Raw genomic sequence first — 121,896 nt, forward strand, 5'->3', positions numbered from 1 at the left:
AAGCAGAGCTGCCGGCTTCTGTTTTATACACGAGGAGGTTGAGCCTCTGTGAGGTCAAATGCCTTGGCCAAGGTCATATAGCAAGGTCAGGGCGGAGGACTAAACTTTCCTGACTTCAGATTGGAGACAGCCCAGGAAGTGCCTCTCCCTCCACACCAGCAATCAACCCACCCTGGACCCCTCTTTTCCTGTGGCCCCTCAGAAGCCACTCTTCCATCTCTGTGCTCTAGGGACATCCCCTTAGAAAAAGCCCGTGGACACCACTGCCTCTCCATTCTCCATGAAAGCCAGGGTCTGATGTCACTTTAGGCGCTTGGACCTGTGATTTCCTTCAAAGCTGGTGCCTTCCCCTGCCATGGAGAAGCGGCTCCTTTGTACCTGTCTGTGAGTGTTATAAGACACAGCAGCCATGGCCGAGGCTCCCTGGTACAGACCCACTAGCTCTCCCACCCTGGTTCTGCCCTTCTCACCTCTGGTCGGGCTCCACCCTGGAGATGAGCCTATGCATCGATATCACAGAACTGTGTCTTTAATTTCTCCCCCTGTCCGTCCCTGGAACGTGATAAAAATACCAGCATTGATCTTTTTTTCCCTTCCCCTTCTGCCAGGATAATGTTTACCCAGGTGTCAATCAGGAGGAGAATTTGGCTTCCTAATTTCTCTTTTCCTCCCTGGGGGCTGAGCATCTCCCTGCCTCACATGGACACTGAGCAGGAATCAAGGTTACTAATAATCCCCCAGCACACACAGCCACCGAGAGCACATATATTAAAGTCACATATTGATTTATATTTTCGGGCCCCTCTGCCTTTCTGCCCAGCCTCAGCCTTTCCCTCTGCCAAGGAGAAAAAAAGAATTACATAGCTATATTTATCGCCAAGATGTTCAGTGTAAAGAGCATTGTGTCCGACAGTAATTCCCAACCCCCTCTGGTCCTCTTTGGGGGGTGTTTTTAAAAATAGTGTGACATTATCTATCCATAAACATTTATCTTCTGGCTGTGGGTTCTTTACATCTTCTCCGAAGGAAGCAGTGAGAGATTTAAGGTGGACTGTCAGAAGGACTTTCTGATTTGATAAATGCTGGGATACCGTCCTGGAAGGAGGGATTTTGCCAGCGGAGGTGAGCCTACTGGAGACAGGTTAGGAGTATGTGTAGGAAGGAAAGGCAAATAGATTCAGTAACCTTGAGAAATCACTTACCAGGCTAGGAGTGGTGGCCTGTGCCTTTAATCCTAGCACTTAGGGGAGACAGAAGCAGGTAGGTCTCTGAGTTCCAGGCCAATCAGAGCTATATTGTGAGACCTTGTCTCAAATAAATGAATAAATTAATAATCAATCATCACTCCAAATAGCACGACAGAATTATTGGCTTGTGGTGCCATTTCACAGTTGAGAAAAATGAGGGTTGGGGTGAATTTGCCTCTCACTGGGGATCTGAATTTCATGCCAGCTTGTTACTTCAGCCCCAGTGTCTCTTCTAGGGGTGTCTGAACCCTTCCCCATAGAGCTGGGACAAAGGGAGAGGAAGGATCCTGACCAGGCACAGAGGTGGCAAGTGGGCACGGCAGGCATGGCGAGGGGGCAGCTGTAGGCTGGGGGAGACATCCCCCACACTGCTCATCCCACCCAGAGCCCCTGTCACTCTGTCTACCGTGGTGGCCTTTAGAAATGTCAAACTCTTGGACTGCAGTTCTCCCAAGGGACTCTGGGAATGAAAGGAGGGGAACATTGGCGTCACTTAGGCCCCTTCCTCACACCTCTGAGCAGCTCACCCTCTCTCCACAGGGACGCCGGGAGGTGGCCCCATTTCACACAGGGAAGAACTGAGACCTAGAAACTTGCCAACGAGAAAGGCAGAACCTTGTGCGGTGCGGCTGTCCTCGTTCCTGCAGGCCCTGGGTGCTCTGGCCACCATCTCCAGATTCTCCTTGATGTCTTACCTGGTGTTGAGTAGCCTTGGGGGTCAAAGCTCCTCAAGGACTGTGCCCAAGGCTCCTGGACTAGGACAGCTCCTGCAGTTCTCCAGGCTTTCCAGGGACATGGAGACTGGCCACCCCTTCCTTGTGTCTCCTCCCACTCAGTGTCCCTCACATCATTCTAGAACCATTTTACACCCCCCAAAGCAGGGCAGTGGGCTTTATTATTTTCCAGACAGCGCCTCTTATATTCCAGGGTGACTTCAAATTTACTATTACTGAGGATGACCTTGAACTTCTATTCTCTTGCCTGTTTGTAGAGATTACCGGTCAGAACCACTAGCTGTTTGCAGTGCAGAGGATCCAACCAGGAATGTAGCGTATACTAGGGAAACACTCTACTGAGCCACATCCTCAGCCAGCAGAGGAGGATAGTATACAGAACCCATAGTCCCGCCGGCCGGTGGTGGCACACACCTTTAATCCCAGCACTTGGGAGGCAGAAGCAGGTGGATCTCTGTGACTTCGAGGCCAGCCTGGTCTACAAGAGCTAGTTCGGTGACAGCTAGGACTGTTACACAGAGAAACCCTGTCTCTACCCCCTGCCAAAGATTCCATAGTCCCTAGGCAAGATGCCATACCTTGGTTTGATCATACCTAGTGAAGGATATGCCCCATAATCACAGATGGAGAAACCCAGGCTTTCCGAGACCACTCACCGGATAAGAGGACTTGCTAGGATTATGGCTAGGTGCCTGTGACCCAAAGTCCTTTGAAACTCTGACCCCTAGGTTATCCCCAGAGATGGCAACATGGGCCAGACCAGCGCACGGTGCAATGAGAGTCAGCAACGAGGACTTTTTCGGGGAACTTTTCCCATTGAAAACCTGTTCCCTGGCGGCCACGGGTGATGTATGGCTGGGGCTGATGAGAATCGTGCGGTGGAATGGAGACCGGTGGCGCAGGCGACTCACGCGGGGGCAGCGCGGCATTGAAATTCCGCGGGGCGCAGGAGGGCGGCGTAGGCCCTGACACGGGCCGGGTAATTGATCTGGAGGTGCCAATTTGCAGCAACTAAATATTTGGTTTCTGCTTCTGCCTGCTCCGCGCTCTGCTCAAACAAACTTCAATTAAAAGCGAAAAGCAAGCGTGGAGAGGCAGCGCGCCCGGGTCCCCGCGGCCGGATCGATGGCACCCAGCCTGCGGGCTGCCGAGCGCCTAACGGTGGGGCGGGAGGCACCGCCTACAAGGGCAGAGCCGGCGCCCTCTTTCGGATCGCTGAGCACTGGGCGCACGGCCCAGGAGAGCCAGCGCCAGAGGATGTCACTAGAGCCCAGGAGTACTAAACCATGGTCACACTCAGGACGAATAGCGACACCCCCGCCCCGATATCTGAGCCTGCACACTCGAGCTGAGGCCTTGGGAAGAAGGACTCCCTGGGCACTAACCCTGTTTTCCGGATGCATTTCAGAACTTGGAACATGACCCCATGTGTGTTTTCTTTACACCTTCCAGTCCCAGGTTCATCCTTCCTGCCCACGGCTGCCCATCACGTCTAGCACTGGGTGGGCTGAAATGCTGTAGGTGAATCCACCCCAGGCCCAGCCCTGGAGGGGAGGAGAGAGAGGTTTGGAATTGGGAGAGTAGCTATAGCACGGAGTAGGGGATGGATCACGGACCACTTGTTACAGTTCTCCTGGGGTTTCAGACAAATGGCCACTCACGGGGGACTGGGGTTCAGTCTGTTTTTGCCCCTCATGGATCTTCCGGGTCCTTTTGGGGAGAGTGCTGTGGTAGAGAAGGGGAACTCTAGTGGGAGAGGGGGCAGAGGCTCTGGGGCATGGGCAGGCGGAAGGAGGACTGGTGAGGGAGGGAACGGGGTTGGCAAAGGGGCATCCAAGCGAACACAGATCTTGGCAGGTGGACTGAAAGCGGCTTGTTCTTTTCTAAGAGCCAGAGGCGGGACCCATCGGCAGAGGGTTTGGGGTGAAGAGGACCCTGCTTCCCACACTCCCGTAGTCCTTCTTCTGGACTGGAAGGTTGGGTCACACCTGTCCCCTCCCCCCCATTTGCTAATTCAGGCTATTTCAAGCCTCCCCTGCTTCCTCCTGGAGGCTAGCGCATCATTCCTGTGTTCTGATATCCCTTCCCTGGGGTTCCTTGGCTGGGGCTGGCTGCAGAAGTACAGGTTCGTTAGGCCAGTGAGAACTTGTTTCTAGGTCCTCAGGTGAGTCCTGTATGGTCCCCTGGGTGCCACCCATCCCAGTCTCTAGTACTCTCTGGGGTACAATGGTCTCATCCGTGTTTTTCTGGTTTTTTTGTTTTTTCCATCTCCGGGCAAACTCCGTGAAGCACACACTTCACCTCGGGAACCATTCTCACGGGCCTTTAGCCTCTGCATTTCTCTACGGCTTGGGGCTCCAATTCCCGCACAAAAAGGCTGGATCCAAAGCTCTATGTAATGCTGAGGAACAGCCTGGGGCTGGTGTGCCCAAGAGCCTCCCCACCCACCCCTTCCTCACGCTGCCTGCTGGGTGGGGGGAAGATGGGAGCTGCTGCTGCAGGCTTCCTGCCTTCAGCCCCTTCCCTGCTTGCAAGCTAGATGCCTGCTCCCTTGGACCCCCCCCTCGCACCCCCCAGGGCTGAGCTGTGGAGCAGAATGATTTCCTGTAATTGGCCAGCAATCCGGCTGCCCGAGTTGTTCTATCGACATGCTGGTTAGCTGGAAATTGTATTGGAATCTGAGCGATGGAGAAGGGAGGGGAGAAGGTGGTAGGGAGCAAGGAGGGGCAGCTTTGGGTCTCAGCTGGGAGCTGCTCTGAGAGTGGAATGTAGGAGCCACCAGCCAAGCTCTCCCCTGTATCTCGTCACCTCCTTCACTTGGCTTTTCTCTAGCCATCTTCAAGGGCCTTCAGTGGCCATCCATGTGACCCCTCACCCGTAGTCATGTCGTACTTCCACTCCTGGAGCTCAAGCGCCTTTGTGAGAACAAGGACTACTCAGGAAAAAGACCCCATCCTTCTCCCACTCAGTTTTCCCCAAACGTTCTCTTGTCCTGCTCCTTGTCCCACAATGACAGAGAAGGCAAATGAAGCATTGCCGGTAACTGTCGGATAAAGGTGTTACTGACAGACATCCACCACTGGGAATCCAGGATGGCGCTTGCAGCTTGTGGCTGCATTCACTGCCACCCGTCTGGAACCCACATCACTCACGCTGTGTAGACTTGAAGACAACGGAGACTGTGCTTTGTACAGAATAAAACTGAAACTGACGTTGGGCAACTTGGACCAGGAGAGGAAAGTGGCTTTAGGGGACTGGGTGCATTCTTCAACCCTTGTCAAGAGGCAGGTGAGCATGTAGTACCCACAGACACCCTACTGCTCCTCTTAGGGTGATGAAGCCCAATCTGGAAACTGTGGCCCAAGGATTGGAAAAAGAGGGTAGAGATAAGATCTGTGTAACCCTGAATTCTCGCTTTAGCTTCTCTAAGGCTGGGATCACTGTCACGCACTACCACGCCCAGACCCCATTCCATCTGCATCTTCTTAAAGGTGCTCTCGGTCAGGGGGCATAGAGGTGGCCTTGGTCTACCACCCTGAGGAATATAGTTGAGAAGGGCACGACTTTCCAGATCCCTGCTTGGGTGAGTGCTGCCACCTGCTGGCCACGGGGGAGGACACCTGCTCTGGAGAAGAATTGTGCTCCAGGTGTCCAATTAGGCACTGAAGTTGAAGCAGTAAACCAGACTCTTTCCAAAGCCACCTTGGTCAGCATGTCAGCGGGGAGTACGGACTGGGGAGGGGCAGCTGCGGGGCTGTCAGGGCCGGTGCATAACTGCTTTGGCTTCTGCACACCTTCCAGACCAACGCTCTGCCATAGTCCGCATCAAATTTAGAGAGCTGGGCCAAGAAAGAAGTAACTGTTTGAATGTCATGATTTACAACGGGCTTGAAACTGTCCTCAACTTACCACGCAGAGAGCAAGGCAAGGAGACAGAACTGGGCACCAACACTTGCTCTGCTGTTCCTACTGAGAGGAGACTCAGCTGTGCAGTTCAGAGCCTGTACGACCCAGACCAATGCCCTACTTACTGCACACGGTGTGTCCAGAATGCCATAGGAAACAATCATTTCCTTGATCGTTGGCTCACAGGGTACTGCGGAGTCCACAGCTTCTCCCTTTGTCAGGTTCTGCTGGACCCCACGCAATTGAGGGAGCAGGCAGCCCCCCCCCCACCTCCCCACAGCCCCGTTCTGCTGCTTGGAAATGTGCGGGAGCTAATGAGAGGCTGAGGTGTAAGCAGCTCTGTGAGAGGGGGCGTTAGAAATGGCCACTGCCACACCCACGTCAGTCCCACCCATATCTGGCCTTACTGGGCTGCTGGGAACAAGATCTGCACCAGCAGGTCCCAGACACCACAGGGAAGAAAAAACAGACCTGTGGGGTGAGTGAATGTGATCTGCCCAGCACCTCTCTACTGGCCTCCTCAGTGTGAGCAGAGGCCAAGTGGAATTCAGTGGACATTTCAGACCAATTCCATTTATTAAGGACCAATGGAGAGCAGGCTTAGTGCACTAGAGCGGAGATGAGTCACACCTGCCATCTACAGGGATACAGTCTAGGAGAAGCCAGTTTCTTGTTGATTATTCCACAATGGATTAAGATAAAACATGGGTGCCTGACCAGGGGCCACCAGGGGTAAGGTATGGCAGGGCAGGGAGCATCTGGGGGAAGGCACAGAGGTCAGATAGCATGGGACCCGGGGAATGCAGAAGAGCACAGGGCTCAGAGGCAGTGGTGGGAGGTGGTGGCTACGTTGTGGGTAAAGCCCCAGCAGAAGCGGGGTCTCTCCAAAGGGCCCTGCCTCAGACTAGTCACAGCATCCCCCAGACAGGAGTCAAACTGCATCCTGGCAAAGGGTTTCAACCCAGCAGACAGTTCTGTTTGAAAGCCTTCAGTTTAGAAGGATTTGCTGTGGTCCACTAGGGACTTTATGGTCATGATGGAGCAGATGCTCCAAGAAAGTTCAAGCCCAAGAAACTGTTGGCTACATATTTGTAGCCAAGGGGATGGCCACAGAGACCACTGTGTCCCTGCCATCGTGAATACTGTTCTGAGGGGACACTATGGGGGTGGTGGGGCTCTAGGGAGGGCGGGAAGGGGTACCTGACCACGGGCTTCCTTTTGCTCTGAGTTCAGACTGGATACACTCCAGAGCAAGGGCCAGTCCCAGCATCAGAGTGAGTGTAGTGTTGAGGACATGGTACCTGACTTAGGTCTCCAAGGAGGAGGCCTAATGCTTGCTGTCTTGCTGTACCCAATTAGGGAGAAGGGAGAAGGTAGCGGGTGAGCAGGTACAGGAGGCTGGCGATGCCTGCTAGGCCCGTCAGGAACCCGAGCCTCAGTGGCAGATACTCCATGGAGCGTTCCAGCTTGGCATGCAGGAGAATGACCTGGCGTCTGGTGAGGCTCCACTCGCCTGAGTTGTCTAGAACGTGGTTGGCCATGCGGGCCTTGTCCTTCAGGGGCAGCTGGGCATTGATTCTTGCCTCTGCGTCCTCGCGGCTCAGGTTGTTCCGCTTCATCAGCCGTGCCAGCTGTGTGTCTCGGTCACTAAGGACAGGGCAAAAGTGCACTGTGTACCCAAGCCTCCCTCTCTGCAGTGGACAGCGAGGTCAGGCCCAGCTTGGGTCATAGGTTAGGACAGTATCTTCCCTTTGGAAACACCCTCTCCTGCCTGCAGCCACCCTGCCAGGCTGAGACGGGTCCTGGAGAAGAGGACCCTAAGCCCCATCAACCACCTCAGACACCCAACAAGAGCTGACAGGGGTGGGCTGTAGCAGCTGTTTTCTATCGGCCAGGTCTGTCTATCCACTGGCCTGAGTTCTCCCTCTATAAAATGAGATGTTTACCACTCCAGGCCTTTGTCTGCAACTTGAGGTAGTGAGTCTCCTCTATGAACATTAGCCTTGCTATACAGAGGCTACAGTGGCAGAGAACACATCCAGCTTTAGCCATGGCACATCTGTGGCTGGGTAATCTACAAGAGAATGGAGCTGGCTAGCAGCTGCCTGGGAGTGCACTCTTCCAAAGGTGTGGTGTGGAGCCGAGAGCCTCCCCGGATGGAACAGCAGAGGCACCAACAGCCTCCCTAGGGCTGTGGCAGCGCATGCTGGACCCTGCTGATGGCTGTTTTTCTTTACTCATTTCACAAGCCAATTTTTTCTTAAAAACAAAAAACATTAAGGACCACATTTAGGTCCAATCACTCTTGAGGAACTGCTCCGTGCTGAGTCACAAGGTCCAGAGCCTTCGGTGACAAGCAAATTATCTGACCTTCCCCTTGCTGATCCCTACAGACTTTTTGTTGTTGGTTTTTTGTTTGTTTGAGACAGAGTTTCTCTGTGTAGCCTTGGCTGTCCTAGAACTAGCTCTGTAGATTAGGCTGGCCTTGAACTCACAGAGATCCTCCTGCCTCTGCCTCCTGGGTGTTAGGATTAGAGGCTTGTGCCACCACTACCCAGCTGGTTATTTTTTTTAAATTTACTTTTTACATGTGAATGCTCTGCCTTCATGTACACCTGCAGGCCAGAAGAGGGCATCAGATCCCATTATAGATGAATGTGAGCCACCATGTGGTTGCTGGGAATCGAACTCAAGACCTCTGGAAGAGCAGTGTTCTACATTGCTGAGCTATCTCTCTAGCCCCTAGATTAATTTTTTTTAACTTTTTTTTTTAATATTTATTATGTATACAATATTCTTTCCGCGTGTATGCCTGGAGGCCAGAAGAGGGCGCCAGACCTCTTTACAGATGGTTGTGAGCCACCATGTGGTTGCTGGGAATTGAACTCAGGACCTTTGGAAGAGCCGGTAATGCTCTTAACCACTGAGCCATTCCTCCAGCCCCCCTAGATTAATTTTTTAAAGAGGTTTTTTTTTTTTTTTTTTTTTGTTTCTTGAGATAGGGTTTCTCTGAAGAGATTTATTTTTATGAGTGTTTTGCCTACATGTATATAAAGGCATTAAGGATGTGCTTGGTGCCCACAGAAGCCAGAAGGAGTTGTATCCCTGGAACTGGAGTTATAAATATCCCAAGCCACCATGTGGATGCTGGGAACTGAATCTGGGTCCTCTGGATAGTGAGTGTCCTTGACCACAGAGTCATCTCCCGAGCCTGATTCTGTCATTAAAGCACCGAGAATCCAAGGACTTCACAGGGCCCTCCTGGTCTCAGCTGGCATCCTCCACAAACAGAATGAAGAGCCCAGAGAGGCTGGGAGGATACACTTGGTTTACATGGGCAAGGCCTGGGTTCTATTCTATCTTCATCACCACAAAAAACAAACAAGGAAGAGACTGAAGGCTTATGTGGGGAAGCACAGCCCTATGGAGAGACCGCCAGGCTCAGGGGGTTCAGACTGAGTGGCAGCCCATGAGAGATCTGGGTAAGGATATGGCAATGTTCAGGGCACTGAGCACCCCATGGTACTAGGAGCCTCCTACACATCGATCCTTTGACAACCACCTTGTGCCCCAAATACCTGCAGAGCCAAGGCCCACCTAAGTGTCTGCTACATCGTGACATCTGGGAAGTTTCTGGGAAGCAGACACCCTGTGCCTTTGTCTATTCTCACCCGCAGGGACTGTGACTCATTTTTATCAGCAGCTTGATTCTCCTGTTTGACAAACCTGGATTCTGATTTGCTTCCTGTCCTGGGGAATTCTGAGAAGAAAGCTCTTTCCTTAGGTTCTTCTGACAGTTACATCCACACAGCTCTCTGCCCACAGGTGATCCCAATGGGTGATCTCAAACTTCTGCTCTCTACCCACGGGTGCTCCCAATGGGTGATCGTCAACACATTCTGCAACTGCCTCCGAATTGTCCCTCTAAAACCAGGAGTGTCCCTCTGCCATGAATACTCCATGCTGAAGTGAGAGCATGAGGCTGTAAACACGGGAGTGTTTGGAAAGCTGTGAACTGCTCTAGGGTGAAGGAGGGAGTCACTGAGTGGGGGGGGGGCTGGAGCAAAACCAGACAACTCACCGAGAGTGTCTCCACGGCCAGCAGGGGGAGCCCTTCCCAAACACTAGGGAGGCCTGGGGACTTTCTCAACTCCTGTTTGCCCCAGGGGCATCAGGATCAGGTACAGAAAGAAGTTGGTTTCTGTAAGCCCGGGCACCACTCCATGGGACAGCGTAAGGGATGTGTCCTTTCCAGCCCCCATCAGCCAGGCCGGGCTCCACACTTACCAGTACACCACCACTGTGTGCTTCATGTACTTAAGCAGCTTCTTGGTCTCGAACAGGAGAGGGATGTCCAGAATCACGTAGCGGTACCCTGGGGAGAGGATGGAAAACTCCCAAGTTCAATTCTGCAAGGATACCAGGAAGGATGCTTGTGACCAGTCGCTGCCATAGAGAAGGCCCCAGCAGATGAGAGGCCTTCCAAGGACAGACATACCCTGAGTGCCAGCCAGTTCCGATGCCATTCAGAGCAGAATGCCGGAGAAAATGACTTCTGGCTGGCTGACCAGGGAAGACCTTGGAGAAGGACTGGCATTTGCACTAGCTTTGAAAAGCCGGGAAGATGTGGACATGTGGAGTGAGGAGGTGGAGGCGAGGAGTTCACGAGAACCAGCAGCACCCACGAGCTGGGAGGGTCTGTGCAGACCAGGTGGAGGTCTAGGTGGTCAAAGGACACTAGGTGGTCAGGGTAAACCCTGACCTTCGACCCCTGAGACAAGGCATAGCTGGGGTTGTAGGCAAGTGGGAAGAGTTTCTGGGAGACGCTGAGCCTTTCTTCCCTGTTCGACCTTACACTGGCTCAAAAGCCCAAAGCATAGGCCCTTTCCTGGAAGCCAGGGGGAGTCGGTGGCTGCCTCTGCAGCTTTCTGTGAGACCTGTACTATCTCAGAGCAGCAAGGGTGAGTCGCATTGACTACAGGGCTCCCTCAGTAGAGAAAAGGCTGGAGAGAGACAGTGCGTTCCCACACTGTGGATGGGCACATCCTTGACAGTTATGTGTATTCCTGATGCTCCTTGTGCCCTGTGTGGGCAGTAGACTAAGGACAGGGAGTGGGGCTGCTCAGAGACCCGGGACCTGGATGGTATCTCACTCCAGACATCTTCAACCACAGAACCACATACCAGCTGCTGAGATTGGGGCTCCCACGACCTGTGGCCCAGGAACCCTAAGAACAGCCCTGGTTGAGGAGGGCACTGGGTTCCTGAGCTCTGCTGACACACCTGAGTTTGTAGTGCCCTATGTGACCGCAGGTCCTTAACAAACTAATCTGTGTATGAATGAAAGCAACACCGGCTTCACGAGTGATGGGCAGGATTACACGAGCTCTGAATGCATGCGACACTGAGCAGCCGCCAAGCCCCCCGAATGATGGGGGTTACTGCTATTGTTCCTGGGAGGAGGGAAGTTGGCATCGAGCCTCTCTACCTCCCATCTCACCCTCTCCAGCTCAGAGCCAGAGAAAAGGCTGGATCCTCCCCAGGCCTCTTATCTCCCTTTCCTGCTCCTCTCCCTCCTTTCCCCCCTCTTCCTGTCCTTTCTCCTGGGTCCCTCTTGGGAGCTGGAAGCCAGCTCTTTGGTTCACCGGTAAAGGGCTGTTCAGCTGTCACATCTCCCCGGCTTGATAAGCCCTGAAACTGTCCTGACTCTATTAAGACATCCGCCTACCTACGCAGAGACCTCCCCAACAGCTGGTGATCTTATCTGACGTTTGATTATACCAACTTTGACAGTTGTATTTGTTATACTCATCAGGGAGAAACCGGGGCTGTGGAAGCCACAGCTGTCGTCCCCATTTTTCACCTTATCGAGCTGAAAAGAGCTTTCTGGCTTTTATTTAAGTGGTGGTGGTTGGGGAGGTGGGAGGCTGGGTAGATGACACAACAGGAGAGCTTTGGAGTTGGTGACATTATCCAACGCTTATTTCAGAAGGGGAAGCCACGGGTGCCTGCAGCCCGGCAATGTACGCAGGGCTGGCCTGAGAGCAGTGCAAAGGGTGGGAATGAAAGACAGAAGGGCTCGGCCAGGCGGGATGGGCAGAGGGGAGCAGGGGCCTAACAATGGCCTGGCAGACACTGGGGAAGGACAATGGCAGAGTGCAGACTCTTCTTGTAGAGGAAGAAAGATGGCTGAGGCCAAGTGTCTCAGGGACAAATAGCAGGAGGGGGTTTAGAGCAGCAGGTGCCAGGAGCCAGCTCCAGCCTTCCCAGCACTTCAGCTACTGAGGGGTAGGTTTGGGTCAGCAGTACAGATGCCCTCATCACATTCTCTTAGAGGGAAGTACTGACCAGAGAGCATTAGGGAGAGGCTCCCTACCCTGTACACAAGAATCTGAGTCATGAAGGATAAGGGGCCTGGCCATGGTCACAGCGGGAAAACTTGAAGACAACCAAAATGGATCCCAGGAAATGCTCTCCAGGAAACAGTCCCCATACTATGGCTGACAGGGGAGGGGGCCACCAGGCCTTTTCTACTCAGGGACACAGACTAGAGGCCATATATACCAGAGGCTGGTAGAAAGTTTCCATGACCTAGGCTAGCTTCTCTGCCCTCCCATCTCTCCTGCAAAGGGAAGTACCGCCTAGATAACCAACCCCCTACCCTGAACCACTTCAAATAAAGGCTTTGCAAGGAGGTATCTGTCCCCTTCAGCGCCCAAGTTTAGAGTCTCACCTCGGAGAAAGTACTTGAAGGTCTCCTTCATCATTTCCTTGCGGATCTCAGGGTGGGTGATGGAGTTGAGGAGCTGCCGACGGTCAGGCTGGTTAAAGATCAGGTCCCCAAGGACCTTGCGGTCGATGTCACCATTCTCCAGCAAGACTTCAGTGCCAAAGGCCTCTACAATACGCCGATGAGCAGGATACCCTGGCTGGACGACTGTGGCATGAAGAGGATGGGTCATTCCAGAAGACCCCACGTGACCAAAGGGGATCAGGACTATTTCCTTCAACGGGAGCCAAAGTAAACCAAGGGAATAAGCAGAGCCCACAGAATCCCTCAGGCCAGCAATGGAGCTGAGTTTGGGAGGACAAACTCTTAGGGAGAGCGAAGAATAAGCTGAAGAGCCTTGAGACAGGCAATCTGGTCAGGACCAGCTCACTCTCGGAACACCCCAAGATAAAGAAGAGGCTGGTGGAAGAAAGGAAGCACAGGGGTCACACTTGGGCCCCCTCCCAACTTACCGTGCCGGGCAATGACGTCTACATCAATCACAGCACAGCCCAGCTGTTGGAACACCTGGATGACGGAGCTCTTGCCTGAGGCAATGCCTCCCGTTAGGCCCACCAGGAACATCTTCCCAGGAGAGAGAAGACAAGCAGAGAAGGAGCCAGAAAGCACTGAACAGTAGGCACACTTGCCAATCAGCTGCTCCACGAGGCTGGAAAAACCTGTTGTCAAGAGACATTCAGGCCTGGTCAGCACGGGGCCACAGGGCTGAGGGACGGGAGACAGCAGGTTAGGCAGGGCCCAGTCCTGGGCTGGGGGAGCTCTGGGTTGTTTCTGAGAAGAAATTTCCAGCGCTGTGTGTTAGTGTGGGCTGGACATTAGGGCTTGGTGCATGCTAGGCAAGTACTGCTCTAATAAGCTGTTCCCCGGGGGCTTATTCATGTGTCCTTGTAGGCCTTGAACTTGCTATCTTCTGCTTCAGGTTTCCAAGTACCTGGGATCTGTGCCACTATTTTCAGTTTCTTTAAATTTTTTTTTTACACTTTTTTTTTAAATATTTATTTATTATGTATACAATATTCTGTCTATGTGTATGTCTGCAGGTCAGAAGAGGGCACCAGACTTCATTACAGATGGTTGTGAGCCACCATGTGGTTGCCGGGAATTGAACTCAGGACCTTTGGAAGAGCAGGCAATGCTCTTAACCACTGAGCCATCTCTCCAGCCCCTTTTTTACACTTTTATTTTTAGTGTGAGTATATGTTTTTCTTAGTAGGGCTTGAAATCTATCAGGACCACTTTCGTTAACTTGCAGATTTATTGCCCTAATTACACTTTGCCTGGCTCACGTGGAAATGGGTTTGCCTCTCCTAAAGACACAAACAGCAGCCACTTCTGTGTGGTGCAGAGAGCAAGAAACCAACGTGCAAGTTTACATCTGCCTAGCTCATTCTCACATGGGTCAGGGGCGCAGAGAGGCAGCTAAAGAATGCCACCTTTTAAAGTTACCCTGAGATAGGTAGTCTCCCTTCAACAAAAGGGAGTTAAGGACAGGGTTCAATTGTATAAGAGAAACTTAGACCGTTCAGCTGAGGCTTTGTGACAGAGAATGTGATATCAGTGTCTTGTCCCCATGTCTCCAATGTCCCTCAAACACAGCTTCTCAACTAGGTGTGCCAACACAACCCTATAATCCCAGCACTTAGGACATTAAGGACAGGAAGACTGAGCTATGTGGTGAGTTCCAGGACAACGGGGACTAGAGTGAGACTTTGTTTCTAACAGAGAACAACACTAAAACAAGAGAAGGGCTGGGGGCCCAGTGAGGCGGCTCAGCAGGTCACAGTGTCTGCACCAAGCCTGATGAACTGAGGCCCATCCGGTGGAAGGACTGCAAACTGATACTCTCCAGCTGTCCTCTGACTTTTACACGTGTATGCGCGTGCACACACAATTTTTTAAAAAGTAATTTAAAACAAATTCACAAAATGGTTTCAACATGTTTCTGGCAGCTCCTGCCCATGTCATGACTCTTTCCAATGGCAGCAAATGCTGCCTGAAACACCTGTGTGAGACCGCTGTGACGTGAACTGCACTTCCCTATGCGCTCAGAATGCTCTGCTCACACGGAAACACAGCCGTTTAATTAAAAAAAAAAAATAAAGAGTATTTCCCTGTCATTCATTGGCATTTAAATACCATATTAGTGAATCTTTGGAGACTATTACCAAAATGTTTGATTCTAAAAACTGCTATTTGAGTTGCTGATTTGAGTTTCATTTTTTAAAATTATTAAATGAGCCGGGCAGTGGTGGCGCACGCCTTTAATCCCAGACTCGGGAGGCAGAGCAGGCGGATCTCTGTGAGTTTGAGACCAGCCTGGTCTACAAGAGCTAGTTCCAGGACAGACTCCAAAACCAGAGAGAAACCCTGTCTCGAAAAACCAAAAAAAATAAAAAATAAAATAAAATTATTAAATGAATTTGGGCAGAATTAAGTCAAAACTTCCAACAACTTCTGAACTAGCCCTAAACATACCTACCCCATTTTATACTATGTACTCAGGTGAACGGGTGTTCGCAGCATTGACGCCCAGGAAATTAAAGTATCAATCAACTCTGAGAAACACCAAAGATGATCTACATCCTATACTATCAAATAGTCAACCCTGACTTGATTTAATTCTTGCTTGGTGTGGCATACTCCTGTATCCCAGCATTTTGGACAAAGGGGTAAGAACTGTTACAAGTTTGAGGCCAGCCCCGTGTACATAGCAAGGCCCCGTCTCAAAAAGGCAAAAAGGGTTGGAGAAATGGCTCAGGGCTTAGGAACAGATGCCGCTCTTGCAGAGGACCAGATTTGATTCCTAGCACCCACATGGTGGTTCATAACCACCTATAACTCCAATTCCAAGGATCTGATACCCTCTTCTGGCCCCTGCAGGTACCAGGCACACACCTGGTGTAAATACATATACTCAGACAAATCACACACATCAAAACCAAAGAGTTAAAGATTTATGTAAAAACAGTGCATCCACTGGTGTGCAAATCTGCTTCCGTCATGTGTATATCAAAGAAGTGTTTGAGCACCTTCATTTGCTTAGTCATCCTGCTGGCCCTTAAAATACACTTCTTGATTATTGCCACTAATACCCATGTACCCAAAGTCACATTCTGGTGAGAAGTTTGGGTAGGAACATTTTAAGAAGTTCTGCTCTAAAGCAAGCAAGGTCTGTATCTCTTTTCCGGAACACCAGTCGAGTAGGGGAGTGAAATTTGAACAAAGGGAAAGGGCCAGGGTCCCACAAGAGAAGCCACCAACTGCCAGACTCAGCTGAAGGGACTTGGAAGACCACCTAGCCAAGCTGACCTCAAACCCATCCCCAGAGCTGCCCAGACCCCTCCTGAGAATGGAATGGAATCCAATCTCTGGGGATAGAGCAGCCTCAGCAATTCCAGTGTATGGCAGGGCTCAGAATAGACCCTAGCTCTTCACTCATGGAGGCACATAGTAAAGAACAAAGGAAGAGACCTGCCCAGGCTAGCTTTGAACTCATTATAGCTAAGCCTGAACTCCTGATCCTCCCAAGTACTGGGATTATCAAGTGCACAGACTGGCTGGGTAGTGGCACAAGCCTTTAATCTCAGCACCTGGGAGGCAGAGGCAGGCCAATCTGATCTACAAGAGCTAGTTCCAGACAGCTAGGATTGTAACACAGAGAAACCCTATTTCAAAAAACAAAAAGAAAGAAAACTTTGAAAGAAAGAAAGAAAGAAAGAAAGAAAGAAAGAAAGAAAGAAAGAAAGAAAGAAAGAAAGAAAAAAGTAAGTATGTACATCATTCCCAGTGGCTGATTGGCTGATTTCTTGATTATCCTCTGTTTTGTTCTGCAGAAAGGGAGGAACAGTGTTTGTAAAGTGCAGGGTACTACAACAACCAAATGAACAACCACCCTTTCCAGTGCCTTGGACTTGCATCTGTGGAAACAGCCAGACACTTTGCTTTCACAAGGAAGGCCGAGGGGACAGAGGAATACATGCACGGGGAGGGGTTGGCTACTGGCTCAAAGGGGATGGATAGGATTCAGCTGCTCCTGTCCCTCACCAGCTGTTGATGAGGCTCCTCTGTGCTTACAGCAATGTGCAGGGACCTCGTGACAACCCATGGAAACTACAGACCTTGCCCCGTGGGAAAACCGGAGACAGACCGAAACAAATGAAAACAGCTGGAAGCAACAGAGTACCAGTGGGGGACAGGAACAGTCAGGTGACACTGGCCCTGGCCTGGCCCAGAAGCCCCTTTGCACTCTAGGCTGTCCAGAGATTAGGTTGTGCCAAGAAAGGAGGCTGAAGCTAGAGCCCACTGTCCTTTCAAAGTCCAGCAAGGCAGAAAGCAAGGCTTATACCAAATTCCTCCAAGGACCACTCAAGCCTGTCAACAGCTCCCCCAAGCACACACCTTTAACAGTCCATGCTTCCAATCAAGCCATTATTTCCCAGAATCTACCCCACTTCCCCTGGTGAACCACTGCTGAAGCAGAACCTCACAACCACCCCTAAGTCTGGCCAAATCTGAGTCCTCTGCAAAGCTTTAAAAAACAGACTGGACTCCAGCCCTCAACAGAAACCAGCCAGGCTGGAAGCACTGGCTAAGAGGGAAGGCTAGGGGCTACAGAGAGAGGCGTGGGTCCCTGTCTACGAATACCTGGGCCAGAGGGCAAGTGCTCGGCGAATGACCAACAACGGAGCCCCAGAGGCCTAACCTTTTCTGGGCTTCAGTCCCCAGTCCTGCACACAAAGGGCCCAGAACGCATCAGATCCTGAGGGAGGCTGTGTCATAGATGATTTCCTCCTCTCCTGCAAACAGTCAAAAAACGCTCAGCTGGTAAGTCAAAAAATGCCATGACCAATGGGGGCCCTGGTCGCTCTTCCTAAAATTACATATATAGCCAGGCGGTGGTGGCACACACCTTTAATGCCAACACTCAGGAGGTAGAGGCAGAGGCAGGCAGATCTCTGTGAGTTTGAGGCCATCTTGAACTGTTCCACAGAGAAACCTGGTCTTGAAAAGCAAGCACACAAAAAAATTACATCTATTGGCCAGGCACTGTGGCTTACACTTTTTAATCCCAGCACTCAGGAGGTAGAAACAGGCAGATTTCTTTGAGTTTGACGCCAGCCTAGTCTGCATAGCGAGTTCCAGGATAGCTAGAGCTGTCTCAAATAAACAAAAGTTACATGTATGTCTGTGCATGTGTAGAGATCAGAGGACATTTAAAGGCTGGTCTTCTCCCCCATGTGGGTCCTGAGAATTAACTCAGACTGCCATGCTTGGTAAGCAAGCACCTTTACCTGATGGGCCACCACGGCCTGGCTCTCTTCCTCTGCAAGACCACAGGCTGTTCTCAGAGCTGGCTTGGCTGGAGGATAGCTAAAGGTTCAGAGAAGGGAAATGGGAAGCTAGCGCCAGGAATTCAGCATGGGCTCCACTAGCCAAGGCAGGGCCAGAAGAGCAGGACTGTTCCCAGGGGAGCCGCGTCCAATGCTTCCTCCCTGTCACTTGCCATGTCAGGGGAGAGGCTCAGACACAAAGAAAAAGGCAAGCAAAGGCTTTGAGACAACAGCGTCTACATCCCAAATCCTCTGTGGGCCCAAAGACCCAAGAGGAGGCTCCATTCTATTGTGCTCTGTCAACAGTGGGCTCTCTCAGCGAGCTACTCCAATATGCCCTTCTAACGTTCCCTCTTGGGCCCCACACCCCAGAAAAGACAAAGGAGATTTGGGAAGAATTTCCTTGGACCGTCCTCTGGTTTCTTGGGGAAATGAGTGGGCTGCCTCACTGCTGATCTAATACCACAGGCTGATCCTGGAGCTTTGACACCTGACCCAACAGTCCCCATTTCCTTCTTGGAAGCTGAGAGGCCTAAGGGTTCATCTAAGCAGGCACGCTTCTGCATAAACAGCCCCTGCCTTCTCCATTCCCTCAGGGCTGTGCACACAGGTCTCAGGAACTCCAGTTCCCTCGCCACAGTCTCTCTTCCATCTTAAGGCCTCCGTGCATGCTGCTCCTGGTAACTCTTGATTTTTTATCATCCCGTACACACCGTTCACTGACCCTACCCTACCGAATGAACAAGAACACAGGATGTGATGGGGGGAAATGTTAGTACCAGGAATGATGGGGAGGGGCCAGAGAGGTCTGTCTGGGCTGCTACAGATGAGCCCTGTTCATTACCAGACGCCGACAGCCTACTCACTCTGCCTCCCATGTACTCCTGCTTTGTACTTTTAACGTGTGACTTTTTGTATATGACTATTTTCTAAAAAATTGTTTTAATTATGAGCATGTAAGTGCAGATGCCTGCAGAGGCTAGAGGCATTGGATCTCCTTGGAGCTGGAGTTTCAGGCAGGTGGGTGCAGGGACTTAAACTTAGGTCCCCTATGAGACCAAGACAAGCTGCCGAGCCAATTATCAGTCCCCGTGCCTGACCACTTTTAAGTGACAAATTCCACAAAGCCACAAACCACATCTAATTTGTTCCTATCTCCAGCATAGTGACGTTCAATGTCTCATTTAATATGTGACAACGTTAAATTACTTAATCTTGGGCTGGAGAGATAGCTCAGGGGGTAAGAGCACCGACTGTTCTTCCAGAGGACCTAGGTTCAATCCCCAGCACCCATATAGCAGTTTATAACTGTTAACTCCAGTTCCAGGGGACCTGATACCCAAGGCAAAACACCAATGCACATAAAATAAAAATTTAAAAAAAAAAGGGTTGACCCATTGTTTTTTCAAAAAAAAAAAGCTATTTAATCTTTGACTCAGTTTTTTCATATGTAATTTAGAACTAAGGGCCAGGCGATGATGGCACACGCCTTTAATCACAGCACTCGGGAGGCAGAGGCAGGCGGATCTCTGTGAGTTCGAGACCAGCCTGGTCTACAGAGCTAGTTCTAGGACAGGCTCCAAAACCACAAAGAAACCCTGTCTCGAAAAACCAAAAAAAAAAAAAAAAAACAAAAACAAAACTAAGGGCACCTACCATTCCATAGAGGGAATGTTTCTTTTGTTTGTGAGATGTGGTCTCCCAATGCAGCCGAGGCTAGCCTCTAACTTGCAGCAATCCTCTCTACCTAACACTCCTGAACACTGGACTGTAGGTATGTACAACCATGTCCAGTTAGAGGGAGTCTTTGGTAACTACTTATGGAATAATGCCCAGGGAAGGGGAAGGCAAACACTTGGGGTCTCATTCTCCGGTAAATAGCAAACCAGAGGCTAGAATTAGCCTTGGTCTGCATGGGGATCACTGTTAGTAAATCATTCCTGGGGTGGGGTGGGGTGATCAGGAGGAGATGCTACTTGGTTACTGAAGATACCATGTGAGGCCCTCTTCTATTGGCCCCAGGCTTGCAGCAAGTCAGAAGCTGGCTGCTCCTTAGTGAGCAGCTCACTTCTCAGGGTGTCACACTGGGCATGTCTGACCAGCTGGCCACTTCTCTCCTTCAATTGCTTTCCAAAAGGGTTGTATCCGTTTTCCTCCGATGATCAATATATTCATACATTAAAATGAGTCAGTCCTGTCTTGGGGCCCAATTATTTTCTTGTAAAACCAATGACTGAAAAAGTACATTGTTTGTCGGTTTACTATTAAGTGCTATTTTCATACTCTTCCCCCACTCCTAATCAGTCATTATTGGTGAGGGTTTGCTGTTTAAACCAGGAGGGAGTTCTCCTTTCCGATAGGTCTGTTAAGTCACCAGTTCCTCTGAGCTGCCCATTACCTGGAGGAAGTGGCAAGAGGGGGTTAATTCTTCCTTCTGCCCATGGCCAACACCAAAAGGGAGGAGATGATCTCTTCTCAGCACAAGCCAGCATGCCAAGGAGCAGCTAGGAATGAATGGCAGGGTGTGCACGGACTGGACTACTGTGTAGACATTAGTGCAGAAAAACGGGTCATGGGGAAGACCCGCTCCAAAAGGCTTTGTAATGAGAAGGACCTTGGGCAATTTCCTTCTGCATTCAGAACTTCCCTTAAATGAGTTAAAAAATAGGATCAGTTATGACTTCTCACAGGAGTCTTGTCAGAACTAATGAGAGGACAGAGGTCATGGTCACTTCATCTTCCCAATTCAGAATGTGATGTCACCACCACTGAAACCCCCTATCTTCCCACTTGCTAGAGCAACACAGCAAGAGCCTAAGGAAGAAAGGAAGGGACTGAGGGAGGGCGGGGCAGAGGAAGGTGAGCGTGGAGGTAACGTGACAACTTTTGGGTTTCTTCTGCCACCATGGACTCCTGAGATCAAACTTACTGGTCCAGCCAGTGTCAGCTCAGAACAGCCCTCAAAACTCCCCAGGAACTCCTAACCCACTCCAGTGTTAAGTCAAGACCTTAAAGAGTCCTTCACAGGCCTGTGTTTGTCATCGTCCCGTCCCTCCTCTAGCTAGCCCCCCTGCTGGTCAGAGCTCCTCTACAGCTCCCAGCAAAGAAATCACTCCTCCAGCAGGTCAAAGGGTTTGCCTGGCATGCCTGAAGCTGATAATCTGGGAAATAGCCCTGTAGGGGAACCAACTCCTCAGACTGACCTGAGCACACACCTGCACATGCGCCCTCTCTCTCTCTCTCTCTCTCTCTCTCTCTCTCTCTCTCTCTCTCTCTCTCTCTCTCTCTCTCTCTCACACACACACACACACACACACACACATCTTATAAACAAAACTGATTTTAAAAAAGAAAGCATTCCCCAAACTCTCTGCTTCGCTGTCCTCAAGTATAAACAACAGCACCCTGTTTTGCTCTGCGGGCTGCTAAACCTCTTTTCACAGCATTTACTGATCCACCCCCACCCAATAGACGGTACGCCTATGTTTACTGTAACCTGTCTCACACCTAGAGCCCAGTCCCTTACACTTAAGCTGTAGGTAACAACCTACCTACAGCAGTGTAACTGAATGTGGGGGCAACAAAATTTGGCAGAAGTAAAAGAATTATGAATGTGCAATGGCCACCATGAACAGAAATGGATCCAAGGCGTTTCTAGTGCTCACCCGTACTGCAGCACCCCTGGAACTTCATTGCACCCCTTGTCCTGGATAGCCAACATACACATTCATCTCTCACGCGCAGTGCAAAGTACCAACACGCGGGACCTGAGCACGTGGGTTAGTGCATGCTACAAACTGTAATGTTCTCACTGTACATACAGGATGATGGTCTTAGAGAAAGTAGTGGAGGACTGGAGATTTAGCTCAGTTGGTAGGGTGCTTGCCTAGCATGCCCGGAGGGCTGGGTGCTAGCTACCAGCAGAGCATAAACCGGGTGTGGTGGCTCACACTGGTAATCCCAGAACTAAAACAGAGGGAGATGGAGGCAGGGAAGTTAGATGGTCAAGGCTGAGCCAGTGAACATAGCTTAGCGAGTGAAGGCTCTTGGAGGGAGATGGAGGCAGGGAAGTTAGATGGTCAAGGCTCTTGCTGCCAGGCCTGATGACCTTGGTCCTATCCCCAGGAATTACAAGGTGGAGAGAAACACCTCTGCCTCTGCAAGTGATCCTCTGACCTTTCTCAAAATAAACTAAATGAATGATAAACTCTGAAAAACATTGAAAATGCTCTACATCCTGTAGGTATTTCAAGTATTTAGCCAAGATTTAATTTATTTTTGCTTTTATTAGATTTATATATTATGTGTTTGCACACCACATGTGTCTTGGTGTTCAGAGGTCAGAAGGCATCAGGGTCCCTGGAACTGGAGTCACAGATGCTTGTGAACCATCCTGAGGGTGCTAAGACCCAAACCTGAATCCTCAGTAAGAGCAACAAGCGTTCTTAACTGCTGAGCCATCTCTGTCCCGAGATTTAATTTTTAAGTTTAAATTTTTTTAAAAAAATATTTATTTATTTATTATGTATACAATATTCTGTCTGTGTTTATGTCTGCAGGCCAGAAGAGGGCACCAGACCTCAATCCAGATGGTTGTGAGCCACCATGTGGTTGCCGGGAATTGAACTCAGGAGCTTTGGAAGAGCAGGCAATGCTCTCAACCTCTGAGCCATCTCTCCAGCCCCTTAAGTTTAAAATTTATTGACTTGGCCAGGCGGTGGTGGCGCATGCCTTTAATCCCAGCACTTGGGAGGCAGAGGCAGGCGGATCTCTGTGAGTTCAAGGCCAGCCTGGTCTAGAAGAGCTAGTTCCAGGACAGGAACCAAAAAGCTACGGAGAAACCCTGTCTCGAAAATAAAAAAAAAAAACATCGACTTGGCAGGTGTGTGTGTGTATGTGATGAGATCAAATTCGGGTTGCTATCTCTATGGCCTCCAAGATTTAAATTATTGTCTAAAAATAAACATCTACCCATCAGTATGCAAATTTGCTTTAATCTTCAACAAATAATAAAATCGTGGGTTTTTTTTTTTTTTTTTTTTGGTTTTTCGAGACAGGGTTTCTCTGTGGTTTTGGAGCCTATCCTGGAACTAGCTCTTGTAGACCAGGCTGGTCTCGAACTCACAGAGATCCGCCTGCCTCTGCCTCCCGAGTGCTGGGATTAAAGGCGTGCGCCACCACCGCCCGGCTTTCGTGGGTTTTTTTTTTGTTGTTGTTTTTTTTTTTTTTTGGATTTTCGAGACAGGGTTTCTCCGTAGCTTTTTGGTTCCTGTCCTGGAACTAACCCTTGTAGACCAGCCTGGCCTCGAACTCAGAGATACGCCTGCCTCTGCCTCAGGAGTGCTGGGATTAAAGGCGTGCGCCACCACCGCCCGGCCAAATGATAAAATCTTACGTATATGAAGCAGCTGCTTTAAAATAAATTTTCTTTTATGTATATGACTGTTTTGCCTGCATGTACATATGTACACATATATGCCTGAAGCTCTCTGAGGCAGAAGAGGGCATCGGGTCTCCTAGAACTGGAGTTACAAAACGGCTGTTGCTGCCTGATGTTTGTTTCGGGCACCAAAGCCAAGTCCCCTGCAAAAGCATCATTGGATCTTGACTGCAGAACCATCTCTCCAGCTCCTGGTTTTGTTTCTGTTTTGTTTAAAAGAGAACCTGGAGGGAATGGACCCTACCAGCACCACAGCAATGGACCTGTCTTATCTCTAACCTTTCACCCGTCTTCCAGACCTATCCTAGCTGCTGCCACTCACAGTCAGGTTTCCCCACTAGTCACCCAGTTGGTGTTGCGGGAGCTCCTTCCGCTCCTTCAGCCAATAGCCGCCGAGATACTGCCCATTGGGGTGTGGTCTCTCTCCCTTTAAAAAAGCGGCCACTTCCCTCTCTCCTCTCTCCCTTGCTTCCTGCTCCGCTTCTGGCCACTAGACGACTCCCTTCCTGATTGCGCAGAGGGCTGTTGTCTGGGACGGTGATCTGTTAAGTTTTTCCCCCTTTAAATAAATAACCATTCTATTAATCATAATTCCAAACTGGTGTGGGATTGTCTGTGATTTACGCCTTCACCTGGCCCCCAATAGTTAGTCAGGAAATGTTAGTGGATGCAAGTGTGTTCACAACTGCTGCAAGTCTGCTTCCTCCTCCCACCACATGGACCCCTGTGTGTGTGTGTGTGTTCACACCTGCTTCAGGGTGCATGTGGAGGCCCTAAGACTGCAGGTGGGAGTCTGCTTCCTCCTCCCACCATGTGAACTCTGAAGACCGAACTCAGGTTGTGAGACTTGACAGCGGACCCTTTTATGCACTAAGCCATCTCTCCAACTCTCATTTTAATATTTATTTCCTTATGTGTAGACTCTGGAAGTATAACATGCTATGCGTGTGTGGGTCCCCATGGAGAACAGGTGTCAAATCCCCTGGAGCTGGAGTTAGCAGTGTTTGAATTGGGTGCTGAGAACCAAACCTGGGTCCTCCAGAAGAGCAGCACGCACTCTAAACGGCTTAGCCATCTCTCCTACCCATGCCCTTATTATTTTTTATTTGAAATGTTACCATTTATTAAAGATGCGAACAAACGGATATGCTAATGAAATGGATGTGCTTGCCTACTTTTACTAAATAATTAATCCCGGCTGATAAGCAGGGCATGAACATTTTTTTTTGTTTGTTTTTTTTTTCTTTGAGACAGGGTTTCTCTGTAGCTTTGGTGCCCGACCAAGCTGGCCTCAAACTCACAGAGATCCGCCTGCCTCTGCCTCCCAAGTGCTGGGATTAAAGGTGTGCACCACCGTGAGCAACATTTTTCCAAGTTGACTGGTAGCGTGATTTTAGGATAACCGATGCTAAGTCAGGTGTGACAGTGCACAGCTCAAATCCCAGAACACGCAGACAGGCAGGTAAAGTGTGACCCTAGCAAGGGAAAACAAAACCAAAGAAACTACCAATGCTTCCACACGCCACAGCACAAAACGGCAGGAGTGAGCACAAGCATTCTACTTATTCATTTATTTATTGCTTTCTCAGGACAGGGTTTCACTATGCAGACCTGTCTACCCCGGAACTTACTATGTAGACCAGACTAGCTTCAAACTCAAGAGATTCACCTGCCTCCTGAGTTTTCTTTTCTCTCTCTCTCTCTCTCTTTTTTTTTTTTTTTGCTTTTTCGAGACAGGGTTTCTCTGTGGTTTTGGAGCCTGTCCTGGAACTAGCTCTTGTAGACCAGGCTGGCCTCGAACTCACAGAGATCCACCTGCCTCTGCCTCCCAAGTGCTGGGATTAAAGGCGTGCGCCACCACCGCCAGGCCAACACATTGACTTTTAAGATAATAGTTTTCCCTCTTAAATGTGACTTTCTAAGTAGGACCAAACAGCGGATTCTTTGTAAGCCCTATCTTACATAAAGAAACATCAGGGCCTTTAATCCCAGCACTCGGGAGGCAGAGGCAGGCGGATCTCTGGGAGTTCGAGGCCAGCCTGGTCTACAAGAGCTAGTTCCAGGACAGGCTCCAAAACCACAGAGGAACCTTGTCTCGAAAAACCAAAAAAAAAAAAAAATAAAGAAACATCAGGGCTTTACCTAACTGAACCACAGGCTTTGAGCTGCCCTGGAGCCTGGGAATAATTACAAATTTCAGACACATTCTTTTGGAAACAGCATTGTTTGATCAAAGCATTTTACAAATTCCATCCCCATACTTTCCCCCCCATGAACTATTTCTGCCATTTTAATACAAGCAGGTAGCTTAGCTAGGCGCAGTGGCTCGTCTAATCCCAGAGCTGGGGAAGCAGGGGTGAGAGAATCCTCACACCAGCCTGAGTGGTATCTTTTATCAACCAATCAATAAATAACAGCAGCCGGGCGGTGGTGGTGCACGCCTTTAATCCCAGCACTCGGGAGGCAGAGGCAGGCGAATCTCTGGGAGTTCGAGGCCAGCCTGGTCTACAAGAGCTAGTTCCAGGACAGGCTCCAAAACCACAGAGAAACCCTGTCTCGAAAAACCAAAAAATAAATAAATAAATAAATAAATAACAGCAACAGGGCATCTTCTACTGTACAGTGTCTAGTTTTCTCCAATTAAATAACAATTTTAAGATGCAACCACTCTTAAAAGTAACGGATTTCTCTATGTAGTCCTGATTGTCCTGGAACTTTCTCTATAGACCAGGCTGGCCTGCAACACAGCCTCCCAAGTGCTGGGAGTAAAGGCTTGGGATACCAAACCCTGCCTAATAGTAACAAATTTCCCAAAAAATATTTTCTTTCAAAATATATTTTAATTAAATCTTTATAAAAGTTGTTCAACAGCTGGAGAGAGGCCCAGTGGTTATAAGAGCACTGGTTGCACTTGTAGAGGACCTGGGTTCAAATCCCAGCATCCACATGGTGGTTCACAACTGTCCATAACTCCTGTTCCAAGGGGTCCGATGACCTCTTCTGACTTCCACGGGCACCAAGCATACATATGGGGCACAAACACTCATTCAGGCAAAACACCCACTCAAAAAAAGACAAAACATGTTCGTAGACTAAGGATGTATTAGGCCCTGGAAACAACGCAAATTTCTTGTTATTTGGTTTTTGAGACAGGGTCTCATGTAGCCAAGCTGACTTCCAAATGGCTACATGTCCCAGAATCACACTGAACTGTTCTTTTGACCTCTACCTCCCAAGGCTAGACGTTTGGATTACTGGACTTCGGCCCTTGGCTTCATTTAAAAATCTGATATTCACACAGACATACATATCTAGTGGTAATGGTTGAGATTATCAAAGGGCTTCCACATAATACGCGTCATGGATGTGTCTGGAACCCCAGCACTTTAGAGGTGGAAGCGTGAAGACCATCGAAGAGCAGGAGTTCAAGGTCATCCTTAACTCTGCTAATCTTTGGAAGCCAGCACCAGTGGAGATCCACATCTCAAAATAAATAAATAAAATTTAAAAAAAATAGGTGTGCTCCACCATGCTTGGTAAGATAAAACATCTTAACAACACAACCTTACCCAAAGATAACTCACTTAACACATGCTGAGTGAGGAATCACTGTTTCTGTTAACAGAAGACTTTGCTGTGTACAAGCAAGCATCCATTCTGTGCTGAGGTCAAGGGTGAATTCTGACAGACTCTGCCAGAAACACATAAGCTATTTGGTGTTGGATTCTGAACTAAGGATTGATTGTTGCACGATCATGTTGCCGTATTTTCCATCAGTCCTCACATTCAGTTAAATTGGTCAGCACCCTGCCGGGAGGTGGTGACACACACCTTTAATCCCAGCACTCGGGAGGCAGAGGCAGGCGAATCTCTGTGAGTTTGAGGCCAGCCTGGTCTACAAGAGCTAGTTCCAAGCCGGGCGGTGGTGGCGCACGCCTTTAATCCCAGCACTCGGGAGGCAGAGGCAGGCGGATCTCTGTGAGTTCGAGACCAGCCTGGTCTACAAGAACTAGTTCCAGGCTCCAAAACCACAGAGAAACCCTGTCTCGAAAAACCAAAAAAAAAAAAAAAAGAGCTAGTTCCAGGACAGGAACCAAAAAGCTACGGAGAAACCCTGTCTCGAAAATTGAAAAAAAAAAAATAAGCTGTGGGTTAAAATACACGCACAAAAAACCCAAAATGTATGCCATTCGAAACTTCAATGTATCACCTTTAAAACCGAAACACAACGGGAAGTGTAACCAGGTAATAATGTCCCTGTAACGCAGGGTCATCACAGGAGCTGTGAACACTCCTTAGCGTTAACTCCAGAGATGCCTGTCTCTGCCTCCCCTGGGAAGCAAAAAATAGGAGTCAGGTACTCTGAGGCCCTCAATTTTTTAGCGTTATGTATTTAAATTTTCATCTGGGGCCGAAATCTTGCTGTATGTAGATCACGCTGGCCTGGATGCTCCTGTGAGGCCCTTAACTTAGTGGGTTGAGTGGGAGATTGGCTCCGTCCCCAGGCCTAAAGTAAATAAAAGAATTTGGAAAACCAACCATTTTAGCTTCTCTGAGGAGGGGAGCTATGAAAAACAAGGTCTGAAAATAAGATGGTAGATGCCGTTTTTGCATCTACCACCGAGCTTGAGGTGGGTTTCGTCCCCACTTTTCAGATGAGCAAACTGAGGGTAGGCAAGGACAGGAAGGTCATACTATTGGAAAGGGCAGAGGTTAGATTCAAAAATCAAAACTGAATCCGACCCCACAGCTCTAAAGCCCAGAGGCTTTGGCCAGAACCTCTGATTTTCCATCCCTTTCCAGTGGTAAACGTTTTCGCTACTCCGGTTCCACGGCTGTACAGGGGAAATAACATTTGATTTCGCAGGTTTGTTGTCAAGACGACGATAAACGCGCTTGTTTGCCCCAGGGTCAGCTACAAATACGTGCTTATATAAATAAATAAATAAATAAATAAATAAATAAATAAATAAATAAATAAATAAAAAGGCGCGCACAATGCACCAGACTGGGCCGCGGGATCCCGCGCTCGGCGGTGGTCCCGCGCAGACCCGGCCCCCAGCCCCGCGCGGCGCCGCCGGACGAAACAAAGCGAGCGCTCGCGGCTGCCACCCGTCGGGCCCGCCCCCTCCCGGGGCTGGCGGCTTCCCTTCGCCCGCGCCGCTACCTACCGGGGCTCCGACTCGGCCTCAGCCTCGGCCGCAAGCCCAATCTCCGCGGCGTTTACTGGGGGGCTCGCTGCGAACAGGAGGGATGCGCGGGCGTGCACGCCGACCGGACGTCCAGCCAGCGGAAGGGGCCGGGCCGGAAGGCGGGGCCGAGCGTCTGCCGCCTGCACGGGAGGAGGTGGGCGTGGTCGGGCCGGGCTCTGCAGAGAGCCTTAGCGGGTCCAGGCTCAGACTTCACCATTTTTTCCACTACATTTCTTCAGGGTCACTGGAAGAAATGTACTTCCTGGCGCAATTTTTATCACCTGTTTTTTCCCCTAGAGCAGTGGATACGAACCTTACATTTCAGGAACAAAATGATCAGAGAAAGGTGTTAAAACCATGGCTCCGCTCTAGTAACCACAGTAGCCACAGCAGTTAACCACGCACTTTTTATCCACCAGGTTTTAAGAGCACTGTGTAACGTTATCTCAGGCCTCACAGTCCTTACGGTGGATAATGTCATTAATTTAATTTTACACAAGAAGTAACTGATATTTCGAAATTAATCCATTTCTCCGCTCAAAATCAGTTGATTGCTGGCCCATATTTTGGCCATACCTCTCTTCTAAATTACAATCTCTCCATGGTTCTGTGGACACGACTTCTTTCAAAAACATTTTTATTCGGTTACTCTGATGGACAGCATCACATTTTGGGCATGCAGAGGATATATATTACTTATTAAATATTATAAGGTCCATGGTAGCTAAGATCTGATATCAATATCTGATATCTAATATCGATGGGGCCTGATTAGTGGGCAGGACAGCAGTCTTCAGGAGAGGAACCACTGGGAAAGCTACTAAGAAACGAACTCTTGGATCATGTCAAAACACCAGCCATCATGATCTGGACCTGACTTTTTTCTTCTCTTGCACCCTCTGTATTAGACATAATATGTACATGTGACATAAAACAGGACTTCTATATCTAAATTTAAAATAATCAAGCCGGGCGGTGGTGGCGCACGCCTTTAATACCAGCACTTGGGAGGCAGAGGCAGGTGGATCTCTGTGAGTTCGAGACCAGCCCGGTCTACACGAGCTAGTTCCAGGACAGGCTCCAAAACTACAGAGAAACCCTATCTCGAAAAACAAAAACAAAAAAAAACAAACAAAAGACAAAAAGAAAATCAAGGGAAAAAGAAAGTCTGCCTAACCAACCAACGAAAGATTCCTCTGCATGTGGCATCATACTCCTTACCTTACTGACACGTTTTCCCTCTGTGTCTACAGTCATTTGTACTTTATAGAGCATTTTATTTGATGTCTGGAACACCTGAAACAGTTCTTTTTTTTTTATTTTATTTTTATTTTTCGAGACATGGTTTCTCTGTAGCTTTGGTTCCTGTCCTGGAACTAGCTCTTGTAGACCAGGCTGCCCTCGAACTCACAGAGATCCACCTGCCTCTGCCTCCCAAGTGCTGGGATTAAAGGCGTGCGCCCACCACCGCCCGGCCAGTTCATTATTTTTTAACTCTATCTTTATTCTGGCCAGCTTGACTTCACAGCAATCACCTTAGGTGGGGTGGCTAACTCCAATTCTAGGGAAGATTGATTATTCAAGTCTGGGCAGCTGGGAAATGGAAAAGCAGTCTCTGCTTACAAAATGGAAAACACAGATTAATATTCCTGCAGTCTCAGAAATGGAACATAAACCAACTCATGTTTCTGGGAAGGATATTATAAGGTACTATAAAAAACAGTCATCAACCATTCAGGTGGTATAAAAACACAAAATAACCAACAAACTTTCAGAGGTACCTGTGGGAACTGAATTATACCAGCCCATATTCCACATTTTCTGGTCAGAGAATCTGAGCAACTTACAAGGCTCAGTTTGCACCTTCCACACAGGAGGAGGTCGCCTGGCACTTTGATAGTAAAACAACCTGACGCCACCCTATCAAGTGGTCAGGATATGCTAATGCCATTCTGCTCCTTCTATTGAAAATTAGGAGCCGGTTCTGGTGGCGCAGGCCGGTAGGATTTGCTGAAGGAGGCAGAGGCAGGTGGATCTGGAGTTCGAGGCCAGCCTGGACTACACATTTTTGCCGGGCGGTGGTGACGCACGCCTTTAATCCCAGCACTCGGGAGGCAGAGGCAGGCGGATCTCTGGGAGTTCGAGGCCAGTCTGGTCTACAAGAGCTAGTTCCAGGACAGGCTCCAAGAAACCCTGTCTCGAAAAACCAAAAAAAAAAAAAAAAGAAGAAAATTAGGAGGTCGCCTAGGGAAGAGGTATTTTCCGCCTATGTGACAAAATAGGCATAGACGTGGCTTATGTCATTCCCCCATCCATTTGCCTGCAAAATTCAAGATGTTATTATTTTTTCTGCTGTGTAGTATTCCACTGTGTAAATACACCACATTTTCCTTATCCATTCTTTGGTCGAGGGGCATTTAGGTTGCTTCCAGATTCTGGCCATAACAAAGAAAGCTGCTATAAACAAAGTTGAGTTCATGTGCTTGTGGCACAATTGAGTATCCTTTGGATATATACCCAAAAGTGGCATTACTGGGTCTTGAGGAAGATTGTTTCCTAGTTTTCTGAGAAACTGCCACACTGACATCCAAAGGGGTTGTACCAGCTTGCATTCCCACCAGCAATGCAGAAGGGTTCCCTTTCCCCCACAACCTCTCCAGCATAAGTTGTCATCAGTGTTTTTGATCTTGAGCCCCTACATTCTATACTGATGCAAATAAATCAGGGAAGGTAGGTTACAAATCAGAAGGTTTAAGTAAAATGGAACAAAGCCCTTATGATTCTGTCCAAAAGTCAAAATTATGTGCTATTCTCAAGGTACTGTGGGATTTTAAAGAACCTCTCAAAATAGATACTGATTCACAATATTTGCATATTGAAACCACTGAGTTTATACCATATGATACAGAACTGACTTCATTAATTATGCAGGTTCAAGATATAATCAGGTATAGGCTTTGTCCCATATATATAACACATATCTGATCCCATACCAGCACGCCAGGTTCTCTAACACAAGGTAATGCAGAAATTGATTGATTATTGATTGGAAATGTGTTGAAGACCTCAGAATTTCATAAAAACATCATATCAATAGGAAAGGTTTAAAAAGGGACTTTTCTTTTACATGGCAGCAAGCTAAGGAGATTATAATGAGATATCCTACTTGTTCTTCATAAAAAAAAATAAATTAAAAAAAAAAACACCTGCAGGAAGCAACCCAAAGGGTACCCAAAAGAATGGAATCAGGTAGACATATGGATGTGTTCCACTTTGTAGAATTTGGAAAATTAAAATATGTACACCACACCATTGACACCCATTCAAGTTCTCAATGGTCACCTGCTTTGAGTTTGGAAAAGGCTAATTCGATAATCACACATTTACTGGAAGTTATGGCCATCATGGGTATACCTGCACAAATAAAGACAGGCAATGGTCCAGCATATGTCTCTAAGAAGATGAAACTGGTTTTTTGTTTATTATAATATAAAGCATATTACAGGTATATCACACAATCCTACAGGTCAGACAGTTATAGAAAGATCAAATTGAACTATAAAGGATACGTTAAACAAACAGAAAAGGATGAAAAATACCCCCAGAAATAGATTGCATAATGTTTTAGTAATCTTGAATTTTCTTAATGCTAATGAGAAAGGAACAATGGCAGCAGAGAGACATTGGATAATAGAAAAAACTTTTGAATTAAATCAGCTGGTGTATTTCAAGGATGTGTTAACCTCAGAATGGAAACCAGGAGATGTACTATGTTGGGGAAGGGGTTTCGCTCTTGTGTCCACAGTAGAAGAAAAGCTATGGATACCATCAAAATTAATAAAGATTCGGTTTGAAAAGGAGAACCCATTGATAAAGAGAATCACCAAGAAAGAGAAATCTACAGGGTAAGATCTTATAGACATACAGATAATAGTAGTCACCATTTATTAAAAATCAAAGCTGGCTTTGGAGTTGGACAGTGGCTATCCTTCTCTAAATCCAAGCATGTTGTTAAAAGAAAAATGCAGAGTTTCTGTCTCATATAAGGAGTCACCTGATATGGGACAGGAGGAAGATAAAATTTAGGGGCTACTATTATCAAAACTCTGCTTTCAAAGAACTGCAGATCACTACCCTTTCTGTGAGTTTATCCCCAAATAAATAAATCTTTGGATACTCCATTCCGAGCTATTGTGGAACTCTTTTGTACACCTACATAGACTAGCATGTCTAAGGTCTATAAAAAAGCAGACTAAGTTCCCGGCCAACGCACAGGACCCGCCTTGGGTTTGAGAGATGACTCAGAGGTTAAGAGCACTGATTGTTCTTCCAGAGGTTCTGAGTTCAATTCCCAGCAACCACATGATGGCTCACAAAAAGCAGACTAAGTCATGAGAAGCAAGCCAGTAAGCAGCACTCTTCCGCATCAGCTCTAAGTGAGTTATAGGGGAATGCACTTAGCTGAAGATGCAGAAGGCCCAAGGTCTTGGCACTCTGGAGACTGAGGCAGAGGGATTGGGAATTCCAAGATCAGCTTCGTGAGCTGCGGCAATCAGGCCAGTTTTGGTCACATGGAACTCTGTCTCAAAGCAACACACACAAAAGAGGGGAAGAGATGGGTGGTTAAAAGATTAGTGTACTTGGCCTGGTGACTCAGACCTGTAATGCCAGCAGCTTGGGAAACTGAGGCAGGAGAAGCAAAGGCCAATGCCTGCCTGGGCTAGAGTGAGTTCAGAGTCAACCTGAGTAAGTTATCGAGACTCCATCTCAAAATAAAAGTGTTAAGGATGTCGCTAGTGGTCTATAGTCCCAACGTCAATCCCCAGGACAAATAAATAAATAAAATGAATAAATTATGGAAAGAATTAGGGAATGGGGAAAAAAGACAGTTTGTGGCCAGGTGGTGGTGGTGGCGCAAGTCTTTAATCCCAGCACTCGGGAGGCAGAGGCAGGCGGATCTCTGTGAGTTCGAGGTCAGCCTGGTCTACAAGAGCTAGTTCCAGGGCTGGAGAGATGGCTCAGTGGTTAAGAGCATTGCCTGCTCTTCCAAAGGTCCTGAGTTCAATTCCCGGCAACCACATGGTGGCTCACAACCATCTGGAATGAGGTCTGGTGCCCTCTTCTGGCCTGCAGACATACACACAGACAGAATATTGTATACATAATAAATAAATATTAAAAAAAAAAAAAAGAGCTAGTTCCAGGACAGGCTCCAAAGCTACAGAGAAACCCTGTCTCGAAAAACCAAAGAAAAAAAAAAAGACAGTTTGTGCCTGCTGTTAAAATCCTGCCTGTTAAATTCCTGGAACTTTCTCCTTGCCTTCTATGGCCAAGATGACTTATGCTGCGTCTCCAAATGAATGGTGTCTATTCTCCTACCCATCCCCAACAGAGTTGCTATGCAGCCAGGCTGGCCTTGAATTTGCAAATAGAACTCAACTTTTTTTTTTTTTTTTTTTTTTTTTTTTTTTTTTGATTTTCGAGACAGGGTTTCTCCATAGCTTTTGGTTCCTGTGCCTGGAACTAGCTCTTGTAGACAAGGCTGGCCTCAAACTCACAGAGTTCATTATATCATAATCTAATGAGTCGAAATCATTAATTTTAATTAAACTAATTACCAATTATTCGGTCCATTCTAGGCCTTTTTGTGTTCATTCATATGCTAGGCCTACCTCTGCCTCCCGAGTGTTGGGATTAAAGGCGTGCGCCACCATGGCCCGGCTAGAACTCATCTTATAATTCAATGGTCCTCTTGCTTCACACATCCTGACATTGCTTGAGCTCCTGTACACCACACCCTCTACTGTCTAGACGTAGACATGTCCTGCCCAGTGCCTTAGAACTCACTCCCTCTCCAGTTAAAAAAATTATTTGGCCGGGCGATGGTGGCGCACGCCTTTAATCCCAGCACTCGGGAGGCAGAGGCAGGCGGATCTCTGTGAGTTCGAGACCAGCCTGGTCTACAGAGTTAGTTCCAGGACAGGCTCCAAAAAAGCCACAGAGAAACCCTGTCTCGAAAAACCAAAAAAAAAAAAAAAAAAAATTATTTGACAAATTCAAACATAAGCTTTCTTTAGCTACTTGGTGTGTGTGTGTGTGTGTGTGTGTGTGTGTGTGTGTGTGTGTGCTTTCAAGGTCTGAAGACAACGGTGGGAGTAGGTTCTCTCCTTCTGCCCCGTGGATTCTGGGGACTGAACTCAGGTTTTCAGATATGGTAGAGAGTTCTTTCCCTTTGAGCCACCTTGCCAGCCCTCTGCCTGAAGAAACCTATCTTCTTCCTGATAAAGCCCCTCCTACTTTGATATACTTTTTCTTTTCTTTGGACTCCCTGAATTTAACTTTGCTTGCGTGAGCAGGAGTGAGGGGTCTTTACAGGAACAAGGCACTGTAACAGCCACAGAAGGAAGTAGCTCCCTGCGTCAAGACAGTAGAAAGCTCCTCCTCGGGAATCAGCTTCTCCTGGCTCCAAGTCAGGAGCCAGGAAGAATAAATCTCTATAAAGCAGCTCTAATGTCCCGGTCTCCCTCAACAATCGGCTTGCAGATAGACTTGCCCTGTGGTTCTTAGCCTTTTTTACTCCTGACCTATCAGAGGGTACCTACACCCCTCAGTAATGGTAGCCGGTCTTGACAAGAACAGGAAATGCCTGCCCTGTCATTGGCACTTGCTTAATTATCTAGCTGTTTTTTTGTTTTTCGTTTTCGAGAGAGGGTTTCTCTGTAGCTTTGGAGCCTGTCCTGGAACTTGCTCTGTAGACCAGGCTGGCCTCGAACTCACAAAGAACCATCTGCCTCTGCCTCTGCCTCTGCCTTCCAAGTGCTGGGATTAAAGGTGTGCACCACCACTCCTGGCTAGTTATCTAGTTTTTGTCAAGGGATAGTGCATGAGAAAAACCCAGGTATCTTGCTTATGATACTGAGAACTATTTGTGTGCCAGGGAGGTCCTTGCATTCTAAGATTGGATCTATGGTCCTGTGGTCCAACCTGCCAGGACCTTCAGTGCCGGAAAAGGTTGAAAGGCATAGTCTGTCTGTCTGTCTCCCCCTCCTGTGTGTGTGTGTGTGTGTTTACATCCCCTTGGAGGCCAGATGAAGACATCTGGTGTCCCGCTCCATCAAGATTCCCCTTTTCCCTTTGGACAGTCTCTCCACACACCACAGGGCTGGGTCACAGATGCCTGCAGCCACACCTGTGCTCATACCAAGGGACCACCTCCTTAGCCCCCAAGTTTTGTAGTTCTGAGGTGATGCCATCAAGAAGTCTTTCAACTCAGTTGCTGCCCATTAATCAAGAAAGTGACAATAACCCCTGGGTTGGCCCCATTGGCTTAGGCAATGATCCCCTCCCACCCTGACAGCGACTGTGTCTCTGCCCACTCTGTGCCCTTAGCATCTATCCTAGCAAATAACACTGCTTCCAGCCTTGTCCACAGGAAGAAGAGCCCTGTGAGTCACAGCAGTGATGCCTTTGACCTCAACTTCCTAAAACTGAATTTACTTTCCATGCTTATTTTAGATAAAAATTAATACACAATTAAATTGATACCACACTTTGCAAATATCATTAATATCCATTCTTTTTTTCTTTTTTTGGTTTTTCGAGACAGGGTTTCTCTGTGGTTTTGGAGCCTGTCCTGGAACTAGCTCTTGTAGACCAGGCTGGTCTTGAACTCACAGAGATCCGCCTGCCTCTGCCTCCCAAGTGCTGGGATTAAAGGCGTGTGCCACCACCGCCCGGCCCTAATATCCATTCTTTATTTAAAAGCTTCCACAGCTGGGTATGGCAACTGTCTGTAATCCCAATATTCAGGAGGCTGGGCAGGAGGTTCATGATTTGAAGGCCAACCTGGGCTACCCAATAAGTTCCATCCAGACCAGGCTGACATTGTCTCAAAAAAAGAAGAAGAAGAAGAAGAAGAAGAAGAAGAAGAAGAAGAAGAAGAAGAAGAAGAAGAAGAAGAAGAAGAAGAAGAAGAAGAAGAAGAAGAAGAAGAGGACGAGGAGACGAGGAGGAGGAGGAGAAGGAGGAGGAGAAAAAAAAAGACTGCTAAAAAAAAACAAAAACATAGTCAAGCCAGGCGGTGGTGACACATGCTTTTAATCCCAGCACTTGGGAGGTAGAGACAGGCAGATCTCTGAGTTTGAGGCCAGCCTGGTCTACACAGTGAGTTACAGGACAGCCAGGTCTACACAGAGAAACCCTGTCTCAAAAAACAAAAACCCCTAAACAAACAAACAAGCAAACAAACAACGCCCCCCCCCCAAATAGGTGGGTGTTGGTGGCTCACGCCTTTTATTTCCAGCACTCAGGAGGCAGAGGCAAGCGGATCTCTGTGAGTTTGAGGCCAGCTTCGTCTACAAGAGCTAGCTCCAGGACAGGTTCCAAAGCTGCAGAGAAACCCTGTCTCGAAAAACCAAAAAGAAAAAACGAAAAAACCCACAAATCCCCAAAAATCCCATAATCGAGCAGGGCGGTGGTGGCACACGCCTTTAATCCCAGCACTCCGGAGGCAGAGGCAGGCAGATCTCTGTGAGTTTGAGGCCAGCCTGGTCTACAGAGCTAGTTCCAGGACACCTAGGACTGTAACACAGAAAAACCCTGTCTCAAAAAAAAAAAAAAAGAAAAAGAAAAAGAAAAAAGAAAAAAAGAAACCCATATTCGAAACCTAGGTCCTCACAAAGTCCAACTCCTTAACCAGAAACACAGCCTTTGTAACTTGGCCATGTCACCTTTATAGACCCACTTGTCATCAAATGCTACCCTGTGAAAGAGGGAGGGAAAGTCACAGGATTCTTCCACCCAGCTCTGGGTTAAAACATCCTATGGTAAAGTTTCAACTCTATACTAAGCAGCAGAGACTTTGGACAAATCACTGAATGAAGCCTGCCCTGCTCAGACAAGATAGCAGACGATACAGACCAAAAGGACAGGATGCTAACAAGAAAGTACCGTGCAAACATCCTAGCATATACTCTAATATGTATATATTCCATACTTTCTTCATCCATTCTTCCATTGAAGGGCATCGAGGTTGTTTCCAGGTTCTGGCTATTACAAACAATGCTGCTATGAACATAGTTGAGCATATACTTTTGTTGTATGATAAGGCATCTCTTGGGTATATTCCCAAGAGTGGTATTGCTGGGTCCAGAGGTCGGTTGATCCCGAATTTCCTGAGAAACCGCCACACTGCTTTCCAAAGTGGTTGCACAAGTTTGCATTCCCACCAGCAATGGATGAGTGTACCCCTTTCTCCATAACCTCTCCAGCAAAGGCTATTGTTGGTGTTTTTTATTTTAGCCATTCTGACAGGTGTAAGATGGTATCTTAAAGTTGTCTTGATTTGCATTTCTCTGATCGCTAAGGAGGTTGAGCATGACCTTAAGTGTCTTTTGGCCATTTGAACTTCTTCTCTTGAGAATTCTCTGTTTATCTCAGTGCCCCATTTTATAATTGGGTTGATTAGCCTTTTATGGTCTAGTTTCTTGAGTTCTTTATATATTTTGGAGATCAGACCTTTGTCAGTTGCGGGGTTGGTGAAGATCTTCTCCCAGTCAGTGGGTTGCCTTTCTGTCTTAGTGACAGTGTCCTTTGCTTTACAGAAGCTTCTCAGTCTCAGGAGGTCCCATTTATTCAATGTTGCCCTTAATGTCTGTGCTGCTGGGGTTACACGTAGGAAGTGATCTCCTGTGCCCATGTGTTGTAGAGTACTTCCCACTTTCTCTTCTATCAGGTTCAGTGTGTTCGGACTGATATTGAGGTCTTTAATCCATTTGGACTTGAGTTTTGTGCATGGTGATAGACATGGATCTATTTTCATTCTTCTACAGATTGACATCCAGTTTTGCCAGCACAATTTGTTAAAGATGCTCTCTTTTTTCCATTGTATACTTTTAGCTCCTTTATCAAAAATCAGGTGTTCATAGGTTTGTGGGTTAAAGTCAGGGTCTTCAATTCGATTCCATTGGTCGACTTCTCTGTTTTTATGCCAACACCAAGCTGTTTTCTTTTTTTTTTTTTTTTTTTTTTTTTTTTTTGGTTTTTCGAGACAGGGTTTCTCTGTGGCTTTGGAGCCTGTCCTGGAACTAGCTCTTGTAGACCAGGCTGGTCTCGAACTCACAGAGATCCGCCTGCCTCTGCCTCCCGAGTGCTGGGATTAAAGGCGTGCGCCACCACCGCCCGGCGAAGCTGTTTTCAATACTGTAGCTCTGTAATAGAGTTTGAAGTCAGGGATGGTAATGCCTCCAGACAGTCCTTTATTGTATAAGATTGTTTTGGCTATCCTGGGTTTTTTGTTTTTCCATATTAAGTTGATTATTGTCTTCTCCAGATCTGTGAAGAATTTTGATGGGGATTGCATTGAATATATAGATTGCTTTTGGTAGAATTGTCAGGACAAGATTTCTATGTGTATATCTGTCCATACTGACACCAGGCTAGCCTTGAACCCAGAGATCCACCTGCCTCTGCCTCCAGAGTGCTGGGATTAAAGGGATGTGGCTAAAAATAAATTTTTTAGAATGTTAAAGTTTGGTTCCCCCCGCCCCACCAAAGACTTTTTCCACAACACCGCCCCAGATATGCATCCTCAACTTCATCTCCTGTTCCATGTGCGTATGTGGAGGTCACAGCATAAATTCCAAGAGTCAGTTCTCTCCTTCCATTGTAGCTACGGTCTGGGTACGGAATGCATGCTCCAGGCTTAGCTGGAAATCACTTTTACCCTCTGAGCCACGTTGTCTTGCCAGCCCCTAACTTATTATTTGAAAGTGCAGGGAACACCTGTTATATTCTTAAATCCACAACCCTGAGCGAACAAAAGGCCCACTGTTCTTTGGATCTCATGTCAGGACTGTGACTCAGGAAGAAACAAGGGTCCCTTCCAGAAGGTGAGCTAGCTATTGAAGGCTATGTCCAACTCGTCACCTCATGTCCAGATGATTAGCCTTGCTCTACAGAGGGAAGAAACCCTCTGACTAAGATTACTAAGTGACAGCATAGTTTTTTTTTTTTTTTTTTTTTTTTTAAAGACAGAGCCTCAGCTGGATATAGCAGCCTAAACCTTTAATCTCAGCATTCAGGAGGTAGAGGGAAATTAATCTCTGTGAGTTCAAGGTCAGCCTGGTCTACACTTCAAGTTCTAGGATGGCCAGGGCTACACAGTGCCCATCTCAAAGATCCAAAACAAACAAATGACAGAGTGTCGCGCAGCCCAAGCCAGCCTGGAGGTCTCTCTAGTCAAGGGTGACCTTGAATTTCTGGCCCTCCTGTTTCTACCTCCTTAGTTCTAGGATCTCAGGTAATACCACACCTGACTTCTGTGGTGATGGGAATTGAATTTAGGGCTTTGTGCACTGTTGACAAGCACACTACACAACTATGCCAAGCTCCCAGTCTCTCCAATATAATCTTCAGGCGACAGAAGTATGATCCCATCTCTTCCCAGCTAAAACTCCTTCAGAGACTCCAAGTCTTTAGGATAAAGTCTCCCACTCTTCTGCCCAATTCCTACCTGCTTTTCCATTATTCTCTCTCTCTCTCTCTCTCTCTCTCTCTCTCTCTCTCTCTCTCTCTCTCTCTCTCCCTGTGTGTGTGTGTGTAGCACTTAGAATCAAACCAGGATGTGTGTGTGTGTGTGTGTATAGTACTTAGAATTGAACCCAGGATGTGTGTGTGTTTGTATGTTTGTGTGTGTAGTACTTAGGATTGAACCCAGAATCTCAGGCATGCTAGATAATTACTCTGCCCTGAGCTATCTCTAGTTCTCTTTGTATCTTTTACTTTTCCACAGTGTTTCCCTAAGTTGGCAGGCTGATGTTGCTCTACCGCCTCGGTATCTTCAGCAGATGGGATGACAGGCCTGTACCACCAACCTTGCTTTCAATCTCAACATGTTCCTCATCCCCCAACCTACAGTTTTATCAATCTCATTATGGCACCTCAAAAGCACCATCCTGAGTGGGGGAGATGGTTCAGTGGGTAAGAATATTTGTCGTGTTGGGCATGGTGGCACATGCCTTTAATCCCTGCACTCAGGAGCAGAAAGCAGGTTGACCTCAAACTTGTGATCCTGGCTTATCCTCAAAATCTTCTCCAAAAGATTATATTTTTAATTATGTGTATGCCTGTGTATCTGTGTTCGGGTTTGTGCATATGAGTGTTGGTAGCCACAGAGGCCAGAAGAGGACTATGGAATTCAAGGAGGCCTCAAACTTACTATGTTCCTCCTGCCTCTGCCTTTATGTGCTAGGATTATAGGCATGTGCCATCACACCTGGCAAGGCAAAGTGTTGTACTTAATCTGTGAACTACGAACGGCAGGGTCCACCAGGCAGAGGTGGTGCAAACCTTTAATCCCAGCACTTGGGAGGCAGAGGCAAGGGATCTCTGTGAGTTTGAGGCCAGCATGGTCTACAAAGTGAGTTCCAGGACAGCTAGAGCTGTTACACAGAGAAACCTTGTCTCAAAAAACCAACTCCCCCTCCCCAAAAGGGTGACAGGGTCCACAGAAACCTACATCTTATTGAATGTTTGTTGTTTGTGCCGAATCCAATAACACAGGGAATTAGAATTATAGTTGTAAGTTCCCATTCAAGTTCTGCAATTGGGCATCACTGAGTTTTGGGACAAGTACAGTTTACAGTTTTCTTCAAGTCCCCTCCCCTGTCTTCTTTACCAGAGCATATAAGTTAGAGGAGGCAACAGAAAAGTTAGCCTCCATATGGTGAGATGGGTCCATGGGTCAGAGTGCAAGCATACACACACACACACACACACACACACACACACACACACACACACAAAATGTATTACGTTGGATGCAGTAGTTAGTGCACAGTGAGTCCAGGGCCTTCCATATGTGAGGCAAGCCATCTACTGAAGACTAGTCTTGGTCCTGGAGGGGTGAGTACAGGTGACAGCTGAGCCCCAGTGTGATGTGGGAGTGTCATATCAATCTGTTGATTTCATTGGTTAAGTAATAAAGAAACTGCTTGGCCCTCATAGATTAAAACATAGGTGGGTGGAGTAAACAGAATAGAATGCTGGGAGGAAGAGGAAGTGAGCTCAGATGCAGGGCAGCTCCTCTGAGAGACAGACGCCATGCTCTCCTCTCCAGAGCAGACACGATGAAGCTCTGACCCAGGATGGACGTAGGCTAGAATCTTCCCGGTAAGCGCACCTTGGGGTGCTACATACATGAACAGAAATGGGCCAAGCAGTGTTTAAAAGAATAGAGTTTGTGTGTCGTTATTTTGGGGCATAAGCTAGCCAGGCAACCATGAGCCGGGCTGTGGGAAGAGGCCCGCAGCCCCTACTACAAATGGCGCCCACGTGGATAACTGAATCTACAGAAAGCTTGAGAAAGCTTGGGAAAGAATAGAGTAAAGCATGTTTTCTTGGTAGCAACAATTTCTCGGGTCTGCTCTGCTTGCTAGAGGCAAGCAAGTGCTCTCATCTAAGAGAGGCTTCCTGACTCAGCTTCAGCTGTGAAACCTTGCGCTCACTTAAGAGGTCCTGCCACGAAACACTTAAAACGGTGTTGGTGAAAAGCTGAAGGTATACTTTTCGGTTTTCAGCCATAGCAGGAAAAAAGTTGTGCTGTTTTAAAATGCCGGCTTTGTGGGCCATCCTGCCAGGGCAAACTCTGACTCTGAGGCAGGAGGTCAGCTACAGAGAGAGTATTTGAGTGTTGTAGCTTGTTTGCTGGCAAGGACCTTGAAATGCCCCAGAGTTGTGGTGATAAACATGACTACAGCTGGTACCTCAGCCATGAGGCTGGAAAGCTAAGGAATGTGCTGGATCCAGCCGTCAAAGCCACGGCTTTCGTCCTACTGATATTGCTTGGTAAATTAAAGACTCATGTGGTCAGAAAAAGAGAGATATACAGTAAAGAGAGATTCAAAGACAAAGAAAATTTCTAAATTGTTTACAGTGTGTTAAAAGTATATGCAGGCTAAAAGTTCTAAAAAAAAATAAGGAAGAAAGCAGTTGGGTGTGGTAGTACACACCTTTAATCCCAACACTTAGGAGACAGAGGGAGATTGACCTCTGAGACTTCAAGGTGTGGTAGCACACGCCTTTAATCCCACTGCCTGGGAGGCAGAGACAGACAGATCTCTGAATTCAAGGACAGCCTCGTCTAAAGAGTTATTCCAGGACGAAGATATACAGAAAATATAAAGTAAAAGTAAAAGTAAACAAAATAGAGTTAAAATAAAGCTGCACAAAGATGGAAATTACACAGAGAATCTTGATACTGTATGCTATTATGCTCTCTTTGAATTGTTTGAATGCTGAGGAAGGAGCAACAGATGCTAAAAGATATTTGTTTATAAATACTGCTGAACTAATCCAAGATAGATATTTTCAAAATACCTTGACTTCAGAATTTGGATCTAAGGATATGATACTTTGGAAAAGAGTTTCTTCTTTTGTTTTCACAGAGGATGAGACTCTTTGGATTGCTTCTTCGATCCCAATATGGTATGATAGACCACGTCCTCCTGAAGGGTTGCTGTGAACACCTTCAAAAAATTACTTTGCTCAACTGCCGACTGAGAGGAACCTAGCACACAGGTTATACCATGAAAGACTTGATTAACAGCGGTTTATAAATGCTGCTGAACTAATCCAAGATAGATATTTTCAAAATACCTTGACTTCAGAATTTGGATCTAAGGATATGATACTTTGGAAAAGAGTTTCTTCTTTTGTTTTCACAGACGATGAGATCCTGTGTATTGCTTCTATCCCAATATGGTATGATAGACCACGTCCTCCTGAAAGGTTGCTGTGAACACCCTCAAAAAATTACTTTGCTCAACTGCAGACTGAGATGAACCTAGCACACAGGTTATACCCTGAAATATCTGATTAACAGCGCCCCCATTCAGCAGGAAGCAGTTTGGAGAGAAATAACTGCGCCCATATTCCCAAATATTGTTTATAAATGTTCTTTTACATTTCAAGAGGGAGATGATATAGATGTGAATAATTTGCATTGATATGAATCTTGGTTTACTGATATTAATTTAAGGTCAATTTTATTATATGTATATGTATTTCTGATATTGATTAAGGTATTGTGATTGTGTAGTTCACTTAAAAATGTAATGTATATAGGTTGTTAATGGATAATTATCAATAATAGTCAAGTTTGTAGTCATGTTAGATTTTCTAGATGTGCATGCTTATATTTTAGATAGACATTCTTCATATCTTTCAAAGATTATAAAATATGGCATTTTAAGTGTTTTAATAACTTAGGGTTTTTCATGACAATGAGACACTCTGCTCCTGGCAGCACCAATCTACTTCAAGAAGAAGATGGGCATCGAAGAGGCACCTTATGGAGTTTGATAGCCATTTGGGCAAGAAACTGCTCTTGCCTGGACTATTGTATAAACTGGACTCAGAGAACCCACAGAGAGAGGACTACTGAACTTGCCTAAAGGTGAGATGATCTTTTGGGGTTCCTGATTTATGAAAGAGTCTGCGAGACATTCTGCAGGACCTAGCAGATAGTGACTGAACTACCTTTGAAATTTCCTGCTTCATGGAAAAGTCTCTGGATACTATGGGCCTGTAGGCCGAAGATGGATGCCCCAACGGTACAGAGAAACTTTGGGTGACTGTCCAGGCAGCGAGATGTCTCTGTCATTTCTAGAGTTTTGAAAATTGCTTACTTTTTGTTTGCTTAGGTAATATTGTATTCTTCTGGAGTCTTTGATGGAGTTGAAGAATAGATAGATAGTTATAGTTATAGTTTTCCATTGTTATGATAAAAGATAAAATAGATATAACTGTTTTGTCATATGTAATTTTGCTATGTTAAAGTTAAAGCCTTTTTTTTTGTTTAAACAGAAAAAGGGGAAGTGATGTGGGAGTGTCATATCAATCTGTTGATTTCATTGGTTAAGTAATAAAGAAACTGCTTGGCCCTCATAGATTAAAACATAGGTGGGTGGAGTAAACAGAATAGAATGCTGGGAGGAAGAGGAAGTGAGCTCAGATGCAGGGCAGCTCCTCTGAGAGACAGACGCCATGCTCTCCTCTCCAGAGCAGACACGATGAAGCTCTGACCCAGGATGGACGTAGGCTAGAATCTTCCCGGTAAGCGCACCTTGGGGTGCTACATACATGAACAGAAATGGGCCAAGCAGTGTTTAAAAGAATAGAGTTTGTGTGTCGTTATTTTGGGGCATAAGCTAGCCAGGCAGCCATGAGCCGGGCTGTGGGAAGAGGCCCGCAGCTCCCTACTACACCAGTGGGTAGCTTTGACTGCTTTCCAAAATCAAACAGAAATGTCTGGGCAGTGTTTGCAGTTTGGGAATCTATTTACTTTTCTGGGCCTGCCACTAATGCAAGAGGAGCTGGCTATATTTAGCTCTGGGTTTTATTTTGTTTTCCGTCCCTGAGTCAGAGGGGAATTGTTTCTTCCCTTGTTCAGTTTTGCAAAGGCAAAGATCATTTATTTCCCTTTTTGGCCAGGAGCTCTTTGATGGTAAGAACTAGTCTTCTCTCCCCACCTACCATACTCAACACAAATAGGCAATTTCTGTGACTACATCTTTGGGCTATCGTCTCAGGATTATGGTTAAACTAGTTAGTGACAGGACGGAGACCCAGGGGACTGAAGCATTTGGGCAATTCTAAGATAGATGTTACAATTGCCTTCCTATAATTGTTTTTCCTGTGGTGGCTGCCTATATCAGACAACATGATTGTTGCGATGAATTAAAGAGGGAGCCAGATGGTGGTGGTGCACATCTTTAATCCCAGCACTAGGGAGGCAGAGGTAGGCGGATTTTTGTGAGTTCGAGGCCAGCCTGGTTTACAGAGTGAATATAGGACAGGCTCCAAAGCTACAGAGAAAAAGAACTGTCTCAAAAAACAAAACAAGGGGCTGGAGAGATGGCTCAGTGGTTAAGAGCATTGCCTGCTCTTCCAAAGGTCTTGAGTTCAAATCCCAGCAACCACATGGTGGCTCATAACCATCTATAATGAGGTCTGGTGACCTCTTCTGACCTGCAGACAGAATACTGTATACATAATAAATAAAAATAAATATTAAAAAAAAACAAAGCAAACAAAACAAAAAGAATTAAACAGGGTATAGAGTAGATAGATCCAGATTCATATACAGATTTTGCCACCTACAAGCAATGTACCAACTTTTCTGGAATATGTCTTTCAGTGTGTTAAAAAAAAAAAGGAAAGAAAATTCATGACATCCACATTCTAGACTTGTTAAATTATACATAAATATGCACAAAAAGCCTTACCCCACAGCCTGGTTTATAAGTGCTCATTTAAGGATGTAGGGGAACTCATGAGGCCTCAATCCTAGACAAAGAACTACAGGCAACTAAGGCATGCTGAAAGTGGGAGAAAAAATCGTCTTCCCCATGGAAGAGCACACCAGTCCTGAAATCATATTTCTATATTATGCGTACTGGGCAGGCTGTATTTAGGAACACACGCACCCTGTAAAGAGAAGGAGGCCATCAATTTGAGAACAAGGTGAAGGGTATATGGGAGTAGGGTTAAAGGGAGGAAAAGGAAGTGGGAAATGATGTAATTATAATCTCAAAAAAAAAAAAAAAAAACTTGTGATGGAAGGCTCTAGTGGTGAATCAAACGGACCATGTGAAGAGCTCGGTGCAAAACTAGAAGCCAAGAAGTAGTAAGTCTCGCCTCCAAACAACAAAGTCTTCTGGCTCTGGGTCAGCGTTGCACACACCTCAATGCGCTGCCTCCCGGTTTTAGGTTTCCAAAGACGCAGGTCTGCCTAAGGGAGCCGAGAGCAAAATTGGCTTCTAGTAGGAAGCCCTCTCCAAGGGGCAAGGGGCTCTTGGCGAACCGCAGCCATAGACCACGGTGTCTTCCACTTACCCAGGAATGGTAACGGTCCTTAACGGCAGCCGATAACGGCTCACCTGGTATCTGGTGCCTATTAAGGATGCGGTGATTTGAAAACCTTGGACTTTGCAACCTATCACTCGCGAAACGCTGAAACGCTAAGTCAACAAGGAACTGCAAGTCCCAGCATGCCCTGCGACCCACCCTACAAGGTGTGGGGACCTCTTCGCCTGGGAGCGCGGCTGAACCTAGGGGTTTCCGGAATTGCTGCCCACTCCTCCCAAGGAGTCCCTTCATGATTTCTGGGTTTTGTAGTCCACTTCTGTCCATTTTCTTGAAAACGAGCAGCCCTTAGTGTCAGATTTCTTCACAAAAACTACAAAACCCAGAATACAGTGCATTTCACCCCTGTCCAATAGGAGCCATCCATGTAGCGGGGCGCGGAGCCGGGCTCTCGCAACCCAAGATGGCGGATGAGAGTGAGACAGCAGTGAAGCTGCCGGCACCTTCACTGCCGCAGATGATGGAAGGGAACGGAAACGGCCATGAGCACTGCAGCGATTGCGAGAACGAGGAGGACAACAGCTACAACCGGGGGTAATGAGCTCCTTGTAGCCCAATTCTTGCCCCGTCTCCCACAAGCTGGGTCTCTGGGGTGCGGGGAAGTCACCGGGAGCTTAGTCTAACCCCACCCCCATGTTCTTATTGGCTAAGACATTGAGAATCTGCCTAGCGATTGGTTTTTGCCTTTGTCATTTACTAGGGTGGGTGCTCAGATGTTAAGGGTCGGAGACATGCATTACTTTCATTACATAAAGTTCAGTGTGGTGTACCATTCGTGTGCTTCAGGCACGATGGGGGACAAAGGACATTTTGAACGGTGGGTCTCAATAGTACAACGCAGAGCAATCTAGAAACCGCAGTTTAGAGGAACGTTACTTATCAAGGTGTCTGAACAACGTGACTAATAATAAACTAATAAAGCATTTAGTTGTAGTTCACGGTCAATGAGGAAGTTCACCAGGCTATTCAAGCCATGTATATAATTATGTTGTAAAGATATAAACTCTCCTTATAAATCCTGTGTTACTAGCGATGTGATAATTTTTTGGCTTATTCGGTGTCTATTGCCGCAAATAATCCGTAGGTTTTATTAGAGTCAATCTTCTTGTGCCTTTGTTAACTTAATGAAGTAGCTCAACGCTTCAACAAACTGATGTTGCTTCTTGGAGAGTATGTGCTGCTTGTTGGATACGACGGCACCTCTTGTGCTTAGGATCTTTCCAGGGCCTTTTGGTTTTTGAGACAGATTCTCACTGTGTAGTTCTGGCTGGCCTGGGACTTGCCATGTAGAGCAGGTTGTCCGCAAACTCGGGGTGATGCTTTTGCCGCTGCCTCCCGGGTACAGGGACTACCGTTACAGGCCGCCATGTAGCCTTACTCTAAGTAATTGCTGTCGTTTGTTACTAGAAAAAAAGAAATGGTTCGGATATTTGAGTGTCGTCCCCGCCCCCAAATCAGTACATCTGTAAGCCAGCCACGGTGAATAATTTATTTTGTTCATGTTATTTGTCTGCTGCTAACCCCCACCGTCTGTCTGTCCGTATCTCTGTCTGTCTCTCTATATGCATATGTGTACTTTTGTGGGTGTGTAATTGTCTGACCGTGTGGTAGTCTGCTGTTTAAAGCCAGACTTTGTTATAACCAGCTTGTCATTAGCTGTAACTGGCGGCTCTTAACTTCCTCCTTTCCCCCAGTGAAAACTGAGATAAAGGTGGAAGGTCATAACCTTTGGATACATTCTTATTTATTCTTCTGTTTTAGAGGTGGTTTTGCAAAGGATTAAATGCTTAGCAGTTTGCCTGGGGGTGAGTTTTAGATTTAAAAAAGATCTAGCTTCTTGTTCTTTACCAGCATGAAAAAAAAATCACAAGAATGTGGCAGAAAAGGAAGTTTGCCAAATTTCATTTTATGACTATGTTCTGTTGCTGTAACTCACAGCAGATCTAATAACGGCCTTGTTTAAGCCAGCTATTCCCAAGAAAGGAATAGCTGAGGAAGAGGAAGTGGAAGTTGGAGGAGGCACAGCACAGGCCTCTCAGGAAAAAAATCCCCATCAGATGAAAGTGCTGAATGTCAGTCATTTCAGAAGTGAAAGTACGCTGCTTTCTTTGTTCATCCTGTAATTGCTCTGTTTTTCTCTGTGAAATTGTTGCCCTGCTTAGTGTCAATCATTTCTGTTTTTTTAAATGGGTTTTGTCCTCCGACAAACTGTGATCTGTTTGCAGAACTTCGCCATGAGCTGGGGTGTAGCTCAGCCGTGGAGCACGTGCTTGCTATGTCGCAGGCCCCGGTGTTCAACCACAAGCATGAAAACCAAGAAAATCCTGTTTGCCAGGAAGTTCTTTGTTTTAGTTATGGTACCGCAGTGTAATAATTCCCCTTTCCCTAAATCTTTGGGAGTGACCCTGCCCCCCCTCCAGGGGGAAAGGTGTTCTATTACAGGGTATGGTTTAAGTCAGCAAATTATATTAGCTTATCAAATCTAGCATTCCATGAAAATGAGTTAGTTTGGAGGCGGCAGGTAAAAAACAAAAGATCCGGGTCAGGAGACAGTCTATCTCTGACAGTTAGAATCAGCCTTTACCATTAACTTTCCAAGCCAAGTATTGTGAAAAGAGACTGCAGCCCCCTGGAAAAAGTATGAACTTTGGAGTCATTCAAACCTGCTTTGAGTAGGGTGTGGTAGTGCAAACCTTCAATCCCAGTGCTCTGGAGGCAAAGACAAGTGGATCTCTGTGAGGTCAAGGCTAGCCTGATCTGTATAGCCAACCAACCAGGGCTACATTCTACAAAAACGACCAAAAACCTGGTTGTGATCCCAAGATCCATAGCTGTGATCTTGGGGAGGTTTATGAAATTAGAGAGAAACCTTAAGAGTAGTTCTTTTCTTTTTTTTCTTTAGATATTCCCCAACTTTCCCCAGCTTGCCTTCTATTATTTTTTTTCTCTCTCTTTTTTTTTTGTTTTCGTTTTTGTTTTTTTTTAAAGACAGTTTCTCTTTGTAGCTTTTGGAGCCTGTCCTGGAACTTGCTCTGTAGACCAGGCTGGCCTCAAACTCACAAGAGATTCATCCTCCTGCCTCTGCCTCCCGAGTGCTGGGATTAAAAGCGTGCGCCACCACTACCCATTCGCCCTCCAATTTATTATGAACATTACTTTTTTAAAAAATGTTTTTGCCCCCCCTTTCCCTCTTTTAAGTTTTTGTTTATTTAAATTTAAAAAATTTTAATTATGTGTCTATGCATGTGAGTGCAGGTATCTGAGGAGGTCTTAAAAGGACTTCAGTCCCCTGGAATTATGTGTAGTTATGAGCACCTCAGCACGAGTACTGGAAATTGAACTCTTCCGTAGCATGCTCTTAACCTCTGAGGCATCTCTCCACCCACCCTCCCCCAGATGTATTGCATTTTAAATTTTTATTTATTTTTTTATTTTTTATTTTTTTTTGGTTTTTTGAGACAGGGTTTCTCTGTGGTTTTGGAGCCTGTCCTGGAACTAGCTCTTGTAGACCAGGCTGGCCTCGAACTCACAGAGATTCGCCTGCCTCTGCCTCCCGAGTGCTGGGATTAAAGGCGTGCGCCACCACCGCCCGGCTAATTTTTATTGTTTTGCATATGGGTGTGTGCATGTGTGTGGGTGCACAAGAGATAGTGTCTCCTTTGAAGATATTTAAGAGGAAAGGCGCTAGGTATATAGCAGCGCATGTCTGTAATCCCAGCCTTCAGGAGCCTGAGGCCAGTCAAGGCTGCAGAGTGAGACCACTTCAGAACAGTGTGCACAGCTAAACCAAGGAAGGAAAGTAGGTATTTACTTTTAGAAGGTGTTTAGTTTTCGTTCTGTTGCTGGGATAAAACACTCTGCACAAGGCCGGGCGGTGTTGGCGCACGCCTTTAATCCCAGCACTCGGGAGGCAGAGGCAGGCGGATCTCTGTGAGTTCGAGGCCAGCCTGGTCTACAAGAGCTAGTTCCAGGACAGGCACCAAAGCTACAAAGAAACCCTGTCTTGAAAAAACCAAAAAAAAAAAAAAAAAAAAAAACACTCTGCACAAAAAGCATTTAGGCAAGGAGATTTAAGTAGCTTGCACTACATAGTATGCAGTGTACATATATGTAGCGTGTACACATGATACATATTATGTAGCTTACGCTTCCGGGCTGCAGTCCGTTGTTGAGAGAAGACAGGACAGGAACTCAAGTAGGACCTCAAAGGCAGAAACCGTGGAGGACACTGCTTGGTGGCTCGCTCCCCCACTTGTGTGTGGCTGGTTTCCTCCTCTGCTGTTTTCACATTATGTGTGTCTGCTGTGTGTGCTGGTGTCTGGGGAAGCCAAAAAGGGGACTTCAGTCCCCATGGAGTTACGGATGGTTGTGAGTCCCCCTGTATGGGTGCTAAGAACCAAACTTGGGTCCTGCGGAAGAACAGCTAGTGCTTTTTTTTGAAAGACAGGATCTTGCTATGTAACTCTGGCTGGCCTGGGACTTGCACCAGCCTGGCCTTTAACTCACAGAGAACCACCTGCTTCTGCCACCCAAGGGCTAGGATTACAGGTGTCTGGCACCACACCCAGCACAACTAGTAATTGCTAGGCCATTTCTTAGACCCTTAGTTTCCTTTCTCGTACAGCTCAAGACCACCTGCCTAGAAATGGTGCTGCCCACGGTGGGCTGGGTCCTCCTGTGTGAGCACTCAAGCCAGTCTGATCTAGGCAGTTCCTCCATCCAGACTCTCCTCTCCGCTGACTGACTCCAGGCTGTGTCAGGCTGATAGTTGAGTGTAACTAGGATAGAAGGTCGATTCCGCAGACAGAGCTTTCCTGCTTGCTTTGTTCAAGTGACTGTGCTCATGCTGCTTGTGGACTTTATAACACATCTAGCACTTAGGAAGAAGAGATCTTTCAGTTTTTCAGCACTCTCTTCATTTCTCCCCTCAGCTTTTGGTTTTTCAAAACTAGATCAAAGAAAAATGAAAAGAACTCTCATCACTGATATCAAATAAGTATTCTAATTATGTTTCCTAATTAAATGGTAGTTAAAAAGAAACTAATCAAGAGCTGCTTCAAAGAGAGAAGCTGGAGAGCAGAAGAAATTAAAATTAAATGAAGCCTATTTCAGGGAGACTGCTGCCCAGGGCAGCCTGTTTTTTTGCTCATCTCCCTCATTGTTGAACTAATATGCTCACTCCAAAATGTGTCAGCTTTGCCAAGCTGCAGTTAACCCTTTCTCTCTGGAGCTCAGAGAGTAGGGGCTTTAGGAGGATGCATCTGTAGCTTTTTCTCTTAATTTTTTTGAAAATTTGAGATTTCGGGCTGGAGAGATTGCTCGGTGATTAAGAACACGGCTGCTCTTCCAGAGAACCTGGTTCAATTCCCAGCAACTGCACGATGGCTCACAACCATCCATGAGACCTGATGCCCTCTTCTGGTGTACAGAATGCAGGCAGAACACTGTATACATAATAAATAAATACGTATACGTAATAAATAAATAAATCTTTAAAAATCCATTTAAAGATTTAAAATTTCCATTTAAAAACTAATTTATGAGACAGGCGGTGGTGGTGCAAGCCTTTAATCCCAGCACTTCGAGGCAGAGGTAGGCGGATTTCTGTGAGTTAGAGGCCAGCCTGGTCTACAAGAGCTAGTTCCAGGACAGGCTCCAAAGCTACAGAGAAACCCTGTCTCGAAAAGCCCCCCCTAAAAGATTCTGTCACAAAAAAAATAAATAGGAGCCGGGCAGTGGTGGCGCACGCCTTTAATCCCAGCACTCGGGAGGCAGAGGCAGGTGGATCTCTGTGAGTTCGAGACCAGCCTGGTCTACAAGAGCTAGTTCCAGGACAGGCTCCAAAACCACAGAGAAACCCTGTCTCGAAAAAGCAAAAAATAAATGAATGAATGAATGAATGAATGAATGAATAAATAAATAAATAAATAAATAAATAAAGGCCCTGGAGAGATGGCTCACCAGTTAAAGTAGATCCACCTGCTTCTGCCTCCCAAGTGCTAGATTAAAGGCGTGCGCTACTACTGCCCAGATGCAAACTTTATTCTTTAAACCTCTTCCTTTCTTCCTTTGTTTCTTTGGCTTTTTTGATTTTTCGAGACAGGGTTTTTCTGTATAGCCCTGGTTGTCCTGGAACTCTCTCTGTAGCCCAGGCTGGCCTCGAACTCACAGAGATTCACCTGTCTCTGCCTTCTGAATGCTGGGATTAAAGTGTGCACCACCACCAGCTGGCTGAGCCTCTTTCTGATCCCTCAGAGATGGTGTTCTTGTGATTGTTCTCTTTAAAACACTGAATACTGTGTTCTCTATATTAAGCACCTGAAATTACAACTGGAATGCCTTGCCAGGGGCAGTACTTGGTGTGCAGTTTGTCTAGTGTACTGACTGAGGAGCAGCTGGAGGTTGACCGTGGTTGAGTTCCTGCTGTTACTGTGCTGAACTGTACGTGCGCCTGATTTCACTTAGGAAGAGCAGTTCTGCTTTCCTTGTGAGCTTCCACCTCACCCTCTGACACCTAGAGGATCCGTTTTGAACTTGCTGGATGTGTTTTCCATCTGGGATTGACTTCTGTATTCTGAATTTCTTTTTTCTTTTTCCAGTTTTTGGAGACAGGGCTTCTTTGGCGCTTTGGAGCCTGTCCTGGAACTAGCTCTTGTAGACTAGGTTGGCCTCGAACTCACAGAGATCTGCCTGCCTCTTCCTCCTGAGTGCTGGGATTAAAGGTGTGCGCCACCACCACCGGCTTTTTTTGCATTTTCTTTTGGCGTTGGTGCTGATGTTCAAATCCAGCATGTTACACATGAGAGGCACAACCACTGAGCAGCATTCCCAGTCCCTGCCTCCTGGAGCAGCAAGAGTCCTCTTTGGATCTTTTCAGCAGCTTGTGGATTTTCTCAGACTAGGGAGTTGGGTGGCAGTAGAGCTGGCTGGGTCTTTAAACTCTTATTGATAGGCCAGGGTCATCCTCAGCGGACATGGATTGAGCATTGAATAGCATCTGGTTTGATCTTTGCCAGGTCACAATGCCCCAAACAATCTCAAACTGTTGAATTTCAGTGTTTATCTCATTTTAGTCTTGTTGTCTGCCAGCCCAGCTTTTAATCAGTTATATCAGAGGCTTTGTGAACTCTCCAAATTAGTTCTCCTCCATGGTAGGAATTGGCTCCTTCAATCCGTAGAACATCCAGACAGGGCAAAGGTGGCAGTGAGAGCCGTCTTCTGTAATTCCTGCCTACAAGTTTTCTTCTACAGCCAGCTGGTGCCTCTGTGGCAATATGAATTTAGGATCCACAAGCAGGTTTTTATTTCACTCACTACATTTTATTTATTTGCATGTGTGTGCATGAGCACATGTGCACAGTACACGTGTGGATATCAGAGGGCATTTTGAAGGCAGTCAGTTCTCTCCATTCCACCATGTGGATTCTGGCTTCAAACTCAGGTCGTCAGGCTTGGCAGTGGGCATTTTACCTATTGAGCCGTCTATGCCCCGAACTCCCAATCTAACTAATTGGTGGGCATATGTGGAGTTTGGGGTGTAGTACCCATTGATCCAGCAGCCACAGCAGTACAAAGAATATGCAGGTGATGCTGACACAAGGCACCTGGTTTCCTCCTGAGTGTCCTTGTAAATGTCCCTCTGTTCATCTGTCTCTGGACATCGCAAGTACCAAGAGAATTGGTAGTAAATACTTACATCCCTAAGCTTGACTTTGTTTGCAAAAGACTCTCCTGATGTCAGAATTAGAACTAGATAGAGTTCAGGATTTATTTTAGTACCTTTCTGTTGAAAACTTACTTTATAGTTCCAAGAATTAGCTTCCAGCTTTCAGAGACAGAGAGAATAGGGGACTGGAGTCCTGGCTCAGCAGCCAGGAGCCCATCCTGTTCTTCCAGAGGACCTGCCTTTGGCTCTAGCATGCACGTAAGGAGGCCCTTAACTGCTTGTTACTCCGGCTCCGGGGAATCTGATACCCGGATATCTCAAGAGCATACACATTACAAACATACATATATAAAAGTTAAAAAAGTAAAACTGGGTGTGATCCCATAGGCCTTTAATACTAGCACGTGAGAGGCAGAGGCAGGCAGCTCTGTGAGTTTGAGGCCAGCCTGGTTTACATAGTGGGTTCCAGGGCAGCCAGAGCTACACAGAGAAACCCTGAAAAAAAAGGGGGGGTGGAGGGGGGAATAAAGCTCCATGTCCTGAAACACAAGAGACTGGCCTAGGAGAGTCTTGAGTTCAGGGCTAGCCATGTGAGTTCCCATTGCAAACAACAAAAGACGGAAATACGTGACCAAAAGTTATGAATTTTTCTTTCTGAACTTTGTTCTCAGAAATGTGTGGTGTGTGTTACAGCAACACTATTTGAATAATTCCAGTGGCGTTCTCTGCTTTGACCTTAGGAATAGGACGTGACAAGGAGGGCAGTGGCCAGGAGTAAGGAAGTTGGTCGTTGAAAATCCCAACCAAGACACAGACAGCGCAGCATCTCACTGCTCTCTCAGAATGTTGGCACAGCTGTCCCGTGCAAACAGCACTAGGGATGTCTCACTGACCTCTTTTGGGCTGTAGCTTTTCTGAGTTTTATTTTAGTCCATTGTGCCTAGAAAGCATCAGGCAAGCCTAAAATTGTTGAGCTCCTAGCTGTGTGTGCAGTATAACGGGAGGGACTGTGAGAAACAGCTGTGTCAGTGTGGCCTCTATGCGCAGAACATTTTTAAATCACTGGGAGGCAAAGAAAGAAACCCATCATTTTATGTGAATAATTATATGTGTGTAGTTTTTTAGGAGATTATAATTGTAAAGCAGATGTCAGGGAGAGTTGGAGGAATCAGAGATGGCTTTCAGAATAAAACACGGCTCATCCTTGCCATCCCTCAGGCTGACCTGGAACTCCCCATCTTCCTGCCTTAGCCCTATGTGCCACCATGCCTGCCTCTCCTTGTTACCTCTAACACCTGCTCTTTGACTAAAGCTTCCTTCTTGGGTCTCGTGTGAGAAAACAGTTAATAACTTGGCTTTGGAGGCTTCCCAGATACATCCTTCCGGAAGCTGAGACTGTAACCAGTGCACTCAACCTTCCTGATGCTGTGACCCTTTAGTACAGTTCCTCATGTTGTGGTGACCCCAACTATAAAATTATTTTCGTTGCTACTTAATAACTGTAATTTTGCTACTGCTTTGAATCATAATGTAAATATCCGTGTTTTCTGATGGTCTTAGGCGACCCCAAGGGGTTGCAACCCACAGGTTGAGAACCACTGCTGTAACATGTCAGGGAGAAAAGGCTCCATCTACATCTTTAGAGATTGGTGGCTTGTCCCTGAGTGTTGGTTGGTTAGTTGATGACCAGGTTGCCTCATTGTGGTCTCTTGTAAGCAACAGGTTGAGGCAACATTGCTGGGAGACTCCTCTCAAGGCTGGGGGCTCCCTCTGCTCTCTCTCCCCCATGAGAAAAGATTTTAGTTCCCAGGCACACACATTTGAGTGTTTGTCATCCTGTGAGGGAGAGGAGGCTTGTGTTACGGGCCCTCGTGCTGTCGGGAAGTTCTGTGCTCATATGTCAGCTTGCCCTTCCCTCCCACCCACACACCCGGCACTCTTCTATTTTAGAAGCACGGAGGCTCATTTTCCATCTCCTCCTGCTGCCCTGATTTTGTACAAGAGCATCCATAAGATTTCTTGTGAGCTTGGATTTAACATTTAGGGCCTTCATTAAAAGATGACATTCCCGTGGGGTGAAGCACACCTTTAATCCCAGCACTCAGAAGGCAGAGGCAGACAGATCCGAGTTGGAGGCCAGCCTGGTCTACAAGACTGTGTTCCAGAATGGCCAGGGGTACACAAGAGAAACCCTGCCTCAAAAACAAAACAAAACAAAATGAAACGAAAAGGACACATTTCTAGTTGAGCATGATGGTTCACACTAGGATCCTAGAAGTCCAGTGATTGAAGCAGAAGGATCAACATGATGAGTTCAAAACCAGCCTGGACTACAGTATAAGACCCAGTCTTACACATGTCTCTTTTTACTTTTACATGAATCTCAGGGGTTAAATTCAGGTTGCCAGGCTTACACTCCATTGCCTTTTTCTTGCCCAACCATCTCGACAGCTCTGAAGATGACAGTTCCTAATTGCTTTTCTTCCTTGTCCTGGATCTGTCATTCTTTCAATTCATCCTGTATTTACTAGGCTAGTTATTGATACTAACCCTTCCACCCTCAAATACAGAGTCTCTTTGTGTAGCCCAGACTGTCCTGAAACTTAACTCTGTAGATCAGGCTGGCCTCGAACTCAGAGATCCGTCTGCCTCTGCCTCCCTAGAGACCTGGAATTAAAGATAGATGTGTGCCCCGCAACCAGCAGCTGTTCTGTGTAAACACCCATCTTAGTTCCCATAGCAGACATTCCCTGCCTTCCAAGGACAGATTTCACCCAAGTCTCTGCTTGGTATTTTGGAACAGAAGGAGCAAGTTAAGCTTTGGTTTGCTGTTGTAAGTGTGTGCCTCTGGTCAGTCTCTGTCTTGTACCATCTTACAATTTTTTAACAGATTTCTCTTTCAGTTACTGAATCCTGGCCTCAAAACTCCTGGGCCCAAGCAGTCTCCTCTCATCTTCCTAAGTCAGTAGTGATGCTTTGCTCAGCGCCAGCTCAGCAGGCTAGCTGCGTGTTCTCAAGGCCTCTGAGCTCCGGGTCTTAGGAATGATTAAGTTATCATAATTGTCTCAAAAGATCATGGGACTAGACTCCTTGGTATCTCCTCTGATTCAGTTGTCTCTCTCTTTGGGGCTTGTTGTCTGTAAGACCATGGCAGCTTCGTGTGTTCTTATAGTTGTGGCCCAAAACCTCAGTAGAATGAATTACAAAATTAAAACATAAAGCCATCGGGCAGTGATGGTTTTAATCCCAACAGTCAGGAGGCAGAGGCAGGCAGATCTCTATGAGTTCGAACCCAGCCTGGTCTACCGAGTGAGTTCCAGGACAGCCAGAGCTACACAAAGAAACCCTATCTTGGGCTGGAGAGATGGCTCAGTGGTTAAGAGCACTGGCTGTTCTTCCACAGGTTGTGAGTTCAATTCCCAGCAACCACATGGTGGGTCACAACCATCTGTAATGAGATCTGGCGCCCTCTTCTGGAGGGTGCCAGATCTCATTACATGGAGGCAGAATGTTGTATACATAATAAATATTAAAAAAAAAAAAAAAAAGAAAGGAAAGAAACCCTATTTTGAAAAACCAAGAATAAACAAACATAAAGCCAGGTGTGGGATTGCATGCCTTTTGTCCTAGGACTTGGGGGGTAGAGGTGGGAGGATCTCTTTGAGTTGAAGGCCAACCTGGTCTACAGAGACTTTATCTCAAAACAAAACAAATCAGCTTACTCCAAAAACAGAACAAGTGCAGCCTGTGACCTCTCCGCAGATGTGGGGTCAGGCCCTGTGACCGTGCACAGTGCACACAGCCTCTTTTCTGAAGAGGCTTGCTCGGTCGGTAGACTGACTGACCAACTTTCTTTCTTAACAGTTTCACTATGTAGTCCTGGCTGGCCTGAACTCATTCTGTAGACCAAGATGGCCACAAATTTGGAATGATCTTCCTGCCTTTGCCTCCCAGATACTCGGGGTCATAGGCTCGTGCTACCATGCTCAGGTAGGAAGACATTCTATAATGATTTTGTATACTTTGTAAAGGCTTATAAAGTGGAGAGGGGTCATTTATTGCCATATAAAATTGTGTTTAGTAAATATCCAATTGATTAACTGATATGCTGCAATTTCTTTTTATAGTTATTTTTCATGGTTTTCAGACCTGGTCTTGTAAGGTCCCTGGTTGGCCTGGAACTCCCCTTGTTGACCAGGGTGGCCTTGAACCTATAGCCACAATCCTGCCTCAGTTTCCCAAAGATGACCTACCACACCTGGATGTAGCATTTCTTTACCTTCACCTTTTGATTATTTTTATTTCTTTTTTAATTTTTTTAATGATTTATTTATCTTTATTTTATGTGCATTGGTGTGAAGGTGTCAGATCCCCTAGAACTGGATTTTCAGACAGATGTGAGCTGCCATGTGGGTGCTGGGAATTGAATCCTGGTCCTCTGGAAGAGCAGTCAGTGCTCTTAACCACTGAGCTATTTCTCCAGCCCTTGATTATTTTTCCACAAAATGAAATAAAAATGATTTGTATCAGCCAGGTGATGGTGGCATGCGCCTTTAATCCCAGCACCCAGGAGGCAGAGGTGGGCAAATCTCCAAGTTCAAGGCCAGCATGGTCTATAGAGTTAATTGCAGGACAGAAGATTTGTATGTTAACTCGTACACAGGGCCCTGATAATTCATTCTGTGTACTGATAGGAATAAAACACTAACGTAGCTTTTCAGTGCTCACATAATCCTGAGGCTGAAGAGAGTATCTCGAAAATGAGAAGACTGCAGAGTTGTGACAGGCTCTGATGGGGTTACATAGGGTAATAAGTGACTAGGACTGAAGAGGTGACTTAGAGGTCGAGAGCTCTGAGTTTTCTTCCAGAGGTCCTGAGTTCAATTCCCAGCAACCACATGGTGGCTCACAGCCATCTGTAATGAGATCTGATGCCCTCTTCTGGCCTGCAGGGATACATATAGGCAAATCACTATAAAAAAAAATAAATCTTAAAAAGAGAGAGAGAGAGGGCAGAAGAGATGGCTCAGCGGTTAAGAGCATTGCCTGCTCTTCCAAAGGTCCTGAGTTCAATTCCCAGCAACCACATGGTGGCTCACAATCATCTGTAATGAGATCTGGTGCCCTCTTCTGGCCTGCAGACATACACATAGAATATTGTATACATAATAAATAAATATTTAAAAAAAGGAGAGAGAAAGACAATTATCTGGGGGCTGGAGAAATGGCTCAGTAGTTAAGAGCACTGACTCTTAACTCCAAAGGACCAGGGTTTAATTCCCAGCACCCACATGGCAGCTCACAACTGTCTTTAACTTCAGGATCTGACATCCCCACACAGACATACATGCAGGCAAAACACCAATGCACATAAAATAAAAGTAAATTTATTTTAAAAGAAAAGAGGAAGAGGACATTATATGAGGTCATGAGCGACTGTCTCCTATTTGTTGTGGCCTTGGAAGATTCGCTGAGCATCTGCTTGCTTTTCCATCTCTGAGTGTCATCAGTCCCCTCTGTGTTGTACCTTCTGCGTCTCATTAATAGAATACTCACTAGGCGCGTTTGTGTTCAGACTTGATGAGCATTTGCTTGTCTGAGAAAGAGAAATCCAGCCTTTACTAGAACTCCTTGGCTTCATAATCCTTCTACAGTCTCCTAAATCCTGTCTATGGAATAAGAGGATTAAAAGGGAGACTCCACATACAAAGAGATGACAGTGTATATCTTCCAGATCCACCCCCACCTTTTTTCCCTCTAGTACTGGGGATAAAATCTGTTGTCTAGAGCATGCTAGGGAACTACTCTGCCACTGAGCTATAGCCTCAGCCCAAGGAATGGACGCGTGTGACTACAGATTGCTTTATCTTTATATATGTATACTTATTACTTCTGATAGCGTTTATCAGTTGCGTTACTATTCAAATAACCACAAGACACTTTGAAACCCTGAAGTATGTTTCCTCTTTTAAATTAATTTTTTTAAGAACAGTGTCATGCACTGCAATTTAGGCTAGCCTGGAACTTTCTGTGTTCTCCTCCAGATTTGCCTGGGACTAGGAGCCACCGTGTCTCTTTTTATTTTTTTATTTTTATTTTATTTATTTATTTTTTTTTGGTTTTTTTTCGAGACAGGGTTTCTCTGTGGTTTTGGAGCCTGTCCTGGAACTAGCTCTTGTAGACCAGGCTGGTCTCGAACTCACAGAGATCCACCTGCCTCTGCCTCCCAAGTGCTGGGATTAAAGGCATGCGCCACCACCGCCCGGCTATTTTTTTATTTTTTAAGGTAGGGTTTTACAATGTAGCCCTGGCTGGCCTGGAACTTGCTGTGTAAATGAGGCTAGCCTTGAATTCGCAGAGATCTGCCTCCTGCATGCTTGGGATTAAGGATGCGCACCACCACCATGTCAGTTTACGTTGTCCCCTCCTCAGCCTCCCAGGTGCTCTACTAGCAACTGTGTGACACCATGCCTGGTCTAATTTTGATTTTAACGTAGCTAGGAAACTGCTTTCCCATGTCTAACTAAAGGAAAGCAGCATGAGGAGTCCCTTCACTGCTTCCACATGCATAAGTTTTCATGTATTTGTGGCAAAAGTAGGTGCATGAGACTGTTGTGGTTGGATTTTCCCATCATTCCTAGTTCCGGATTTGCCATCAGTGACCACTCAGTCTTGCTGCCTAATATCTCGTTCAGGAACGTCTCTATTGACCATTTTGGGCATGGGCTGCAGTAATGTCAGACTCTTCTTCATCCTGCTCTTTTCCATACTGGCTTGTGCCTTAGGTCCAGTTGGGGAAACCCAGTAAATATAGTGCACTTGGAGAAGACAGGGCAAAGGATTCCCTAAAGACGGCTACTGTCTTTTGGCTGCCTTTTTTCATTTAGGGCCCTAAGGAAGTGGTGTTGGTACCAACACAGTGTTGACAGATGTCGTTGTCTTTAGTGCAGCCTGGCAATCTGAAGAAGTAAGTACATATCCCTCCCACCTCCCAGAAAAGGATGTGGTGGCTCATATCTATCATCCCAGCTCTCAGAAAGCTGAGGCAGGAGGATTGCTATAAGTTCAAGTCCAGCCTGAGATACATACTGAGTACCAGGTTAGCCAAGGTTACATAGCAAGACCTTGTCTCAAAAAAAAAAAAAAAAAAGAAAGAAAGAGAGAGAGAGAGATTGGGAATGCAGTTCAGGTGGTAGAATGCTTTCTTTGCATGCAAGAAGCCTTGGGTTTGAACCCATAAACCAGGTGGGTGAGGTACCTGTAATTTCAGCATTCTGAAGGGGAATCAAAGTTCAAAGTCATTGATGGAGGTCAGTCTTGGCTGCTTGAGACCCTGTGTCAGTGAGTGAGTGAATGAATGAATGCAAGAATAGAAAAGACCCTTGGAAGTAAATAGGACATGCTTTGCAGTGTCTCCTCCCTGGGGAGCTGGTGGGTGGGAGTGGGGAGGGAGCTGTGCTTGCTGGTGTCCTCCAAATACCCCTTCTGGGAGCTGGATTCTCCAGTCCGCTTCTGGAGCCAGCAGGCTTGATTAGGAAGGGTCTGCTCCACAGAAAAGCCTTTTGTCAGGGTAGTTTAAAGCGTTTGGTTTTTTTAGGACTCCATCAGTGTTTACTTTGTCTTTCAGTGGCTTGAGTCCAGCCAATGACACTGGAGCCAAAAAGAAGAAGAAGAAACAGAAGAAGAAGAAAGAGAAAGGCAATGACACAGATTCGGCCCAGGATCAGCCTGTGAAGGTAACAGCTGTTTTCTGTGACGAGTTTTGAGGTAAACGTGTAGGAACAATTTAAACTGATCGTCTCCACTGTATTTAAGGATGGAAGAAGAACTTCAGTGCTGCCTGTCCTGTGTGCCCTAGGCCTTGGTGGTAAAGCTGCTCTCGGTACCTTGGAAGACCCAACCCTCAAGCGCAGTACCCTCAGAATCTCAGACACGTATTGCCTGTGTGTGTCAGGTGCCGTGGGCTGATGGTGTGGCAGCCCCTGCTTCTTAGAGCAGTGGCTCTTGTCTTCTCATCTTAAGTCTCTTGCAGCCAAGCCTGATGTCCTGAGTTTGGTCCATTGGACCCACTCAGTGCAAGGAGAGAACCGACTCCTGAAAGTTATTTATACACACACCTATGGCACATGCATATGTACACACATGCAATAGGTATAATTTTTTGTTTTGTTTTGTTTTCCTTTTTTGAGACAGGGTTTCACTGTGTATCCCTGACTGCCCTGGAACTCACTTTGTAGACTAGGCTGGCCTCGAACTCAGAGATCTGCCTGCCTCAACCTCCCAAGTGCTGGGACTAAAGGCATGCCGTGCCCCCCCCCCCCAACAACAAAACAACTTTTTTAATTTAAAAGAAAGTCACTAGCAGTGTTTGTCAACCTGTGGGTCATGACCACCTTGGGGTCCCATACTGATACTTACTTTATGATTTGTAACAGTAGCAAAATATAGTTATGAAGTAGCAATGAAATAATCTTATGGTTGGGATCACCACAACATGAGGAACTGTGTTAAAGGGTCACAGCATTAGGGAAGTTGAGAACTGCTGAATTCCAATCAGTTAACCAGTCGGGCTGGGTTTGAGAACAGCCTGCATTTGGAGGCACGGTTTGTAGTATGTCTCCCTGTGGAGAAGATCTCAGTTACTGGGATTAATGTGCTAAGGATCCAACCGGGAGCTTCCCGCACACTAACCATGCTCCACTACTGAGCCCCACCCCTAACTCCCTTCAAGTGCATAGGTTTCAGGTTTGTTTGTGCAGCCCTGGTTGGCCTGGAACTTGCTGTGTAGATCAGGCTGGTATGAAACTTGCTGTATAAACCAGGCTGATCTGGGATTTACAAAGATCCTCCAGCTTCCTGAGTTAGAAGTGTGTGCCACCAGGCCTGATCTAAGGCATATTTTTTTTTCTATCTTCTACTGGAAGCAAAGGGCATAATTTTTTAAAGAATAACTTGGAGAATGATATGTAATTGAATTTTTATGCTTTTTTGCTTTTTTATGTTTTGTTTTTGTGATCCCAGGGCTTGAACCCCACACAGTCTTACACATACACGGCAGGTGCTTTATCACTAAGCTGCATCTCTAGCCCCCAGTTTTGCCCTGTGGCAGGGGATGTAGGTGTGTCTGTGAATGTGGATGACATGCTTCTTCATACCAGGCAAGGTACATGTACAACCTGTCTGTAGAAGTTCAAGGGTAATAACTTTTGGCAGTAGGGTCTTTCCTTCTACCATGTGGGTCCTGGGCACTGAATTTAGGTCATCAGGCTTGGCAGGAAATGCCTTTACCTACTGAGCCATCTTATCAGCTTCCAATTTTACTTTTTGAAAGATGTCTATGGTTTTAGAACTGGCATCCAAACAAGTCTGGGATTCTAGATACTTCTCACATTTTTAGATTAAAACTGTTGTAGCAAGGATTGTAGTTAAGGGAATGCGGTTGATTGCTTTTATGTGTCTAGGCATTTTACCTTCATGTATATCTATACATCACATGTGTGCAGTGTCTATGGAGGCCAGAAGAGAGTGTTGGAACCGCTGAAACTGGAGCCATAAACAGTTATGAGCTGCCATGTGGGTGCTGGAAATTAAATCCCGTCCTTTGGAAGAGCAGACGTGCTCTTGTCTTCAGCCCCTTTTTGATTTATTTATTTTTTATTTTTTATTTTTATTTTGGTTTTGGTTTTTCAAGAATTTCTCTGTATAGCAGTTCTTGCTGTCCTGGAACGCACTCTATGGACCAGGCTAACCATGAATTCAGAGATCCACTTGCCTCTGCCTCCCAAGTGCTGGGATTAAAGGCGTGAGCCACCATGCCCTTCTTTGCCACCTTATTTTTGAGATGGGCTTCTCATTGAATCTGGAGCTTCATGATTTGGCTAGATTGGTTGGGTAGCAGGCCCTCAGGGATCCTCCTAGCCTCACCTCCCCAGAGGTGGGATTCTGCATATACCACCATTGTCAACATTTTTATCTTGGTGCTGGAGACCAAACTCAGATCCTCATGCTGGAATGGCAAGCTCTTTACTAACTGCGCTATCTCTATAGCCCTGAACTCTTAGTATTTTGATACAGGATTACATATAGCCAAGATGGGCCTCAGACTTCTAACCCTCCTGCCTCTGCCTCCTGAGAGCTAGTATTACAGATGTATATTTCTATATCAAACTAACTCTTTTTGTTTGTTTGAGACAGGGTCTCACTATTGAGCACTGATTGGCCAGGAACTCTCTGTGTAAACTAAGCTAGCTCACAGAGATTTGCCTGTCTGTGCCTACCAGTGCTGGGATTAAAGGTGTGCTTTACCACACCTGGCCTAGCTAACTCTTGAACTCATAATGATTCATAAGTTTCGCTAATACAGTGGGTCTTTTCTTTTTCCAACTGTCTTGCCCAGATGAACTCTTTGCCAGCAGAGAGAATCCAGGAAATACAAAAGGCCATTGAGCTGTTCTCAGTGGGTCAGGGACCTGCCAAAACCATGGAGGAGGCCAGCAAACGAAGCTACCAGTTCTGGGACACACAGCCAGTCCCCAAATTGGGTATGTATTTCCTTTTGCAGGTGGAGTAAGGAATATGCCTTAGCTGTGTTTCTGTGGAAGTTTCATAAGGGAAGGCGGTACGGCCCTGTAGATCTTTGGTGACTGTTTCTGGAGCATATGAAAGGCTGTTGTTCAGAGACCTTAGTGTTTCACAGCAGCTCACACAGAACAGACAACGGTTCTTTTAGTCCATCAGCATCTTAAATCTATAGAGAACGGGGTCTTAGTGCATCATGAGTGGGGCTGCTGTCCCTGGGGCTGTCTTCCCACTTAAGTTAGTGAGGGACTGTTGTTTGTGTGGACACATGTGAACTCTGTAGTGCGAAGAGTACCCAGACTCCTGCTTTCTCTCAGCTAATGCCTGCTTGCTAAATTCAACTAACAGTCATGGCTCAACTCCAAGACTACTATATTTTTCGTTAGGTACTCTTAAAAAGTCATAATGAGCCAGGCAGTGGTGGCGCATACCTTTAATCCCAGTACTCGGAGGCAGAGGCAGGTGGATCTCTGAGTTCAAGGTCAGCCTGGTCTACAGAGTGAGTTCCAAGATAGCCTTGAGAGTTACACAGGGAAACACTGTCTTGAAAAACAAACAAAAACCCACAATGAACTCAGAAGTGGTGGCATACTCCTTTATTTCCAGGACCAGGAGGCAGAAACAAGTGGGTCTCTGTGTTTTAGGCAGTCTGGTCTACAAGGGAAATTTTAGTCCAGTTGGAGCTACATAATGAGGCCCTGTCTCAAAATAAAACTAAAAAGTGTTGTAATATGGCTGGAAGTCCTGAGTTCAGGTCTCAGCAACTATGTGGTGGCTCACAACCATCTATAATGAGCTCTGGTACCTCCTTCTGGCCTTCAGGCATATATGCAGATAGAACACTGTATACATAAATAAATTTTTTAAAAAATGCTATAATAAACTTGTAAAGGGATTAGACAGAAATCCCAAATGTATTCCAGAAGCTACTGCACATACTGGAGTTAGAGACATCTGTTAGGCCTGAACCACAGCTGACCTTGGCCGCTGACCTCAGCTCCTGGTGAACAAAGGTTTTATAAGTGATTGAACTTTGCTTTTGGGACCGTTGGGGGACCTGATTCTTATATTTTATATATGTAGCTGAGGAAATAAATTGTGTTATTGTGTTTTCTTGTTATATAATTTTTTCAAATATTTGTATGTGTGTCTGTGTGCCTGTAATACAGACATAATAGGCAGTTGTGAGCCACCCAATACACGCACTGGGGACTGAATTTGGGTCCTCTGCAGCATCTCTCCACCCCAAACACATGCTCTAACACTAAATGCAAGTGATGGTCAAATGTTCAGTGTCACTGGTCCTCTCCAGTAATATCAGCTTCTAGCACATTGTGGGTTGGGAGGGCAGAGACAAGTCAAATACCAGGATGTAAAAAGACAGCTGTGTCCAACAACATTTTCTGCAGAGGTAGACAGCAGATAGAACAGGTGTTTCCTGACTGCAAATGGTTGGTGTAATGATGGGTAACCAGTTATAAAGTAAAAATAGCCTGGCATGGTGGCACATCCTTTAGTCCCAGCACTCTGGAGGCAAAGGTATCTCTGTGAGCTTCAGAACAGCCTGATCTACATAGAAAGTTCCAGAACAGCCAGGGTCGTGTCGAGAGATCCTGTCTCCAAAACAGAACAAAAGAAACAAACTCTGCTTTGGAGAGATGTAGTTGTCAGCTTGGCAACAACACGGATACAATGGTGAGATAAAGCAGGGGGAAGGCAACAGTGAGGGGATACATGTGCCCCGATTCCAGAAGCCTTTGTCTGTCTGCTCCCCATAGCTGCAGTGAGCCTGGTAAGGAGCTAGAAGCATGGGAAGAGTCTCTCGCTCTGCCTTGGGTGAGGTCCCCATAGGCTGCTCTGTGATCTGGCCCAGGTTTTAGGTAGTCCCTTGGGTGAAGGCTCATGAGGAATTTGGAAGAAAATAACCTTGCTCCAGCTCAGAGAATAGGAGCTGGTGAAGAGATGAGTTGAGATTTGGTCTTGTTTGACCCATGGCCAGTCAGAAATTAAGGATTCTGTTTCGTTGGGTCAGGGGATAAGAGGCGCCACCTTCACCCTCTAAGCTTAAACTAGTCTTCGCGGCAGAGGCCTCTCCTTTCCCTTCTGCAGACCTGGAGAATGGCTCTGTGTGATTACTTTCTTTTCTCCCGCTTAAACAGGGAGGTTTGGTTTGGTTTATCTTGAAGTGGCTTTTTGTTTTCAAGACAGGATCCTTGAGCTTGTGGCCAGCCCTACTGCCTCAGCCGTCTAAACTGTGGGATTACAGGCATGAGCTAGCATTCTCGTGGTCCGTGGGAGCTGTTGACTGTAAAGGTCATGCAGCCTGTTGTGTTGAGTTGGAGCTCTTTGTGGCATAGAGCTGCTATCCCTGCCGCTTGGGAGGTAGAGGCAGAAGCAGCACAGAGTCAAGGCCAGCCTGAGCCACAGACAGAATGAGTTAAAGTCCAGTCTGGATAGCGTAGCAAGACCTTGTCTCAAAAAATAAAAAAGCATGCTGTGTTTATAAAACATTTCAACTTTAGGAAGGTTTTTAATTAAACTCTGTTCTGCTGAAGAGGCCTAGAATTGTTCATAGTTTAGAATCCCTGAAAGTTTGCTTGTGAAGTCCTCCAGACGGTTTTCAGTCTGGACCAGTGCATCTTAAACTTTCTCCTTTTCTTTTCTTTCTTCCTTATTTCTTTATTGTTTAGTTTGTTTAGTTTTTGTGACAGGGTTTCTCTGTGTAGTCCTGGCTGTCCTGGAACTCACTCTGTAGACCAGGCTGGCTTTGAACTCACAGAGATCCGCCTGCCTCTGCCTCCCAAGTGCTGGGATTAGAGGTGTGCGCCGCCATTGCCCATTAGTGATTCCTTTTAACCTGGAAGCTTGTGGTGTATAGGGACGGCTCGGTGTATAGGGATGGCTCAATGTATAGGGACGGCTCGGTGTATAGGGACGGCTCAGTGTGTAGGGACGGCTCGGTGTGTAGGGATGGCTCGGTGTGTAGGGACGGCTCGGTGTATAGGGATGGCTCAATGTATAGGGACGGCTCGGTGTATAGGGACGGCTCGGTGTATAGGGACGGCTCGGTGGGGAAGGGCACTTGCTGCCAATCCTCATAACCTGAGTTTGATCCCTAGAACTTGATGGAAAGAGAAAAATGACTTCTTGCAACCTGTCTTCTGACTTCCACATGTATACTGTGGCATGGAAGATAAAACCAAATTTCCAGGCTGAGCATGGTAATGTACAACTGTAATCTCAACACTTGAGAAGTGGAGTTAGGACTGGAGAGGGGGCTCAGAGGCTATAGATTTTCGAGTTCATTACCACCATCCCCATGAGACAAATCATAGCTGCCTGAGTAGCAGCTCCAGGGGATCCAGTGCCCTCTTAGGACCTTTTAGGATTTATACAATTTATACAATGTGTCACTCATGGAAAATATGTATCTTTAATAAAAATACTCTCATCTGAGAAGTTTTTCCTGAAGTAGAAGGTAATTTGCAGAGTTGAGACCTGATCAGTGTGCAGAAAGTAAAGGGCTGCTGGGTGCTCGGCCCTAAGTGGGGTATTCACGTCACACCGCTCCTCCTAAGGTTCGGGGATCTTCAGAGAAGAGGGCGGAGAACAGTTGTAAGAGGTGGTAGTGGCGTCAAGGGCATGTGTGAGCTCACGGCGACTGTGACAGCCTGTGCGAGGCTTACACCAGCTCTTCAGACGAAACCTCAGCTTCGCATGGGAACTGTTGGCATTTGACAGCTGCTGGGAAGGGGAGAGTCAGCTTTCTTTAGTGGTCTGACCCCTGCGGGCTAACTGCACACCAGGACAGCCCACTCCATCACTAGCTGCGCAACAAAAACTGGACTCAGTGTAGAAAGAGCAATAAAATCTCAAGCTGGATGGGAATTGTTAAGTAGTAATGGGAGAGGTTTGGTGGTGAATGTGTTCAGATACATTGTAAGAAATTCTCTAATGAAAATATTGTGGAAAATTAAAACAAATCAAGAGTTCAAAGCTAGCCTCCAATATGCAGTGAATTTGAAGTCAGACTGAACTGCATGAGATCACGTCTCAAAAAAGCATTTCCATAAGGGTATGCTTTTTTTGTTGCTGTTTTTTGAGACAGGGTTTCTCTGTGGAACAAACAGCTCTTGCTGTCCTGGAACTCACTCTGTAGACCAGGCTGGCCTGAAATCCACAAGTCCTCTACTTCCAAATGGGATTGAAGATGTGCACCGCCACCGCCCGGCTGGGTGTGCTTCTTATTCTCACAGAAAGAACTGAATCTCACTGGGCATGGATGTCTGACTTTGCTGTAAAACAGGATGTTTTATTTATTTACTTTTTATTTATGTGGGGGCTGGAGAGATAGCTCATGGTTAAGAATACTTGTTCTTGCAGAGGACCCAGGTTCAGTTTCCAGAACCTATGTTATGCAAACCATCCATAACTCCAGTTCCAGAGGATCTTACCCCTTCTGACTTACATGGCCACTAGGCACACATATGGTACATACACATACAAGCAGGCCAAACACTCATACACATAAAAAAATAAATAAGCTTAAAATTGTATGTGCCTACACCTGTGTGTGTGTGTGTTAGGTGTGCGTTTGCCCTCAGAGGCTAGAAAAGGGGGCCGTGCACCACATCCTCTGGAACTGGCCTTATGGGTCCATTATGAGCCACCTGACATGGTATTAGGAGCTGAGCTAGAGTCCTCTGGAAGAATAGCAGTGCTCTTAATCACCACATCGTCTTCCAGCCGCCCTGCAGTAGTCTTGATCTGAGCCAGCATTTCTATGATAGTTTATTGGTATTTCATGGCATGTTGGCATGCAACGTGCAACATGCCCATGTGTAGTCAGAGCCAAGGCAACAGTGAAGCCACATAGCACTGCCTAGAATATCACAGACTTGGTACATGTTTAATTTTCAATTTGTTTTTGGTATGTATGTTCAAAACCTTATACAATTACCAAAATTTTCTTGACACCCCATACTCAGTATGGCTTGCAGTTTCAGAAGCTTTGGTCTGGAGCAATTGTTACACGCCTTGAATGAGTGTGTCCCTCTTGAGATCATGTCATTCTTTCCTTGTTGAGAGTGCAGGAGCCTTTCTTCCCCGCAGCTCTACCTGTCCCTCTGTGACACATAGCTGGTCTCCACCTCATGCTGCTCTTGGCTCTGCACCGCTGCCATGGGGGGCTCGACTCCTCTACTACAGGAAGTAAGGGACTGTGGACAACTGGAAGGTGCTTAAAAGTACTCAGAGGGCTGGTTATCTGGTGCATACCTGTAAACCAGCATTAGGAGGCTGAGACAGGAGGATTCCTATGAGCCCAAGGCCAGCTTCTGGGCTACTTAGCATTCTTCTCTCTTAAAAAAAACAAAACAAAACTTTTACTCTTTGACAGCCTCTTTCCTCTCCAGCCTCATCTAGTTTCACTTCTCCCCTTCTTCTCAGCCTCCCAAGCTCTCCCACAGAGGAGGGGCCCTTTCAGTGGGAGGCTTCCCGGCACAGCAGACTGTGATTCAGCCTGGAGGCATTCGTAGGGCTGAAAGCACCAGGCCCTGAGCTGGCAGGGACTGTTAGCTGGCCTACAGGGCTGGAAGCTGAGGCTGTAAGGCCAAGAGAGCCTGGCTCCTAGAAGCCATCATCTGACTGAGGAGTGAGCCCAGGCCTTTGCTCTTTACACAAAGGCAGGCTTGTTGCAGCTCCTTACCAATCTCCCCAGGTCAGGGAAGGGTGTCTGAGCTAGAACAAGAACATGATGACACTCTGCACCAACCAGGAGGCAGGAAGCCAGATCAGCAGTGATGAGCGTTTGTCATTCAGGAGCCCAAGGGAGATTTACAAGGATTTCCAAAAATGAACCGCCTGGATCCCAGAGAGCCTTCTGAGGCTTGCCATGCATTGGCCCTCAACTAGGGACCAAGGTGACTGGAGAGAATCTACAGTTGCCGATCATGGAGTGTTCTTCAGCTACACGGTTCTAGGGACAGGGGAAATTAGCTCTGGTGATTTTTTTTTCTTCATATAAGGTCTCATGTAGCCCAGACTGGCCTTAAACTCACTGTGTAGTAGAAGATGACCTTGAAGTTCTGACCCTTGGGCCTCTACCAAGTGCTGTTATAGGCATGCCCAGGGTATGTAGTACTGTGTTCACACCCAGGCCTTTGTACAAGCAAGTTGACCACACTAGCAGATGAGCCTCATCCCCAGCCTTCCAGTGAATGTTTTAAACGTGCTCTCCCTCCCCCGTGCTGGCCGACAGTTGACTCCTGGCTGTGCTCTTCTAGGTGAAGTGGTAAATACCTATGGGCCAGTGGAACCTGACAAGGACAACATTCGCCAAGAGCCCTACACTCTACCCCAGGGCTTCACCTGGGATGCCTTGGACCTGGGAGACCGTGGTGTGGTAAGTAGGCCTGGCTTGCAGGCAGGACTCTTAGGAGCTGAACCAAAAAGGGCTCAGCAGATCCCATCTGGTACCTTCTGGGCTTGCCCCAGATTTCCCATGATAGACATTAGCATCTCATACTTGTGAGGCTGAAAGCTGTCCTCTGAAGTTTCTGATTGTAGAGTCATCATCATCATCATTATTATTATTATTATTATTATGTAGGGTCATTATTATTATAATTATTTATATTCCTTTGTTGTTATTTTTGCTTTCTTTTGTTTGTTTTGTTTTTTGAGGCAGGGTCTCTCTGTTATGTAGCCCTGTCTGGTTTGGAACTCACTATGTAGACCAGCCTGGCCTTGAATTCACAAAGATAACCTGCCTCTTTGCCTCCCAAGTGCTGGAATTAAAGGCATTCAGCACCACTGCCCGGCTGAGACCTGGTTTTATTCATTTTTATTTGTGTGTGATGTATGTGTGTGAGCATACACATGCTTTGGCACACGTGCTGGTCAGAAGACAATTTTGTGGATTCAGTTCTCTCCCACCTTTGTGACAAACACACTGAGGCCAATGTCGAATGTCAGCTTTACCCACTGAGCCATCTCGCTGGCCCCTTTTTTAGTATTTTTTTTTTAAATATTTATTTATTATGTATACAATATTCTTTCTACGTGTATGCCTGCAGGCCAGAAGAGGGCATCAGACCTCATTACAGATGGTTGTGAGCCACCATGTGGTTGCCGGGAATTGAACTCAGGACCTTTGGAAGAGCAGGCAATGCTCTTAACCGCTGAGCCATCTCTCCAGCCCCTTTTTTAGTATTTTTGAGGCAGGATCTTACACTGTAGTCTAGGCTGACCTTGGACTGTTGGCTCTCCTGCTGAGCTTCCTAAGTGATGCCATTAGAGATGTAACGCATCATAGTCTTTTATTTCTTGTCTATTTCTTTTATTTGTTTCTGTTTCAAGACAGGATTTCTCTGTGTAGTTCTGGCTGTCCTGGAACTTGCTCTGTAGACCAGGTTGGCCTCTAATCTAGAGATTGCCTCCCTAGTGTCTAGGATTAAAGATGTGCAACACCACCGCCCAACTTAAAGAATTATTTTTAATATGAGTTTGCATGTGGGTTTGTGAGTGTCTTAGAATTGTCTTAGTGTCTTAGGGTTGTCACTGTGATAAAACACTGAGCAAAACGACTTGGGGAGGAAAGGGTTTGTTTCAGCTCACAACTCCATAATTGACAGAATCAGGCTACCCTTACAGAGTCATTCTCTCAATTCATATTCCCTCCTTGCAGATAGGTGTAGATTGTGTGAAGTTGACAAAAACTAGCCAGCACAGTACTTAACGAGTTGGGGGGACCCACAGAGGTCAGAGGCATTGCATCCCCTGAAGCAACAGCTGCAGATGGTTGTGAACCGCCTGATATGGGTGTTGAGAAATGAACTCGGGTCCTCTGGAAGAGCAGCAAATGCTCTTAACCACTGAGCCATCTCTCCAGCTCCTCATTTTGACTCCTGATATATGTATGGGGTGGAGGCAGGTGCATGTCCGTGAGTGTGCGTAAGCAACTGTGCATCCATCCATAGGGTTGATTCTTGTTTTTGAGACAGGGTCTAACTCTGGCCCTAGCAGGCCTGGAAATTGCTTTATAAACCAAGGTGGCCTTGAACTCATGGGGTTCCAGCTCCCTTCTGAGTGCTGGGATCACAGTCATCTGTTTTGGGTTTGTTCTTTTCAGGTAGATATCTGCTGATATTGTGTCACCAGCGCCTGATGATGGTGCTGGGGACTGAACCCGAGCTCTGCGCACATTGGACTGGTAGACAACTAACCTACCAGCTGTCACTTTCTTTTTCTTTCTTTTTTTTTTTAAATATTTATTTATTATGTATGCAATATTCTTTCTGTGTGTATGCCTGAAGGCCAGAAGAGGGTACCAGATCTCATTACAGATGGTTGTGAGCCACCATGTGGTTGCTGGGAATTGAACTCAGGACCTTTGGAAGAACAGGCAATGCTCTTAACTGCTGAGCCATCTCTCCAACCCCTGCCACTTTCTATTTTACCCTTGAGACAGCCTTGTTATGTGGCCCTGGCTGGGATTTGAGTCAGCCCTGCTTCAGGCCCGAGTGCTGGGATCGCAAGGCTGCACCGTCACACCTTAGTTACCTCTTGTTTTGACATCAGGGACTGAGGAATTTGGACTTTCTTTCTCTGTAAGGAATGATGAAAATGTGAATATTGTCCCCCTCTCCAACTTCTGATCACCACCTCCACCATACCTGGTTTAAGAACAGATCTGTTTTGGGAGGGGAGCTGGGGGACAGGAGATAGAGAGGGACAGTGCTCGTGTGCCCCAGCGTACCTGTGGAGGTCAGAGGACAGCTCTGTACAGTAAGCTGGCAGAGATGGCTGCAAGGGCAGAAAAAGGACAGAAATCTGGACTAGATGATAAAAACAAAACTTTTTTGTTTTAATATGGCAGTGAAGTAGTTTCTTGACCAATCAGCGTTTTATTAAGCCAGTATGAGTGACAAATCTCTACAATGTAGAAGGTTTCCCACAGCATTAACCCCCAAAATCCTTTCTCCAAAGTATGTTCACAGAAAACGGGATGCTTTCTCTGACAGATGATATTCTAGATGCTGCTGTGTTCTGAAGTCTGTGGCTCTGCCCCCTAGTGGCTCTGTTTCTTATCACAACCATGGGTACTTGTTTTAAAAGAATCCTTGCCATGCCTGAGATGACACCGATTTGTGAGACTTGAGGTGGTTTTCGTGGTTAGCCTTGTCCTTCTGTGACGCTCAGAGCCACAGGGCATTGGGGTTGGCGTCCACTTGTCAGAACACCTCAGTGAGCTACTTGTTTCTCTGCAGCTGAAAGAACTCTACACCCTCCTGAATGAGAACTATGTGGAAGATGACGATAACATGTTCCGATTCGATTACTCCCCAGAGTTTCTCCTGTGGTAAGTTGTAAGGGGTGTCTTTATTATAATTTTATTTAACTTGTAAACAATAGAAATTTATTTCTCATGGTTCTGGAGGCTAGCTAAAAAAAAGATCTGTGTCTGGTAATAGCCTAGTCAGCTCCAAGATCTCTTCCAGTTTTAAGGGCAAAGCAGATAGCAGAACCACAAAGGAACATGGAGTTCTCATCCTTCCCGAGAGCCAGCCTTTGAGTGGCCAGCTGCTGTGTGCTTGTTCGTTCATCTGGAGACTTGCTTTAAGTGGTGCTTAGGACTGAAGCCTTCCTTAAAATAGATTGGCTGTGGGAAACATGCAGAGTTGGTACCCAGATCCTCTACCATATGGCGACCTTTTGAAGAAAAGAAGGGCAGATGAGACCTACTAAGATTTGAAAGAAAGTTCTTCACTACCCAGTTAATGGGCATGCTCATTGTAGAAAATAGCCTTTCCTGGATGAGCCGTCTACTAGCCTGAGCTACGTTTAGCTTCTAAGAAGATAGACGCATGAGGCTGAAGTCGAACGGGATTACCCCAGTGCGTAGGGGAAGCAGTGAGAGCAGAGACGCTCCGAGACGCAGATGGCAAAGCCCAGGGTTTCCAAGTTAGTCCCTAACCAAAAGACCACTAGCCTCTGGATGGAAGTCCTCCAGCTCAGCTCTGAGATGAACATAGAGGCTAGGCATGGTGGCACATGCCTTTAAAATTGGTACTTAGGAGGTAGAGACAGGCAAATCTCTGTGCATTCAAGGCCAGCCTGTTCTGCATAGAGGGTTCCAGGGCAGCTGAGGCTACATAGTAAGGCCCTGTTTCAGAAAATAAAAACACAGAACTTAGCATAGGGGTGTACTTATGGCAGAGCCAAGATGGTCACAAGTTTGAGGTCAGCCTAGGGTACATAGAGAACCTGCTAGAGAAAAACGACAAGTAAAGGCTTAGTGCCAAAGAACTTGCTAGAATATATGTGCAAGACTGGGTAAAATCTCCAGCATGACCGAGAAAAAGATGCTTCAAGAAATGCCTGTGATTTGATTCTCTTGGAGTTTAAAAAGGAGGTAGTTAGTTGTTAAGTCCAGGGAAGTGGTAGGACCGGGTCAGGGCCCAGCATGGCTCTGGAGCCTAAGCGGCTCTCCGGCCTGCTGTTAGTGGTAGCACAGCACCTGTCCTTGTCTTTCTTCCAGGGCCCTCCGGCCACCTGGCTGGCTCCCACAGTGGCACTGCGGGGTTCGAGTAGTCTCAAGTCGGAAACTGGTTGGATTCATTAGTGCCATCCCAGCAAACATCCACATCTACGACACGTAAGCGTCAGCACTTGTCAGCGCCGTCTTGCTGGTCTGGGAGGGAGAAGAAAGCTACGTGTTTACCTATGAAAGGAAGGTGGAGGGCCCAGTAAAGCATCCGTATGTTGGGAATAAAACTCACTGTGGGAACTGTGTGTTTGATGTGCACGGTGGCCCTTTAATCCCAGCCTTGGGTGACAGAGGCAGGTGGATCTCCGTGAGTTCAAGGCTAGCGTGATCTACATAGCAAGTTTCATAGCAAGTTACATAAGGCTCCATAGTGAGACTCTCTGAGTTGTAGCTGGTAGCTAGCTGTTAAGTATTTTTCCTTAGCTGACAAACCTCTCCTCCGATGCAATAATCCAAATCAAACCAGATCAGGGGGGCTGGAGAGATGGCTCAGCGGTTAAGAGCACTGACTGCTCTTCCAGAGGTCCTAAGTTCAATTCCCAGCAACCACATGGTGGCTCACAACCACCTGTAATGAGATCTGGTGCCCTCTTCTGGCCTACAAGCAGGATACTGTATAAATAAATAAATAAATCTTTAAAAAAAAAAAAAAACAAAAAAAAAAGACAAGATCACGGGAAAACACGGAGGGAGGAAAGGAGAACCAGAACGACCACGGAAACTGGTAGACCACTTATTCATTCTCTGGGGGGTAATTTAAATAGCCTGTGGGAGTAGTCTTGACCCTCCCTGGGGAGGGGTCACCTCTTGACAGATTTTCTTGGAGATGGAGTTTGTACTGAAGCAAAACTCCCAGGGGAGGGAGCTTTGAAATGGAACTTTCCACCCAACATTTCAAGGTGGATGCCAGGGGGCTGGGGTGAAGCTCCCAATCAAACAGTAGCCTTGTCTATGACCTATGCTGAGGCCATCCCTGCCCCAGTCACGTGGTGAGACACTTGACAGCTTCAGAAATGGGCAGGAGCAGTGTGACCCAGATTGAGATGGGCTCACTGTCATCCGCTGCAATCTCCTGGGTCTGCAGGCTGTATGGTGATTCTTGTGGGAATCAAAATCTTAGAGTATCCGTCAGTATTGGTACAAACCTCTAGTTTAAACTGTGTCTTGGGTGGTAGGGGAAGGAGGGGCCATGGCTCGAGGCTGGCCTGAGTTACTTAGAGAGTTCAAGATCAACCTTGTCTCAGACCTAGATTTAGCCTTGATTTACTCTGGGGTTTCTTAATGCTACTTGGGTGTCTGCTACAGGTGGGACTCTGCAGCCCACTCAGGGATTCCACGGGGAGAGCTCGTGCTGCCTTCAGATAAAGGCAATCGCAGGCTTCCCTCTTCCCCTCTGAAGCGGAGGATGCGAGGCAAGCTGGAAAGCTGTAGTGGGTGGGATCCCCACTCACTGCTGGTGCAGATGACAGCAAAGTGCACCCTGCAGCTGTGGCTCCGCTCAAGGGTTCCTACCACGTCGTGGGGAACGCCTTGGCAGCCAGCATTTGCCTCCTTCAGAGAGAAGAAGATGGTGGAAATTAACTTCCTGTGCGTCCACAAGAAGCTGCGCTCCAAGAGGGTCGCTCCAGTCTTGATCCGCGAGATAACCCGGCGGGTCCACCTGGAGGGCATTTTCCAAGCTGTTTATACCGCGGGAGTGGTATTGCCAAAGCCTGTTGGCACCTGCAGGTAAAAATTGCTTCCTGTGGGTCTTGGGAATGTAGGTACCTGGCTCTAGCAGAGAGTAATGTCACTGAGACACTGCATTGCCCTGCTCTGTGACTGCTCAGTGGGGTGTGGGTGTCTGGGTGACTAGCAGGAGCAGGTGGAGAACATTTTGGGAATGTGGGGGAGGGTGTGGTTCAGACCAACGGGAAAGAAATTCTCAAATCGGATTGCCTCCGATTTTGTTTTTAAGGATGAGGCCAAACCTGGGTTTTTACAGAAAATGCCTTTAAGTTTTAAGTATTTGGCTTCATTTATGAATATTTTGTGGATCAGAGGGAGCTTGTCTGATCCCTGTGTGATCTAAGGACAACCTCCACCTTGGAAAATTGCTTGAAACAATAGAATAATCTCTGCCTAGAGAACCGCAAAATTAATAACCCCAGGTGAATAGAGAAGAGGCTGAGGAGAGGGTGCCCACATCTGCCAATCTTCTCTGACCTGGTTCCTGAGCTGCTTGTGCTCCCCAGACAGCTGCTCTACAGGAGAATGGCTTTTGAAATGGAAAACTAGGGAGGAAAAGTTCTTGGAGGGCCCTTGGCAGCCCTGACCACTGGAGAAAGCTGAGCCTGCGCCTCCAAAAAGGGACTCATGACACCTGCTCGCCGTCTGGAGGTCCCCTGCACTTGCCCTCCTAATTAGCCGGACCGGCCAGAGTCCTCTGAGGTCAGACAGGACATTTGTGTCCCTACAGGTACTGGCATCGGTCCCTAAACCCTCGGAAACTGATTGAAGTGAAGTTCTCCCACCTGAGCAGAAACATGACCATGCAGCGCACAATGAAGCTGTACCGACTGCCGGAGGCCAGTGGGGCTTGGGTGGTGGGCAGGCGTGGGGCGGGGGGGGGGCAGGCGCGGGGATTGGGGGAGCCCCTAGTCACCAGCTTCTTGTGTCTCACTGTCTACAAGGGTTATTTTTATTTTATTTTCTTGGTTTTCCCAAATCTCTGCCTGTTGACTGGGATTAACGGCATGTGCCACCACCACCCCAGCAAGAACCCAGATTTCTGCTCCCTTCCCCACACCCAGAATGGCTCAGAGGGATTGCACAGCCTGGAGTAACCAGGTCTTCGGTTCTAGATCTCAGTCTGCCTACTTTCCCAAAGAAATGGGTGTCTCGTTCTCTAGTCATGCCTGCTTTCAGGACTGAGCTGTGACCTGGCCTCAGAGCACATCCAGGTGCCTGTCAATCCACAAAGAGTGCTTGCTGCTCAAATGTCCGCTAGGTTGAATCGGTCGATCTGTACATGGGCTTTCTCGCCTTGACTTAGTCTCACACTGCATTAGGTTCATTGTCCTGTCTTGAGAGAGTGCTACATCGTAGTACATACTGCCAAAACAGATTTGGAAAGCTGAGTGTGATATCTTGTGCCTGTGATCCCAGTAGTCAGGAAGAGGAAGGTGAGGAGTTCAAGGCCAGTCTTGGTATAGGAAGCTTAAGGCCAGCCTGGGCTACATGAGACCCTGTCTCAAAAGAGAGAGAGAGAGTGAGAGAGAGGGTGGAAGGAAGGAAGGAAGGAAGGAAGGAAGGAAGGAAGGAAGGAAGGAAGGAAGGAAGGAAGGAAGGAAGGAGAGATTGGAAAAAAGTTAGGGCTGTGGAGACGTCTTCTCGTCTCCTGTGTCATGCTGTTCTGGGATCCAAAAGAGTGTGTGGATCTCCCTATATTTGGATAAGAAACCCAATGTGGGTATATTTTCAGGGTTTGAGAGGTCACTGTGGGGACAGCCGTGATGAATGAGGTCAGCAGGCATTTCCTAGAGAGATCAAGATTATCAAGGAAATTTGAAGGGTAAAGGTCCAGATTGAAGTTTTGTGCACATGCATTTGTCTAAACAATCTCCAGTGTCGTTCTCTGCCTTCTGCTTTGTCTTACGGTAGGGTCTCTTTATGTTAGCCTGTGGACCCCAGGCTAACTGGCCCAAGTTACTCTGCCTTCCTGCTGTCTCTGCCTCTTTTCTCCCTGGAGGAGCATTGGGTGCTTACACTATTGCATCTGGCTTTTACATGGGTTGTGGGGATTTGAACTCAGGCCCTCATACTTACACAGTAAGCACTTTTACCCACTCACCATCTCCCCAGCTCCACACTGAAGTTGTAAAGTGGTCCCTGTCCTGGTTGTATGAGGCAGTGGCAGGCATGTGTCATTGTGACTCTGCTATTTTCAGTTTGGACCAGCCCTCTTGTGTGGCCTGAGCCTCTGGTGCGAGTCTGTTAGCCCTAGGACTTGTTCCGCAGGATCATGTGATTTCCTTCCACTGAATTCGATTGGCCCTAGAGTAGCAGGTCACATGCTTTGTACAGAGGGACACAAGGAAGGGAGGGAGGCCTGTATTTTCTTAGGGTAGACTAGAGCCACATAGATAGAAACAAATGTCACCGGCTCTGCCCCAACATTAGCCTTGCCAAGGAGGGAAGAGTGAGCCAGATTCCCAGAGGTAGGTTGAGTCTGGGTACTCTCAGGTCTGGTGGTGATGCTGAGGATGGCCTGGGTTTTGCTCTTGAAGGCCTCTGTGGGCAGGTCCAGGCTGATAGGCATATCTGATGCCATCTTTTCTGTCCTCCTTTCAGACCCCTAAGACAGCTGGGCTACGACCAATGGAGAAGAAGGACATTCCAGTGGTGCATCAGCTGCTCACCAGGTACTTGAAGCAGTTCCACCTCACGCCGGTCATGAGCCAGGAGGAGGTGGAGCACTGGTTCTACCCCCAAGAGAACATCATTGACACTTTTGTGGTAGAGGTGAGTTGGCCATCCAATCCCAGAGAAACAGCTGGGTTCCCAGAGAGCTGGTATTACCATGTTAGGCTTCCTGAAGTCTTTGGTCCTCAATAAACCGGGGTCATAGTTTACATTTGTTGAAAGATCCCTCTGATCCCCCACCTCTGCTCAATATGGAATAGAGAGCGCCACACCTCCTAACCAGGAGAGCTAGTGTGGTCCAGACACTGAAGCCGAAGTCTGAGAATGCCAGCCACATGAAGAAATTCCTGGCCATGCCCAGAAGAGTTTCTTAGTCCACAGTCCAGCCTGGTTGTCCTCAAGAGCCGTTAGCCTCTTGTCACACATGCAGTGTTCACCCTTTCAGCTGCCTGAAAACTGGGTGAGAAAGCCGGGCAGTGGTGGCGCACGCCTTTACTCCCAGCACTAGGGAGGCTGAGGTAGGCGGATCTCTGTGCAGCCTGGTCTATAGAGTGAGTTCCAGGGCAGACCCCTAAAGCTACCCAAAGAAACCTGTCTCAAAAAAACAAAAAACAAAGAAAAAAGACAACGAGGAGAAAGAAAGACGGATGGACGGAAGGAAGGAAGGAAGCAAGCAAAAGGAAAATGGTGTGAGATTAAGATGATCACTGGGCTGCCTGTTGTCTACATTTGTGATAATGCCTGTTGTCTACATGTGTGATAATGCCTGTTGTCTACATGTGTGATAGTGCCTGTTGTCTACATGTGTGATAGTGCCTGTTGTCTACATGTGTGATAATGCCCGTTGTCTACATGTGTGATAGTGCCTGTTGTCTACACGTGTGATTGTGCCTGTTGTCTACACATGTGATAGTGCCTGTTGTCTACACGTGTGATAGTGCCTGTTGTCTACACATGTGATTGTGCCTGTTGTCTACACGTGTGATAGTGCCTGTTGTCTACATGTGTGATAATGCCCGTTGTCTACACGTGTGATAGTGCCTGTTGTCTACACGTGTGATAGTGCCTGTTGTCTACATGTGTGATAATGCCTGTTTATTTCATCTTTCCTTCAGAACGCGAATGGTGAGGTGACTGATTTCCTGAGCTTTTATACGCTTCCCTCCACCATCATGAACCATCCAACCCACAAGAGTCTAAAAGCTGCTTATTCCTTCTACAACGTCCACACCCAGACCCCTCTTCTAGACCTTATGAGCGATGCCCTTGTTCTAGCCAAAATGGTAAGGAGTAGACCAGACCAGAGGTCTGGGGAAACTCAAGGGAGGGCCTTTTAGCAGTAGTGAGCACAGCTCAGGAATTTGCTACCCATGGGCTGGGAGGCCTTGAGCTTCCTTAGTCCCCGCTCTCAGAGTCCCAGTAGCTCTCAGCCACACACTCCAGTCTAGAAGAGGTCAGAGTCACTGAACTCCTTGTTTGGGGAGCTGACTGGGCAGCCAGCTTCAGGGTTAGGGTTCTTTTGGCTCTGCAGCATGGGAGGGGAGCCTGGGCTCTGCCCTGGTGAATGATTGGAGTGGCTGGCTGGAAGGCGGAGGTGGTAGGCCTCTCGTCAGCCTGTCTTCTTGCTCTTATTCTCAAGGTTCCTATGTCTACTTGGACCTAGGCCAGCCTCTGTGGGCAGGCCAGTCCTTCTCCATGAGAACAGATCAAGTTGGTGAGATTTTAGAAGTGCCCTTGTCACAGCATCAAGCAGCCTGTAATGCATGTCATAACTGGGAATCTGGGAGTTGAGTGGCCATAGAGTTAGGAAGCTGATAGGAACTGACTCTTTGGGGAGGAGCAGGCTCCAGTTTTGATCCTCTCGGAGAGACACTGAGGAAGGGTGGCCTTTGAGTGGCCTGAGGACGGTCTTGGAAGTTAGTACATCTGGAGACCTCAGTGCTAACTGGAGTTTGCTGACCAGGATGTAGCTGGAGCCTCCAAAGGAAATGCCCTGTGGCTGGCTGCCTGTTGGACAGCAGGGGGAAGTGGGGGAAGTAGCCTTCCTGGCCTCACCTCTTGTCATTTCTCCTTGCTACCCTGCAGAAAGGGTTTGACGTGTTCAATGCACTGGATCTCATGGAGAACAAAACATTCCTGGAGAAGCTTAAGTTTGGCATAGGGGACGGCAACCTGCAGTATTATCTGTACAATTGGAAGTGCCCTAGCATGGGGGCTGAGAAGGTATGTATGTCACAGCCGGCGACTCCAGCATTGTAAAACAGCACAGAAATACTGCGTCAGTCTAGGCCTCCAGTTGGTGCTTAGGCTTTGAAAAGTCAGATCCGTCTGATGACCAGGCCAGCTGGTGAGGGTGGACAGGCAAGGAGCCTCTCTTCCTGTCTGTTGGGGCAGGGCATCCAATGCTGTAGTTTTTGTTGTTTACTGGTCCTGGAGTTGAACCTACAGCCTCACGTATGCTAGATAACTGTGTGCCTTGAATTTTTTTTTCTTTTCTTTGTTTTTTCTTTCTTTTTTTAAAAATTTATTTATTTATTTTACACACCAGCCAGTTTTCCCTCCCTCCTCTCCTCCTATTCCCGCCTCCCCATCCACTCTTGCTCCGTCTCCATTCAGAAGGGGTTAAGCCTCCCATGGGCATCAACAAAGCATGGCATATCAAGTTGAGGCAGAACCAAGCTCCTCCTCCTAGCATCAAGGCTGGGCAAGGCATCCCACCATGAGGGATAGGTTCCAAAGAGCCCACTCATACATCAGAGACAAGTCTTCCTTAAATTTAAAAATATATGTATGTATGTATGTATTTAATTTGAGACAGGGTCTCATATGTAGCCTAGAACTTGCCATGTTGACCAAGATGGCATCGAACTCACTGGTCAAAGAGTCCACCTGCCTTTGCCTCCCAAATGCTGGGACTGAAGGTGTGACACCATACTTTGTTCTTTTTTGGGTACAGGATCTCACTAAGTTGCCCAGGCTGGCCTTAACCTCAGACTTTGTACTTAAGGTTCTCCTGCCTCCTGTTGTCGAGGGGCTGGAGTCACAGACCTGCACCATCAGGCCCACGGTTTTGAGGAACTCATACATGGCTGGCCAGTCAGGGTCTGTTTCCTGTCCTGGACTGCTATTCTTGTCTCAGTGTGGCCCTTTCTTGCCCCTTCATCCCCCACCTCCTCAGCATCCAGCGTTTACGGTGTGCTGCCCATGAGCTGAGTGCGCGGGCGCAGTGTTCTTCAGGCTGCCACCGCTGCCTTCCTTTAAGGGTCTGAAAGAAGCGTGCACCCAGCGAAGGCTGGTGAAGCCTGCGCACAGCGTCCACTCTTCCAGAGCAGACGTTTTCCTCTAAGCTCGGTGGGACTGAATCACAGGACTGGGGAGAGGGGAACATTGTCAACTGACATTGTCAACTCAACATGACCTTTCCCCATTGGCTCTCCTAGGTTGGGTTGGTGTTACAGTAACCAGTTGCCAGTGCAGAGAATTCAGACCAGGAAGCGGAACCCCACCACTTGTCGGTCCAGCTTTCACAAATGTGAGATTTCTGGCAAACAGAACAGAACTGAACCGGCTTTATCAAACCGCCAGCGAACTTGACAATTATATTGCAATGGCGTAGGCTGCGTGATGTCACCTTTGGCCATGTTTCTGGTCTCCCTGTTTTCAGTGAATAGCATCCTCGTGCAGCCGTGATCAAGGGAATGTAACTGCTGAACCTAGCTCGTGATTGGCATATTATGGAGTTAACGGGTGAATAATAAAAGTATATATATTATATATATATATAAATATTTTAAATATCTTTCATGTTCCATGTACAAGGATGTTGGTCTCTAATGAAAAAAGAAGCTGAATCCAGTCATTCTATAAAATTCGAGCCCAAGGACAGTGGCAGACAGACATGTATGGCACAGTTACTGTTTCTTCAGAAGCAGGTGGCTGTTCTTGGGGAGCAGGAGAAAGGAGATCTAGGGAGCCTCACCCAGTCCCCCTTTGGAATTGGCTGCCTGGCTGGCTTTGAACAAGAAGGGAAGGTGGAGGGGCTGCTAGCTCAGGAGAGGGCTTGTGTCTCCAGGATGGTAGGACAAGCTCCTGGGGTGGGCTGCCCTGGGAAGAGGCCAGACTACTGCATTCTGAGACTAGGAAGTGGTGACAATCATGGAAACAGATTTCCTTAATCGAGTCCCTCTTCCACCTCCTGGACCGTCTCCAGTAGGAGATGATCCGACCAAGTGATTTTAAAGGCTTTTGAGCCGGCTGGTGCCAACTTTCCTGGCACGCGTTCCTTGTGAGACTTGGCCTTCACCACCTAGGATGGTCGGCTATTTCAAAGGGGCCTTGGACCTCTTTATAGTATCTGGATCTTGTAGAGACCGTGTCAGTGCAAGCTGTCATCTTGGTGCAAAGAGAGAGTATGCCAGGGAGGCTGAGCAGGGGTAGTGTGGTGATGCCCAGGCCCTCCAGCCCCTGCCTGTGCCTTCGCACCCATTCGCTGTCTCCTTTCCAGGATGTACAGCCCACGGTGGCTGCAAGAAACAGTCACTAGAGACGATCTAGACTTGGCACATCACCACTTTCTGATTACCACCAGTGCTGTTGTGTGCATTTTTGTGGTGGCAGTGATGGTTATTGATGCTGTCAGCTCCTCCAGAGTGATCAAGCCCCTGAGCACATGGCTGCCCATGTGGGCATTCTACAGTGGGGTTCAGCCAGGTGGCCTAGGAGGACTGGGCTGTACTGTCAGCAAGCCACATCCAGCTCCTTGTAACCTGTGCTCTAGGAGAAAGCCCCAAATGATATGTAGTGGGGGTTTCCTTACTCTTTCACCTCTTAGCATCTTGGGGGCGGGTGTGGGGGGATCTTGTAGGGGAAAGAAGCCTTAGCCACGAGCCAGGTTCAGCCTTGTCCCCTGAACTGAAACTGTTCTGCGGGCGAGCAGGGGTTTTGCGTCAGGCTGCGACTTCTACAGAAGCTACCGCTGCATCTCCTTAGCTGAAGGGAATGTGTGCTTGGGATGCTGCCTGCTTCGTAGACTGCTGCTGTGGGCAGAAGCTCTGCTGTGGGGTCCTCAGAGGGCTCTAGGACCCTTCTTCCTGTCGCTGTCCTGTGCTGCGAACTGCAAGTGCCAGCGAAGGGGGCTGACTTGTGACGCCAAGGTACTCAGACCAAAGAAGCCGCTGCTCTTGGCAAAATGTGCACTGAGTTCTACAGATGGGAGGAGTCAGAGAGGCAGGGGCTCCCTCAGCCTCATAGTCATCAGATGCGGTGTTCTAAGTGCCCGTACTCCTAAGGAACAAAGCACTCCAGTCTTTCCTACTTGGGCGGGCCTGGAATGTGGAAAGGCCTCCTCTCTTCATCTTCATCAGTTGGGAACCAGCTCTCAGCTCAAATTGCCTCTGAGATTTGGGGTATACAAATCTGGAGTGAGCTTTGGTTTCATTGACCCCGTCATGGAACAAAACAGTGAGTCCCAGGGGCTGCCCTGGAAGAAACCGATCCGCCAGCAACAACTCTGTCCCCAGAACCAGGTGACTTGCTCTGCTTCTGCTGCTGCCTCATGATGGGCGCCCTGCCCGGGTCTGCGGGAGTTGGCTCAGGGTTGTTTTTAAGTCTTGTTTTTATCCAAACTGTCCTGGTGTCTTCACTCAACCCTCATGGGAGCAGGGGCTAAAGAGCACCGTCATGGGGGTCAAAGCTGCTCCACAGTCTTAGAAGAATGGCAGCCCTATGACTGGCTTGAACCAAACAAGAAGGGCCCTGGGGCCACCAAGCTGACCTGTCTCAGTCAGCCACTATTAGAAGGCCTCTGTGGGCCTGGTCCCAGCCCTCCATCATGTCTGAAGACCTTCCCTCCCTGCCTTTGGATTGGCTCTACCATGAATTCCAGTCTGTAGGAAGTGAGCTGGGTAGAAAAGCCTTAACCCTGGTCTGAGGCCTCCATGGGGCTCACTCCCCATCGTGCCTGTGTCTGGAGCTGTTGGCGTCTGAAGGTTGACTCACACCGAGCTCTAACACTTTTTTTTAATGGAAAATTTCAGGCCTTGCCCTTCTTTTTGCCATTTGTCCTCCTTACATGCTGGCATTCTGAAGCAGGTGTCTTTGTGGTGTTGAATTCTGTCTCCAAAGATGACCAGCATTAAACCAACCTGGGGGCCTAAAGGCCCTGGACAGTTTTCATTGGCCTGTCTACAGCCTAAGAGAGAGAGACTCTCAGGTCAGGAAAGGGAATTAGAGTGTCTCTTGTGGCATGGTCGGCCTGCCCTGGAACCAGAGGAGACCTGTCCTGTCCTGCTGCAAAACGCAAGCCGGTCTCCAGACACTCACCTAAGGAGATTTAGGACAGTCTCATTGACTTAGACTGACTGAGTGGCAAGCAGGTGCTGCATCTGGGGCCAGAGAGAGGGCTTCACTTTTGTTTTGGCTTTTCTTTGGGCTGTACTGGGGGCGTTCATTGCCGGGGTGGGGGTGGGGGCAGAGATACCAAACACATTGTTCCACTTGTTTCTAATAAAGGAAGCAGCTCAACGGACTGGTCTCTCCTGGTGTTCCTCTGGTCAGCAGCAGGTGGCAGTGGAGCAGAGCCCAGGTTAGGGCGAGGTGACAGGAAAGCCCCGCTCCCCAGGACCACCATCACCAGGCCAGCCTTACAAGATGACTTCTCCCTAGCCTTTCCCATCCCACAGAGGAGCTGGCACTGAGGCATCAGTGAGAAGAATCTTACACATGCTCAGCAAGAACTCTGCCACCGGTGTGTGCGTGCGTGCGTGCGTGCGTGTGTGTGGTGTGGGGAGTGAGATGGTGGAAGCACACACCTACCTCAGGGATTCTCTTCTCCCCTTCCAGGCATTGAACTCGGGTCAGCAATTCTGCAATGAGCACTTACCTGCTGATCCTAGCCCTCGTTTGACCTTTTATTTGAGACAGTCTCAGTAGGAATCCAAGGCTGGCCCTTTAACTTGTCCTGCTCCAGCCTCTCAAGTAGCTGGGATTAAAGGCCTGTCCCACCAGGCCCAGCTAAAGAATGCTGCTGTACTGTGGGTTAGCTGGGGAGGCAAAGCTCTTCTGGGACCTCCGGCTCCCCCTAGCGGTGCTTTTTTTTTCCAACAGGACAGGTTGCCAGGCCCTGTAACCTGTTTGCTTTTCACTGTTCTCTTCCTGTGGAAATTACCCATCCTGACCCATGATTCTTTCCAATCCCCTAGAGCTAGCACATCCCGACTGGACTTGGCTTCAGCTATGTCTCCGCCAGGGCTTGTGGTCTGCCTGCATTGCCCATCTTCCCTAGGCCACTCCAGATCCTGATCATTTTTTTAAACATGTAAATCCATCAGAGAAGCAAAGCCCTTCCAAAGAAACAGAGAGCAAAGAGAAGCCAGCACTTTCTGCTTTGGGCCTTGAGGTGGCAGGAATGGTGTCCTAGCCTCAAGCTTTGGTTTCTATAGGACTTGGAGCTAGTGCAAGGCCAGCCTAGCCCCGCCCCCACCTTGCCCATGGCTAATACTGCCGCCCTATGGAATCTAAAACGCCACAGCCTAACAGTCCCATTAAGGGTCCTTGCTGACAGGTTGGAGCCCACAGGGGCAGGCAGCACCCTGGTATTCATCTCTAGGGCCGCCTGTCACTGGAATGTGCCCTGCTGGGCTTGCTCCCTCCCCATTTAAGAAGAAGGAACTTTAGGAATTAGTGTTGGCACCAGCTTTAAGCCAAAGGCCATGGCACCTCCTGTAGCCACCCCTCGCTGTCTTGGACAAAACCCAGATCACACTGGAGAGGAGGCCCAAGCAGCTCTCGCTCCAGCCTGTCCCTCTCCCCCTGGCCTGGGGAATACGGCGAGAAGGTTCACTTTTTCTTTATTGTTTGTTTCTGTTTTGGGGGAAGGGGTGTGGGTTTGAGACAGGGTTTGTCTGTGGTTTTGGTTCCTGTCCTGGAACTCACTCTGTAGACTAGGCTGGCCTCGAACTCAACAGAGATCCGCCTGCCTCTGCCTCCCAAGTGCTGGGATTAACGGTGTGCACCACCACCACCGCCCTCCCCTTTTCCGTTTTTTGTTTTTTGTTTTTGGATTTTTCGAGACAGGGTTTCTCCGTAGCTTTTTGGTTCCTGTCCTGGAACTAGCTCTTGTAGACCAGGCTGGCCTCGAACTCTTTTCCGTTATTTTTAAAAACAGTTTCTCTTCTGCCCTCTCCAGGGCTCTTCTGTGACGCAAGTTACAAACATACTGCCAGGTTTTCCCCAGGGTTCACCAGCTCCCTGCCTGATGACGGGAAAGAAACCAGGAAGCCGAAGAGGAAGGAGGCTGAGATGGCCTTGCTGGGGGAGAGGGCCAGGGGTCCTGTTCCTCGACTTGGCCAGAACACCTGAAGGTCCCAATAGGCCACTGGACAAGATGCCAATCATGGTCCTGTCTCTCACTGAGGGACCAAACAGCAGCTCTCAGCATCCAGGTATGCTCAGCACCTGGTGACCGGGACAGATGGCATATGAGGACCCGGACTCCCATGGTCCCTTGCTCCAGAGAGGGCTCTGTGCCATGATGCCAGCATCCACCGATCCCATCAGGGAGGCCCTTGAGAGTTCTGAATGCAGATGTGGACAAAGAGCGTGGCTGGGGACAGCGAGGCGCCGTCCTTGGAGAGCAGGTGAATGTGGCGGTACCCTGTGAGGAAGGCAGCCGCGAGTCAGAAGCTGGAGCCCCGCCCTCTCATTCCTCCCTCACGCCCACCCCCACCGTCTACCTTGCTTCAGGCTGTTGAGAGGCAGGGTGAACTGGCCCACAAAATCATTGGGGGAGGTGGCGTCATAGTCCTCGACCACAAACCGCACCAGCACCAGCTCTGGGACCCGGAGTTGGAACTGGAGAGTCTGCTCCCAGCAGGGGTTGAAGCCTAGGGGACAGGTGTAGTAGTTGGGGTTCACTGGCCCCAGAGCCTGCCCCGTCCTCCCACCAGCCCCTGGCTCACCATTGTTGAGCACGTAGTCAGTCTCTTTGTGGGCACAGTCGGCGGGCACCCCGTGGATCTCCACGCGCACCAGAGGATCCACGATGGAGCTGGGCTTCTCTGCGTTCAGCTTGGGCAGCTGTTGTGCTGTCAGCACCTATAGGAGGGGGAGGGAGCGGGTTCAGCCGGACCCCGGGGGCCATACCCACCCTTGCCCCTCCGGAACTCCAAGCCCTGTGTCCTCACACATTGTCTCTCCTGTACAAACGCAGACATGTGGGCTGCCTCATGCCAGGCCCACATTCCTGACCTCCCTTGTCTTTCTTCCCCTCAGACGGGTGCCTCCCCAGAGCTAGCCTTAACCTGAGGTGGAGGTGTGGACCAGGCTGCTGACCTGGACTGTCAGAGTAGTTCTAGGGGGTCCAGGGCACTCCGGGTCAAAGGTGGTGTCGCGCTGTCTCAGGCGCGCAGGCTTCAGGACATAGCCACACTGCCCGTTTATGAGGAAGCGCCCTGTGTTGAGGTCCATCTCGTAGCCTGGAGTCTGGAAGTTCAGAGCCACTGTGGAGCGGACGACATGGTTGAACAGAGGACTCTGGGCGGCTCTCTCTCCTCAGGGCAGATTCGGGAACGAGCAGGCTGGACAGAGGGACCAGTGTCCAACCCTCTAGTTACTAACGTTCTGTCCCGACCATGCGTTCACCTTCACCTTCTCCAAGGTGGGGTTGAGGTGGGGTATGCTAACAAAGGCCCCTGCTGTCAGAGCCAAGGTCTGAAAACAGAACACAGGCTTCCAGAAAGAACATGATCTCCTTGGGCAGGGCTCAGTGTCCCCTAGAGCCCATCTTTATCAGTATTGACTTAGCAGAACTGTCAAATAAATATGTGTGTGTGTGTTTGTGTGTGTGTATATGTGTGTGTGTTAAGGGCACGTGGAAATAAAGGTTTTAAATTCCTTTCTTGCTAGTTTGTTTTTTATAAATACAGTCTTACAACCTTATAAGCCAGGTTGGCCTAAACTACCTCTGTAAAGAAGCTGGCCTTGAATTCATAATTTTCTTGCCTCAGCTATCTGAGTGCTGGGATTATGACGTCCGGCTCATGTCTTTATTTCTACCCTTGTAAAGATGTAAAAAAAGGTGGAGAGCAGTAAAATAGCCAATGCTGACCCATAGCCTACATACACACGCATGCGTGCACACTTGGGAACATACGAAAATAAGTAACTTTCTTTTATGTATTTTGAAACTCATGTAACCCAGGCTGGCCACAGACACATGAAGTAGCCACGGGCCAAGGATGACCATGAACTACTGCCCCTCCCCACCCTACCTCCCAAGTACCAGGATTACAGATTACAGGCATGTGCCTCACACAGAAATGTAACTCTTGGCCAGGCGTTGTGGCACATGCTTCTAATCTCATCATTCAGGAGGCAGGAGGCGGGGGCAAGTGGATCTCCGTAAAGCCAGAGAGAGCTCCAGGACAGTCACACACACAGACACACATAACAAAAAAAAGGAAAGAAAAATGTAAGTTGCCGAGCCTGGTGCACACCTTTAACCCCAGCCCTGGGGAGGCCGAGGCAGGCAGATTCGAGGCCAGTCTGAGCTGTATAGTGAGATCCTGTCGCCAAGAACAAACCTACATTTCAGAGCACTTTAAACACCAATGCATTTACTGCCTTCTAGAAAGCTCTCTGGCTACTCACTGATGAGTGCCCATCACCACCCAGAATCCCCTGTTTATAACCCCGCTCACCCAACTGACAGCCCGAGTTCCACATCTCTTGGGGGTTATAGTTGGCTGAGTTCATCCGCAGCCCCATCGGGTACACTCGGGTCAGTTGCTGAGTGTTGAGCCTGACAAAGCTGTTCCCTAGGGCAGAGTTGAGGCCAGGATCGTGATAGGACCCAGGCTTCTGTCCCTGGCCCAGTTCCAGGGTCTGTCTACCCACCCATCCCCTACCTTCACCTCAGCTCCTCCCTCTCTTCTGACCTAGGGTGAAACAGCACAGAAGAGGTTGCTGAGGACCAAAGAGAGGCAGGGAAACCCGGCAGCCACACAGTTTGACACCTGCATCACCCATGGCCACACTCTTGACTTCCTACATGGAACACCTGGTCCTAGTGGCAGTCCAGGTCACTCATCCTGGAACTCTTGTCATGGCCGTGATGCCTCTGGGCCTTCGTGTAACCTGTTCCTCCTATTTCCCCCTTCTGCTTCCTCCTTCCTCTACAGTGACATCTTCTCAGGCATGGTATACTTCAGGAAGCCTCCCAGGGCTCAGACCTCCAGGCTATGCCAGCCCCTGCCACTAGCTTGACTGGTTAGCCAATGCCTTGACCACCACTAGGTGATGAGTGTGGTGAAGGCAGCTGCCTCAAGCCTCTCCCATTTGTGGCTTCTCCACCCACCCTCAGCATGGAGCTAGGCCATCATTCTCCTAGCAGAATCTTTCCTGGTCCCCCTGATGTCCTTAGGTCCCCTTAAAGCCCCCTCAATCTTCAGAACAACCTCAGGATCCCCACCCAGCCCCCAAGCCCACACAGTTCCATGCCCTCCTGTCCCCAGATACCCACTCTCTGGTTCCTACCTGCCTCCCGGGTAAACTTCCTGGCCTTGCGCTCGCTGAGGGAGCCAACATTGCAGGATTGAGGTGGGCCAGGCCTGGGGTCCAGGGTCCGCAGGCGGGCGGCACAGCAATACACAGCCAGTGCTGAGAGCTCCGGGGAGATGGGCTTGGCCTGGGAAAGCAGCCACAGTGGAGAGCACCCGGCTCAAGGCTCCTGCTCCCACCTGCTTTTCCCAGCCTTCCCCACCCCCAGCCCAGGGGAAGCACTCACCTGCCTGCTCTGCTCTGCAGCCTCCAAAGCCTCTTCTGACTCCTCTTCCTCCTCATCCTCATCCTCCCTGTCTGACAACACCCGGCCATCTTCGTGCCGAGCTGGCAGCTTCTTCCCTTTCACCAAGACCCGGCCCTTCAGCTGCTGTAAAGGCCAAGGAGGAAAAGTGAAGCCACCACCATGAGAGTGGCTGGTAGACAAGGGGGCAGGAGAGAGACGGGAGAGTGTTCCTAACAGGAAAAAGTGATCCCACCACAAGCCACTGATGGAGGGTGGCGAAAAAGGTGCCATCTGTCAGAATGCCACATAGCAGCCCTTACATTGCTCAAAGGCAACTTGGGATCTAAAGGGAAGGAGCTCCCTTCCAGAAAGATCTTTCTCTTTGTTTGTTTTGTTGCTTTTTCTTTTAAGACAGGGTTTCTCTGTGTAGCCCTGGCTATCCTGGAACCTGCTCTGTAGCCCAGGCTGGCCCCAAACTCGCAGGGATCTGCTTGTCTCTGCCTCTCGAGTGCCGGGATTAAAGGTGTGCACCACCACCACCACTCGGTTCAGAAAGACCTTTCCTGGAAGGAATGACTGAGGCATATATAATCACACGACCCTTTTGTGTAAGTTTTTTGTTTGTTTTTGAAGCAGTCTTACATAGCCTAGGCGGGCTTCAAGTGCAATATTAGATAACTTTGAATTTCTGATCCTCCTGCCTTCGCCTTCTATGTGCTAGGATTATAGGCATATGCCACTATTCCTCATTTTTCTAGGCTTCATCTCTTGATTCTTCTGTCTCAGTAAAGACAGGTGCCCGACAACCTGCTGATGTCAAGTTCAAGGCCAGCTTGGGTCAAAGAATAGCCAGTCATGGCTGGGAATATAGATCAGTTGTTAGAGTTTTGCCTATCGTGCACAAATCCTGGCCTCTACCTCGGCACTATATAAACACTCCTGTAATCCCAGCTCTGAGACAGAAGCCAAAAGGTTCAGAAGTTCAAGACCATCCTTGGCTACATAAAGAGCTGGAGGCCAACCTGGGTTATACGAGACCCTGTCACAAAATAATGGCAACAGTAAAACAACCAAACAAATAAATGAGAAAATCTTTGTGAACGTAGGTGTGTATATATGGAAAAAAAATCACACACACACAAACACAGGAAGAGCCAGGTGGTGGTGGCGCACGCCTTTAATCCCAACACTCGGGAGGCAGGGACAGGCGAATCTCTGTGAGTTTGAGGCCAGCCTGGCTACAGAGTGAGTTCCAGGACTGGCTCCAAAGCTATAGAGAAACCCTGTCTCGAAAAATAAAACAAACAAACAAAAAACTGGAAGATGGTTACTTCTAATGAAACAGAGTAGAATAAAGGGGAAGCAAGCTCCCCCTTTCTTTTCAGGACTAGGGACTAACCCAAGGCCTCATGTACATGGACGGGGTAACTGCTGGATTGCTGAGCCTCACAGTGTTAGCCTTACTTATCTGCAGTCCTAAGCGGTGGCATCTGGCAAGAGCAGATGGCTGGGAAGGGAGATCTAGGGGGAAGGAATGTCAACTCAGGCCATGGAGGTGGAAGAGGTTGGGCCTACAGGTCCCTGCAAGAAGGGACACAGGCCAGGCGGGCAGAGCAAGACACACAAGGTCCAGCAAGTGGATGGGCTGGGGCCAGTCAAGGGATGAGGAACTAGACGGCAGCCAAAAGAACAGTTGGGTGGCGGATGTGAGCTTAGCTGAGCAGGAAAAGGTTTTGGCAGAAAGAGGTGAGGGGTCCCAAGCCAGAGGGGAGGACATGAGTGACAGGGGTGGGTCACAGTCAGACCGACCCACCTCCCAAGCTGCGGGTCTGGGAGCATCACCTCAGGAGATGGCAGCTCCTCGGGGTTCTGGGAGTCCAAGGCCTGTGTCACCAGCATGTCTCCCAGGATGTTTCGAAGGTGGCGGGCCATGACAGCCTGCTGTTCCAGCCCACAGTGGTTCTCAAGGGATAGGATAACAGGATATGGGGACGACTGTTGGGAGGTGGGGGAAGGAGAAGACAGGCAACGGCTCAGCATCACCCTGTGCCGGTCCCTGTCCTACACACAGTGTGTCTCTTCTCAGGTAGGGACCATGTCTGTAGGACACGAGACATTCTGGCACCAAGGTATGTGTGGAAATGCTAGAGGTCAGGTCTGGGGGTCTCTGGGAAAGGGTGGACTGTTGGGGGACTGAGGGCAGCTTCACCAATGGCTTGTTTATAAATGCTCATTGGGGTTTAGATTGGCCACGTCAGTGACGTTGCAGATGCTGTCATTGGTGAGGTTGTGTACCCTGATGGCTGCAAAGCGTATGCAGGTGCCATTGCTGGACTTGAGCTGAGCTCTCAGAAGTCACACTCAGTTGGCCTCCCCTAAGCCCCAAGGTTTTCTTCCGGAAGCTTGGTGATGCCGGAACATTTGTTAGCCCCAAGGATGGAAGGAGAGAGCAATTCAGCTTTATTTTACTCTCCGGGCCTTTTATTCCCACAGCACTTGGTGAATGAATGATGCTCTGGGAAGGACATTGGCTCTGGGAGGGATAAGAGATTGCTAGGAAGTGATCCGATCCGGGGCTGGGCATGAGGTCCCAGGGGCTTACCTTGAAAGCATGGTCATGCACGACTTGGATCACATCTCGAAAGAGGATCTTGGTGGTGAGCGTGTGGCCATGATAGATGACGGGTTCCCCTCCTGGACCCTCCCAGCAGTCAAGTTCCACACAGCGGCATCCCTGGGCAAAGGCCCTACAGTTGACAGACAGATGGACAGGCAAAGTGTGGGTGTGCCGCAGGCCTAGCCAGGGAGTGCAGAGCAGAGAGCCCCCTGCTCTCACCCTCACCATTGTACCTAATGTAGGCCTCGGTGCTGCTGGGACCTCCAATCTGAGAGTCGGTCAGGTAGGTATTGTGAGAAGAGGAAATGAAGTAGTGGGCTAGGGGCTGGCTCATGTCCTGGAACACACACGTGTGGGCCATGTTCAGGGCAGCCCCCTCAGGCGACAGCAGATACATGATGAAGCCATCCAGCGTCAGGAGTTCATGCTGCTTGGCTATGGGGAAGAGAAGGAGAGGGTGGGGCTATCGGGGGCGGGGTTACATGCCCAGGTTCTAGTAGCCCCGTGGCTGCTGACTGACTATATGCACCATCTAATCCTCCACAGAACCCTGAGGGGCAGCCATATTACAGTGCCATTTTACAGATAGAGATTTAGAGCCTGGAAGAGGCGAGGGGACCTGCAGGGGACAGGCAGTGACGGCAGAACTTGCTGGGCAGAAATCCGGAGCTGCTTGGGATCAAGGCTATGCTCACCTACCTGTCTCGTTGAGCTCATAGGTCTGGATAAGTTTCCGGGCACAGGCCAGGGTGGCACCATCCTCGCCCTGGTCTTCCAGGAACTCCAGCAGCTCAGAGGCGCTCAGCACACGGTCCTCACCCGAGTATCGGTGGAAGAGCTCCTCCAGTTCAGGCCGTTTCAGCAGCCTCCGTAGGAATGCCTCAATCTCGGCCCCCTCCAGACGCTCGTTGTTGGAGTGGTCACACTCCTGGGGAATAGGGAGGTGGGGCTCAGAGGAGGGGACACTCTTGGGAACTTGTCATAATTAGTGACACACTCCGTGATCATAATGGCTGGAAAAGCAGCAATCACTATTTCCCGAAACTCCAGTTCCTTAGCCCCACAGTCCTGAGTGAACTTCAGGAGTATAGAGTTTTGGGATTCACACCTGTCCATTTGTACCATGGCTTACCCCAAGGATCAAGATCAGGACTTGGGGTGCACAGTCCACCTCCCCATGTACTTACTGTCCTCATAAGACACCTACTCAGTGGGCAGAAGTTCACGGGCATCTGGGCTCCCTTGTCTTTGCAGGGCACAGGCTGGTCACACTCACATTCAGTATCCACACACGTCTCTGCCACGTCACCCAATCAATGTGCACCCCAGAGCTCCCACACAGGCACAAGAGGTAGAGGGGAGGAGACTTGTGTACACTGTGCACTCGAGTGTGTTTGCCTGTGCTCCCATGTGCAAACACACAGTCACATGGACAAGTGGTGCCCTGCAGCTCAGCCTACCTCTGAGCTCTGCCTAGAAGAGCCACATAAAGTTCTGGTTCTCTGGCTCCAGGGAATGGGCAAGGGTTTTTGCCTCCAGAGTACTAGGATTAAAAGTGTGCACCACCACACCTAGCCGGAAAAGCCCAATTAACAGGCTCGGGTGTTGCTTTTGTTGTTGTTGCTGTTGTTTTTCGAGACAGGGTTTCTCAGTAGCTATGGTTCCTGTCCTGGAACTAGCTCTGTAGACCAGGCTGGCCTCGAACTCACAGAGATCCACCTGCCTCTGCCTCCCAAGTGCTGGGATTAAAAGTGTGCACCTCCACTAGCTGGGAGTGCTGCCTTTATGTATGGAGAGGTGGCTCCCTACAAAAAAGCTGGAAAGGTAGCTGGTGTTTATCAGAAATTCCAGCTATTCCAGAAACTGAGACCAGAGGATCACAAGTTCAAAGCTAGCCTGGGCTACATAGTGAGATCCTGTCTTTAAAAACCCTGGATAGATAGAGCTAATGTTTCAGATGCTGGAGTGGGGAGAGGGGTGCGGGGGACGCGCCTGAATTCACCTTGAAGAGGCGGTAGGCATACATGTCGTTCATGTCCACGTTGACCATCCTCAGCAGGCTCTTGATTTCCTTGAAGCTCATTTTACTGTCCTGGTCGGAGTCGGCCCGGTGTAGATAGGACCATATCCAGGTGTGTGTGCTCAGGAAATACCAACGATAAAGTAGGCCCCCTGGACAGCACTAATAGGTTGTCAGGACCTGGCTCGGGGTCCCCAGTATTAGAGACTGTACTTCCGTCTTGGCCCCGGGGATGTCTGTGTGTGTGTGTGGGGGGAGTCCAAGGGCACAAGGGCCACATCTTCACAGGGCCCAGTTTCCCAATTAGGAGGTCCTTCCTGTTTCTTCCCTGGAGTGGGAATAGTGCTTTTCTCCACTAAGGCTCAGGTCAGCCAGGGTGAGCCTCCATCCCGTTTCAGAGCACCGGGAACTGTCTCAGCCTATGCTCCTTAGGCCAGGAACTCTCCTAAGACAGGTCCTCCCTCCCAGCCCGGCAGGATATTGGTCTAGCCGCTCCCGCTGGCTCATGGCATCCAGGCGCTCCCGCAGCTTGGCCAGGCCTCGCACCCAGCGCTGCGCCTCCTCCTCAGTGGGCGCCGCCAGGTCCAGGTTCTTGCGGCGGCCCTTGAAGACGATGGTGAGGCAGCGCGCTGGCGCGTAGGCGCCCCCGAAGCGCCGCAAGCCCTCCGACTGATGGCCCTCCCGGACCGCCTCGATGTGTTGCACGAAGACTATGATCGAGGCAGGGTCAGATAGCGGCCACGGCGCCCGCTGCTGTCCCCACCGCCCTGCCCCGCGCCACCCCGACCCACTCACAGATGTGCTGCGAGGGGGCGTGCGGGATGCGCCGCTGGAACCACACGCTCAGGCCGTCCTCCTGCAGCCGGTACAGTCGCTCCTTGTGCCACGTGCGTGAGCGGATTTTGAGGAGCCGGGAACCCCGCAGCATGGCTTGGATATCCTCATCCTCCGTCAGGCCTGCAGGGACATTGGGGTTGTTGGGTCTGGCTCTACAAGGGAGCATCCCTGTCCAGCAGTCCCTTGCACTGTCCCCCAGTGGTGGAGGATAGGGGAAATGGGAGGCCTTATGCGAGCTTAGCCACAGCTAGGTCTCTGCACCCTCTGATTGCAACAAGTCACATCACCACGGTCACTTGCTTGAAGCTTTGCAGCCCCAAACACCCGTTCCAGGCTGGCCAGTAAGAGGTTTCCGCTACTGTGGTTTCCGCAGTTTCCAGGCCTGGGACTCGGGTCTCACTTAAGATTACCCTCTCTTCCAGCCACCTCCACCAAAAGCTCAAGGGCTGGTGAGGTGTCTCAGTGTGTAAAGATGTTTACCCTGTAAGCCTGGCATCCTGAGTTCTATTCCTGAGACACACCCACAAGGTGGAAGTAGAGGACCAGAAGGACTCCAGTCAATTGTCTTCTGAGCCTCTCTCTCTCTCTCTCTCTCTCTCTCTCTCTCTCTCTCTCTCTCTCTCTCTCAGAATTTGCCACCAACAACCTCTTCCCTGATGTGAAACTTCCAGGCATCAGGAAGTCCTCGTCCCACTATTATCTAACCTAAATCTAGCTGCAACCCAAGCTCCTGGCCTCCACCTTCCCAAAGTGACTGGAGGGGGTGGGGGCATTCTGCCTCCAGAGCATCAGGCCAAGGACTCCAGAAGTCCTGTGTGGCTGAGCTTCGGTCTCCTAGGCCACTGCATTTCGGGGCCCTTTTGCAGGGTCCATCTTTCTCTTCCTGCTTCCTCAAGCACCCTGGGTAGTGGGAGGAAAGAGGTGACGGAATTCACATCCAAGGCACTGTGGAACAAAGTCCCTACCTGTCACCACCCAGTTACTCACCTGAAACTGCTCCAAGCCTTTGTTCTCCAGCAGAAAAATGGAGACTACATAAAAGCCTGCCCGCTGCACAATCCTACACTCCCGAGTTACCATACCCTGCCCACACCTGCCCTGAAGGGTTCAGCCCCAGCCAGCTCAAAGCCTGGGGCCTGCGCTGAAACATCCCAAAAGGTCAGACACCAAAGGGTCACCAGCTGGGACAGCAGAAGAGGGAACCAGACTCTTTGGAGAGCCTCGCCCTTCAGCTGGAGGGGACAGCCAGAGTTTCCAGAGGCCAGGAATTTGTGTCTGGATGGGAAGCGACCACATTTTTTAATGTTGGCAACTAACTCAAATTGAAAAAGCAAAAAACCAAAAACCACTGTGAGGCAAACAACAGTAAGTCTCCCTCCTTCTTCCTTTTTTCTGTCTTCCTTTTTTTTTTTGTTTGTTTGTTTGTTTGTTTTTTAGGACAGAGTTTCTCTGTGTAGCATTGCCTGTCCTGGAACTCTCTCTGTAGACCAGTCTGTCCTTGAACCCACAGAGATCCGCTTGCCTCTGCCTCCCAAGTGCTGGGATTAAAAGTGTGTGCCATCATACCATACGTGGCTCTATTTTGTTTTTGTGTTTGTGCACATGTGAGTAACAAGTGCTGGGGGGACCCAGAAGAGGAAACTGGTTTCCCAGGAACTGGAGGACGGCTGTCAGTCACTATGCCCAACCACCGCGAACTGAACTAGAGTGAAAAGCAGTCTGTGCTCTTAACCACCGAGCCATCTCTCTGGCTGCAACATCTCCCCCCCTCCCCCACCCCAATTCTATTTTCTTTGAGACAGGGTCTACTCTGCAGTCCAGGCTGCCTGAAACTTCATTTGGTAGTCCACGATGGCCTCAAATTATATCAATCCTCCTGCCTCAGCCACTGGAGTGCTGTCATCACAGGTGTAAGCTAGGGCACCCAAACCTTATCTCTTACTCCAAGGCTCCTGCTTGCCCAACTCTGACCTGAGTCTGCCTGCTCCGCACCCCCCCCACCGACTTTGTAGTGAGGGTCCTTTCCTGATTCTCTTCCTCTTCTAGCTGAGTTCAAAGACAAGCTCAGCCACCACCTCCTCCAGGAAACCTTCCTGACTTACCTTCACATTGGCGGGTTCTCCCTCCCTGAACACCAAAAGGCACTTTCTTCTTTTTAAAAAGTTGAGCATGGTGGCTCACACCTGTAATTTCTTAGCATTCAGGAGGCCAAGGCAAGAAGACTGCTCTTAGTTCAAGGCCTGCTTGGGTTACAGAGCGAGTTCTAGGCTGGCCTAAGCTACAGAAGGAGACTCTGTTTTAAGAATAAATGCAAGGAGCTGGAGCGAGGGCTCAGCGATGAAGAGAACACTACCGGTTTCCCAGAAGACCCACGCTGGGTTCCAGCACCCACCTAGGGCAGCTCTGGGCTCATAACGCCAGCTCCAAAGGGTTGAGGCTCTCATGTCGTATACAGACACTCACACACATACACATAATTAATAAATAAAATAAATCTTAAAGACAATCTCAGCACTCAGGAGCCAGAAGCAGGCGGATCTCTGAGTCTAAGACCCGGTCTGGTCAAAGTCCAAGTCATCGGTACCTACATAGTGAGACCCTGCTTTGTTTTGTTTACTTGCTTTTCAAAGGAGAGGAGGAAGAGGAGTCAAAGAAGCAAAAAATTAAAAGGGTGTGTCCCAAACCTGTAAACCCCAAATCCCCAAAATCACAACACTTGGGATGTCAAGGCAGGAAGAATGTGAGTTACAAACAAACAAAAAGCCAGCAAGGGCCAGGACACAGCTCAGCTGAAAGAGCACTTGCTGCTCGAGCATGAGGAACTGAGTTTGAATTCCCAGAACCCACGTAAAAGCTCGATGTGGCCAGACAGGCCTGTAATCTCAGCGCCATGGAAGGCGGAGGGAGAAAGAGGGCTCTGGTTTGTTGGCCACCAGCCAGGCTCCTGGTTCTGAGAGACAACCTGTCTCAATTAGATAGAGTGATAGAGGACCCTCCGGCCTTTATGTGTGTGCATGCATGTGTGAGCACACACAAAGGCGCACACCTATGTACCTCTCTTTGTGTACACACACACACACACACACACACACACACACACACACCACCATACCACACCATACTACCACCAGCACCAACAAAATGCTATACTGAACCTCAGGAGTCTTTAATAGGCCCCAGGGCAGAATGAACTCTTATCTCCCAGAACCTGGCCCCAACTAATATTTACGGACAGACTCCGCAGCCAAAGCAGAAGGGCAGGCTAAGTGCTTTGAATTCTACGCAGCCCTGCCCTATCTTTCCTAACTTCAGAACCGATGACGCCTTGGGGTCTGGGTTCTCAGCCCTAGCTGTGTATCGAATTCTCCTGGGGCCAGAGATGCCCACTCAATAGGCGTGGGCTTGCACTCAGACATCTGTATTTTAAAACTGTACTTTACGGCTTTCTGGCAGAGGGCATGATCACACGTGCAAAAGTGCTTACGTGTGTGCAAGTGTGTGTGCATAAACTAAGCAGCCAGCCCCAAACAGTCCTGGCTCTGCCTCCTCAGTGCTGGGATTATAGGTGTGTGCAACCGCTCCTTCTTTTTTATGTGGGTTTCGGGGATGGAACTCAGTCCTCTCGCTTGCAAGACAAGCACTTTGTTGACTGAGCCCCTGAATTTACCTGACAGCTTGAAGGTGATCATGACTGAAATTCAGGTTCTCAGGGGCAGGAGGGGTAACCTGCCCTCCTTAGGGTTTCCAGGGGCCTCTCAGGCTGTGGAGGACTAATACCTTCAGTCACAATCCTCCTCTGTGCCTCTGGTCAGGACAGGGACTGGCGCCCGGGCGAGGTCAAGTGATCCCCAGGCTCACCCCCTTCCCCTGCCCCCTGTCATATTCACCCAGGCACTCTGAATTATCTGATTCAGAGAGACAACAAGAGGAGGGTGGGGCATGCAGGGGACCAGTGGTGCCACCAGGCCTGGGACCAAAGCTAGCCGGGCTCACCCTTCCTTCACCCCCTCAGCCTGGAAAGGTTCCTCGGCTGAGGTCACCTCCCCTAGCTGGGCCAGTCCTCTGATGCCAAGCCTGTGCAGGAGGGGAAGGGGGCTGGTGAGTGACTAAGCCCGGAAATGGAGGTGAGTCACAGTGGCTCTGCTTTGTCCCCAGCCTTCTGCAAACAGGCCATTAAAATTGAGACTGGCAGTCTGAAAGCCCCACAGCCCCTACTGGAGCAGGTTTCCACGAGGACAGACCCCTCCCCACTTTCTCTCGAGTCTGTTGGGAGGGGTAACACGGTAGGCTACCTACTCAGGTGGCTTTGGCCTCTGACCACACTTACCCCTCAACCACACACCCATAGAAAAGCCAACCAGAGCCAGGACTGGTGGCTCACACCAGAAACTTCAGCTTTTGAGAGGAGTGCCAAGTTTTTTTTTTTTTTTTTTTTTTTTTTTTTCGGTTTTTTTTCGAGACAGGGTTTCTCTGTGGTTTTGGAGCCTATCCTGGAACTAGCTCTGTAGACCAGGCTGGTCTCGAACTCACAGAGATCCGCAGGAGTGCCAAGTTTGAGGCCAGCCTAGGCTACAGACTACGGTCTTGCCCAAAAAGACCCTCTCCCAACCAAAAGAAAGATAGAAAGAAAGAAAGAAAGAAAGAAAGAAAGAAAGAAAGAAAGAAAGAAAGGAGGGAAGGCAGGAGGGAAGGAAGGAAGGAAGGAAGGAAGGAAGGAAGGAAGGAAGGAAGGAAGGAAGGAAGGAAGGTCAAACAGAATACAGAGGGAGGGTCCATAACCAAGCTGGGCCAGGGACTGGTCCCAGGTAGGTACTCCTAAGCCACGAGCAGAGAGGGAGAGAAGGTCTTGAGGTATCAGCAAGGTCAACAAAGGTAAGGGCAAGGCCAGCAGGAGGCCCATACCTAGGGCAGTGATTGCTGGCTCTCCACCCAGCCACCTGGAAACATGTAAATCCAACCAGGCCCAACCCCACAGATGTCTCATTCGTGACAAGTTCTGAACAGGTGCACAGACCTCCCACATCCTACCGTGTCTGTGGGTTTTCTACCTGACCCCAGGCTAGGGCCACAGCCTCTCTCAACTGTGTGGGAGGGGCAACTGTCAGGAAATCACAACAGGAAAAAATGAGGGTGGAAGCCAAGAGTTCATCAGAGATGAATGGAGAAGTCAAAAATGGAACAGATACAAGGGAATGCCAAGCCTTCAGAGTGAGGAAGCAGGGGATAACCTGGGCTAAATAGCAAGACTATCTCTAAAATAATTAATAGTAATAATAACAGTAATAAAAATAACAACAACAATAAGAGTAACATCTGCTACCCCTGATACATGCCATACCATGAACCTTGAACAATAAATGAAAGAAGTCGAATCTCTGAGTGACACAGGTCTTACGAATGAACTCCTTCAAGACATACAGAATAGCCAACCTCACAAACAGAAAGCCGATCAGGGTCAGGGGAGAAATAGGGAGTTGCTGCCTAAGGGTTACACGGTGTGTTTGTGGGGCTAGAGAAAGCCTTGAACAGGTAAGGATGGCAACTGCACAGCAAGGGAGCAGAAATGCCAGGGGCCAAGCACTTAGAAGTTGGCCTCAAACCCGCCACATTGCCAAGGATAACCTTCAACTCCTGATCCTCCTGCCTCCGCCTCCAAAGTGCTAGGATTTATTATATATTGATATAGGCCTCGAGTTTCACTTTTGGGTTTGGCTTTGTTGTGTTGTTTTGAGAAATGTCCTTCACTTTGTAGCCCAGGTTGGCCCTGAACTCTTGCCGCAGCCCCTTGCGGCTTGAAATTATAGGCATGCCCCTCCAGCTAAGTTCTGTCTCTGTCTCTCTGTTTCTCTCTCCCTTCCTCCCTCTTCAAGCCCAGGGCTTCAGGCACGATGCCTCTGTGCCACCGAGTTAGAGTCCCAAGCCTAGAACAACACATGCAATCACAGGTTTTTGAAATAAGATCTGTCTAGTTGCGGGCTAGCCTCAACTCACAGTTCTCCTGCCTCAGCTCTCCATTGTTGGGATTATAGATATCTGCTACTTGACTGGGTCCTGATTATTCAATTTGAATAAAATATCAAAAATTACTGTAGTCTCCCCTCCCCTGAAGCCCATCTACCCGGCCGAATTATCCCAAATGTCTTATCACCTCAAAGCCGAGTCACACAGTGGCCAGCCAAGAGGCAGAGCTGGGGGACCCTGGCTGTTCAGATGAGGGAACTGAAACCCGGCTCTGTGGGAGTGAGTGGGTGCCCAGGGGGAAGAGGATCTACCCTCCTCGGGCCAGTGGCGTCCATCTTTGTCCCTCTCCAAGCCAGGACTGAGCTGCCTCTGGCCCGGTGCAGTGGCGCCATCTGGGACGCAGACACTGTCCCCGAGCTGGGTTCCAACGGGTCCATCCAGACACAGGGGTGAGGAAAGGACACACGTGCACACCTAGACATGCACCTGGACCAGGGCCTTGGGTGGGGGTGGGGCTTGTGCAGTTCTGTCTGGGAAGCCGAGGTGGGAGGCAGTCCAGTCTCCCACCAGCTAGAAAGGGCTCCAGACCCTATCACAGATGGGCCACCGAAGCTCAGAGGAGGCTGACTAGACATGGTAAAGACAGTGTGGACGCCCAAGGCAGGGGCTGGGTAGTGGGCAGAGGCCGGGGTGGGCTGGTGAAGAAGGGCTGGAAGGTTCTGAGCATTTAACAGAGGGGTGTGTGCAGAGTAGGGTGTGAATACAGTGGGGAGGATGTGTGCTTGTGTGTTCGTCTAGACCCGTGGGTGGGGTGGGAGGAAGGTGGGTCAGCCTGGGAAGAAAACAGGGCAGTGTGTGTGTGTGTGTGTGTGTGTGTGAGAGAGAGAGAGAGAGAGAGAGAGAGAGAGAGTCTGAGGAAGAAAATATGCTGTGTATGTCAGCCTGGGGAAGAAAACAGGCAGTGTGTGTGTGTGTGTGTGTGTGTGTATGTGTGTGTGAGCCTGGGAAAAAAACAGGCAGTGTGTGTGTGTGTGTGTGTGTGTGTGTGTGTGAGAGAGAGAGAGAGAGAGAGAGAGAGAGAGAGAGAGGGAGGGAGGGAGGGAGGGAGAGAGAGAGAGAGTCTGAGGAAGAAAATAGGCTGTGTTATGTCAGCCTGGGAAAGAAAACAGGTAGTGTGTGTGTGTGTCTGTGTGTGTTTGTGTATACTACTGCCCTGTCAGTCAGGAAATACACACAGGGCTCTGTCAGGAATGTGAGACATGCAGGAACAGAGCAGTCAACTGCTCCTGCCAAAGTGTGTGTGAGGGGAGTGGGAGGCAGCAGCATTTCCTAATGGCTGGGTCCATGAAGTGCTGGAAAAGACACACAATGCAACAGGCATGTTTCCAGTGACCTTCCTGCCCTAGGCCCTTGGCCAGCCCCACTGTCCCAGGTACCAGGGATGTTCCCCTGGTTCTAGCTGACCACCACACGGAGGCCAGAGGGAGGGAGTGCTCTCTGTAGCATTCCTGGGAAAAAAATCAAGAAAAGCAGGAAGTGTAGGCAGGGCTTCCCCCAGAGGCCTGTAGGCCAGGGAGTTGAGGGTGTGGCACCTTCTGGGCTTGGCTGGGCCAGAACAAGGCATGAACAGGGTCAAGGGATGATGATGGGGGGAGGGGGAGGCTACAAGGTTGCCCTGCCCTCTCCACCACCCAATCCAGGCTCCTGCTAGGTCTAAGGTCCCTTGAAGTCCCCTTCCTGCCATCTCCACTTCAGACCAGCCCAACTCACCCTGCAGGGAACATCCTGGACAGGCCATAGGGAAAGCCCCTCACCCAGGCGAGTTTGTTGGAGTGAGGCGAGCAGGGAGGGTGAGTGCAAGCTTGTGCCTACTCAGCCCTCGGTTCACTGAGAGGATTAGGGGTCTGGGCGGAGCCTGAGCTCACAGGCACAGACAGGCTGCAGAGAAAGCAATTGCTGGGGAAAAAATAAAACAAAACAACACAAAAATGGAGGGGATCCTTTACAGGTGAATTTAAGATAACAACAGATACCGTTTTAGTGTAAGCGCGGCCCATGGGGCTGGGGATGCTGGTCAGTGCTGATCCAGCATGCTCAAGACCCTGGGTTCCATCCCCAGTACCAGACCAAAAACAGTTACAAATAACCATGGGTTTACAACTTACACACACATTCTAGAGGGAGCAGATACATATGTATGTCCGAAATTATTCTTTGTCCACCCAACATTCAAATCAAGCATCCTGCCAAGCACTGGTGGTGGCGCATACCTCTACTCTACTCTACCAGCACTTGGGAGGCAGAGACAGGAGGATCTCTGTGAGTTCGAGGCCATCCTGGTCTACGGAGCGAGCTCCAGGACAGCCAAGACTATACAAAGAAACCCTGTTAAAAAAAAAAAAAAAAAAAGCCAGGCAGTGGTGGCACATGCCTTTAATCCCAGCACTTTAATCCCAGCAGAGGCAGGAGGATCTTTGTGAGTTCGAGGCCAACCTGGTCTACAAGAGCTAGTTACAGGATTGGCCCCAAAGCTACAGAGAAACCCTGTCTCGAAAAACAAAAAACAAAACAAAACAAAACAAAACAAAAAAAATCCCAAACCAAAACAATCTACAATCTAGCATTCTGAATTTCACTGGCAGCCCTGGGAGGCCATCTCTGAGGAGCAGCATCCCCTCCCAGATGGACATCTTTCACTTCTGTGTTTAGAGCCTAGACTCTGGACCATACGGCGTGGATTTGAATCTCTCCGCCACTTTTAGCTTTCGAGACAAAGTCTCGGTGCGTAGTCTTTTCTGGTCTGAAACTCAATATGTACGCCAGGCTGGCCTCTCCATCTCTCCAGAGCTGGGATTCTAGGCATGGGTCACCACAGCTGGTGACCTTCTAGCCTTGATCCCTCTCTGAGTCTGTTACCTCCTGGTAAACTGAGGCTCAGGGTACCGTCTCTCTCATATGACTGTGAGCGCTAAATGAGACGGTACACGCAGCACGATGGTATGAAGGTGTAAGCGCTCATTAACTATGCTAATAAAGTGTGTCCTCGGAACCTTGACTGTGGGTGGCAGGCAGCCAGGGTTTCTTAATGGCTGCCTGGCGGGGGTTTTACCCTGCCATCTCCCGTCTCTCTCTCTCACTAAGGAGGACACAGGCTCCAGGAATGACAGAAATAAGCAGGATGAAGTCTGAGGCAAGCTCAGTGGGCAGTCACGTTCAGGCATAGTCCAGCACTGCCAATGGCCCCCACTCAATCACTCTCTTCCCTTGCCCCTGGCCTCATTCCCCTGACTGCGGCTTTGCAGGCCTTTTCCTCCCCCGGGCCCCTTTGAGATACTCCCTGTTCCAGTTCCTTGACCTGAAATAAGATCTGTTTTCTCTTAGCCTGATAGGGGATGATGAGGGTCATCTTGGGAGGGGCAGACAGGGAAGGAAGGTACCTTGGTGACAGGCCTGAGTTTTAGTCATTTGGGGGTCATGGGGCTGGGCCATAGGCCCACTGAGTTTGTTGCTGCCTTATCCAAGGGCTCAGCATGGAGATCAGCATTGCTTGGGGGAGGTGGCATTCCCTACACACTGGAATTCCTATCTCTGTGGTCACTCAGCAATCACTCAACAGAACAGAACCAGGCAGTGGTAGGAAGGGCACAGAAGATGTTCTGATACGTACATAGTTCCACGATGAACTACCCAGAGCCATGCTCAGCTGACACGAGCCAGACTGGGCTCTCCTGTAATTATGTGCCTACAAATCCTCTCGTACACTACGTGCCTCTAGGGCAAGCCTCTGCCACCCTGCTTTGCCGCCTCAGCCCCTGGCATAGCACCGTGGCCACTGATGGGGTTCAGCAAATGGGCACAGGAGGTCAGGATAGCTGGTGTGTGGGAACTTCGTCTCTGTCTCCAGCAACATCCATAATTCCTAGGGGCCACTGGCTCAGCTGCTTCTCCTGAGAGCACTGTCCTGCCTCAGTGGCAGGTGGCCTCACTCGGCCAACTCCTCTCCACACACCAGGAGGCCACAGAAATAGTGCCGTCTCTTGCCAGAGACTCCTGATTTCATATCAGGGAGCCATCCCCGTCTCCTCTTGGTGACTCTGGATCCTCCTCCCCACACCTTTCCTGCCAGAGCCCCAACACCTCTTTCCAAACTACTCCTCTGCCTCCTTTCAACCAGCCCTCCTTTTGCCCCCATCTTGAACACCCCACTGTCCGTCCATCCACTCCTTTGACTCAGTTACAATTCCTGCCAGGGGCCTTTCTGGGACCCTTCCTGCCATGCAAACAGAGTCTATCACTCTACAGAGAGGGACCCCAGGGGTCCTTCTGACTCTCTCCTATCTACATGAGCATCCTTTAAGTTCTGGGGTCCAGTGTTTCCCCTCTGCTTCCCCAGCATCACAATCTGCTTCCCCCCCTTCCTCAAGGCCCATCTTCTGACTCCTTTACTTTGTCATTTAGCTCTCTGAGGGCAGGACCATGTCTACTTTGTCTGTTGTTGGGACCATAAATACTGATCTCTTGAATACTGCATGGAGGGCGGGGCACAAAGATCTGCCTTAGACACAGAGTGGCATCCAACTCGTTCAGGTGGAATGAGGAAGAGGGGGCAGCTGTGGAGGGGAGCCAAGGCTGGCATTTGGGACCCCTGGACTCTGGGTTGAGGTTGACAGTTCCAACAAAGCACTTTGGTTTTCAGCACTTTACAGTTTATGAAGGGCTTTCACTTCTGTCCCTTCTTCAAGCCCCGCAAGTCCCATTTTGCCCAGACTCTGAGCACACCAGTTTGTGATGGTACAGTCTGAGTGACCTAGACAAAATCCTTTGACGTCTGAGTCAGTTTCCTCCTCTGTGAAATGGGAACTAGGCCACCTACCTCAGGAAGGTGAGTGACACACCTACAAACCAACACAGCCCTGGGCTGACTCCAGGGCTTCTTGAAAACCAGCAACTTTACTCACTTCTGGAGTAGGAACCTGGGCTTTCTCAGACCATTCCCCCAGCCATGCCAGGGCTTTGTGGCTGCTCAGGCAGAGAGGTCCTGAGAGCTACAGGGATGGCTTTTGGGAGTCTAGAGTCTTCCAGAGGCCTTCTGTAAGCAGCTCCTTAGGAGCAAGAGCAGCAGGTGCTATGAGATGCCCACTAGGGAGGGAGGTGAGCACACCCCAAATTTTTAAAGAATTTTTTGAGACAGCGCTCTCATATCCCAAGTTGGGATATGTGTATTAACTAACCTACCCTGTAGGGGAGAACGACCTTGAACTGTTGATCCATTTACTTCCACCTCTCCAATGCTGGGAGTTTACCAACAGCAAGTTGATGAGACACTGCAGATCGAACCTATAGCTAAGCAAAGTACTCTATTTGAGCTACAACCCCAACCTAACGCCAAGCTTTTATCTCTCCCTCCTTTCTCCAGTTCCTGCGACCCTATCAATGCCCCTAGCCCAAATTCTCACTCCAGCACCGCCCGGCGGGAGCCTCCTGGTGAGACTGAACATCCAAGCCTTCTGGCACAGCCTGGGAATCTGGTGACCCCCAGGTGTGAGCCCCATCTGGAACAGTATTGATGCTCTTGGTCAGATCCTCCCCAGCGCCACGTACCCTCGGGAAGCCCGTTGGCCTGTACACCCGCTCCTTCCAGGTTGTCCCTGGAGACAGTTCGTGCCCACCCGTACCCATCCTTGCGTGTCACTGACCCATCTTCTTCAGTGCCCGGAGCCCAGGCCTCTTGGTGCCGCTGTCCGGTGACGCGGGCGAGGGTGGGAGCGCGAGGGGAGCTGAGACCTGGACGGACACCCTGGGCTCCTCGGGAGAGCGACGGCATCTTCTCCAGCTGCCGCACAGCATGGTCTTGGAGGGCCCGGGGCTGGCCCGGGATCTGTGAACGAGGACGGGTCAATCGGCACACAGCTTGCGCCCAGCCCGCGCCCAGTGCGCGGTCCCGAGCGAAGAAACTTAGCGGCGCCGTGAGAGACGGGAGGAGGAGACCTCGGGAGGAGGGAGAGAGGGAGGGACGAGGTGGAGGGGGGCGGAGCGAGGCTGGGAGTGGGCGGTGCGAGGCGCCTGCGGGACCCCCGGGCCCGGAGCTGTTCGTCCCCCGTGTCTACGCGTTCGCCTCTGCTAGTGAGTCCGTCTTTCCATTTCCAGAGATCCTCCGGATCTCCACCACACCAGTGGCCAGAGTCCCTGTTAGAGGGGATTGAATACCCTAGGAGAGGACTGTCCTCCCGCGCAGACACTTTTTTCTGGGGACTCTGACCCTGCTTCATCCACTTTTACCGGGTCCTTTCGGGAGTCAGGCAGGGGACAGATCTATAGAGGCTCGTGCTGGGCTAAAGGGTCCTTGGGGCGGGGGAAGCCCATAGAACCCCAGAACACAGATGCGCAGGGATGGGGGCGGGAGGCTGAGGCAGTGACGTCATGGATTAACCTCTCAGCTCCGAGCCAGTAGCCACCCCTTAGTTGGTGGAAGTCTCGAAGCTAACTGGTCTGAAAACTGATCTGCGACTAAGTTTAGAGTCCCAAAATCTGGTTCTGGGGTTCAGAGCTTAAGAGGCTTGGTACACCATAGCGACACTCCATCCTTGGTCAAGGGATCTGCACCGCACTCTGAGAAAGTGTTGGTGACGTCAGCCCATGGAAAACCTCCTTTTATGGGAGCCGCCGTAGTGTTAGGTGTACACTTGTGAATGCGAAGGGTGGGCTATCCAGGTGGCTCTCAAGCACAAGTTTTGGGTAGGGACAGAGAGCTGGAACTTGGCAGCGGCCGACAGCCAGGCGTCCCACGCTAAAAGTTGCGTTTCCCGGGTCCTAGAATCGCTATCTACTTGCCCTGCTCTTTTCTGTCCCCATATATCCAAGTCCCAGCAATTCTGTGTGCTTGCTTGAGTCCCCACCCTTTCTGCGATCTTGAATTTTCTTACTAATTGTCGAACCTTCGCCTCGGCTTTTGATCTTTGATTCCTTCCAGGAATGTTCTTTTTTGTTATTTTTCTGGTTCACTCTGACTTTTTCCAAAACTCAGCTCCAGCGTCCCTTCTGCGGAACGCCGGGCTCCAGGACTCGCCTCTATTGCCAGCGTAGACGTGTTCCAAAAGCTGGGTGGCGGTGTCTCGGATAGGCGGGGCCAGCATCAGCCGACCTACTCCCGTGAGTGTCCACCAGGGGGCGCGCGGACGCCGCGACCATTCAGTGTGTCCACCGGGAGGCGCTGCAGCCCGCTTCTGGCTGTCGGGCGGTGCGGAGTGCGACCCAGAACTCAGCCCCGCCTGAATGGGAGAGGCAGAGTGAAACTATTTGCATACTCTTGAAAGAGCCTTTCTGACTGGGTAGGATATAAAAGCCGAATGTGAAACGGTGCCTCTCATTGGCTTTAATTTTCTTCTCGCTTTGCATCCCGCCCTATTCCTGCCCCCCTAAACCCAGAGGTCAATCGGAAACCACTGGTTAGTGGTGAGAAGAGGACCCCGGTGTCCCGGCAGTGGGCGCCTAAGGTTGAGTGAGGTGCCGGGGCGCGGGAAGCCAGGGTGGCTGTTCGTGCCCACCCCCCTCCCGACTCCTCCTCGCTCGCTGATTCGCCCGTTCAGGAATTGGAAATGGGCAACCTCGAGAGGTGCATCTGGGGACGTACATGGCTCTGAGACCCTTGCCACCTGCCTCTACTCCCACCCATGGCCACACTGGTGGTCCTCGCCACTCTGGCCCCGTTGACGCTGCCTTGAGGTAGGAGAAGGACCCTCAGCTCAACTTCTGGCCTCCTGGGGTAGCATTCAGGTCTTGGGACTTTGTTTGCCTCTCTGGGAACTAGACCGGTTGTTTACAGTGCCACCGTGGACCATGAGGCCTTGTGACACTGACACTCGCTCTTGCAGAGTTGCTCCAAAGTAGGGCTCCCGAGCTTGGAGCAATATGGGCACTGAGAAGGAAGAGCCCGACTGCCAGAAACAGTTCCAGGCAGCCGTCAGCGTCATTCAGAACCTGCCTAAGAATGGTGAGGCTGTAGGGATTGGCATTTTGGGGTTCAGGATGGTTGCTTAGGCTCCGACTCCCAAATGGAACTGGGTCTAAACCCTGCAATGTTTACAACCAAGTTCCTCCCTAGACTGTGGTGGGGTTCCTCTCTGCTTCCTGTTTTAGATGCCAGGGGTGGGATCCGTAGCCGCCTCTGCCCTCCCAAGGTGCCCCCTTCATCCTCTTGGAACCGGGGCTGATGCGGTGCCCTCTGTTTTCCAACCCTCCGCTCTGTTCAGGCTCTTACCGCCCCTCCTATGAAGAGATGCTGCGATTCTACAGCTACTACAAGCAGGCTACCATGGGGCCCTGCCTGGTCCCTCGGCCTGGGTTCTGGGACCCCATTGGACGTTATAAGTGGTGAGCTTCCTTCTGGCAGGGTACAAATGCCTCAGCTGTCATCCAGCTTCTGACAGCCCTCTGCCTCCTAGGGATGCCTGGAACAGCCTGGGCAAGATGAGCAGGGGGGAAGCCATGTCTGCCTACATCTCTGAGATGAAGCTCGTGGCACAGAAGGTAGTTAGGGCTGTGGCACTCAGTCCCTAAGGGTGGCTTGCCCCTCACTCTTCCAGGGGTGCGCTTCCATGTTTCCTATCCGTTGATATCCTTTGGGAAATCACGTTTCTGTTGCCCTCTGTCCCAATCCTGTCTGATCCTGACTGATGCCAGGTGGAGGTACATGGGAAGAAAGTAGTAAGGGGAGAGGCTCCACCCGGAGGGAATTGGGGTGGGAGTGGGAGGAGCCAGCCTGTCCCATTAGAACCCTTCCTGCACAGGTGATCGACACAGTGCCCCTGGGTGAAGTGGCGGAAGATATGTTTGGTTATTTTGAGCCCCTGTACCAGGTGATCCCTGACATGCCGAGGCCCCCAGACACCTTCCTAAGAAGGGTCACAGGTCAGATCTCCAGGATGGGAGCCCTGAAAATACAGAGCGAACTGCCTCGGGTGTGGGCTGGTGGGTGGCTGCTGTGTGGGGCAGGCAGTAGGAGCAAAGGGCCCCAGGTGTGCTATCTGTAAGGACCTCAATCAGTGCCCCATTGGGCTAGTTATCAGCTCGTATGCATGACTAACGGGGACAAGGGACTTGATCTCACTGGCAGATGCCAGCCTCTCCCCTGCCCCCGCTTCATGGGCTGTGTCTCCACAGGTTGGAAAGAGTCAGCGCCACACAGAGACGATCAGACTGCTTCAGAGCCTTCTTGCCTCCCCAAGGAGCCAGTACCTCCAAGTCCAGGTTAGCTACTGGGCAGGAGAGATACAGAGCCATGCCTATACTGGGAAGGAACACCTTCAGGAGAGGAGACACTTGGTGCCACGCTGTCCACTTTATATCAGCATGTCCAGGAACACTAAAACTTCCTGTACTTTCAGAGGCCAAGGGAAGGCTCTGAGGCTGTTTTCAGGGTCTTGTGTCTTGGGCCCATCGTACCCTCTATGGCAAGAACTCTAGGTCCCCTGAGGAAGGACTTGCTACTCAGCTGCCCACTCTCCCCTCCCTCCAGAGTAGGAACCCCAATCCAGTGCAGCTCCCCTTTACAAGAGCCTTGCCTTTTCCCTCTCCAGAGCCCCAACCACCCAGGGACTTGGACCTGGAGGTTTTCTGTGATTCTCTGGAGCAGCTGGAGCCAGAGTTGGTGAGACCATCCCTCTTCTCCCCTGTTCCTCCCGGGTCAGAGCTGCCCCACCTCCACCCTGAGACCTGCGACTCAGCTCAGCAGGTCTGCGCGGAGCAGAGGGGAGCAGCTGGCCGAGAGCTGGACACCGGAGGCAACCCTGACACCGGAGGCAACCCTGAGTCCCCCAGTGAAAAAGGTGAGCTCTCTGTCCTGCCCATGGTCCCGGTACTCCAAGGTTTCCCTGTGTTGATCTCTTAGGACAAAGGCGAAAGTCCAGTAGAGCAGTCTGGGAAGGCTCCCCAACAGCCTAAGGTGAGCACAGTCCCTGGCCTGGTGTTTTCTGAGGTTGCTGGCCTCTGCACCCTCAGCAAAGGGAGCTTACAGACACAGGTGCATGGCGGCCGGAAGTTATCCTCTCCCTCCCATTCGGAATTCACAGTCAGAGGGAGACTGTGAGTTCTGTCTGCCTTATCCTGGTCTAGAATGTCCTGTGTGCTGAATCGCCACAGGGACACTTTCATAAATTGTTGTTTAGTCCCCTGAGCACACCAGGTGTGTGAGGAAGGGGACATCGTCCCCTCGTTTTCAGGAGTCATACAGCTCATCGGTAGCGGTGCTAGGTCAGCCCCATGGCCGCAGCCCATTACTCTGTCCTGGGAATGGACCCCATAAAGGCCACACTGGGGACAGGGACAGCACGCTCTTAGACTTCTCTGGACCTGCCCCGGCGTGTGTAAATTGTCTCCTGCATCCCCTGCCCTGTGTCTCTATGCTCCACAGAGGGGTTGGAAGTGATGGGGCCCCAGGAACTGGACAAATGGCTGGTGGGGACGGTCCGGGCCATGCAGGAAAGCATGAGGAATGTCCAGAGGAGATTACAGAGTCTGGAGAGCAAGTCCCAGCCACGTGAGCAGGTGAGTGTCTCCTCCTTCACTGAGAGATTGGGCAAGAGCGCCTCAGGACTCCACCCTGGATTCCTCGCTGGGCTGTTTGGGGCTTTGGTCCCATGGCTACACTGTCCACTGCTCAGTGCAGAGAATTGAGTGGTGTGGCCTCTGTTCTAGTCGGGGAAGCCATCGGATGGGAGTGTGGGAAGAGCCTCTTAGGAAAGGGGGACCCCTCACTGATAACCCAGCCCAAGAAAAACCAAGCAGGGAGTCACCCCCAAGAGTTGGAAGGGCCACAGAGTGTCTGCTTTTGCACTGGGGTGGGGTCACTGTGGGCCCTCAGGCAGCACTCCAGTTCCTAGATTTAGGGTTTGCCCCCAACTGTTCAACTGTGCTCCTGTCACCTCCCTGCACCCCTCAAAGTGTCCCTTTGTTTTGTTTTCACTGGTGTTGTTTGAGATAGGGACTCAAGCCATCACCTAGGCTGCTTAGGGACTCTGTGTGGCCTGGGCTGCTCTTCTGTGAATCTGCCTGTCCCAGCCTTGAGAGTACTGAGTTCCAGACGGGAGCCGTTCTGCCGGCCACCCAAGTGGTGTTGGTTTCTTTCTTTCTGGTTTGTTTGTTTTGTTTTGTTTTTTTACTTTTCGAGTTGGGGTTTCTCTTTGTAGCCTTGACTGTCTAGGAACTAGCCCTGTAGACCAGGCTGGCTTTGAACTCACAGAGGTCCCTGCCTCTACCTCCCTGTGCCACCAATGTATGGCCTGCCTAAGTGTTTTTAATCCAGACCAGTTCTTAGCCTTCCTGCTGATTTACTGTTATTCTCTCCCTCCTCTCTCTCTCTCTCTCTCTCTCTCTCTCTCTCTCTCTCTCTCTCTCTCTCTCTCTCTCTCTCTCTCTCTCCTCAATCACCGTGTGGCCTACAGGGTTGGCTTTTGTCTGTTTGTGGTGAGATCTTGCTATGTAGCCCAAAGGTTTAGAATTTACCTTCCTCCAGCCTCAGCCTTCACCACCACACCTGACTTGATTTCCCTTTTGCAGAAGAGGAAATAGAGGGCTGAGAACTTAGCTTGCTTGGGGGCACACAACATGGAAGCCCTTGAACTGCTTTTGCTGTGCCCAGAACCTACCAGTCTCCTCCCGTGGGCTCCAGTTAATAGCATTGATGAAGCCCAGGGTAGCCCCCAGTCTCTTGGTACCCATCCTAGTGAGAATGTGGTTAAAGGGTGTTTAAACCGGGAGTAGGCTTCGTTGCTCTATTTGGAGATCTCTGGTGTGGCCCCTAACCTACTGAGTATGGTGGATCTGAGCCTTGGTGACAAGGATTTCAACACTGCTTCCCCTCCCCCACAGCATTCTTTATTCCCGTGTCACCTTTTACCCACTTGAAATGTGAAGGACCTCCCCCCCCCCTCAAGCCACCTCCTGTACTAAGCAAGGACTTTAGCACTGAGCCACTTCATCAGCTCGTCTTTTATTTGAAACAAGGTCTTACCAAGTTGCCCATTAGAAATTAGATTGTTTTATAGATTATACAGTTGCTGGGGTTGGGCTGGAGATACAACACAGCAATGGGGCATTTCCCTAGAAGCCCTGGGGCACTGGGCTCAATCTAGCGCCACTGAAAGTGGGAAAGAAGTTTAAACCTAGCATTTGCTAAGTAACTGAAAATCACAGACCTGTGACATGAGATCTAGTTAAAATGGGTGGGATGACGTGGGGGGGGTGGTCACAGGACAACTGCATCTCTCCTACTGTGAGTCCTGGAGATTAAATTAGGATCATCAGTCTTGGCCACAAACACCTTTCTTGCTAACCATCTCATTGATCCTCAGCACTTGTTTTTTTTTGTTTTTTGTTTTTTTTTTTATTTATTATGTATACAATATTCTATCTGTGTATATACCTGCAGGCCAGAAGAGGGCACCAGACCCCATTACAGATGGTTGTGAGCCACCATGTGGTTGCTGGGAATTGAACTCAGGACCTTTGGAAGAGCAGGCAATGCTCTTAACCTCTGAGCCATCTCTCCAGCCCCCATCAGCACTTGTTGTTGTTTTAAAGATTTATTTATTATGTATACAGTGTTCTGCCTGCATATACGCCTGCAGGCCAGAAGAGGGCACCAGATCTCATTACAGATGGTTGTGAGCCACCATGTGGTTACTGGGAATTGAGCTCAGGACCTCTGGAACAGCAGCTCTTAACAGCTGAGCCATCTCCCCAGCCCCTTGTTTTTTGTTTGTTTGTTTTTTGTTTTTTGTTTTGTTTTTGAGTCAGGGTTTCTCCGTGTTAACAGCCCTGCCTGTCCTAGAACTCACACTGTAGAACAGGTTGACCTTGAACTGAAGAGATCAACCTGCCTCTGCCTCCCAAGTGCCAGGATCCTTAGCATTTTAAAATCAACCATTACAGCATACCTATAATCTTAACACCCTGGAGGCAGAGTCAGGAGGATCCGTGAAGCTTGAGACTTGCCTAAGCTTTGAGTTCCACACCAGCCAAAAAGAAAAAAAAAATATATTGTAAGCTTCATAAAGTTCCACTCTGAAGCCGGGCGGTGGTGGCGCACGCCTTTAATCCCAGCACTCGGGAGGCAGAGGCAGGCGGATCTCTGTGCGTTCAAGACCAGCCTGGTCTACAAGAGCTAGTTCCAGGACAGGCTCCAAAACCACAGAGAAACCCTGTCTCGAAAAACCAAAAAAAAAAAAAAAAAAAAAAAAGTTCCACTCTGAATTCTAAATATATTTTATTACAGTTCTGTAATATCACCAGATACCCAGTCCAAGTTCAGATTTCCGAGTTGTTTCAGCCGCTGTTGATCAGTCCAGGGTCGCACTGTCCCTAGTTCAGCACCATTATTTCTGTCGTTGCCTCTGCTGGAAGCAGGTGTCAAACGCAGGGCATTTAGCTCAGCATCTGAGCTCCACCCCTCAGCCTGAACTAGTCCTGGCGTAGGGCATGCAGACTGTCCCGCTTCTGGGGCCTGATCATGCCTGATTTCCTTGTACACCGTATTTTCTGTGAAATGAGTTAAGATTGGTTTTATATCTAGTTAAACATTCTGGTCAGAGACTACGTGAGGTAGCTTATACTTGGTTTTGGTTTAGTGTTTTGGTTTTTATTTAGAGGTATGTACATGAGTGTTTGCCTGCATGTATGTTTATGTACCACATGTGTGCCTGGTATCCTCAGAAGTCAGGAGAGGGTGTTGAATCCCCTGAAAGTGGAATCAAAGACAGTTGTGAGCCGCCATGTGAATGCTGGGTCCTCTGCAAGACCAGCAAACGCTCTTACCTACTGAGTCCTCTATCTAGCCCTTGGGTTCTGTGTGTGTGTGATTTGTTTGTTTTGTTTGAGATATGGGCTCACTGGGTAGCTCTGGCTGGCCTGGAACTCACTATGTAGACCAGGCTGGTCTTGAACTCACGGTGATTTGCCTGCCTGTCTCCTCCCTTCTGCCACCCAGTGTAGTTTACACTTGTATCCTAGCACTTGGGAGGCTGAGACAGGAGGGTTGCTGAGTTCCAGGCCAACCTGAGCTATAAAGTTAAGACCTTGTCTCAATAAATTAAAAACAGAAATCAGGGGATGGAAAGATGGATCAGCTGTTAAGAGTGCTTCCTCTTTATCCGGAGGCCCAAATTCACTTCCTTGCACCCATGTCAGACAGTTCAGAAATGGCTGAGACTTCAGCTCCAGGGAATCAGACCTTGATGGGCACCTCCCACACCCGTGGGGCAAACACACACACACACACACACACACACACACACTAAGTCATCATTGTTTTACAAACAAATAACAAACCATATCAGAGTGATGTTCCTCACATCAGGGGACACTCAGGGACAGGTGGTACCTGGCCCTCTATCACTAAGGAGTCTAGCATGTACTGCTGGCCTGGTGACAGTCTGGCCCTAACTCCATGATGTCAAGTTTTTCTCTTGAAGCCACGGAATGTCCAGCTCATCAACCATTTTGCCATACTGTGTTTGACAACTGATGATCTTTGCCTTGACAGCAATTTATTTAGTGCTTGCAAAAATCTGTTGATTTTTTTAATTCTCTTATTCCTCCAACAGGTGAGCATTTTGTTTTCTGTAGGATTTTCCTGAAACAAAACTGCCCACAGAAAAAGCAGAGTTTCATTTTCTTCTTTTTTGACTTTGTTCTTCCTCCTCCTCTTCTTCCTCTTTTTTTTTTTTTTTTGTTTTTTTTTTTGTTGTGAGACAGGGTCCTGATGTGTAGGTCAGGCTAGCCTTGGAATTCACCTGTGATCCTCCTGCCTCCGCCTCCTGAGTGCTGGGATTACAGGCAAGGGCCACATGCCCGTCTTCTGTATCTCTTGTGTTTTGCAGTGCTAGGGTGGAATTCGGGGCCTTGCACATGTTAGGAAGTGCTGCACCACTGAGCTGCATCCCTAGCCCAGGCTTATTTGATTGTTAACATTAATTTTATGTCTGAGTATTTTGACTGTATGCGTGTATGTGTACTGTTTGTGCCTTGTGCCCACGGAGTCTGAGAGAGTGTAGATCTCCTGGATTTGGAGTTATGGTGCCCACGGAGTCTGAGAGAGTGTAGATCTCCTGGATTTGGAGTTGTGGGTGCTGGAAATCAAAAGCAACAAGTGACAAGTGCTCTCTTAACCACGAAGTCATCTCTCCAGACCCTAATTAATATTTAAAGTACTAACTGGCAAGCATCCGCAATGATATAATTTCTAGTTTTCTTATGGCCACAGACTCCTAAATTTTAAAGATTCATCATTTTAATCATCTGTAATAATTCTTTTGTGTTTCGCAGTTCTGGGGATTGAACACCTCACATGCTAGGCAGGCACCCTACCACAGAGCCATAGATCCAGCTCTTTTGGTTTTTTTTTTAAAAGTGTTTCTGTACATGTGTGTTTTGCCGGCACACACGTATGTCTATGCACCGTCTGTGTGCAGTGCAGACCTTGAAGAGGTTGTTGGATCCTCCACCGTGTACCGCTGTGTGTCAGCAGACAGCTGTGTGGAGCTGCTTCTCTCCTACCCCTGTGTAGGCTCTGGGGATTGAATTCAGGCAATGAGGCTTAGATGGCAGGCATTACCCACAGAACCATCCTACCAACTTTTTTTTTTTTTTTTTTTTGACTAGATGTCACAACTTTGGAGATCTTTTCAAGCCAGATCCTGTTCTCAGACCTTAGGGACTCTCTAGCTTCTAAGTACTGGATGTGTCTGTCACGCTGCCTAGGATCGGCGACTCGTCCTAGGAGCTCTGACTCCTTCTAGAATAGATATTTGGAGTACCCCGGGTCCTTGTTTGAAATATGAGCTTTGTGCCTTCCAGTACAGGTCTTTCCGGTACAGTACTACTAGCCTGGTCCTTTTGAGGCCTGGAGGAGCCGGCTTGGAAGCTGTCTCACCTGGGATTGGACCCGTGGGGGAGGGGGAGGGGCACGCTTCAGGTTAGTGGAGCACAGGTAGGTTTAGGACCCTCTCAGTCTCCGGGAGGCCGGGCCCAAAGAGGTCTGGAAGTAAGTTTCTAGGAGGCGGGCTGTACTGAAGCTGGGCTGGCTTCTGACTCCTTCCCTCTTGGCTGCAGAGGCCACCCAGGACTCGGCCTTGGCCCCTAGGGCTCTCGGCTCCCACGCTGCTCTTCTTTATCCTGTGGCCCTTCGTTGTCCAGTGGCTCTTCCGACAGTTTCGGACCCAGAAGAGGTGACTCAAGGAAGGGGTCTCTCTAGCAACTGAGAAGGCTATGACGAGTCCCCGCGCACGTCCTGCTGTGACCTGAGCCTCCCTAGGTTTAGGGAAACAGCACTAGAAACCCCTCCTATCTTTCGTCCTAGCACTCCCTCTTTTACTGGGGGGGGGGGTGCATAAGACCCCACCCTTCCCTGCAACTCGCACTGACGCCCAGAGTCCCCAAGCGGTTGGATTGGCTGCTGTCGTGGTGCACATCCTAGCTTTGGGGTTGGCGGTGAGCACCCTCCGACCCCACCCTCTGGGTCACCTGACCTTGCTCCTGCCGAGTCGGCTCCCTGCGGAGACTCAGCTCTTGGGCGAGTTGGGACTTGGACCTGGCCTGAAGACTGATTGGCTGAAAGGTTACAGGAAAGACTGGAGCCTGGAGGAATGGGAGGGGTGTGCAGGCTGGGGGCTGGGACGCCCCGCACACACGCACAAGTTCACTTCGCGCTCAGGACTTCACTGAAGATTCACGTGCAATTGAACGCTTCATTAAACAGAAGAAAACCTCCTCAGTCTGCCGTCTGGGCGCCCACAAAAAGAGCGGGAAAACGGGCGGGTCGCGCGAGACACAAGTCCAGTACTACTCCCTAAATGCTCTGAAGAAGAGCTAGGGCTTCCTTATAAGGAATATTTTCCCTCCTCCCTAAAAGAACCAGGAGAAAACAGGCCTCCTACTGGGGTCAGGGAGTACCTGGGCGAGGGCGGGGGTCGCTTGGAGGATTAGAGTTCTTACCGGGAGCTGGGTGTTGGTTGGCCCCGCCCCAGGGGGAGGGCTGCTGGCCCTAAGGATTGGAGTACCCGGCGGTGGGCTCCAAACGATGCTGCCTCTTCCCCAGCGCTTACTTAAGTCTTGGTTGTTACTTCCTATCATGTCCTCCTGTTCTTCCCAGAGAACTTTCTAGAAGGCCCGGGCCCACCCACTGGGAGGGGTAGGGGCAGGTCCTCCATTGCCTGGACCCCCCCCCTCAGTTGTGGACCCAGGACCCTACCTGCACAGACCTCTTGAGCTGCTTGCTTGGCTTTGGAACTTTTGCTAAGAACTGCCTAGGTGGCCTGGCCTCTGGTCGGATATTGTGGGCCAACCCTGCTGTGCCTGCCTGGCTGCCTCCAGCCACTAGACTGTATTCCGCTTTAAACTGACGACTCCAGCATCTTCTAGTGCTCAGAGTCGACAGAGCTAGCTATTGGCAGCTGCTACCACCTGGGCCTCAGGCTCTCCCTTGCTCTGGGGGGGAAAAGGATGGTACTGGAGATCCCTAGGCGTGTTCCTCTGAGTTCCCTAACACTGTGGGTCTGAACACTTCCCCAGGCTTTGGCCATCCTTAGGCCTCATGGGAAATACAGTCACTCTGTGGGGCCTTAGCAGCAGGAGGGTAGCCCTAAAGACAGACACCACACACTGCACAGGTACTTCAGGGCACAGTTCAGGGTCACAGGAAAAGGCTGAAAAGCCTGTGATGAAGGCAGACATCAGCTGGGCGGTGGGAGCCCATCGAACTGGGACCAGGATGCAGGGAAAGTAGACTGTCAGCTTCACAACTCACATGCTAGCTCTGCAAGCTGGGACCTGAAGATCTCAGTCGGGGTCGGCTTGTTTGCAAACTAGGAATGGTTTCATCATAGAGCTGGAGTTGAGACGTTTAACAATGACAGGAGAGTGGGAAATGCTTGGCAAAGGGCTAGAGGTTCTGGAACCCTACAGCCTGGTGACCATGTCTCACCCTTTATAGAGACCCCACGGCTTAACACTGTCCAGTAAACTTCGTCTAGGTTCAACCTTAACGTGTACATCCCCGACTGAGTGCCCAAATCCTCTAAAGCCTGAAGTTTGGAAGTTTTGACTCTCCCAGTCAAGTTGTTTCCCAAGACCTCATTTCCTCTTAAAAACAAAAAAAAAAAAAAAAATTATTTTGTTTTTGAGACAGGGTTTCACTGTGTAGCCCTGGCTGTCCCCCCCCCACACACACACACACACAAGTGCTGGGATTAAACCTCCACCTATCTCCTCTTTTTTTTTTTTTTTTTGGTTTTTCGAGACAGGGTTTCTCTGTGGTTTTGGAGCCTGTCCTGGAACTAGCTTTTGTAGACCAGGCTGGTCTCGAACTCACAGAGATCCGCCTGCCTCTGCCTCCCAAGTGCTGGGATTAAAGGCGTGTGCCACCACCGCCCGGCCACCTATCTCCTCTTTAAAAATTTTAAGATACGGCCAGGCGGTGGTAGTGCACACCTTTAATCCCAGTACTGGGGAGGCAGAGGCAAGCGGAGCTCTGTGAGTTCCAGGTCTACAGAGCTAGTTCCAGGACAGCTAAAATTGTTACACAGCGAAACCCTGTCTGGGGTGTAAAGCTACATTTTATGCATGAATGTTTTGTTGGCATGTATGTCCCTCTACCGCATATGTCTGGCACTGGTGGAGGTCAGAAGAGAGCGCCAGACCCTCGGAGCTGAACCGACAGCTGTGAACTGAACTGAGGGACATGTGCTCTCAGCTATGGAGCTGTCTTCTCCCGCGGCCTGTGCCCCTTTTCCTCTTTATTCTTCATCTCCTGGTGCCTCCTACGTCATGAAGACAGAGAAAGGCAGGATTTTGAGACAGACCTGAGTTTCTGGAAGTACATGGAAAACAAGCTAGAATTTTCAAAACATCTGAATGTTCCCCAGGGAG

General features: G+C 48.9%; 4 protein-coding genes across 6 annotated transcripts; 2 read left to right on the forward strand and 2 right to left on the reverse strand.

The window, feature by feature from the left end:
• Positions 1-6,456: 6,456 nt before the first annotated feature.
• Dcakd (dephospho-CoA kinase domain containing) lies at positions 6,457-46,643 on the reverse strand. 2 transcript variants are annotated; one of them, XM_057775148.1, is made up of 5 exons: positions 46,535-46,643; positions 13,130-13,336; positions 12,621-12,824; positions 10,175-10,262; positions 6,457-7,534 (listed from the first exon to the last, which is right to left on the reverse strand). In XM_057775148.1, exons 2-5 carry the CDS (start codon positions 13,239-13,241, stop codon positions 7,243-7,245), a joined length of 696 nt encoding a protein of 231 aa, XP_057631131.1. In that variant the 5' UTR covers positions 13,242-13,336; positions 46,535-46,643; the 3' UTR covers positions 6,457-7,242. The 2 variants fall into 2 exon arrangements, with proteins under 2 accessions (XP_057631131.1, XP_057631129.1); XM_057775146.1 differs by lacking the exon at positions 46,535-46,643 and adding an exon at positions 28,619-28,751.
• A 299-nt stretch (positions 46,644-46,942) lies between these two features.
• On the forward strand, positions 46,943-86,210 carry Nmt1 (N-myristoyltransferase 1). The gene is made up of 12 exons (XM_057775337.1): positions 46,943-47,098; positions 61,858-61,966; positions 64,627-64,771; positions 71,093-71,211; positions 74,078-74,169; positions 75,349-75,465; positions 76,915-77,085; positions 77,816-77,924; positions 79,690-79,860; positions 80,877-81,044; positions 81,847-81,984; positions 83,202-86,210. The coding sequence occupies exons 1-12, from the start codon at positions 46,968-46,970 to the stop codon at positions 83,220-83,222; spliced, it is 1,491 nt and encodes a 496-aa protein (XP_057631320.1). The 5' UTR covers positions 46,943-46,967; the 3' UTR covers positions 83,223-86,210.
• A 1,390-nt stretch (positions 86,211-87,600) lies between these two features.
• On the reverse strand, positions 87,601-108,930 carry Plcd3 (phospholipase C delta 3). Its single transcript, XM_057774872.1, has 15 exons — positions 108,675-108,930; positions 96,976-97,137; positions 96,662-96,890; positions 96,163-96,292; positions 94,860-95,088; positions 94,394-94,595; positions 94,146-94,290; positions 93,386-93,538; positions 91,544-91,687; positions 91,294-91,444; positions 90,459-90,575; positions 89,092-89,258; positions 88,719-88,854; positions 88,494-88,643; positions 87,601-88,414 (listed from the first exon to the last, which is right to left on the reverse strand). The coding sequence occupies exons 1-15, from the start codon at positions 108,823-108,825 to the stop codon at positions 88,314-88,316; spliced, it is 2,367 nt and encodes a 788-aa protein (XP_057630855.1). The 5' UTR covers positions 108,826-108,930; the 3' UTR covers positions 87,601-88,313.
• A 134-nt stretch (positions 108,931-109,064) lies between these two features.
• Acbd4 (acyl-CoA binding domain containing 4) lies at positions 109,065-119,734 on the forward strand. 2 transcript variants are annotated; one of them, XM_057774874.1, is made up of 11 exons: positions 109,065-109,101; positions 110,003-110,127; positions 110,404-110,700; positions 110,850-110,968; positions 111,228-111,348; positions 111,420-111,504; positions 111,765-111,885; positions 112,138-112,224; positions 112,554-112,802; positions 113,387-113,520; positions 119,083-119,734. In XM_057774874.1, exons 4-11 carry the CDS (start codon positions 110,887-110,889, stop codon positions 119,200-119,202), a joined length of 999 nt encoding a protein of 332 aa, XP_057630857.1. In that variant the 5' UTR covers positions 109,065-109,101; positions 110,003-110,127; positions 110,404-110,700; positions 110,850-110,886; the 3' UTR covers positions 119,203-119,734. The 2 variants fall into 2 exon arrangements, with proteins under 2 accessions (XP_057630857.1, XP_057630858.1); XM_057774875.1 differs by lacking the exon at positions 109,065-109,101 and having other exon boundaries at positions 110,020-110,127; positions 110,404-110,471; positions 110,565-110,700.
• The last annotated feature ends 2,162 nt before the right edge of the window (positions 119,735-121,896 follow it).

This window comes from Chionomys nivalis, chromosome 7, assembly GCF_950005125.1.
Source record: "Chionomys nivalis chromosome 7, mChiNiv1.1, whole genome shotgun sequence".
Lineage (NCBI taxonomy): Eukaryota > Metazoa > Chordata > Mammalia > Rodentia > Cricetidae > Chionomys > Chionomys nivalis.

Excerpts from the sequence above, each read along its gene's own strand:
- Nmt1 (XM_057775337.1), top strand. The coding sequence starts at position 46,968 with ATGGCGGATGAGAGTGAGACAGCAGTGAAGCTGCCGGCACCTTCACTG. Across the intron at positions 77,086-77,815 it reads AAGCCTGTTGGCACCTGCAG|GTACTGGCATCGGTCCCTAA; the intron begins GTAAAAATTGCT and ends GTGTCCCTACAG. Across the intron at positions 81,045-81,846 it reads CCCTTGTTCTAGCCAAAATG|AAAGGGTTTGACGTGTTCAA; the intron begins GTAAGGAGTAGA and ends GCTACCCTGCAG.
- Acbd4 (XM_057774874.1), top strand. The coding sequence starts at position 110,887 with ATGGGCACTGAGAAGGAAGAGCCCGACTGCCAGAAACAGTTCCAGGCA. Across the intron at positions 112,225-112,553 it reads GCCAGTACCTCCAAGTCCAG|AGCCCCAACCACCCAGGGAC; the intron begins GTTAGCTACTGG and ends TTCCCTCTCCAG. Across the intron at positions 112,803-113,386 it reads TGAGTCCCCCAGTGAAAAAG|AGGGGTTGGAAGTGATGGGG; the intron begins GTGAGCTCTCTG and ends TATGCTCCACAG.
- Dcakd (XM_057775148.1), bottom strand. The coding sequence starts at position 13,241 with ATGTTCCTGGTGGGCCTAACGGGAGGCATTGCCTCAGGCAAGAGCTCC. Across the intron at positions 12,825-13,129 it reads AGACGTCATTGCCCGGCACG|TCGTCCAGCCAGGGTATCCT; the intron begins GTAAGTTGGGAG and ends TTCATGCCACAG. Across the intron at positions 10,263-12,620 it reads CTTCAAGTACTTTCTCCGAG|GGTACCGCTACGTGATTCTG; the intron begins GTGAGACTCTAA and ends TCCTCTCCCCAG.
- Plcd3 (XM_057774872.1), bottom strand. The coding sequence starts at position 108,825 with ATGCTGTGCGGCAGCTGGAGAAGATGCCGTCGCTCTCCCGAGGAGCCC. Across the intron at positions 94,291-94,393 it reads AGCACCGAGGCCTACATTAG|GGCCTTTGCCCAGGGATGCC; the intron begins GTACAATGGTGA and ends TGTCAACTGTAG. Across the intron at positions 90,576-91,293 it reads GAAGTTTACCCGGGAGGCAG|GGAACAGCTTTGTCAGGCTC; the intron begins GTAGGAACCAGA and ends ACTCTGCCCTAG.